At 44.8% G+C, this 144,179-nt stretch overlaps 1 long non-coding RNA gene across 1 annotated transcript; it reads right to left on the reverse strand.

The window, feature by feature from the left end:
- Positions 1-8,024: 8,024 nt before the first annotated feature.
- LOC110483560 (uncharacterized) lies at positions 8,025-93,849 on the reverse strand. The gene is made up of 4 exons (XR_013340890.1): positions 93,758-93,849; positions 92,703-92,767; positions 19,129-19,264; positions 8,025-8,095 (listed from the first exon to the last, which is right to left on the reverse strand). It is a non-coding gene; the product is annotated as an uncharacterized LOC110483560 (long non-coding RNA).
- Between the last annotated feature and the right edge of the window lie 50,330 nt (positions 93,850-144,179).

The raw sequence follows: 144,179 nt of genomic DNA on the forward strand, positions 1-144,179 counted from the left end.
CCAAAGAATGACCAAAAGCTCAAATTAATCCCTTAATTTTTTTTTGTTGTTGTTGTTGAAACCTTTCTTCTATTCATCCAGAAGTTTTGCAATTGATTTCAGTGGGTAGGATTAAAAAGTAAAAGGGAGGCTGGGACTCCCTCAGACTTTGACTTCTTAAAGTTGCTGTGTATGCCTGGAGGAAAGTGTGGAACTGTGAGCTGCAGTTCTTGTTCTATGCTGGGTTGAATGGATAAACTCTGATTTCAGTCCAAGAACCCCAAACCAGGAATTTTGGTGTTGTTACCTCTGGAATATCCTGCAAATAAACCAACAACACATGTATCTAAATGAAGTGTGCACACATTCATCTTCCTGCAGACACATGCATGTACACTCACACTTACGTTATAAAGATATGCACTTCCCTAATTTATGCTACATAGAAAACCCCACACTGCTCTTACAATGGGAACACAAATAACTATAACTGAACTTGATTTGTGGTTTTTTTTGCAGTTTTTACATTGCACTTCTGTCAAAGAATCAATGACACTGTATATATGCAGCAGAAGCATATGCATTTATTTATACATATAGAGCATGTTATATCTATACATATAAATGGATTATTTATTTTGAGAAAAAGTATTTCTCAAAATTTCATGACAGTTCATCGTATTGAAGGTGCAGTAGTTGGGTTAAAATGACACTGTTGAGCCCCTGGGGTCTTTTTTAATAAATATATTTTTGGCTTCTGCCTTCTGGAAATCTGCACCAGGCTTTGAAACTCCTGAAAAATTGATTTGCTTTTTTATTGCTGCTTAGTCCACACTATAGGCTGGACATATTTTCTTCTTTTAATTGAATCTGCCTATTACACTGCACAAGTGCCAGGACATCAATTTAATATCTAGATTTCTTTTTTTTTTTTTTTTTGGTGAGCTTTCAAACACACACAAACCCCCCTTATTTAATATGGTTGGATGTTTCTATTCCGCTCCTCGGAGTTTTGATTTGTCTATTAGCATTACAGTAGCTGTCCAAGTTGTGTGATATTCCTTGGGAGAAAAAGATATAACACACTAGAGGAATCTTTTTCTCACTGCTGCTGCTTTCCTGCTGTAGCTTATCTTCTTAACAAAGACAGGACTACAGTGGGTTTCACAATCTGAGGAAAAGCACTTTAGCTGAGCGATGCACCAATGGGTAAGAACTGAGCAAAGATAAACATCCCCACATCAAGAGCACCATGAAAGCTCCAGCAAGGAGGATGTGCAGAGGCTCTCGAGAGCAGCCAGGGAGTCTCTGGCACAAAGCAGGCTCTGCCCTTCACCGCTGTGATAATCGTGCTGGGGACAAGTGTTCACCTTGCAGAAGTTAAAATCGTGCTTGTAAAAACAAAATAAATTAAAAAATCATGCCAAAACAGAAATGTAAAAAGTCCCCAGGAAGCCCAAAGAGCCTGATTCCAGTTACTGAATGAGGTTGGGGGCAGCAGCTGTTGCAATAAACACAGTGGCAAGCAGGAACAGGAGTTTATTATTTAAAAGCACAAAGAGGTTGTGAGTGGGTTGGAGACAGTGACTGCACCCCTCATGTCTTCAAGTCCATGAGTAACTTGGACCAGCCTAGTGATGGAGAAGGACAGCACCAGGTACATGCTCCAAACTGGCTGAAAAACTTCACCCACATCAATGAATTAATCCTCTTGATTTACTTATTGGAGAATGAAGAAATAAGCAGTATGAGGCAAATGGAGCTTAAGGTACTGTCTAAAAAAATTTCCCTTTGTGTGACTGATGTATTTGCTTCCTTGAAAAACCCTTCTGCAGCAAGGATGCAGGAAAGGTGCAATGCAAGATTTACATCACTGAGTCTGACTGAATCTAAAAACTTACCAGGCTGAAGAAGATTGGTGTGCAGAGAGCCTGAGTAGCACAAACTTCTCTGGTGCTCTGAGAGCTTCTAGATGTGTGCTCTTATTCCTGATTCTACAGCCCTGTCCTCATCTCCCAGATCCAATCCTTTATTCACTGCATCATTATTTTGAGTTTTTAGCCATCATTTGTTGAACAGGAGCAGGACAAGCATCCCAAAAAGCCCCTTTACAGGCTGCACAGTGTCTGGTTCTGTGATTGCTGTCTGGGATTAGGAAAGATAGCCCAGTATCAAGCATTTTTGTTTAAAGTACTTTGGTTTTGTTCTGCTATCACGGAAAAGAAGTATATTCTACTGGGGTAAAAAGCAAAATGCATTGATACAGCCAGGACCATGTGTAATTAAAGTGAGGCAGTTGAATGAGGTGCAGTCAGACAGGATTAAGGAGTTTCCTCTAATGCATTACTTTGATGTAAACCCCTTTCCCCACTGGATCAGATAAACTCTCAGCTTCACCTGACTGTCAGCTTCCAAACCCAGAACAAAGCAGGGCCTCCACAATCCCAGAGAGAAAAAAACCCCCATGTTTTAAATGAATCTCAGAAGTAAAACCAAATGCCAGAGTTATTCCAACAGCCTTGTATCATGTACCAGTGATATTCCTGGGCAAGGAGGGGGCAGCCCTGGAGCAAGTACTCTTCATTATTATTGATGAATATTCTCAGGAGAAACAGAGGTTGTTGCTTAATGGCTTGATCTAATACACCATCAGAGAAGAGGGGAAAAAATATAGCAAAAGAGATCCTCAAAAGCAAAAGCTGAGGAATCTTCTGAGCTCTGGCTGGTCCTTTAATTACCCACTCTGCAAGAGAGGAGCACACAAAGAAGAAGATGGCTTCAGTGAAAGTCCTTTGAGAGGAAGTCCTTTCAGAACTTCTTAAAGCTGCACTAATGTCACCTGGAGGTTAGTTTTCTCATTAGGACTTTGAGCCACCAGAAAATTTAACACAGACTTGTGCATCTAATTTGCCGTGTGATTGGCAAAACTACCTGTGCAGGGAGGAGCTGATATAAAGGTGCAAAGAGTTATTAGGCTTGTAGAGACGATCAGAAAAAAGGAGGGAAAAAGAGAATGTCAGGAGATGCTGTGACCCTGGCATGGAGAAGGTGTGTGCAGACAAAACCAAGATTGGCCAGTGCAGCTTTAGGGAAAGCAACACTTACAGCAAGAGACCCACAGACATGGGTGGGTGTGCTGCTCCTCGGCAGAGCTGGACCCTTTTCTCCCTCTGATTTGTTTGGATCACTGGGAAAGCAAAGCCAGACAATAAGGCACCTTGTTAGGCAGGTCAGGCAGGTTCAGGAGTGCCCAGCAGCAACACTGTTCTCCAAAATCACTGAAATATCTTGCTGCATATGGCTGCAAAAGAAACCCTGAGACACCTCTCTGCCATGTGTCTGTAGGACATTTCCTCAGAACAGCTCTGACAGCTGTGTGGACTTGCTTCTGGGAGCCAGAATTCCCCACCACAGCCTCCCACATCCTTTTTCCCTGAGTGGGAACCCCGAAAATGCTCTGGGGAGCAGTGGGCTCCTGGTGACCTTGTGCTGGGCACCAGGGATGCTCTGCCACCTGTACACAGGCTCCAAGCCCTGCATGGAACCTCCCCAGCTGCTTGTGAGGGCCCAGGACCACCCCAGCCAGCTGGCAGGCAAGGAGGGCTGTGAGCAGAGCAGGCAGAGGAACATTAGGAAAATGTCCCTGGCACAAAGCCTGGCAGGCTTGTGGTGCCAGTGCACAGGGAACTGCAGGAGGAGGGGTGGCACGCTGCTGCCTGGACCATCCACAGGGCCTGGGTGACAGCAGGGTCCCCAACCTCATCCTTAATGTGGCTGCAAGTGCCACTTGTTCCCAATCAAATGCAGCTCCTGGGCTGCAGGGAGGTTTCTGCACAAGGGCTGTGAGCAGAGGCACAGCCTCAGGGTTCTGAGGAAGGTGCAGCAGTGGAGCTTGCAGGACTCCAGCCAGAGGAAAGGGATGGAAAAGGGGCTGTGTCCCTGCACTGGGAAATGGAGGGAGATACTGGATTAGCACTAATTAGCAATACTGGGTGCTGTAGGTTAATGAGCCACAGTGTGACAGCACCCCAATGACCCAGGCTGGGCCATCCCTGACTCTGCAGTTTGGGTCTGCCCAGCTCCCACCCCACCAGGCATCCCCCTGCTCTGTCAGCAGAAGAGAAAAATCGCTGCCTGATTCGCTCCTCGCTCACAGCTCATCTCCCCCCACTGGTTTTGTTAAATGCAGCACATTTCGAAAGAAGCAGATTTTAATTTCAATAAACTCTGTAAGAAATAGATCAGTGCTAAGGAGGGGAGCAGCCACAGGAAGTGACTTTAACTGCTTGGCTGCAGAATATTAATAGGATGGAATGTTATTAGAATAATTTTTCACCGTTTATTAGAATAATTTTTCATCATGAATAATAAATTAATAGAATAATTTAGTGCCACTAGCCCTCTGTTTGAAAGGGTTTTTATTTAAAAGTAGCTTGAAAAGTGGCATTTGGGGAGGTGGGATGGGGAGCAGGTCACGGGTGGAAGAGGTGCTGTGAAGCTGCTTCATGCAGGGACTCGCTGCTTGCCTTTATTCCCCTCAGTTTTCTTTCTGGAAAACCCGGCCAGGTGAGTCCATCAGTTCTGATGGCTCTGAGAGGGTCTTGTTTGAGACAGGAGATGGCTGACACTGAGGATTCAATCCCTGGAATCACGCAGCTCAGGCCTCCAGCTAGGCATTGCCAGAGATGCTCTGCAGCTCCACAGCCCCGTGGAAAGTTCCTCTTTCCTTCCAGCAGCCTGGGAATCGGCCACATCCACTCCCAGAGACATTCACCTGGCTTTAACTCCTTGTTTCCCTACCTCACAGTGAGACACTGATGCTCATTGCAGTAGTTTTGTGCAAGCCAAGAGGTCTCTCTCTCTCTGTCTTTCTCTGGGTCTTTTTTTTTTTTTTTTTTTTTTTTTGTTTGCATCTGTGTGGAAGATAATCATTCCTCGGAAGGCTATTCACACCACAAAAGCACAATGACATTATTCTCTCCCTCTCTCTCTTTCTACTGTTTTACTCTACAACTGACAATTAATGTTAGAAAGAACATGAAATGGAGGAGAAATTACAGCAATTTATCAACTGAAATTATAGGTGTAGACACATGTCAGCAGTGGAAACAGTTTCTATCAAAATTAAAGTATTTAGAGATTTTCCTCAAATTTTAAATTATGCAAATCCCATTTTTGTGATATGCTGGTACTGTAGCTTTAATTGCAGGATTACCAGCAAGCTGCAAACTGCACTTGTAACCAGGATTCAGCTCTTCAGAGAGTGGCTCCCTACTCTAGCACATCTTATTAATTCAACAAAGTTCCCATCTCTTTAACAAATTAAATATGTTTTGCAGAACAGGCAGCGGTTTTCTCGGTTTCAATCTGTCACGAAGGACCCTGCTGTTTGCAGAGGTTACTCGACAGCTGGATGAACAGACAGGTTTGAGTCCAAACACGGATTCAAATGCATATTTATACATAAAACATATTTATACAACAACATCACAGGAACAGCTTGTGCTGCTGAAGTTTCTACAAGCCCCTTTACAGTGAGGACACTATTAGCAAAGGTGGGGAAGGAATTTGGATTTCACCTTCTTCCTCCAGGTCTTCCTGTATCAGTTAAAGCTGCTCTGTGACCTCAGGACACCACATGTGCTCCCAAGGATGGAACTTGCTTTTCCTCTGGCAGCAGTGGGTATTGCTGTGCCAGCAAACCTTCCTCCATGTACTCCTGAGAAGCTGTTTGATCACTGCCAGCCTAATTAGGAGGTACAATATTCAGGGTGTTATTTCTCTTCCTTCCTTCCTTTTATGTTCCTCTGATGTTGCAAAAGGACTCGAGGATGAAGCAGAGGAGCAGGCAGGAGCTGGGTAAGGCACTTGCATGGCAGAGAGTGCCAGGAAGGGAGATTTGATGTGCCACACCAGAGCTCGAGGCACCCCTGGCTGCACTGGGGTGATGTGGTTCCACTCCCAGCATCCAAGAGCCAGGAAAAAGCAAAGGAGATGGGAGGAGTGGAGAACATGCTCCATCTCCAGAGGAGGAGCAAAGAAATCTCTCTCGGTGGCTGTTCTGTAACATGATTTTCTTCCTTGCCCCATGAGAGTGCAAGGCATGGCTCTGACACCTGCAGTGTCTGCACCTCACAGCATTCCATCTCAGGGGTCTCTTATCTGCATCTGAGTGCAGCACTGGCATCCAGCTGGGGTTTTTAGGTGGTTTGAAATGATGCTCTTTGATGCAAGAACACTTCAGTGCTGTTCAACAAGAGTCACCATCCTACCAGCACTGGGGCTGAAAATCCTTCCTCAGACTCAGGGCAGTTATGAGGTCGGGATGTGGAAGATCACATGGAATTTGTAGACACTGATAGGACTGTGAGCTCCATGTAGAAAGGTGCAGAGTTTATAACTGGTGCAAACAGCACCACTTTGGGCTGGATCTTTTATGCCCTTGGCTTGTTCATCTGCTGACTGACCAGGTGACACATGGACACTGGAAAAAGTTGGAGATAAACTAGCATTTAATTTCCCTTTTTTGGTAGTTCAACCAACCAGAAATTAAACTGATGGTGTTATTCTTAGCGTTGTCATGTACAGGGCCAAGAGCAGGACTTGATGATCCTTGTGTCTCCCTTCCAGCTCAGGATATTCTATGATTCACTGATACCTAAGGGAAGTAAAAGGTGTCATGAGGTTCTGAGGTGCATCAAGCATTTCACAGAAGGGGTCAGGTTGGAAGGGATCCCAGTGGGTCCCTGGTCCAACCTCCCTGCTCAAGCAGGGCCACCTCAGATCACACCCAGGTGGTTCTGGAACATCTCCAGATGCTCTGGATATTTCCATGCCATCTCTGGGCAATTTGTTCAGTGCTCAGTTACTGCACAGGCAAGAAGTTCTTCCTCATACTTAGGTGGAACTTCCTGAGCATCAGTTTCTCCCTGTTGCCTCATCTTTATTTCTTTGGAGTCCCTGTTCCAATAGCTGCCCTTGGTGCTGGGGCTGCAGGTGCTGCTCCCGTCTGTGGCTGTGCTGTCACATCCCCCAGTCCCAGCAGCGCCCAGGTCACCTCTCAGGTGTGCATTTTGCATTACCATTAGTATTTCTGCTACTTTGGAACACTCCCCCTTCCCTGGCTTTCTCTCCACCTCCTCACGGATCACACGGTGCCCATGCAGGGCCACTGGGGCTCCCAAAGCGAGAGGTTTCTTTTCCCATTTTTTTGTACGTGTCCAGCCCAAGACACAAGCAGATGCCTGGGGTCTATTTGCATATGCCAGGCAATGCGAGCTGCTGACAGCCACTGTATCCAGCTTCAATAACCACGATATGCTCCATCTGCTGACGCCCCAGCGTAGCCACAGCGGGGAGCTGTACTGCCAGAGGCACTATCCTGGAACAGCTGAATGGCTGAACAGCTGGGGGAGCATCAAAGGACACTTTTCATACAAGAGCAGGGCTGTTGGCCCCGTTTCTCATCACACACACGTCCTGGAGCACAGGCAGAGCAGCCACGCAGGCAGTGGCAGGTTACAGGGGCAGCCCCTGCCAGCGTTTGTGTCCCCTGCACCCCACAGAGCCACGGAGAGAGGCTGGTGGAGTTCATGGGAAAGGAACAATCTAACTGGGAAAAGAGGTTACCTGCAGGCCACTACACATTCAGATGGGGGAGAATGGAGAATTTAGCCTCTTTATGGGTCCATGGGTGATGCTCCCTGGGTACCAATAATCCTCTCTGCTGCTGTTTGTAAGGAGTCTGAGCTGAGCACCTGGAATCAGGGAGAGAGGACAGGAACAGTTTGTCCCTCTCTTGCAGGATGCAGGATCAGGCTGTCTGGATACAGATTCTCCCATGCAGGGGGGATGGAGATTGCTGAGTGACTGCACAAGGATGGCAGCAGGGGCTGGATGGGACAGTGATGGGGGATGCCCAGCACAGAGCTCCAGCAGATAGTGTTACTCTGATTTATTTTATTTATTTTTTATTTTTTTTTTTTTTTTTTTGAAAAGGGGAGTGAGAGGACAGAGATGGGACTGTTGAGTTTTACATGTTCAGGTAAAAAGACTGATTTTCCCTAGGCTTGATGTGGGAGCTTGAGGGATGGCTACAGATTGGTTTTACCTGAAACTGAGAAAGGAAACAGAGGAAAAAAAGAGAAAAGGGAAGGGGAAGAGGAAAGGAAAAGGGAAGGAGAAAGAGAAAGAGAAAGAGAAAGAGAAAGAGAAAGAGAAAGAGAAAGAGAAAGAGAAAGAGAAAGAGAAAGAGAAAGAGAAAGAGAAAGAGAAAGAGAAAGAGAAAGAGAAAGAGAAAGAGAAAGAGAAAGAGAAAGAGAAAGAGAAAGAGAAAGAGAAAGAGAAAGAGAAAGAAAAGAACAATCATTGAGAGAAGGGGGAAAGCCAGAATTGATTCTATGATTTTTTTTTTTCCCAAAATAATGCAGTGATTCTCATTCAGCTGGTGCTTTTCTTAAAGACCAAAGAGCCTATATGATAAGCATATTTTACAAATTAGGTAGCGATTTATCCCGCTTTTGTTTTAATGATTGAAATGAATGATGTCGTGCCGCTTGCTGCTGCTGCTGCATTCAGCGCCTGCTGTTCTTGGGAGCTGAAGACACCGAGAAATTTGCATACTTAATGCCGGGAACTGGCACAGACTAAATAGCTTCTTTTCTTTCCTCTGTGTTTGTAGATTTACTGTAGTGCTGGGTTTAATCAAAGGCTTTTTAAAGCCGTCCGTGTGCCGTTTCACAATGCTGAACTTGCATGTGACAAAGGCAGCTATTTATTACTTATCAGCTTTATGGCAAGGACCACGGGCTACCCTAATTAAAGGTGTAGGGGCAGCGTGCCCCTGCAGGAAAAGGCACTGGGCAGTTAACATTTCTAATCCCTAACTGGGCACGGCGTGGATTATTTTTCATTTTGTTTTGTTGCTGGTTAAGTATTTAGAAATAATGTTAAGGCTAGGCAGGGAGATAAGCCAACTTTGGATGGGGTGTGAGCTTGCAAAGGTGTGAGCTCTCCATGGGGATGCCATGGGCTCTGTTGATTGAGGTGCTCTACATTTTAACCTGCACTAGAGCAGAACTGGCTGGGACATTGTCTACTTCTTGAGATGTCACCAAAACAGGAAGAATCATTGGATGCCCAATCCCTGGAAGTGTTCAAAGCCAGGTTGGATAGGGCTTGGAGCAACCTGATCTAGTGGAAATTGTCCCTGTCCATGAGAAGGGGTTGGAATGAGATGAGTTTTAATATCCCTTTTAACCCAAACAGTTCTGTGGTTCTATGATTCTATAATCAAGGGTAAAATGCTCTATAGAGAAAATCCACATCAAGCAGCTTTCTTCTAGGATTCCCTGCTCATTTCTCGTGTGCACATGAGAGAGCAGAAAACAGAGAGCTGTCATACCCCATCACTCGATTTGGGGTTGAGTGTTTCATCAAGAAGATTTAGAGTGAAAAGCTCTTCTTCAGAAGGAGCTTTAACCTCCCATCTCTTATGACCAGGAAAACCACCCCAGAGACCAAGCTATGGCTCAGAAGTTTCTTCTGTCTACTAAGATTATCTAACACTCCCAAATCTAAAAAACTTTCTTATGCTAGGTTTTGATTTGCAGAGTAGGATGTTGATACAATCCCACATCTTCAAACACCAGCCCCAGATTCTTGGTTTTTGTTCTATCCCAGACAAAAATAAGTGCTGGACTTTGGTGGATGTTCACAAACCAGAAACACCTCATTGTGTGCAGCTCTGCACACAATCAGCACCCATGAAAACCTCCAAGAACAGCTACACTGACTAGTGAAAGCAGTATTGTCCTTTATTTACTATCAGCAAATTTAGGGCTCCTTTTCAAGTCAGTAGGAAATTTCCACAGGCAAATTATTATTATTTTGAACAGCAAGAAAACACATTTTTTCCTCTCTGAATATTTTCCAACTTAAGAGAGAAAACACGGGTAGGGGAGTGCAAAGTGCATTAATATCTTGTCGGGGCTGGCCCATAAAGAGGCAAACTTCATAAAAAGAAAGAAATAAATTGCCCCCTCCCCCCAACATCTGCTGGGAGCACTCAGAGATAACTGGCAGCTTGAACAATAACTCCAAGGACGGGAGTCCTGGAACAATGGGAGTGGGAAGAGAGCAGCCCTGGCTGTGGCATCGTTTCCAGGCCTTCTGCACATACAATTGGTTCATGGGAATAAAGATCAAGTTGGACCAATAGCACTATAATTTGGGAACAAATATATTGATTACAAGAGAGTCCCAGTGGAATGAATGGGGCTCCTCGGGAAGCGCCGTTTTTATTCTGCGTGTGCGGGGACTGCGGGGTGTGCTCTCAGAATTGATCAGCATGAGATTATCACCCTGAAAATGCAATATCAGCCCCCTGCAGCACTGCCTGGACACACTGCCATGGGATGACCCAGCCTGTGGTTCCTCCTCACCCCTTTGCTGAGCCTGCTAATTCCTGTGGATCCTTCCTAAAAACCTCCTTTGCCAGACCCTCTAGGTTGTGTGCTCCTGAATGTCACTAAGAGGGAGTTTATCTTCCTTCTAAAGTGACTATTTAATAAAAGAAATAAAAACCAGCTATTAAATATTTAGGACAAAGGGTAGTAATAAAATAGCAGGATTTGCCAAAACCTCTATACCTATTAATGATGTTTTAGAGCACAGTAATGGGATTAATTTTGAACTCCTTGCTCCTTTTTCACCATCAATGGGTTTTAGGTTCAGCATTTTATTAGGAAGAAAATTACATCATATCCCTCTGTTTTTATTCCCAATTATTTATTTATTAATTTAAATTTAAATTTAAAGATGAGATATACATCTAGGACTTTAAATTTAAATTTAAAGATGAGATGCACACCTAGGGCCTTGAATTCCCTAATTCATCTTTCTTAAAGCAGAAGAGTCCCCACATCACCAAAATTATCATCTTGAAAGGAGGTCACCCATCCAGATCCCTGTAAAAGTCCTCCAGTTTGCATTATTTCACACCTAGCAGGAACAAGTCCCAAAATCCTGGAGACCTCATGGTCTCTGTCCTCATAACCAAAGAATATTGACTACCTCTTGTTCTGCCACTATTCTGTGAGTAGTACTTTGGAATAATTTTAAATCCTATTTATTTCCACATCCTTCTAACATGAGCATCACTGCTGCCTTTTCACTGGTGTTTCCTCTTCTCCAATCTGCTTTTGGCCTTGTTGCCTGTGGAGTATCACAGTTACTCCATTGTACCTTAATTTTTATTATTTTTAATTTAAGACGGAGCTGAGATTTTCAAACAGATCATCTTTACCCGCCTGCTGAGGAAAGGTGGGTGTTCAATATTTTCTGAAAATTGTTTTTCTTTAATGAGTCCAACCTCAGGCTCCCAAGGCGAAAGACACCCAAACTGCGAATCATTTCTTAAAACTTTATCCCTGTAGCAAAGTTAAATTGCCAGGCTGCATTTTTTTTTTTCTAAATCACTTTCTCTGCATTTTAATTCCTTTCAGTTTGACAGCCTTAGAGCAGACGGATCAGGCTGAACCAAAGATTTCACCAAGTCTAAGCTAAGCCCGTTTAAAATGACTGCAATGTTCATTTCAAACTAGGAATTATAATGCAAAAAGTAATTTTCCCCTCAATGTGTAGGTAACAGCCCTGGGCAGGCCCTTTTGAGAAAAAAAATGCAACAGCACAATGCTGATTGAACCAACACCCAAAAAAAAAAAGAAGATTAGCAGGACCACACATTTGGCAAAGAGATTTTTGGATTCACTCCACTCTGCTTGAAATGAGAGAGACTTTAATGGTCTTCTGATTAACTGGTCTAGTTAGTGCTAGTCTTGGCCTAAAGGCTACAGAGACACTTATTTTTGGTTTGTGGTGCCTGCTGCAGCTCCAGCAGCCTGATTTCTCTGCTGCCTTGCATATGTTCACCCACAACAGCCGTGGACTGCTCTTTTCCACAAATCTGTGCCATGAAAGCTGCCATGGCTTTGGAGCTGCTCCACATGTTTGTCTGGCACGTAGCTGGGATGGGAGGTGTGTTATCAGGCCAGCCTGGAAGTGTCAGGTGCTGCCACTGACACTTGGTGATAATGTTCCATATGCAGGAAAAGATGGATGGTATCGTAGCTGGGATAATTTTTTTTCCCCAGCAAAATGAGAGCTGTAACATTTCACATCTCCTGCCTGAGAGGACACTACCAGCACATCACTTGCAGGTCCAAGCTGATGATCTTTATGTGCTGTAGTAACTGGCTCTCCAGAACTTCTTTGATGATAACCATAATTCCAATTCATCAAATACAACTAGAAAATATTCATTGAGCACAAAATTTTTGTTATTTACAGACCCATTTCCCAGCATCTGATATTTCTGCAAGAAATCTAGATACTTTCTTCACTCTTGTCACCATCCAAACCTCTGAATAAATCCACAGTTCCATGACAGACAAAGAGACAATTAAAGTCCTTGGGTAATCACAGGAGTGCCAAGTGATACCAGAATTATCAGAAGGATGTTTCTGATACCTGGTGAAGCACCTTCTCTCTTGATGAAGGTCATCAGGCCTCAGCAGGAGCTGGACCATTCCCAAAGCCTCACCTTGGAGTGGACAAAGCATTCAGACCCCCACTGCAGGGTCCCCGCTGCCCAGAGGAAGCAGCACTCACTGTGCTGGTTCTGGGCAGGATAGAAACTTGGCTCTGTCATTGATTTTATTCCATTTTATTACTCTCAGCTCTTCCAGAGTATTACAAACTCTCAGGAGACCTTTTAAGACATTTGCTGATGCTTCACTTATAAATCAAATCTCTCTTTCCTGGATACTGTGCAGTGCTCCATCCTCCTCCTGAGCTGTGGCTTCAAAATGCTGTGAAGAACTGAGCCCACCTCCACCTTCACACTGCCTCCCCTGAAAAAAATTTACTGGAGAAATTTTCCCAGTGTGAGCTCAGGTTTTAGTGGTCAACTTTTTTTTTTTTTCCTTTTGTTACAGCTTAATAAGATTATTAACCTCTCTCTCCGAGTGATAATTGTAACAGGTAAAAACAGCATTTCACTGCTCTTTCTGGATCTGCAAAAGATTCTTTTCAGCCTTGTGGTGTTGGGTGGAGGTGGCACCTCTTCACCTTCCTGACAAGGCTGTGTCAGATGGTGCCTGGGAGTGTGGGAGCATCTGAGACAGGAGAAGGTTACTGGCAAAGAAGATATTCTCAACCAACACTTTTGTTGAATTGAAATTAAAAGCTGAAAAGATTTATTACAGTGGCATATTCATGCTGCTATATTTAAGGTGGTGTCAGTGTTCTCAGCACAATCCTTCTTATGCACTGAGGATTAAAACTCAGCCATAATAAAGTAGCCTGAACCGAGACTTGTCCTCAAATGTTTCCTATTTGAAGCATTAATTTTATTTTATTAAATTAAAAATAAATTCAGTTCAAGAGCTTTGTGGGTCTGGAGATGAGAACAAGGAGAGATTCTGCCTAGTCACTTGCCCCTGCTGATTGCCAGAGAAGTCAAGAGACCCAGGCAGAGACAATGCTGCAAAGTGGAAAAGGTGCTGCTGCTTTTCCTACTTTGAGCATGAGATACCAGCTTATGGACTAAAGAAATGCCTTTACACATAAACTGGTGATAAAAATTCAAATAAACAAACAAAATAAATTCCTGTCTGCACTGTGGCCCTTCCTGTGGTGCTCCCAGAACTTTTGGGTACCAGCTGAACTTTAAAAATCCTGGGCTTCCTTCCTGGAGTCTGTGTTTACTCTTGAACATGCTATAAATAATTCATAGGTTTATCAGTTTAAATGATACATAAAATGGCAACAAAGCTACTTTGCTTGTGCAGTGAAAAATCTCTATAAGGGAATTTGCTGTTTTCCAGTCTATTGTCACTTCCAAAAATATCTAGTTTACTGACTTCTCTTTTGATGAGAATATTTTTATTCCCTAAGTTCAAACAGGAGCATGAATCATAGTTCTGATCATGCCGAAGAGGTTTTGCAGGATTGTTTTCCCCTTTGAGCCAGGTGTAGGGCTCCAGGTCAGGATACATCTGGCTGTGCTGAATTAGTAGAGTGTATTCTGGATAGGGAATGCTCAACAAGCCTGTGGGAGCAGGAGCAAACCAGACTAATTGTGGGATGTTCCCTACATTGGCCACGCTCAAACCACAGCCCTGGGGACCAGATGGAAAGAAAGACTGGTGGCTGTGCTGGCCCTGGGCACAGGGAGCAAGTCTGCCTTAATGCAGCCCTTTGGTTGGAGATAAGGATGAAATGGTTCTTTGAAGCTGAGATAGTGAAAGGAAGGGAGAAATTATAAAGCTGGTGAGAGAGCTTAGTGTTGCTCACAGCATCAGAAATGGCCAGAGTCAAGGGTGTCCCTGTGGGGAGTTTTAACAGGAAACTCTCCCAAGAGCATGTTCCAGCTGGAGAGGAGGAGGGAGGCCCACCAAGATGGGTAGTTAGTCCTGGAGCAACATAATGCCACCAGGAGACTGTCCTTTCTGAAGCTAAGACATTAAAATCTGGGATTCAGGGAGGCTGTGGAGCATAAAGATGTTAAATACTCAAGGTTTGGGTGATACATAGCCTGGAAATGTCAAATTAAATTTACCTGAACAATTTTAACTTGATTCCTTTGGGCATATACATGGGTTTATGATCTTCAAGCTAAAAACTCACAAGCCTTTTTTTCCTGAAGTGTCCATGTGCACAAAGTGCACCTGCAAAGAGCTCCTTTAAACAGCAACTATTTGATATTTTAATTCCAGAAAACTGCTCAGACACTGCTCTGGAGGCAATGACTAACTTCCTCTCTGGCTTGTCTATGGAATTCATAAGTTTAGAATTAATTTAGGAAGAGGGTGATATTCTTGCCACTTTACAGAGGGAAGCATTGAGTCACAAACAAGAGTTCTCCAAAGTGCAGTAATTGCAGAACCCAAATTGTGATGATGCAGGGCTGGTATCTCATGCCCTGGGGTGTTTGCACTACCTACATGGAGCTGGGGGAGCTCAGCACCCCTGTAAGGCCAAATTCCAGGGCATCACCCCAAAATGAGCAGCCTGCACCTATTAATGGCTCAAAAATGTTAGAACTGTTCATGTAGGAACTCTGTGAGGGAGGTAGAAGAGGGTAATACATTATCCAGGTGTTTGGAGACAACTGTCTTAAAACCAGGCTGGCCTTTCTAATTGTTTTTATTGAGATTTTGTTGTTTGGACTGAAATTTTCTGATGGAAAATTTGGAGAAAAAATTATGTAATAGTGATTAGAGGTTTCTGATGAAAAAAAGAAGAAAGAATGAACAGCAATCTGCTCTGTTCAATTTTTGACTATTACAGGGGGATGTGGAAGGATTTTATGCTGGGAATATGCCTTTTGAAGTTCCCATAAAAATCTGTTCAAATTTGGCCGTGCTAAATGCATTTGTGAAATTACTATTTGCACATGCTCAGAAGAGTCTTTTTAATTTTATATTTAGCAGCTAAAATCTCCAGAGAACCACCTGAGCAGCTTGGAGCTGTGCCATACCCACAGGCTGATCAGACTCCAGCCCAGAACGTCAGCGTGAAATGTGGGATGGGGAGGGCTTTTCCCAGAAGAGGAAGATTTCAGCCCTATGGATGAACATGTGAATGGCACAAAATAGATGTCATTATACTCTCAAAATCCACAGATAGTATCAGCAGAGACTGAACCAGAGTCTTTGCAACTGCCTTTGCAAGTCAAGCAAAATTCAGAGGAGGTGGAGCTGTCAGACTGTTTGCAATAAATTTTGAGTGATGCTGGTCTCTGAACACATCCCTGGTTTGGATGAGGTTTGTTGTGTGCACTCTCTGGACAGACACTGCTCTGATTGTCCTGCTGCAAGGATGCAACCATCAGAACCTTTCCTCCCACCTTCCCTGCTCCTTGATGTTGGGAGAGGCAGCAACAACAGCCTGTCAGCTGTCACTCCAGATTGGATGTATTAGTTTGGAGCAAGAAGAAAACATCCTTGCTGTGGGACTGAGAAGCCATTCTTGCTCAGGGATGGAGCAACCAGGACCTTTCCTTTGCATGTCACAGCCCTAGATGTGTCAGCACATGGTTGGGTCAGCAAAGGGGAGTTTTACCTGACTGTGGCCACAGCGGGATAAATGCAGATGTGCTGTTAAATAGAATTAGCTATTTATTTGTGTGGCATTTAATAGTGCTGAATAAAGGTCAGTGTGTTCTCACAGCCTTGCCATTTGTGTTGAGGGAAAGAGAGCAGCTGTGGTTCTTCTCTCCACCTCCAGGATTTCAAACTCCCTTACTTTACATCCAGGTATTCAGAGCTACTTTTTACGAACCCACTCCATAAAGAGAGGTTTCTTGCCAAGAAAACAAAAGGAACTTATCTTAAAAATCCCATCCACCATCACAACAGAGACTGGATTTCACGCAGATGCAGAAGGGCCATGAAGGAACAGCATTTCTCCAGGAATCTAACCAGAAAATTTAGATAAAAGTTAAAGGGCTGATACATTTTATCCTGGGTCATTGGGATTTATCCACGTGCTGTCCAACATGTCCTAGGCAGCCCTGGCTATGTGATGTACTTGGAATGTCCTTTGGTCCTGTATCTTTTATATTTCAGAGTGAGCTGGTGCAGATCTACACTTTGATAATGCTCAATTAGCAGGGAGTGCTTTGAGACTCAGTATTGTCATCTCACACCTTTCTGTGCACCCCTCACACTCACTCCAGTTCCAGCAGGTACCAGTGTGTGATGGGAACTGGGACAATGTCCCAGCAAACTTCACACAAGTCTGTTTGTTGCAGATGCAGTTTCTGCCTGCTCTCCTATCCCGGTACAAGTGTTTGAGGGTGGAACATCCCTAACCCCACCTTGCAGGACATGGTGGAGCTACATGGACTCAACACCCAGCCCACACAAATTAAAATACAATAGCTCTCCATGATCTCTTTCAAGAGGATTTAATTACAGTGAGATGAGGAGCCTCCACCCTGGGTTTCACTTGCTGTAGTCTTACACTTTTTCCTGATAATTTTCATGGCCTTCCCTTATGCTCTGCAAGGCTCAGGCAGTACCAGAGAAGTAGCAATATTTCCCTAAAAGAGCCATTCCCAAATGTCTCCTTTGGCTTTTTCATATCTTGGTACTGTACCAGCACTTCTCACCGAGCTACTGTGTGGAATAATGTGCCCAGGCGAGCATTGTTACACGAAAACACAAATACTGGAGATGCTGACAGATGGAGGAATCACACTGTTTTGAGGGAAGGAAGGGCAGGATAGGAGCAGGAATATCAGAATGACTCTTGCCGTTTACATATAACAAGCTACAGCTATATTTGGATACGCTGAGGCATTCACAACCTTCCCAATTGCCAGGCTTTCAAATACACACATTACCACCAGAAGTGCTCTTGCTTAAGTGCTCCCATCTCCAGGATTTCCTTTGAAGTATCTGACTGAAGTAATGTAAAGTGCATTTCAATTGGCAGTGAATGCAGGTTAAATGGTAACAGCACAACAGATCCAGTGTTTGCTCCCTGGGCTTTTTCTTTTACCAGTCTCTTTCTTTCGGAGGTTGGTTACTTACTGTAACACTGCATTCAGGCACCTTCAGTCTATTAAGCCTCTTTCCTGACCCTCTATACAACTGCTCGAGGATGCTGTGAGCTGTATCAGTACTGCTTTAGTACACAAAAAAAGTGAGTAAATGCACCGCTGAGTGCACAGGCTGAGCAGTAAGCAGTGGGTAAACTCCCTTTAGAAATCTGTGCACTTGCATTTACCCTTGGCTACGCTGCCGAGCTGGCTGGAGACTGAGCCAAGTGCCACGGATCACTTTGGATTTGTATGTCACCCCCCATACATGTTGATGCAAGATCAACTATTTAACCTTTAAACAGAGTGCTTTTCTAATCCATTGGATTGGCTGAAGGATGTATATTATGCTAACAAAATAGCCAAGTCTGCACTGAGCAACGAAATATCCCCCTGCCCATGCCAGACGCTCTCTGCCTTCCATGGCTGAGCCAGTGCTGCAGCACTGCTCTCTGAAAAGCAACCAAAAAATAGGGAAAGAGATTATCCTAACTCACTGGTGTTGTCCAGACTTGCCCTGTCTGGACTTGAGCAGAATCTTCCTCATGAGAAAGAGGAAAGATCCTGTACAAAACTGGGGAATGAATGCTCCTGCCAGTGAGGCATGGGGCTGATTTATAATGGAAAAGGGACTGATCTGGGCCATGGATGTGCTAATACACCACTGCTGTGTCAGGGAGAGGACAGGGATCAGCTGAAGAGAGACACAGAAGTTACCTCTTCCTTCCACTTCTGTACCACAAAATCAGGCTGAGTGACTTCAAAGGGTAGCAAGAGGAGGGATCACATCCTAAATCTGCTGTGAAGTACAGCCAGGCAGAGGCTGTCCCACCAAACCCCTATTTGTGCCTGTGCCTATGAAGCAGAGGTTGGAATTGAACTGCTGCAATGAACTTGCTTGTGCTTCACACATACACGCTCAAGAGGATTTTCTTTTTTTTTTTTTTTTCCCTCTTCTTAAAGCTCTGAGACATTTTTTTTCAGATCTATCTTTTTGGAGTGCAAAGAAAGAGAAAAGGGAATGTTCCTTTAGGGCTCTGCTGAATTAAACCCCTTCCAGAGCATCCCTCAGATCTGGATGTTGGCACCTCCTTACATCTTCCCCATGGCTTCTCTGAAGCTGCACCCATGATAGATGTTTAACCTGCTGCAATGCATATTCCTGTGTAATGACTTTGGTGGGGCCATTACCATGAGTTACACCAGTGACAGATTGATACTTAAGTCAGTGTATGTTTGCATAATATCTGTGTGTGTTCCCCCATATCCCCCCATTACCAGTGCACATAATGACTGCACTGGGGCCACACAGCTGCTGGGTGCAGCCCTAGTCCCTGCCACTTTTTGCCATGGCACCCAGCACTGAATCACTGAGGGTGCTCAAATAGCAGACATTAATTTATAGAGTAAATCATTATGAAAAGGAGAAAATAACTGACTATCATTGGCACTGATTTGATCTAATGGAGCCTCAGAGTAAATTGCTAATATTCTCCCACTGTATTTTCTTTTAAATGAGAAAACCAAACAAAAAAATAAACCTTTGTTCAACTTGCCACGTGCATTGCCAGGTGTGTGGTTTGCTGATGATGTACAAATCCAGCTCACCTCCTCCCTTCTGCTTCTCCAGCTGGGGACAGTCTCTCCTCCTTGAGGTTTCACTAGAGACTTGGTAACCTGAAATTTAGAGGAAGACACATTTATTGCTCTCTCCTGCTCTGCCCTTTCCCTTTTTTGTCTGGAAGAAGCAGCTTTTGGTTCACTGGAGTGGAAGTTGGCTGTCCATTTCCTGATGGCAGCGAAGAGCAGACTCCCATCTGGTTGATGCAGATGCCACTGTTTTGACTTTATCCAGGTGGTCACCCAGCAAACCCTGTTGTGCCTAATTATTTAAGAGGGTTGTGAAACACTAGGTGATTTTATATACCATATGTGCTAGAAAACATAAGCATGAAGATGCTGTGACTTAATGATGTGGCAACTTCAGCTCGGAATCTTCCATGTTTTACGGCTTAAATCTGACCTTTCCCTTTCCTGCAATGCACTTTGTAGCATTTAGCATGAAAGAAGAGCAAACAGAATTGGAGATGGGGAGGTTATCAGCAGCAGTTACAGAGCCATCCTCCACCCTCTATCGAGATAAAGCACTTGACTCATTTTAGAATATCCACCCTAGCAGAAGGAAGGCAGGAGGAGAGAGGGGAGAGTCTGTCTGTTAAATAGAATTTCAAGATTTGGAGTTCAGAGACTTTCTTCATGGTGTTAGAGCAAATCACAGACCTCCTTTCTCAGAGAAAAATAACACACAGGGTCTCCTGCTCTGATTATTAATTTATTTATTTTTAACCCATGTAGTTTGTTGCTTTGACTTCTCAAACAATGGGAAGGTACAAGGAGGGAAGGATAATAAATTGCATTCCCTCCTTTTTGCCATCACATGAAACCTTGAGGGACTGTTCAGCAAGCTGGAGCTCTTATCTGCCTTTGGGCAATCTCATTATCAAACCTTCATTTTGCTCCCCAGCAGGAGAGATGGCCTGCAATGTATGATAACCTCTACTTATGAAACTCACACTCCAGAAATCTCTGATAATAGGCCAGCTAAAATGGAAAAACCAAAGAGCAGGCACCAGGTTTTTAGCCACCAATATAGACTACACACACACACACACACACACAGAGGCAGGTACCAACACATATATATCTTTTTAGTTTTTATTTATATTTCTATGCACCAGCCCCATTCTGATGGCACCTCCCAGAATTTAAACCACAAATCTAATAGGAATAATATTTTCGAGCATACCTGAAATAGTATTTTCAAATAAGCCTGTATGATATAGGAGCCTGTGTCCCATCTCCCAGAGAGGTCAGTGAAATCAGTGGGAATTATAACCTATCTAACCTGCTCAGGTGTTTCTATAAATCCCATTAAACACTTATTTAAAGACAGTTGAAAATATGAGCTGTAGGAACAGAAGTAGTTCCTGGGGGTAGAGAGAAAAAGAGGAGAAGAGGGATAAAGATAATCAAGTTCCTTTAGCACTTAGGCAGTTTGATTAATATTGATACACTATAGTATTGATACATGATAGAATATATTTTATTATTTTTCAATTACTTTCCTATCATGACAGCACTGTCCAGTTAATCCTTCATCCTCCAAGTCCCCCATTTCTAAACCCTACATCTCTCTATAGATCACTGAGGAATAAATGGGTTTGCAGCACCCCCAGTGCAACCCCCTTCTGGATATGGGCTAGAGAAGGTGAGAGACTGAGATTTGTGGAGTTCAGCTGCAAATCCCAGAATTCCTGCCCATTTGTCCTGGTTTAGGCTGTGTGTCCTACAAGTCTCCATGCCCAGCAAAGAGATCCAGCTGGCAGGGGGCACAGCCCACACCCAGCTCACCCCAGTGTGGGAAGGTGAAGCCTTGGGTCATGTAGCGAAGGTGAGGAGGATTTTTTGAGCCAGGAAAGGTCTCCAGAAGGACTCCCCTGGATGCACAGCCCCACTAATCCCTACATTCCCTCTTGCAGGGCTGCATTTCCCAGCTCCTTGAGCTCCCACCAAGGGCAGCTGCTCTGCCATGGAGCAGCTTTGCTGCTCTCCACAGGCAGGGGATTAGGTCATGGGAATCAGCTACAGCTCAGCATCCCTTGGCCATTCCCTTCTCCATCCCTCTGCCATGCCAGAACTTCCTTATCATAACCTGAGAAACAGACCATCCCAGGCTGTGAACTTAATTTTTATTTCCTTTTGTTTTGTGAGATGTTCTGGAGCACACAGAATGTGGTGTGAAGGTAAAACACCAGGAAGCATCAACAGTCCATTCCCTTTTTTTTTGTTTCCATTGTCCTAGCAGTAAAAAAGGTCACCAAAATCAGTTGGTCTCCCTCACTTGTGCAGGAAATGCAAAAATATATTTGGTCTTCTAAAACCTCCCTAGGCATAACACACTGCAGCAAATATGATAACACTTTTAATTATATTTTAATGTATCATACGGATTATATTTTCAATACCTTAAAAAATAATAAGCCTGAAAAATCCCAGCTAGTGAGGAAATAAAAAGAACAAAAGAACAAAATATTAAGATATAAAGAGATTTTTCTTATGAAGGCTAAATAGGTCTGATTTCAATATTTCCATAAAATGGAAACAAATAAGAGAAAATAATAATAAAAAGCTGAACAGACATTGTTGGGATGGACTGTTCCTGCTGAACAAAAGAGTAAAAGTGAAAACAAAACCACTTTTTCTGCACTGGACCTTGGGCATATGCTCATCTCGGGGTTCATGACATTTCTCAAACAAGCAGAGGCAGGAAGGGAAGGGGGGTTCTCTTGATCTCAGGGCTCCCACCACAGGAGAGCTCATCCACCCGTGCACTGGGAAGGGAATCATTGTCCATTTCCCATCCCTGGAACTGCTCCAGGCCACGTTGCTTGGAGCAACCTGGTCTAGTGGAAGGGGTCCCTGCCCGAGGCAGGGGGCTTGGAATGAGATGAGATTTAAGGTCCTTTCCAGTCCAAATTGTTCTGGGATCCTCTGATCCCCGTAGGCAGGCTGTGGATCATGACCACACACCCACCAGGAGGGTGAACAGGAACCAGCTCACATTTACTCATACCAAATGATTCCTTTATTTTGTTAGAGACTTTCATTTCCGATGCCAACGAATCCAGTGCTTCTCATAAATAACACACACCCTCTTAAAAAAAGTTTGGGGGTTCTTTAATGAAAAGCAGAATCACCCCTAAAATAGTCAGGGATGAAGGCAGACCTGTCTGGGCAGACTGTGCAGGAGGCCTTGTGAAGACAGCAGTTTGATCAATCAAGTCTACATCAAATGAACACACAGAGGCGTTTCCTTTGGAAATGGGTGAGGAAACAAGTGGAATTCAAAGCAGTCCCCTTTTCATGGAGGTTTTTCAGGTCTTCGCAGATGTTGTTTTTCAAGAGACAAAAAAAATGAATCCCAAAACCCAGGCAGCAGATATGTGCTCCAAGCATCTCCCAGTCACACTGCACGCCATGAATAGGGGTGAGGCTGGTGCCAAGAAGAAAGCTGAGGAGGAAGCCATGTTATGGAAGTTTTGTGTTCCCCTTGGCATGCCTTTTACAGTTTCAGTGTGCCTGGAGCTCTGGGCTTTGTGGTTTTCAGAACCCTAAGCCTAGGTGGAGCCCTCACCCTAGGCAGAGCAATAAAAGCAGCCAAGGGCTAAGAATGGTTCCAAAGAGAAAGCTGAGGAGGAAGCCATGTTATGGAAGTTTTGTGTTCCCCTTGGCATGCCTTTTGCAGTTTCAGTGTGCCTGGAGCTCTGGGCTTTGTGGTTTTCAGAACCCCAACCCTAGGTGAGGGTGTACAAGGTGTGTGGAGGGAGGCTGGTGCCAAGCAGAAAGGTGAGGGGGAGCCGTGCCAAGTCCACAGCTGAATTCCTGGGAGCTGGAAGGAGACCGAGCTCATGCTCGTTCTCCTCTCCCATGCTAAGGGCAGGTAATTATCTCTGCATTCCTGGAGGAATGTTACAATAAATATGGCTGTCATTTTTCATTACTGCATAGTGAACAAAGGGAACAAAGAGAACAAAAGAAAAGAGTGGTTTGGCTAACCTGGGCTCTGGTGTGTTTGGATATGGGCAAGGCAGGAGTAAAGGGGAGAGTGTGTTTATATTATTTACTGTGGACAAAGCAATCTGTGTGACTGTCTAAATATTTATTTAAGTTTGTTGAACTAATTAAAAGGTATTCTCTGGGAAAATCCTTATCTCTTACTTGGTGTCCCACCATTAGGTTTCTTGGCTTAAAATGGAACTTATTTGAAAGACAGAAAATGCAATCGTGTCTCCCTAACTTCTACCACGCAGAGCACAAATATTCACTTTCTCATTTTTTCCCCATTTGACCGCTCAAATTTCAGTGGTCAGATTTCTGAATTTATTTTGATAACCAATGTCTTATGATGTTGGAAAATAAGGCAAAGGAATTTGTGTAAATAAAAAAGTACATAGAAACTTTGGTGTGCATGTTATTTCCTTCCCTCCAAAGTCACCCTCAATGCTTCTCCTTCCATGCAGACAAGATAAAATAGAAAATGTTCAATACCCCTAATCACTTAGAATATCTAATCTCAGACACAGCCAGCTCAGAGTCCAGCTCTATGCCTGTGTTTTCTTTTTTTTTTGCATGGCTCCCAGGTGCCTTTCCTGCCTAAATGAACAGACACTTTGATTTGCCAAACTGTTATTAGAGGAAAAAAAAAATAAATTAGAAGGTTCACAGTGTTCACACTGACTGCAAAATTATTTCCTGAGTTGCAGAGAGAACAGTTTGCACTCATCTGTCTGAAGTCTAGCAGCAAATGGAAAATTACAGTGTAAGCAAAATTCCCCCTGGCAACTGTCTACGTATGAAACATCAAACTCTAGAAATGACTAAAAACCACAGATCACAACATGGAAGGATCCCAGAGAAGAGTCTTGCCTCTCCCTTTCTCTGGTAAGAGACTTTGCTGAGATCTAGGAGTGACAAATCCACTTCTGCTATATCCCAAATCCCATGATGTTTTCTGTAACTTTTGCATATCCCGTTCTTCTGATGGACGTGGTGGTGCTGTCACTTCTCCTCCCTGATGGTGTCTGTTGCAGCCCCTGGGTTTGCTACCAAGATCCAGCTCACAGAGACCAGCTTTGTGCTGGTGTCTGCACCAGACACACACCTGCGGATGTGTCTCCCCAGAGCAGCACTAAAACACCAGCCCCACGAGGTCTTGCAGACTCAAACTTCCCAAACAACTCCTGCCTTTAACTCCTCTCCAGAATTTCACAGGTGTCAAGATGTTGCTCTGGAATTTCAAGTCAACTGTTCTGATGTATAAATACCTAAATATCTCAGAGCTACAGTGGCTCCATATCAGCCTGGAAGTGACTTGGGAGAAGTTCAGCCAGCCCAGAAAATGCAGTTTTCCAGCACTGGGGACAATCTGCACCCACTGGCATGGGGAGAGCTGAGTTCTCTCCCAGTATTGCACAGAGACACACAAGTGTCATGGGGCAATGCACTGCTGCAAACCCTCCCTGATGGGCATTTCTGCTCTGGGAGAAGGTGTGGATGCATCCCAGTTAGGTCCTCAGCAGCTTTAGCTGTGGGATAAAGCATCTGCAAGCCCACCCCTGTCAGAAACTAACAACTAGAAACTGGCAGAAAAAAAAATTAAAGGACATTGATGAAAAATGAGATATTTCTGATTTGTCACTCTGCACTTATCTGATCTCAGCCTGTTCTAACAGGCACCTTCTTGTCAGTAGCCCCAATGACATCAATTGAGTGGGAGTGCAAAGCATCAACATTACTTGTGAGAACAATCCAGTTAGGGAAGGTTGCTCTGCTGGTAATATTAGAATCAAAACATTCAAATGCACAGACAGAGAGGCTAACAATTCAATTTATGCTGTGAATGCTGAACAGCACATTAAGCAAATCAGTTCAGATGGCTCTGGGTTGTTCGTGTTTGAAGAAGATCAGAAACAAAATTTCCAATCCTGTACCACATCTAAATGCTTGAGAGGAAGCACTAAAACCTTCACTAGTGATATATTTATTTTTCTGCATTTCCCTCAGCTCATTGGTCTTTTACTGCTGTCCTGTGGTCCATAGGGAACTGCTGTGGTCCTTCACAGAAGAAATACCAAGTTTTCCATGTGGTTGCACCTCATGTAATGGGACATTGTAGGGGTGTTAATGGTAATATTTTCTCAAATATTCTTCTGTCTTAGATCATCCACAATGCAATATGCAATAAACCTTCCAGGAAGAGTTTTCCATTTCCCCTACAAGCCCAGATTTCCAAAGGACTGCAAATTTCCAAAATTGCAAACACCCATTCTAAGGATTTATGAAGAGCTTTAAGCAAGTTTGTTATCTAACCACAGCAGGTTTATCAATGCCAACTGACCCATGAGTGCCTGAAGGTGTTGCCCCAACTCTGACACATTGCTTTGAGCCCTTCAAATACCCTCTTTCCATGATGGACCCAATCTTGGAAGAAAGTGTCAAAATATTCCTGGACTCAGTGTTAAACCTCTGACATTACAGTGATCTCCAAGTACTGCAGGAGGGTATGAATCTGTGTGGGTCCCTTTCAACTCAGCATATTCTGTGATTTTATATTTATATATCCATATAAAATACTGGACACAACCAGCCAGCTGGATACACGGATGAGAACAACCCCTACAGCAAGAGACCTGGGTGACTGCAATTTCATAGCTGAAAACATCTCTCTCCAAATACTTGAGGAGATGGAAGAAAGGGTCCAAAGCAGAGGTGTGGAGCCAGCAGGGCTGGAGGCAGCACAGCCACCCCCCGAGCTGGCAGTGCCACCATGTCCCCCGGTGCTCTGTGCTCCCAGGTAGGGATAATTAGCTTTTGTTGAGCAGCAAATTTGCACAGCAATGCAGACTTCCCCGAGTACCCTGGCTTGCTTGGAGCTACACTGTGCCACTTACAAATGTTTTAAGATTCATTAACCTCCCTCTGCACTCCCCAGCTACACAGACAATATATCAGGAGAGGAAACCTGCAGCAGTGGTGAGACAGACAGGATGATAATTTCTCACATATTCTCCTCTCCTCTGCTCTAACACACTCCAGATAATCACACCCAGAGCTGGATCAGACAGGGACAAAATTAACTGGAGCTGAAACTCGGGCCTCACACGTTCCTTGCTTGTATCTACACAAGGCATGGTGACCCTTCCCCATCTGTCACCTTGTCCCCATGTCAGCCCCACTGACAGCCCAGCTCCACCAGCCTGGGGTGCTGCAGGCTGAAAGGACATCGAGGCACTGATGGTTCTGTGCTGTTCTCCAGGGCTATGTGGGTGAGCCTGCACCTGCGCCAGGTGACCTGAGCAACTCCAGCCCCGTTTATCCAGCTCCTCTTTGTGTTCCCATGCTGGTGTGGAAATTCAAGGTGTGTTCCCCCATGTCTCCCCCTCTTTCCAAAACTCGAAAGAATCAGTCCCTACACTTTAACCATCTATGCAGCTTTGCTGTTCAGTAATTTATTTTTTAAATTTATGGAGGATATTACTGGGAAAAAATGAGCTGGTAATGAATTCTGTATTTTTTTTCCACAAAAAATCTTTGAAAAACAAGTTTTCTTTGGTCAAAATGCAATCCCCTCAATTTCATGAAGGTTACTGAGAATTATACAGGTCTACTGTGCTGTTCTGGACCTGAATTAATAGTGACTCGTTTGACACATACTACTTAGTTAACCTAGGTAGGGTATTACTTTCTTATCTAACTACATTAATTGATTCTACATCACTTAATAGCTCAATAGCTTATCAGGTTACTTCACTCACTAGACAAGCTAAATGTCTGGAGGCAATTAGAGTGTCATTCTCTGTAATAACAAGTTTCTTTGAGAAGTTGCTGATGAGGTTCTTTATTACACAGATTATAAAACGTATCTTCATACTGTTATAAATATAGGTACAAATTGAAATGACTTACCAGGAGTCCCACTTCCCTAGCAACCAGGCAGATTTTAGTCTCATTTTAGGAATGGTTGCTTTCTCCCCTTCCTCCCCCCTCCCCAAAGCTCTCTCCTGCCTTCCTTGTGATGTGTGTCCAATTTTCTGTCACTCAGAGGTGATCTATGGCCACAGAGAACCTGTCAGCAGGGCCCTTCAGTTTGCCATTCTCAATGCTCAGTTCATCCCCAGGATGTCACCTCTGGGACCCCGGGCACAGCACTGGGGTTTAATTATTGCTGCTGCTCTCCGTGGCTGCCACTGACACCAGGAGTGCAAAGCCAGAGGAGCTCTGTCCTTTCACAGCTCCAAACCCCAGCAGCTGTGCCCCACAGGAGCATGGACACAAATTCCCAGCCTTGCCCCAGCTGAAGGTCTGCTCTGTTTTCCACTCCATCCCTCCCACTTCAGCTTTGTCACTTGGTTCATTTCTAACCTGTGTGCCCAAAAAGCAATTAAACAGGATGCAGAGCCCTCTCTCTGCATTCCCAAATGCACCCTGGTGCTCAACAGAAACATGAAAGTATTTTGCTTACCTCTGCATTCATTCAAACAGTAAAAAATGCTTCTTTCCATGGATTAAATTAATAGCATTTAAAATTTAGTGAAAGATCATTAAATTAATTTTTTAAACTATTTACAAAGCTGAATGGTATGGGAGAAAGAGCCAAAACCCAATACCTTTTGTGCTGTCCCCAAACTTGCCTCCACTCCACAAAGCCTAAATTAGTATTTTCTTATCCCAAATTAATGCCAGATTCGGGAAGCAAAGAAAGGGGGCTGAGAGGGGGAGTGGGGTTGTAAGAAATGGGCTTTGGGCTCTGGTGGTCTCAGCATTGTGCTGAAGGGACATCCAAGACTCTGGTGGTCATCCTCCAGGAGTGGGGCAGAAGCATGATTTTAAATGGTAAGGGAAAAACCTGATTGTGTTTTCTCTTCTTGCCATTCTAAATCTTGCTGTTTCTCAGCCATCTCCTGTGGCCAGGCAGGTGGCTGAAACTGCCATTATTTGTGCTCTTTTTTCTGGTTCTTGAGGAATGTCTTTTTGGTCATTGCCAGAAAAGCTGCAGGAGCTATGGGAAGATGGAAAAACTGGTAGAAGTGAGGCAGAGTGTGAATGAATATGGCTTGTGATCTTGGTTTAAAGGAGGGAAAACTCCGTGTCTCTCCACAGAGGGAAAAATCCTGATCTTGTCTGGGTTCCTGATGGCTGTCCAGTGGAGTGGTGACTTTTCCATCCCACATGGAGGCTTTGCATGTAAGGAAAAGCAGCAGCCCATGACTCTGGGATGGGCAGGAGAGGAAGGCAAGGCCAGGTCATGTTCTGAACCTTCATCTTCTCCGCTGACATCAGCCCCTCTACACCACAGATCCACATCTCCCTTCACAAAGCAGCTCATGTAGGCTCAGAGCTTGGTTGGAGAAACTGTGTTTTGCCTTTAAGCCCCTGAGCCTCACAGTTTTTGTAGAAACTCCCTGCTGAGTTGGAGGATGAAGACAGAGCATCATTAAGAGATGCTGCCCTGAGCCAGCAGCTCCTTTGCCCAGCAGCTCCCATTGTTCTGGGCCCGGAGCCTTCAGGAAGGAGCCTGCAAGGCACAAAAGCAGCCTCCAAACAATGCTGCAGGAGCTCCAGCTGCCCTGCTCAGCCCAGCACGTTTGTTTTCTGTGCCTCCCATCTCTGGCATTTGAGATGTTCAGTAATTTTCAGAGGACAAACAAACAAAACCCTGGCGGTTCCCTTTAAACAGCCGGCAGCACCCACGGCTCGTTGATATTCACCAGCCAGAGATGTCTGCTACCTCGGAACAATTAGTCTAAAATATTTATCAGAAATAAGTGTTGGGGTTTTTTGTCCAAGTTTTTGAAGTTATGAGGCCTCAGATGGGATTAATGGAAATTTTAATTAAGATATGGAAATAAGCTGCTTTCTCCCTGTCTCTCTGAGGCTGCAGGGAGTTCACATTATCCTCAACAGCATGTCTCAACCTGCTGGGGGAACCATTTGCAAGATGACTTTGTTTTTAAGTTCACCTTAGACAGGATGTTTAGCTGGGAATTTGATGTGAACCCCAAGTCCATACCTGCAAAGAGCTGCTCTGCCCCCAGGTATGCATCCCCCTGCTCTCTTCCACAGTCAGATTCATGAACCCTTTCCCTCTGCAGGGACAAGTTTTCCTGAAGGAGGGAGAGGGATTTAAATCCTTTTAGATGTTTTCCAACAGGCATCCTGGCCATCAGGTTGGTTAGCTGGAGTCCATTCATAAGGAGGAGATAAACAGAAAGGAGAATTGGGGGGGCAGCAGCTGAGCAGAGGAGCCCAGGCTGCTCCAGGGCAGTCAGCAGGAGCATCCCAGAGGAGCAGGACTCTGCTCCAGCACTCTCCAGGCCTGTGCTGCTGCAGACAGGACCCTCATGAGGCTGATGCTGAAGGGGATTTGAAATACCAATGATTTTAGGTCTGATTTTAGTCTCTAACTTCATTCACCATTCATGGTGCAAATGCCCAGCACCACTAAGGTGAGCACCCTCTGATCAAACACTGCTGTTACCCTTGGGAAATCATTTATTTTATGGATGTTCACCCTCCTTACACTGCCGCATTGCTAAGAGTGTGAACTGAGCTTTTTTTTTTTTTTCTTGGAGGCAAAGGATTTTAATTTGAGCCTTGGAGCAATTTTGGCCTCTGGTGTTTGAAGATTTCCCTGGAAATCAGGAAGCCAAGTAGGCTGAACAGTTAAATTTTTGCACAGAACAGAAATTGTGTCTTGCATGGAGAGGTTGTCTCAAAACATTGAGGAAAGCTGTCTGCAGGAACTGCCTGGAAGCTTTTCTGCTTCTCTTCCTCCTTTAGTCTTTACAGATAAACATCACTTTTCCCAGTATAAAGGTGGGGGAAACTGAAGCACATAGGCACCTGTATTTCCCTAAGAGAACTTTATTTTTGGATGCTTTGGCTTCTGATGCATCAAACATTTGTATTTCTAGCTGAGCCCAGCATGAGAAGATTTAAGAGAAGACATTTTAAATCTGTTTTAAAAGGTAATGAAAAATATCTGATAAAACTATTTCAAATCATTCATGTAATTTTGCACCCTGTGGAATCACACTTAGATACCTATTGATATGGATAAAGGTATCTTGTTTATGGGAAACAAATCTCATTCTTAAAGCTGTTAAAGCAATGGAAGCACATCTGAATGTGCTATGAATAACTTATTTCATGTGAGCATCACAAAATAAATCTTGAGCATTAATTAATCAAATACTGAGACCTAAGCATGAGTTATCTGTGCATTTCTATACCAAATCCATCTTACTGACAAGGGGGAACCAAAAGGCATGGAATTACTTGTCCAGGGTCTCCTACAAGTCCACAGCAAGACTAAAACTGAAATCTGGCCATTCTTTTTCTCTTTCTTCCAAACTAGGGACTGTCGTCCTGCTGCGGGAACAAAGGAAAAAGGAAAAAAGGAAAAGAAATAGATGCATTAAGGATGCCCAGATGTTCTGGACACAGAGGGCATAGGTCAAATCTGAGATCCTATTTCAAAATCTAGAGAAAATTACCTTTCCAATGACATGTGGCATGACCTTCAACTCCTAATAGTGTAGGAGCAGTCCATTTCTGAACGTTTGCATCATGTATTTTACATTCCGGATCTCTAAATCATCTCTTATCATTTACTTACTTCTCCCTGATAATGAACACTATTTTTCTGCTGTATGTCTCTCTCTTTTTTTTTTTTTTTTTCCTATGTGGGCTGCATCCTGCTACACCCTGCTTTTCAAAAGCACATGAAAAATCTCAAAGCACAAAACTGACATTTAATGCAAGGCTGGGGTACAGTGGCTGATTACTGCTTGCGTGTGTGTTTTGTACAAAATGGGCAGACAGACTGCAGAAGGCTGGGAGGCATTAAGCAGAGATGATTTTGAGGGGATCTCAACCAAATTAAACTTTTTTTTTTTCAAGTAAAGCCCAGCAGGGGATAACAAAAATTAGGGTTGGATTTACTAAAAATGAAGTGCTCCGGTGATTAAAAAATGGTTGGCTGCAAAATCCCAAACTGCATTTGATTGTGAAACAGCACCAAGCCAAGATAGGGCAGCTTTAATAAATTGTTTTGCTAATTACAAATATTTCATAGTATCTCCATTTAGACAATGAGGAAGGAACTGTTTAATGACAATTTATTAGTGCATGTGCGCAGATATACTGTATTTTAATCTTCTTTTTATTTCTTCTTTTTTTTCCAATTGGTTCTTCCAAATAGGGAAAAAAAAATGATAATCGTTATCTAAGCTCTTGACTTCCCTTGACTTAATTGCAATCTAAGCCCACTTCTAATCTATACAGATCACGGTTGCACAATTTGGAGTTTAATTTGAACCCCCAGTGAATACATGTGCAGAGGCTGGAGGGATTGTGTGTGCACTCATTTGTGTGCTCAGTGCTTTGAACGTGCCCTTTTTTCCCCCCACCAAAAAGAAAACCAAGCAGGAAAATGTCTCTCTGTGTTTTCACTATTAGCACACGCAGCATCTGCCTGCCTGACAGGACTGCAGCTTTCTGAAGGATCAGGATTTTTTCCACAACTCTGTATTTCATGATATAAATACAATTCAGAGCTTTTGAAGTAGGAAACTATAATTTGCTGAGTGGGGAAGGCCAGTGCAGTTCTTCTGTGCATGGTCCACAGAGTGTGTCATGCCCCTGAGCTAGGGAGAAGATCCCTTTGTGCTCTCTGTCTAATATTGCAAAGCTGTTAAAGAAATCTGGATGCCTAATTCTTATTAGAATACTAAATTGAGGTTTTTCTTACACATCTTCACCTCGTGTTTGCCTCAGGAGGATTCCTCCATCCATTTAGAGATGCTGGGAAGGGGATCTCAATCTCTGCATTAATGTGGCTCAGCTGGCGAGAGCAGGCAACACGGATGAAGAAAGAAAGAACGCACCTAAAATTTGAACCAATTCGTATTTAAAGCTCAAGAGAGATGAGTTACCTGTTTTTCTATCTTTTTGATTATTACATTTACGATATCTGCTCATCCTAGATCAGCCTGAAACCCCCGAGCACTGAAATATCTCTGTGTTTGGTAGCTGCCTCTAAATAAACACAGAAGGGCTGTGTTTGTCCCTGCAGGAACCACATCCCCTGCACGGTCAAGGAATCAGCTCAAAACAGCTCCTGACATGGAGGAAAAGATACTGCCTCCTCCCCTGCTCAAAAAAGAAAAGCCACATACACTGAAAAAAATATTTGCTGTGCTTGTAGCTAAGATTTAGGTTGATTACAGCTGAAATAAGACCTCCACAGTTTTAATTAGCTACAGGGTGGGGGCCAAGCTCATTACTCTGAAAACATAATGATGTTTCCGCTTCCATTTCCACAATCAGGTTCTTCTCCTTATGAAGGGGCTTCTGGCATATTAAAGATGGGCTGGGAGATTGTCATGCCACATGCACTGGTTTTGGAGCAGTTTGGACATGGGAGTGTGGCTGGACTCCATCGTTTGACCTGGGTACAGAGCCAGAGGCTGCTTCAGCACTCCCCATCCCTTCCCTGAGCTGAACTCCCCTGCCAAAAGCAGATCCCCAAAGCCTCCTGCACAGTATTTTTCTCTGCAGCAAACCCAAGGTTGTAAAGAGCTCAGCATTATCCCCACCAGAGATGATGCATTGTCCAAGCTCCCTCCAAGCACGCTCCCACATGCCTGCGAGCCCAAGTGGGGACTCAGAGACAGGCAATGACAAATGTCCCTGCAAGACAGGGAGGCTGAAAGGGAAGAAACAAATCCTTTTGAGGTGCCCTGAGAGTTACTTTTAGGCCCATGATAGCACCATTAGTTGTATCTAAGGTGCCACTTCACATTTCATGCTACAGCGAAGTTTTCGTTTGACCAGCAGTGATTTGCACAACTTGTGGAAGTTTCTTTCTCAGTGCTGCACATTAAAGAAAAAGGCTCCACGGCGCTGCAGGCGAGATCCAATATTTTGTTGTCATCTACAATTGCCTATTGACTGTGAAAAAGCAAATAACACACTCTGAACCAGGCAGGCTTTTGGGTACCTGAAACCAAGCTGGTCTCGCTGCTTACAGAGAAACCCTTTGGCAAATGTTTGGGGTTTGTGTGTGTGTGTGTGTTCGTCCCTTTTTCCATAACCCCAGAAAATGTGTCAGACTCCCCCAGTTAAGAAAAGAATATCTTTTCTTTTAACTCAATTAGCAAACACTGCCAGCTCTGACAGTCCCTAGCTCAGTCCCCAGGCTGTCAGCTGCTGGTCCAATTTTAGTTTTGTGTACTGTCTAGATAGCAAATTTATTGATGAAATATGGTCGTAGGTGTAAGAAAAACTTGGAGGATCCAGCACAACTTCTTGAACCTGTACTTATGAAGGCTAATGTATATCTTTACAAGCTGGCAAATGCATCTTTCTGTCTCTGAAGGTTTGTTTATATGAAAAAATAAATCTGCAAAAAAAAAATGCTGATACGTTAAATGTTGGCTTGTGGTTTTGTTTTTATTTTTCAGTCCTGCAATCAGGGGAAAAAAACATGGAAAAAACAACATATAAATAATTGTTACTATGACAGTGCTGAGGAGACTCAGCCCTAGAGCAGCACTCTGTTCCACAAAGATTTTCTCAGCTTAAAACCTCAAAAAACTCCTTATGGAAGACTTTTGTCCTAAACATTATTGGGCACTAACAGATGCAATTCATTTCTTGCTGCACACATAGGTGATGTTGTGTCGAGAGACTTGAGGTGGGAGGGGAGAGTGGCAGGAGGGACCTGTGGGTTGGCAGCTGGGTACAAAGGTGATACCATCCACAGAAATATTTGAATAAATTTTGTGTTTCTTATTTAAATTAATGCCAAACATATTTTGCATTGTAGCAAGGTAGTGTTGCATGTTTTATACAAATGGAGGTCTCCAAAAACACAGGATCAGCTCAGAAGAGATCCTTGGGAACAGATATAGCATCTTGTAGTGCCCCAAAATCTGTCTTTTATAACATCTCTACCCACGCAACTCTGAAGCCAATGGGATTTGTTGGAGAAAACATGATGTCAGATAACCAGGACCACAAATAGTGGTAATGGAGAAGATTGTGCCCTCCTACATCATCACATGGAGATCTTGGCATGTGTGAGGATTGCCCTTTACAACTGGGAGTGAAAATCAAATAGGTCAGGGAAAGGGAGATATAGCTCCATGGTACACTGAGAAAGAGCTGGAGGGGAAAGAAATCCCTCCAGTTCCCTAGAGATTCCCTGAAAATAACAATTAAAGATCTCCCTAAGGAATGTGAGCATAGGCCAGGAGGGAGTTAGATCAGGAGCAGACAAGATGGTGCAACCTCCTTGAAGTTAATGCTTATGGCTTTCCTTCCCAGAGCCTCTGGAGAGGAAGCAGTGATTGAATCCAACAAATCAAAACCCATTTACACACAGAGAGGGGAACAGGTAGGACTGCTGGCTATGGAGCCAGGTAGCAAAGGGAGGCAGAAAACCCTCAGAAGTGTGAGAAAAAATGTCCCTAGTGTGTGGGAGGAGAGAGAGAAATCAGACAGAAAATGCTGCTGGCTTCTGTGCTGTGGCTCAGACCCTCTCATGTTCTCACTGACTGTGTGCAACATGGGCATGCCCTCCTCATTTTGACTCTTGAAGTTGCATACAATGTGTTGTTAATGCCTGTTGCCTCATTTGGTAAAAGCAAAAGGTTCTGGGCCCATAATGGGGGAAAAAAGACCCAATGAATTACAATAAAAGTGAAAGAAAAACATTTCTCTGGCAACCAGCAATGCAGCACCAGCAGGAGAAGGAGCTGCAGCAAGGGGGGAGCAAAGACAGGGGGAAAAATAAACAAGACATCTCACGTAAGGAAAAAAAAAATAAAGCAAGGCACCTGTTTTGCAGGAAAGGAATAGTAGTGAAAAGAGGACATTTACATGGAGTAATTCCCCTTGGAACCTTGGATAAATTGGAAGGAATATATCCCAAGCAAAAGCTGGGCTTTGCTGGGCATGAAAGACAAGTGAGAAGAGGGAAGAGAAAACAATCCAAATTAAAGCAGGAGGCAGCAAACTGACTTCCTGCATGGCTGAATTTCCAAAAGCCCCCACCCAACAGCCTCCAAAGTATGGAATTGCATGGGAAGGGGAAAGACATTAGGACTGGGGGGAGGACAGATGTGCTGGGTGACACTGGTGGCTCTGCCTGAAGAAATTTCTCCAGAAACATTCAGGGCCAGGTCCCAGCTCAGTCCCTGCACTCAGTCAGGACTGAATTTCCAGTGGAGGGTTTTTATGGCTTTAAAAGCCTCTGATCTGGGCTTCTGCATCAGTAGGAAAACAAAATGCTGAGGGTCACAACCTGCTCCAGGTTGGAGAGACTGGCTGGAGTGGGGAATGGAGCAGGACCTGATCCTCAGGCTACATCCACATCCTTGTGCTGACACTTCCAGCCACTGCAGCTCTGCAGGTGCTTCAGCCCCTTCCTCGTGCCCAAACTAATCAGCAATTCATTGCTAAACCACTCTTTGAGAAACTGCTTTGCAAATAAACTCTGGGCTTGGGTGCTGGAAGAAAACAATCTAATTATTGGCTGCTGCTTATTTTCCTCTTTAAGAGATCTTTAAGAGCAAGTCTGATCTATTCTCTTCACAGTTTTTTCCTCCCTGTCAATACTGAGAACTCATGTGAAGCAAAACACCGGATGCATCAAATTATCTTCTTGCTTGTCTGAGGGTCACTTTGGGTGGGTCCAATATTTTTAGGTTTAAAAAGTAGTCAAGAGGCTTTTAGGTTTTATGGAAACAGGTTGTTTTGTATGCATGAAAAATATATATTCTTGTCAAAAACTCCTGATAGCAGCTAACAGCAAAAGGGATGGGTTGAAGAAAAAAAAAACAACGTTGTTACTATGATCTGAAAAGTAACAATGCAATTAAACAGGTATTCTGCAAATGGGGGTTTAAAGGCAGATTTCAGCCTGGGAGCTCTGAAATAGCTGAAGGAGATGCATGGCTGCAGGAGGCCTCCTGCTCCTGCAGTGAAACCCTGCAAGGCTGTCTGCTCCCATGAGATTCCCTGTGCCTTCCCACTGCACACATCCCTGCATGGCCTTTCCCTGCACAGGGTCTCATCCCCCCCTTTTACAAGAGGAGGGTTTGTTCAGGAAGAAACAGATGCACTAATAAAGTCTTCAGTGTCTATTTTCACTAATTTAATCTGTGGAATCAAAGCAATTACCCAGCAGAATAAGGTCTCTCAACATTTTTGAGTCCTTGACAGTGACCAGAGGAACTGATACACCCAGGAAAGTTGGAGCCAGTGGGAAAGATGGAACATACAGCCACTATTGCAGGGTGTAAATTAATCTCACTGGATTTAAACTTTGTTCACTGCCTCTCTGTAACCTGTGCTGCCAGACAGCCTCACTGACATTTCCCAATCCAAATAAAGAATCCCTAATGCTAATCCTGATTTGACTGGAAAAAAAAAAAATAAATAAAAGGAGCAGGAGCTCTGTCAGGCACCTTTGCTATGCTAGGTTTGCTCCAAATATAGACCAGAATGAGAGGAGAGGAGAGGAGAGGAGAGGAGAGGAGAGGAGAGGAGAGGAGAGGAGAGGAGAAAATGCCCAGCTCCTCTACACTGGGGCAGATTTCAGAGCAAGTATTCCCACCTGCTTTGCTTTCTCCTCCCTTCCAAAGCACTGTAACCTGCCAGGTGGTTTTGCAGAGGGGTCACTCTGGCTGAATACTAAATAATATCAAATTCCTCCAGTCTGGGGTGATCTCAGTCTCTGTGCTGATTCCCTTGGATAGGGTTATACTGCTGTCTCTCCATCCCAATGCCCTGCACACACAAGGTCACCAGACAGGAGCAACCAGAGGCCTCACTGCCCACCAGCCCTCAAACTCCTCCTCCTCCAGTGCTCAGGACAGGGAAGAGCATCCCACTCTCAGGAGACTGGCTGTATCACAAAGGGAATTTGTCATCATCATTATTCTGCTGTAATCATTCAACAGCAATCACCCAAAAATTGTGACTTTTCAAGGAGAATTGGGGTATTTTTCAGCCTACTTGATCTGCCAGAGCACTGCAACCTGGGAAGAGTCCTAGATTGAGGTTAGACCCTAAGGACCTGATTTCCAATATTCCTGCCCATTGGCCCCATTCAGAAAGAGACTGAAACTTGTGCCTAACTTGTCTCACTGAGCTCACAAGCACAGGAGTCAGAACCAGGCAAGAAGGCGGAGCTGTCATACACATCACCTTAGGCTTCAGTGTCAACAATACAGATGCTGTGAGGCACTGCTGTGTCAAAGATGAAAAATGCACTTTATCTTCCTCATCATTCTATTGAGAGAATTCCAGGGAAATGTGTACATGTCTATATTTAACTCTTGTTCTTTTTCAGAAAAAAAAAAAATTATTCAGCTCATACAGGCAATGAATATAGGCCACAGAATCCAACACACAGCAGCAAAAGTACTCCATTATTAAGTCTGTAATTGCCAAGAATTAATTTGCTAATTGCATGCAACTAATCTGCGTCCTTTTTGTTTTATATCAATTAACAGAGTAATTAAAAAAAGCAATCTTCTTGATAGTTCCTCACTGGCAGACTTAGCCCAGCAGAGCTAATGAAAGAGGGCCACCCTTTAACTAACCTCATTAGTATCTCTTCTTTTGTTAAACACCCTACAAAAAATAGTTAATTTTGCTGCATGAAGGTCCTTGATGTTGGACTGCTAATGAGGGGGCCACACTGCTCTGATTTGGTGTTTGTTTGGAGAGTGGCTCTGTGCAGGGCAGATCCCTCCCTGCTCCCTGCTGCCCTTCCCGGGATGGGGAGGCAGGAAGGCAGCAGCAGTCATGGGCTAGGCAGAGTTTTGTGGGTATCAGCAGTTACCAAACATTTTAAGTTCCCTCCAGGACAGAGATCTAGTTTGCTTCATTCTAAAAAACTCAAACCAAACAAAAAGCAAAGGAAAATAGAAGATCTAACTGTAAGGAAAGAGCAGCAAAAGAGGGAATCACCAGGAAGCAAGGACAGGAGGAGGGTGCACAGCTCTGCCTATGTCACTGTGATGGAGGAAGGAAAATCTCTGCTCTCATCACCTAAAAATATATATATATATTTCAAAGACTTCCAGCTAGTAGGACATAATGTGAAGTTTCCTATGAGTAATCTGTAAGTTCAGCTGGGCACTGAAGTCCAAACACAGCCTTCCTCAGAACCTGTGGGCTTGGTGCTGCCCTCACTCAGCAGGATAAAAGCATATAAGAGATTTCTTTTTTTTTTTTTTTCAGTTGTAAGAGATATTCTATAACATTCCATTGTCCAAAGGAGATCTGTGGGGAGAGCTGCAGCATCACAATGCAGCAGATACTCACTGCTTCCCAGGGTCTTTCATTTTGTTTGCTTTGGGCTTTGCTGTGTTGGGAGATGCCCGTGAGTGTGGACAGCCCATTCCTGCATCCCATAACCCAAGGAGCTGTTCATGGGGCTGGGCCATGCAGTGACTGCTTCCCTCTGGGGCAGCATCATGCCATGCCAGGCACCTCCTCCCTGTCAGGTGCCTCTCTGAAGGTGTTTGCAGTCCTGATTTTTCATGTCCTGATTTTTGTAAAGCTCCTGGAGCTGCAAAGTCTCGCTGCTGTAATGAGACTTTCCACCAGGAGGCAAGTGGGGCTTCCCAGCAGCACAGCACAGATAGCACAGCACAGCTCAGCACAGCTCAGAACAGCACAGAACAGCACAGATAGCACAGCACAGCTCAGCACAGCTCAGAACAGCACAGAACAGCACAGATAGCACAGCACAGCTCAGCACAGCTCAGCACAGCTCAGCACAGCTCAGCACAGCTCAGCACAGCACAGCACAGAACAGCACAGCTCAGCACAGCTCAGCACAGCACAGCACAGAACAGCACAGCACAGCTCAGCACAGCTCAGCACAGCACAGAACAGCACAGAACAGCACAGATAGCACAGCACAGCTCAGCACAGCTCAGAACAGCACAGAACAGCACAGAACAGCACAGATAGCACAGCACAGCTCAGCACAGCTCAGCACAGCTCAGAACAGCTCAGCACAGCACAGCAGAGAACAGCACAGAACAGCACAGATAGCACAGCACAGCTCAGCACAGCTCAGAACAGCACAGAACAGCACAGATAGCACAGCACAGCTCAGCACAGCTCAGCACAGCTCAGAACAGCACAGCACAGCAGAGAACAGCACAGCTAAGCACAGATAGCACTGCTCAGCACAGGAGCTGCTGTAGCACAGGAGCTGCCTTCACCACAGAGGGGTCCCAGATCCTGCTCAGGTACCAAAGCCACCAGGAACTTATTTCTGAACATGTCAGATGAGATTTATAAGTTTTCCCCCTCATTGGATCTCCAGATTTGCTCAGTAGGTTCATTGACAAACATTGTCAGAGTAGCAGGTGACAGCATTAGCAGGGTTTGCCTGCTCCAGGGGCTGGGCTTTGTCAGAGGAGACTGAAACAGCTCCAGATCACTCTGAAAGGACAAGTCAAAACCCAGGCAGGTTCAAAATCCTCCTCCCAAGCAAGCTGGGAGACCATGGACAGAGACAGAGCGCTCTGTGCTCCTCTTAAGGAGCTTTTTGGAAGCCACCTCTCCCTTTGGACAGTTCCTCCTGTTTTGGGTAGATGTTCCTCACCACATTTAAGGGAGACTTGCTAGAGAAATGCTGGATCCAATCCTCAAGCTGCTTAGACATGAAGCAGAGCTCATTTCACTGCTCTCCTACCTATTACCTGTGTTTCCAAGTCATGCTCTCACAAGTAGCCAGAAATCTTCTGGTTATTTGTAAGCGAAGAAAAGGAATAAAATAAAAAAGAATCCATAACTGCTATTGCCATAGCACTGGTGACTTTGAGGCAAGGGTGTCTTTGCACTGGTGACAACCAAGAGCTGACACAGTCTCTGTAACCATGGCCTGGGATGTCACCCTGTGACAATGTGTGTGCTTGGCTTTATTTTGACCAAAACTCCCACCCAGATATAAAATACAGTTAAGGATTGCACTGACTCTGTCTCTGTGTGTCTGGAGCAGTGAAAAATGTTCGCTACTGTTTAAAACCACCAAGATTTCCTTTTCTTTCCCCCAGGCAGGGATGCCTTGGAGCCTGGGGGATGGCAGGGCCTGCATCCGTCTGCCTTGGCTTCCCTGCACAGGGACAAATGGAAGTGAAGCAGAGGAGGGGAGAGAGGTGATACCACCACGGGGGATAAAAAAGGAAGAAAAAAAAAAAAAAAAAAGGAAGCCAGATTTATGCTTCAACCATTTCCCTCCATAATCAGCTTATGTTGTAGAGTTAAATGAACCGACAGGGAACTCACACAGGCGGATGGGGCTTGTCAGCTGGGAGCCTGGAAATCAGCTGCTGGTGTGGGAGGTGTGTGCAAAGGTGGGCATGCAAGGGTGGTCAGTAGTGCAGGGGTGGTCAGTGGAACAGAAGTGGTCAGTGGAACAGAAGTGGTCAGTGGTGCAAGGGTGATCAGCAGTGCAAGACTGGTCAGTGGTGCAAGGATGAGTGTGCAGGGGTGGTCAGGGATGAAAAAGTGGTCAGCAGTGCAAGGGTGGTCAGTGGTGTGGGGGTGGTCAGTGGTCCCAGGATGGTCAGTGATACCAGGGTGGTCAGCACTCCCAGGATGGTCAGCAGTCCCAGGATGGTCAGTAGTCCCAGGGTGGTCAGCAGTCCCAGGATGGTCAGCAGTCCCAGGATGGTCAGTAGTCCCAGGATGGTCAGTGGTCCCAGGATGGTCAGTAGTCCCAGGATGGTCAGTAGTCCCAGGATGGTCAGCAGTCCCAGGATGGTCAGCAGTCCCAGGGTGGTCAGCAGTCCCAGGGTGGTCAGCAGTCCCAGGATGGTCAGCAGTCCCAGGATGGTCAGTAGTCCCAGGATGGTCAGTGGTCCCAGGGTGGTCAGTGGTCCCAGGGTGGTCAGTGGTACCAGGATGGTCAATGATACCAGAATGGTTAGTGGTCCCAAGAAGGTCAGTGGTCCCAGGATGGTCAGCAGTCCCAGGATGGTCAGTGGTCCCAGGGTGGTCAGCAGTCCCAGGCTGTCAGTGGTTCTGGCAGGAGGAGGCTGGTGGGGCCAGTGCCCCTCCCTCCAGGCTGGGTGTGAAGGAGCAGCTGATGAGAGGAATTGCAAACCTCCCACTCCTCTGCCCGTTTGTTTCTTATGAATGCATAATGAATGCTAATGAATTCCCCACTTGGGGCATATGGTTAAGACATATAGAGCCTAACCTTGCTACAAAGAAGAAAGACCTTGATATTACAACATGGGGGAGGGCCAGAGAGCACCCAGGGATTCCTGAGCTGGGCTTGGGTCAGCAGGGCTCCTCCTGCTCCAGCCCAAGGTCTTCTTCAAACACAAGACCTGCAGGGTCGGGAAGGGGACAGAGAAATTTTGTACTTCTCTACAAAAGGAATGGCAAACATATGTCCACAGATGTGTTTTAGAGGCTGAGGGCTGCCATGAGGCTAAAGTAAAAGGATTTCTCTTTTCTCTGGGGAAATTGAAGGTATCTGAAGGAAAATGTATCACAGCAGTGCAGAAAGGAAAGAGACACACAGAGATCCAAAAGCAATGTTGGAAAAGACCAAAACCAAAGACAAGACCACAACAAAGAAAATTCAGCAGCATGCTCCAGCCCCAAGAGACTTCTCAATCCCTGTCCCTGCTGCCCCATGGTTCTCCATTCTCCTTCACCTGCGTTCAGCTTTCCAAACATGAGGGTTTAGAGCTATTTCAGACTGTAGTGTAACCAAGTCATTCTTGAGGGACTGGCAGAAGCCCCATAGGATCCCTGAGTCCAGTCCTGAGTCCTGAAGTTGGAGACAACGATGTTCAGGCAACTGAGCCCACCCAGTGTGTCACAGGCTGGTTTAGTGGCACTGCATAAGCCTGGTGACACCAGTGCAGCAGCACGAGGTCATGGTTCTGCTTTGGGCTGATGGTGATCGAGACATTTGTGAGCTGATTTCTGCCATCATTTCTAGAGATCTCTGGTGCTAGTGCCTTATGGATCAATGCTGCAAACCCTGGGCTGTGTCCCAGCCTTTCACAACCCCATGTGTTTGAAAACCACTGAGAGGCTTCTTTTTCAATTAGAAGAGCAAAAACCTTGATTTTTCAGACAACTTTGGATCTGGTCACAAAATGCTGCTCAAAGGAGCAAAAGCCTACAGATCAAGATTTAAATGAGCTAGCTGAGATACCTGTAAAAGCACAGAGCTCTTTGCTGGGTTGTATGCCAAATTCCTCCTGGCTGAGTTCTGGGTCTCCATACAGCTCTCACCTCTGCCCTCAGTCCCAAGCCAGGCAGTGCCACTAGAACCAGTATTATTCCATGGGCTTCTGACATGACTGAGATATCACCAAACATGCACCCTGATGGCCTTTCCCCAAAGGGTTAGAAGACATCAAGAAAATACTCAAGGACTTGCAAAGTATGAAAAAAAAAATTCTGAAAGAATTTTCACCCACACCAAAAATTCTTTCAATACTAAAAGCTGCCATAGGACCCTTCTGGAATCTTGCAGCAGGCAGATTTCTGAGTGAAAACACCTCCTTTGAACAGCTGGGGTCTAGGCTGACATGGAGCTGTCTACTCCACCATCAGCATTAGGACTTTGACCAGGGTGGGTGAAGTTTCTCTCTGCCATTTTCCATCTAACTCTATCCATATCCTTTCCCCTCAATTGTAGCAGAATCATTTAGATGGACAATTCAGTGGCACTCTGAGGCATTGTTATCCTTTGCTGGCCATCTCAAACTTTAGAACAGGAGCTGAGATTGGTCAGAATATAAAAATGCAGCATTTGCCATAGCTCGAAACTGCTAATTCACCAATGCATTTCTGAGAACAAAGCAGCCCAGGTACCTCCCTGAGCAAGCAGTGAAAAACAGCAGAGAGAGAGAGAGAGAGGGAGAGAGAGCTGGAAAAATTTCAAAGTCCTTCTAAAAATTAAAATCTGAAAGCCAGCCAAGTCCCAGCAGCCGAGTGGAGGTGCGAGGCATTTTAGTCTCCGGGGTGGGCAAAAGCAGCCGACTGCCGTATGCATCAACACCTCTTGACACTTATGAATATGGGGCTGGTGCTGATGCCCACTTGGATGAAAGAACAGAGTGAGATTGCCAGCACCAAAGTGGGTGGAAGGGAGGCATGATCTGCAGCAAGATGTTGGGTTTTCTTTAACCCTCTGTCACACAAACACCGTCCGTGCGGGGGCTTTGGGACGTGGGGGTTTAAAGGTTGGAGGTGTTTGGGTGCAGGTTACGAGAAGGATGGATCTGGGCTAAGCCCGCCAGAGGAGATCTGCATGGTTGTGTGTGCAGATGAAGCACATGTGGACACTGATACTCAGGGCTGGAAAAAAGGATCAAATGGATTTCTTGCAGCACTGAAAGGTTTGTGGGAAAGCTTCAGCTTGCAGGGAGCTGTGGTTGTTGAGCCACTCTGGAAACTCTGGGCTTCTGCTGCTACTGGAGTACTTTGCACAAAACTCAGCAGCAACTCCTGACTCCTGCAGAGCAGAGAATCCCACTGCCATTAAATTTCCAAGCCTTGATGACTTCTACAAGCCCAAAGAAGATACTGAGATCAGCTAAAATAGTTCTTTGCAGTAAAAGATCATGGGAATCAGAAGTTTTCAGTGAAAGCTACTGATATGGAATGTGTTTTAGATCCCTATACCATAAATACAAATTCATGTGGGTGGGGGAAACCAGGTGAGGGTTTGGGTTACAGCAGCCTCATCAACAGACAATGAATGGCTTTAATTTGAAATGCCAGCCTCCTTCACATTCAGAATTCTCAGTTGTCATTTCTGGTTTGTGCCAAGCCCTGAACAGAACAGTGAAGTTATCCCAACCTGCTCTGCTGCCCTTCCTGCCCCTCCTCCTGCTCCCCTTGCAGGTGGCTATCCCTCTATTCCCCCCACTCCCCCAGAGCCACCAGGATCTCTCTCAGGAACACTCCTCTTGCCTCTCCATTTGCATGACAGACGTCTCCTTTACGTTCCCCACTCTTCCCACAGAAGCCCTGTCCGTCCGTCCATCCATCCATCCATCCATCCATCCATCCATCCATCCATCCATCCCTCAGGCATCCTGTGGGGATATCTGCTGCTGCAGGCTGCTTCCCACCCCCTCACTGCCCACCCTTGCCCTCACTCCTACATGCTTCCAACAAAGAACTGCTCTGATAAGTTGTGTTAACTTCTCCTCATGCTAACTCCTCCTCGAAATTATCTGCAATTTCAGGCCTCGGGGATGCAAAGAGTGAGGAGTCCTTTGATGCCTGTGATGCCCACCCAGCTTGGCTCCAAGCCCCCAGCCCACCCCAGAGAGGGGCTTTGGTGGTCAGGAGGAAGACAGGAGCATCTCTCCGGGAAAGACTCAGTGCTTACCCCAGCTGCAACATGCACCATGCCTGATACGTTGTAATGACATGAAAATGAATAGAATAAACGGGCTGAGTGGCATTGTTATTAACCTTTGTTACCTCAATAAATCACACCAAAGAGCAGCAATTACTCCCATTTCTGACAAACACTGGTTTATGCCGTGGATTCCCCCCTTTGCTCTCAGTCCCATATCCTCTCCCTCACTCTCTTTCTGAACTGGAGCCTGGATGGTGCAGTGCATAGCACAGTACTTAAAGAAGCTGAATATTAAAAGAATGGCAAAAGAAATTTAATACCACCATAAAGACGTGTAACAGACAGCAGGGTCCTTCCATGGCACCCATCTACTTCACTCCTAAAGCATCTGCTGCTCTCTTAAATGCAGTGAGTTTTCCAGGGGCTCTGCATCCTTGGCAGATCCTGCTTCCAGCCCCTCAACCAAATGCACTCATTCCCCTCTCCATGCACAGACAGTATGTACTTTTCTTTCACTGGATCTCAGGAATTACTGAATGAAAAGGCTGGGCAGAAAACTCACCCTCCTCCAAACTCTGGTCCAAGCCATGAGTCAAGATTTTGGCCCCAGACCAGGACCAGCAATTGGGTTTTTTGCTCAGCTCTGACTTGGCTTGGGTTTTGTCACGCACTCGTGTCAACACCGATCCGAGTTTAGGAGTTTGATGCTGCTCCCAAGCCAGCTAATTTCTGAGGTCAGTGACGTGCTTTGAGATCGATAAGTTCTGAATTTAGTCAGCACAAACAGCCTTGCAGCAGAGTGCTATGCTTGCATATTTAAAGCAGTCTGGGGAAAGGACCTTTCAACAAAGGTATTCAATGAGACTTAAAAATCAATCCTCATTTGGAGAAACTGGCAAAATATTGTAGTAGCTATTGTTAAAATGCCTGGATTGATAATAAATCAGAGCTGACAAATATTTTTGGCTTTTTTTACTTTGTAGATTTGTTTTCACAAAGGACCTGGTTGTGGATGTGATCTTCCTTCACATAAATATTCAGAACTGTATCTCCATAAACTCTGAAGGACTTTTTATAAACCTGGCAGAACTGGTGTTTTTTGGGTTTTTTTCTTACTATCTTTTAGTATGTATGTAATTTTTGAGATTTAAATTTTTTTGGAGTAATTTTTGAGATTTAAAAAATTCCTTGGGGATTTCCAAATTCACATATACAGTGAAAATAGTGGCATCATAATATTTTATAATATTACATATAATATCCTGTCTTGAAATAGTTTAAGACAAGAACTGAACAAATGGTTTGTGGCCATAAATATCTGAAGTTTGGGTTCTTCTTTCATCTGTGATTCTCCCTCACCTGTCCCAAGAGCATGTGTGTGTTGCACTGTCTGTGCTTACACCCTGCTCCATGGGTCAGAAAATACAAAAGCAGTGCAGGGTTGGTTGTCCTGCCAGGTGAAACCTTCCTTTTGAGTTTTACTGGGCTGTATTTGCTTTCTCATGCTTAGATTTTCATTAATCCAGCATGAAACACCCATGACTGATATCAACACCCTCTGGTACAGGATCAGTGTCCCCTGTTCGTATGTGCTACACAAACCCATGAGACATAAGAGTGGCCCAAAATCATTGTAGACCCTCATCTCTGCCTGGGAGAAAACAATAGATAGGATTGTGTTAATAGTCTGAATAAATTCCTTATTTCCTCTGATATAATTCTGGGAGTGTGACAAAGTGTGGTTTTCAGCCAGGGAACTACAACTGTTAGGACCAAAGGGATTCGAATATCCAGCTCTTCTCAAGCAGCTGCTTGTCTCAGAAGCTTTGCTGTTGCTGGATCTGCAGTGAGACCCAACCTTTGTTTTAGGTCAGCTTGAATCTAATTTAGGGAAGAATCTTTGTTGTATGGATGTCTGTGTGACTTATGTGTTCAGAGTTGATTTTACTGGCCCAATCTTATTAAGGACTGATTATAGAGTGAAGACTGCAGCAGAGTCCATGAGGAGATGGGAGAGGTGCCCTTTATTGCTAGTGAGGGGTAAGTGTGCGAGCTAGGAAGAGGGAAAGGGATGCAAACTGGACATAAATCATCCAGAATGCCAGTCAGCAGAGCCTCAAACCCATGGAAAAACAAGATTATTTCTCTTTTCCAAAGAGCAGAGGATGTGACCCAAACTCTGTCAGTGAGCAGTGACTTCAGCAGGCACCAGGTGTGCAAGAGGCAAGACAAGACCTCTTGCTTCATATTCTGCACTTTCATTACCCTAAAACAATCCTTCCTGTCCTGCCTCCCCCACTGGTTCAGAAGAAAGAAGGTGGGATTTTGTCATTTCCATCATTGTGAGGGGAGTGGGGCTCGTTTGGGGCCGAGGTGGCCGGAGCCCAGATTTCCTCCCCTTTCTTTTCCGCTGGAGCATGAGACAGTTCGCAATGTGAGGAGCGGGCAGGCTGCAGGAGCAAAGTAGTAAAAAAAAAAAAAAAAAAAAACCCACCCATTCCCACATCACAATGACTTTTCTCAGATGATAAACATAATAATAAAACCCCTCCTAGTAGCCAATATGATGCTAATGCTTCTTAGCTCTGTCAAAAGTGAAAACAGCTCCTTGCTGTCAATTACTGGAGGGACAGCTGGAGTCTCTCCTCTCACTGTCAGGATGCAGACATATTGCATGTCATCGAGAAGGTAACAAATTCACCAGGACAGCATCACCATCTGTCACCAACAGAGACACCGCCGAAACAAAGGGTCAGGCTTCGGCGCCGAGCTCGGGCCTGATCTCTCCCCACATCACTCGTCCTTCCCTCCTCACCGGAGGGGCACAGGTGGAGGTGCCAACCTTCATCCAGGGCATACACAGGGGGTTTGGGCTTGATAAACCAAAGGGGATGAGGTTTGAGCTGTGAAATGATTGTTTCCACCAGAAAACCCTGTGCTGAAGCCTTCAGACCCCGCTGGTGGGTGTCAGCTGTGGGGTGAAGCCCTGGCAGGTTCAGCACTGTCCCTCACCCAGCTTCCATGGGTCAGCCCCTGTGAGCCCTTCCATGCTCTACATGCGTGAGGAGAGGTGTTCGAGCTACTCACAGGAGTAAATGGCACCCAGGGAGGGCTGGGCATCAGCCTGTAAGTCGATTTGTTTGGGGACAGATGGTTGAGTCCCCACATTATTGAAGTCTGACTGCCCTGGATCTGCTCTCGTGAGGAGAAGCTCACCACCCCAGGAAGGCACTTGCAGTGGGCCAAACTCTGCACATGATCTGAAACCCAGTCAAATGACAAATAATTCAGTGATCTGTTTTGAGGTCACTTTCAGTATTTAACCATACTTTCAAAAACTTCAAAAATCCTCTTCATTAAAAAAAAAAAAAAAAACCCACCTCAATTAATAATGCCATTTTTAAAAAACATGTTTTTGAAGATACTGTTCAGAAGAATAGTGTAAATAATGTAAATAATTTAAGCAATTTTTTTTTCACTGGCATATATTGTTGTGCTATTTAAAAATAACCCACATAACTCCATTCTTTCACTACAGACGAGGCTTACTTCCAACGGTTGATGTGCTAATTATTTCGAGAGCAAAGTTTATTTTTGACAGAAAAATCATTTTACTTAAAATCACATAGAGTACTGAGACTTTGGGTGAATCTGAAAGAAAGATGTTTCTGCAAAACTAGCCCAATGTGACAATGCAACATGTTCACATAGCTCCTGTGTTTGTGTAACAGCGTTAATTTGGGATACCCTGCGGCTGCTGGCAAATGCAGCTCTGCAGGGTCCAGCTGACATCTGGGGATACCCTTTGGGTTTCCAGAGTCAGATGGCAGCTTTCCTGCTTGCTGTCAGCTGCAAAATCCAGGACTTATAATTTATATTATTAAATATCTCAGGTGCTATTTAGAAGTTAGGTCATGAGTCATCCTGGTGAAGGAGATGAAGCTACCTGGAATTAACTGGCACAATTCGGACTTTGGCAGTTATTTGGAAGTTGGTCCTGCAGGATTTCCCTGCAAATCCTGTCTTTCCCCTGCTCTATTGAACAGTAATAATCCAAAATAAGCACAAGTGAAATATGAGCTTAATTCCAAAAATGCAGCACAAAGTGGACTTGCTGCTGCCGCTTTCCCAGCTTGCACTGCTTCCACTGAGATTTACAACCAGCACACAGAGAAAAAGCTGCTACTGCAGACAGAAGGATTGGTTTCTAACAAGGAGAAATATCCCATCCTCTAGTCATAGGCCTGTGTGCCAAATTCACTTCATACTTTAGGCTACAATAAATGACAAGCGACCACCCTGAATCACAGGAAAGAACTTTTAAAGAAATTACAATTGCTGCTTCCCTGCATTTCCAGCACCATTTCATTTCTAAAACCCAGGATGAACAGCTCCAGAGGGAGAGGCAGAAATGGAGCTGGGAGGCTGCATCCACCATCCTCCTCTCCACCCTTCCATCTCCCCAGTGCCCATGGGCTGCCTTGGGGTTTCTCACTTGATTCTCCTCCAAGGTTGTGTCAAGACTGCTGTGAAGTGGAAATCATGGGATTATTGCCAGCAAGAGGCTGTAAAATATTTGAATTGTGCCTGGCTGTCCTCCCTCCATCCCTCCCATCCTGAAACGCCCGTGTACTTTCCTGCAGAAATCAGGAGATGTTTGGGGGAGCTGTGAAACTTTCAGGCTGCGGGAGTGAAAGGGGGAGGTTTGCAAAGTGGTCTGGGAGAACCACTTTGTGTTTGGGAAGGGAAAGTGGTGGTTGTCCTCATTAGAAGAGAGAGCACAGAATGGCCCCATGTCTGTCCCCATGAGCTGAGGGCAGGTGGTTGAGGCTGACACTGCTGCCATCCTCCAGACCCACACTGGTGTCTTCTCCTGGGGACGAGGGTATGATTCACTCATTGCACAGTTTCCACAAAACCCTGAACTCCCACCATTCTGGAGGTGGCTCTTTGGCAGAGTTTTAGGTGGATTCTGGTCTGCTACCCTCAATAATTTTATTGTGAGAAGCAGACAGCCTAAAAATTCACTTGTGGTTCCACTCCCAAAGGCTTTCAGGATGGTGTGTTCCAGTACACCAAGGGAGAGCTGTGGACTGGATCTCCACAGGGAAGCTGAGGCCACTGGGGAGACTGACAAAGCAGGGAGGTGAGCTCTGAGATGTTTTTCTGCCCTTCAGGAAATCCTTCACCCTAATCCCCACATATGACAACATTCTCCACTGAGCAAATCCTTGACACCCTCCAGAGAATCAAACCTGGACACGTTGGTGAAAGTCAGAATCTCACCTCTAAATTTGAATACAATACTGCCAAAAAAAAACCCTCAACATATTCATTTTGGAAATCATGTCAAGTGTTGCTCCTTGAAGAGTGTCCTTGTCTGCTTTGAAGAGGTCATCTCTGCACAGAACCTGCCTGGTTTAACCCACGAGTTACAGGTCTAATGGCATTGAAGGATGGAGGCTGGGGCACACACTGGGGATGTGGACAGGATTTAGATCCTCTTGTTTGCCAAGGTTTTGTTAAAATGAAGTAAATCTTACAGTGGTTACCCCGCTTGCCTTGCCCTGTGATAAGCTTAGAGTAGAATGAGAGTATTTTATCTTTATGGCTAAATAAGAAAAAGGCCAAATGAACAAATGCTCCTCGTGCCCCTCCCTGGCTCGATCCATGCTGGGCGCTGACTTCACAGCCGGTGCTTGCCAGCTTTCACAAAGCCCTGTGCAGCTATTTTGGAACTGGAGCTGATCTTTATGCATTAACATGGACCCAGATTTTAGAAGAAAACTCACATCTCCTTTGAGCTGCTGCTCAGAACATTTTGCTCCCTCGCTGGCTCTGCCTGCAGAGCCCTGTAGCCACCACCAGCAAAAGGGACGTGAGGAACCCAAGGCTGCTCCTTTATTAAACAGAGCAGAAAACTTGGAGAGAGAAAAAGCAGAGCTTGAAAGTAATATCTGCACTCAGATATTGTTTGGAGTGTTACTGCAATATAGAGATGTTACAATACAGCCCGAGCTGCTGTCCTGAGATCACATTTCAGGGGTGCCCCCCCATCAGATGCTACAGCAGGGCTTTGTCTGTGGCACTGCACATAAAAGCTGCTTCTCTCTCCAGGAAATGTGTTTGTCTCTGAGGTGGAAAGAGCACTTGATAAAAATGCAGCTGTTTCATTAGTTTGGACAGGGAGTGGAAAAAAATCAGAGAGCTGCAGGGGAAAGCCAGGTGGGAAGAACCTGATCTGAGGAGCTTTTCTGAGGAAAGATTTTCTGTTTGAACACAAGTGGCTTTTCAATGTGGATTTTCTGTATTGACCACATTTTTCTCTGTGAAACAATTGACATTTCCATTAAAACTTTTCATCTTGACTCATGATTTGATTCAGTCCATAAAAATCAGCAAATGTGATTTATCTCTTAGAAGTCATGCACATATTTGAAGAAATAAATGAAAATATGTCTAAAACCATCAAGAGTTTTGGAAGTTCTGTTTTTTCCCAGTAATTTGACCACCTATAGTAAGAAATAGACAAATAGAAAAGGTACAATTTTAACTCTGAGGATTCAAAAAAGGGAGAAGACTTTAGATCGGGGAGGTCATGAGGGACTGCACACAGCTGAACCAAGGCACACAGGTTTGCCCAGGACTGGTTCAGAAGCCTTTTATAAACTGGGAACATTTTCACCACAGCTTCTACACAGTGTGCCAAAGATGAGTATGGGTGTAAGTGGTGCTAGAAAACAGGGTTACCCATTAAACAGCAAATCTGTCTCCTCTGGTCTCAACTTACCAAAGACACATCCACCAAAAGGTATTTAATGAATAAACACCAAAAAAACCTCATAGCTATACTCAGGAGAGGCACAGACTTTGTGTAGGTCATAAATTCTGTGAGCCTGGGGCATGGCCCACACTTTGTGTTTCCTGTATCCCTTTTATCAGTGCTTACTGATAAAAACGGATTTTCCAGGAATTCAATTTTTCAGTCCTCCTGTGTGACTATAATGCATGAGTTGAGCAGGTGAGGCCAATGGTATTTTAAGTATTTTAGTGTTGTTTGACTATCCACAATGATAAAAAGTGATGTACACAATTAAGTGCATTTCTTACTGATTAACTTTTCTCTTTAATCAAATAGCAAATTAGTTTTCTAAAACATCTGAGGTATTAGAAATGTGTGTTTCTGGGATTTTTGTTCGGGTTTTTTTGAGTCCTTTACCAAGTCAAGTCTAAGGGAGTTGGTTCTGCTGACATCCAGTAGAGAGAGAGAGATTCATTCTTGAGACTTGGGGCAAGATTTGTCAAAGTCAAAATGAAGAGATTTTTTTGACATTTCTCCTTGGTGCACTGGATGAGCACTTTCACCACAGTCACTGCAACTGCTCTGGAACTAAAACCCCCCCATTTGCTCCAGCTGAGATGGTTCACAGTCAGATGTAATAAAGAAGCAGCACACATTCACACATAAATACTGGACAAAACAACAAGTACACAGCTAATGATATCTTGGTTTAAATTACTGTTTTTTCATAAAGGTAGACACATATCCAAAAGTCACTGCTATGTTTTGCATCCTACATGAGATTTTTTTTAAAAAGTCTCACAAATCTAGATGCAATTTACACTAAAAACCTAAAATAATTAAATACCTGATGTACTTAGGCAAGTTCAAGCAAATTAAAGATATCATTATAACAATTTTAGAAGTTTTACCTGCAGCTGAGCTAGTCCTATCCTATCCAACAGACAGGGACTAACCACTTGTACACACTCAAAAATGGATGTTTACTGCAGTTTAAAAAATATCTGGGAACCTGAGGATGCATATGCACATACTGGGATTTTTGAAAGTTCTTGGACATCTTTAGCAGCAAATTTTGAACACTGTATGAATTTTCAGGCAGAGAAGTGTTTTATAAACACAGGTTACTATTTATAGGGATAGATACAGAAGAATGTAGACAAACACACTTCTGAAGATGGCTGATATTTTCTGGAATCCTCCAAAATTTTAACATTTAGACTGCTTTTGTAGAACATAAAAGACAAAATGTGTGCCTGGACTTTCCTCAGGTTTTCCTACCAAGTAGCTCCACCAAATGAGGAATTTAAACTGAGTCTGAAACAGCACTTAGTCTGCATTTACAGACGCATTGCCCCAGGATAAGAGATGTAATTCTCTGAAATGAAGAAAATTAAATCATTACCCTCTTCACCCAAGCCTTTTTGCTGTTGGAAAGTTAGTTTTGCATTTAATGAATATGGGCTCATGTCTTTCTAATGAGTATGAGATAGCTGATGTAATTGAAAACTTAAGCAGGGAAAAATCATTACAAGGTTTGGTTGGTTTTTTTTTTTTAATTAATTTATTTTGTATATTTGTGTTATGAGTGATAGCTACCAGTAGAGTAATGGGGATAGAAAACCACAGTTTACTTAACAGGCAATTCAAAACCATGTGTTGTAATAGGAGATTCCCCATATTTTACCTGCCTGAAGGGAAGCAGCTGGAGGAGAGTTTTCTCCTGTACTTCCCTGTGTCTCTGGGAGATCCTTGGCACCTCCTTATTTCCACCTTCCTTCTACTCTTTGCCATCATGAACTCATTTTCTGTTCTCCCTTTTTTTTCTGACAGGAAACACCTCCTCTGCCCCTTATTCTTCAGGACTGTCAAGCACCCTGACATTTGGGAAAGGCACCCTCAAATGAAGAGGTGGGATAACAGCTCCTGGGCTGGCTTCCCTCCACAGCCCCTCTGAATCCTCCTCTCCCACCCTGGGATGTATTTCAGGCTGGGTTTTTATCTTCCTGAGGGCCAGGAAACAAGCAGGAGTCCAAGGGGGATCCAGGGCAGAGCTGCTCCAGGGCTGTGTCTGGGACTGCAGGGATGGCTGGACCTGGGCAAAGGACAGACTCTGGCCTCCTCTGCTCAGTCCTTCAGCCAAAGTCTCCAAAGACTGGTGGCACTGATTGTCACTGTGTTCCCATGTGTGGCACTGAGGAGAGAAACATGGAGTTTTAATAACGAAAGGACATCCAGGGGCAGGGCAAAGGAGATGCTGGGGATAGAGGAAGGCGGTTCATGAGGTCAGTGTGATTCATAACAGATCCATAAATCTCTACCATTAACAGGCACTGCTTTCCTCCTTCTTTTTTGATATCTCTCCCCAGGTTTTGAGGATCCCCATCAGCTCTCTGCATGTTTACCTCTGGAGGCCAGCCTTCTCCCACACGTCTATATATAACATTTCTGGAAAAAGATTTTGCTTTTCAAGCTTTTTGTTTTCCTTTGATCTTTTACCAATAATTAGATATTTTGCATGCCCTTGCTCTCCCATGAACAGCTTTTCTTGGCCTCCACCATCCACAGCAGGACCCCACTTTAAACCCTGGTATCATTCTCCTGAGAGTTCTTTCCATGCTTCCTGTACAAAAAAGTTCATCCTCATGAGTATTTCAGACACCATCCTTGAGACATCACCTCGAATTTCAAGAACAAAATCAAAAGAGAGAGAAGTTAAATGACTCGGAGCAGCTCTTGCTACCAGGAATTTTCCTGGAAAGCCTCACTTCCCCCATTCTTTAGCTACTGCATGGTTAGCACCAGGCTCTACATTGTCCTCAAGGAAGATTTCCAAAGTAGCTGAGAGTGCAAGTTAAGAAAAGGTAATTCTCTGCACAGTGAAAAACTGATGGAAGTCTTTCCCAGCCTCCAGCTTTTTCTTCCTTCCTGCCACCAGCCAGGAGTGTATGAGTGCTCCCTAATCAGCTCCACGTGGTCATCCATCTCCTACCTGCAGTCCTTGGCTGTCTAAACTAACCTGGCTGATTCTGCCCGAAGTGGATTAGGGAGTGCAGTCCCATCACTCCAGCCCACAGGGCTGGTAATAGACAGCTGGGGAAACTTAATGTCTTCAAGGAGCATCGCTTGATCTGGGAGAGGATAAATGTCTGAAACAGTAGCCAAGGGTTATGTCCTGATCCCAGCGCATCATTTATCCACAAATTGGCATCCTGAAAAGAAGCAGGAGTAGAAAAACACCTCTGCTTCCAGGCAGATGGAGCTGAGACACAAGAAGGTTGCGACTCTGCTCCAGAGCTAGATCTGGGCAGTGATTTTTCTGCTTTTCCTTTCCACAGACGCCCAATTTAAAACCAAATGTCAGTCCCTACTCAGTGTTCAGATAGAACAGACGCATCTGGAAACCACGCATTGCCCTGAAAGCCACCCAAGCTGGCTCTGGAGTTGGAGACGAGGGTGGAATGTTCTTCTCCTGGAGCCAAGGCTGTCGCTGTGCGAGCACAAAAGGCAGTTGGTAGGACATCAGCTTGTGGGAGTCTCCTTAGTTACCATAAGGAAAAGTTAAATGTCACAGTCTCCACTGGATAAACTACAAGGAGACATTATTTATTTGAGCTCAGATCTGGGCTTAGCTCCTGATCTGAACGTGAGGATGGAATATGGAGCTTGTAAGAAAAGTGAGTTTTGGGTTCTAAGGTAAAACTGGAGAAGTCAAGGCAGCAAGTTTTAAATGAGGTTGGGAGATTGTGGCCTCCCTGAACTATGATTTCATTTATCTTCATCAATATTTTAATGTGTAGTTTGCTCATCTCAGCTAAATTTAACCAACAAATTCTGTATCTGAGGAAAAAAGGGGCAAAAGATCTGCAAAGCAGCGATTCTGATCTTCCTCTCATGTCAGCTTGCAGGTGACCTCGGTGTGCCATGGGCAATATCTGCTGCAGGGGACTAAGGTGACATCTCTCTGAGATGGGATTTGCAGGTACAGGGACCAACATATCCCTTACCTCCACCACCTAACAGGCAGCTCCTAAGCCTTGCTCCTCACTCTCAGGTCTCTGCTGACCAGAAACAAATCAAAAGAAAAGTCTGGTTGAAATGTTATTGGCAATTTAACAAGATGCTAATGCCACTGCCAGCACTGAGACCTTCAACAACATCATTTTTTTTTTTCCAGCCCAAAACCCACCCTTTCAAAAGTCAGCAGCACTTTAAAGAGGCAGAGCAAAGGAAAAGGTGCTCATTAATCATTCTTCCACGACAACACTACGGGGTGGTTTCTGCTCTACACCTTTTTGCACAATAGTATGCAATTTAATTGCTTTTAAAAATGCTTTAATGATACAGACCAAAAGCTGATCTTAGCAACATCTTTTCTAATTCAGTGGAATTAAGGACACAGTTGGTAGTTGACAGAAATGAGAGACTGAATCACTTCAAAAAAGACAAATATATCTCAAACCTCAATCAGGCTAAATACAACATTTTCTGCAAAGGGCCTGGTAGATCACCTCCTATCTATCCTCAATCTAAAATACCTTTTAACTTTCTGTCTGGCCAACATGTATCAGTTTAGAGTGTTTTCTTCTTGTCTGTAAGAACTGCTTTCTGAGAAACAGGTTTTACAGATGGAAAGAGGATGGAGACACAGATGCCTGGTTAGTAAACTGAAAAGACAAAACAGATGAGGATACTGATGGAATGCCAGAAAGCCTTTATAAAAATTAGGAGTCATAGACCACCAGGTGTTCAAATAAATGTGGTGTATCAGCAGATCCAGCTTTCCAGCAGCACTCAGCAGGCTGGGTGCTGGATACACAGTGGGCACTTCACTAGGATTGTGTTAGATGCCAGGAATTCCTCTGAAAAAAGACAGATTATTACATGAATGCATCAGCTCTGAAGCTGGATTTATCTGCAGGTCTGACCAAGAAAAGAGCTTGAAATTAAAAACCTGTATGGATATTTCAGAGAGTTAATGACATGTTAAACACGGGATGCAGATTTTTTTTTATGATAAAACATGTGCAGAAGTCAATGAATGAGTTTTGTGTTTGTGCCACCAGCTATAAAGGGCTGGTTTTAAGAGAGAATCAGGTCACTTCTGCTGTCACTCGTTGTGATGTGTGGGCATGTATGAAGCAATGAGGCTTTTCCCTGCTAAAGGGATGAGCCTGTGACATGTGCCCTTCTGGAGATGCCTGGTGAACACACCACTCAAAATCCATCCATGCTTTTATATTCCTGAACTTTGTGACCAAATTATCTGATCTCAGATTGCCTTTTTCTCCCTAGGTGGGATTTTCCAGTTCTTTGACAACTTTTCAGCTTCTGACATTGCAGAGCAGGACAGTCTTGCTGTGGCATCTCTTCTCAGGGAAGGCTTTACTGAAATGTCACAAGGATTTCTGCTTTCTCTGGATGTGAAGGGATAGTGCCTTTGCCATATCATTGCCAGGAGAAGGAGAATTTCTGAGCACTGGGGTAGGAACAAAACTGAAGCTCCACAGAAGGGATAAAGCTGCCCAGTGCTCCAAGTAGAAGCCAAGTCCTTGAGAAAGGTGTTCAAAATTCATGCTGGAGACACAAAGAGGATGCAAAATGTTACTTGTTGGGCAGGAGAGGGGTAAACAATCTCCATACCACATTTTATAAGGGGAAAATAAAGGAGTAGAGATGAAAATTGTTTTCTCTTTTTCTCTCAATGTTTCTCTAAGAAATCTTGAGAGACAGAATTATGTCTTTCTGTGCAGAGAATGTGAATGTCACAGATGGGGGAGAGAAGAGAAATGCAATTTGTGAGTAAAGAGAGAGGCCTCATTCCATGCAGTTTTGCCTCTGGATAAGCACCTGTGGCCAGCTTCTCCCAGTCAGAAATGTGCACTGTGACTCTCTCCAAACCACACAACATGCTCTGAGTCCTGAGGTTTTCATCTGCTATCAGATGGAAACACAGTCAAGGCCAGTTCAGAAGAGATTACCTTTCTAAGGTGGAAGACTTTGCTTTCTCTAAGAGCTATTCATAAAAACCACATTTGACACAGGAGCAGACACAGCAAACTTACTGGAAAGTATTCACCTCAATGGAAAACTTTTCTCTGCTCATGGATAGAGTGCTACATCACACAGCACCTTAAAAATTCCTCTGGGATCATTGTTCTTTAAGGGATTCATTTCAGTGCTGATGGGGTTGCCTAGAGGGATATTTTCAGATCAATCTATAGATATGAGTGATTCCTTAGATTTAGAAATGAAATGCTCTGGGGGTTGTAGGCCATGGACAGGTTTCCTTTTTGAACCAGAACTGCCAGTGAGGGGGCTGGCACCACTGGGCTGCTGTTTTCTTATCCTTGTTGTCTATGACTGAGGAGATGACAAGCACTGTCAATTTACCCCATGCAAAACCCCCAGACCTGATGAGACCAGAAAATTTCATTATCGCTCAGAGAAGGCTGGAAGTTGAAAGTTCTGGGAGCAAACAGTCGAGCCATGCTCCAAAAGAACAAGAAGCAAAAGCTGCTTTTTAGGTGAGCTGATATTTTTAGCTGTCGAGAGAAAACAAAGAAGAGAGATAAGGTCATAGAACAGGTCAATGGCAGGAACAGAAACAGAACAGAATCTCTCTCCTTCCCAGCTGGTGCCCTACTCACAACAAGGTCTCTCCAGCTGGAGCAAAGCCTATCCTAGAAACTTTGGCCCCATACATGCAATTTTCTTCCTTTGGATTTCATTTAATAAATGGGATGCAAGGCTCACTCTTGTGCCATTGTATTAGTTTAATGTACATTTATTTTGTATACATTATCTTTTCTTTCAAGCACTTCAATATGTCTGAAAATAAGAGATAAAAAGGGATAACACATTAGACATGGCAACTCCCAGAGAGGCAGGCAGGGTGTGAAGAACACTGAATTCCCTCATGATATTATTATATTGCCTTCTTTGCTGCACAGTGTTACAGTAAGTAAGGGGATTAGCTGCTTGTCTCCCAATATATAAATGAAGAGAAGGAAAAAAAAGGCTTTTGTTTCAGTAGTTCTTTTTGCCCACAGGAAGAAAATATCCTGCCTATTCAAAATACTTTCCTTCTGCTGCATCACCCTCTTTTCTCAAGAAACCCTCTCTGTCTGACCAGAGGCAGAAAGGAGAAGGTAGAGAAGCCAGAAGATGGCTCAGATACTCATCATCATAACTACACATGCACTTCCTCTCTAGGGTACTAAGCCTTAAGTGGACATTGCCCTTTGGAGCTGGCACATCTTCCAGGGCATGCTCCTATCCTGGGGTTGGAACCCTCCCTTATTCCTTCAGGGAAAGCCGAAGAGAAGAGCATCCCAGAGCATGGAGACAGTGCTTAGGTCCTGTAGTAAGAACAGAGTCAGATTCTGGTCCAAGTGTCTGTCTCACCCTGAGAAAGGTACAGGCAAACTCTTGAGTATTTCAGGCATTCCCCTGGGCACTGGCTGTTGGGGGAAAAGCGAAAGGCAAGGTGGTGCCAGCTCTCTTGCTTCAGGAAAGGACTTGCAGAGCAACAGGAGGAACTTCCCCACGTGTGAAAGCTGCATTCATCCAGCTGCAAGGAGGTGCAGTACAGCTGGAGAGGTCAGGGCAGCACTGGAACAGTTCCTGGAGAGCTGGGGCAGTGCAAACTCCAACACAAAAATCCCCCTCATGCTGAAGGCAAAGCACAGCAGTGGATACGGCACGGGAAGGGAGATCATCCCCAAACGTGCCCAGCTCCCTCCAGGATCAGGTCCTCTCACCTGACGTGCCACTCAGCCTGGTGTCTGACCTAGCAATTAACATGTCCTTCGTTGTCTATTAAGTGTGGAAAGCCTCTCTCTCTCTTTACCCCAAACATTAATTTAGAAAGCAAAATGCCAGAGTGACTGCCTCTCCCGGGTAATTTTTCCCCCTTCAGATTCCCTTGCTTCCTTTATTTAGTGCCAGCAGAAAACAATATGGTTTCTTTCATTGTCTTCTGTGAAGACTTCCAAGCGAGGGGGGAGATTATTACTGTTCCAGCGTGTGACGACATAATAGGCTCCTGTCCCAGAAAACAAAAGTCTTTGGAAGACGATAAAGAGACAAGTCCTACTTATGATGTCACCGAGAAGACAGTAATAAAAATAAAGAAAGGAAGGGGGGGGAAAGATAAGAATAAACATCTGTATATTGGGAATAACAATAACATTTGTTCTGCCGTTTATTTCTGAAAGATGCCTTGAATTGTGCCTTGTATGGAACAGAAAAGACTTTTTTTTTTTTTTTTCTGTGTGTGTGTGTGCGTGCACAGATGGATTTATAATAATAAAAAAATCCATTGAAATGCAAAGTTTAGGATTTCCTCCCTCCCCCTCAAAAATAAAAAGATCAAATAATTCTTGACAAAGAAAACTGTTCTGGTTCTATTTTTTTCCTGATCTTCTCAAATTCTGTCCCTTTTTTAACCATGAAGAGCAAAATGTAGGATTCTTTTCAAAAGAGGAATGTGTATATTTCTGGAAATATGCTTTAGGTTGTATAATTAATAAGACATGTGAACAGCTGGAATCAGAAATGCAGGAACTGATTTTCCTTCAGTGCCAGTACCACTGGGAAGCTGGAGGAGTCACCCCTCACCCAGGGGGCTTTTTCCCTGAGGACAGGAAAGGGAGGATGCTGGGTTTGGAGAAAGACACGGGCCCTGTTTGGGGATCCCTGTCCTGTGCCTGGGCAGCACGGGGTGGGGATGTGCAGCAGCACAGGTTGTGTTTGTGCCCACTGTGGGATGCTCCAGCCACGAGGATGCTTGGGAACATTCCTGAGTTCAGGGACAGTGCAGGCACAGCCACCCCTGGGCTCTGCACCATGCTGGGCTCTGTGCATGGTCCCAGCAAGGAATCAGGCACACAAGTGGCTTCCACAGGGACATTCTGGATGTGCACCAGCCTGCCTGCAAGCAGAGCTTGTCCCTCTGCTTGGAAAAAAAAATGGGGAAAACATCTTTCCAGTTTTCAAATGAGTGTGAGTTGTACTTTAGCACAGAGCTCATGGGCTTCTGATCATCAAGGCAAGGCCATGGAGTGCTCTCTGATGTGGAAAGAGGGCAACTGAGGCACTGCAAGGCTCCAGCAGGGCTGCCAGTTTTCTCACTGGCTCTGTGTAGGTCCTAAAGGAATAGGGTAGATGAGAGTACACAAATCACAAATCCCTGGGCAGGGAGGGACAGCATCACTTCCCACAGCTGCTGTTGTGGGGAACACCAGGAGCTGTTTCTCATGGATTGCCCAAAACTCCAGCAAAATCAGACTCATTGCATCAATGGCACTAATGATTATTTCTTGCTCCTGAAGGCGGCATTGTAACAAAGGTGGGCATTATTGGATAAATAGCATCAAACTAGGCATTTACATCTGATTTACCTCTCCTACCATGGTTATTCCTAAGACTCGCATAGCTTTATTAGATCTATATTCATGTGTATTAATAATAACAATTGTACTTGCAATTAATTTTAAAGCCCACCATCAATCTTTCTTAGAATTCAATCTGATGCAAAGCCAGAGGGAAGGGACGTGTGCACTGAATTCCATTTTAACCCCTTCCTCTTTTTGTTTCCCATCACTGGATTTATGGCGGATAATAAAAAGCATTTGCAGGCCAGACCTGAAGAGTTAAATTCGCCATCTCAGGGAGGTAGGACATCATCAAACCCTAAAATATCAATAGGTGGACAAAGGAGAACAATGTGCTCCTCCCTCATGTGACCAACGTTACTGGTGGAATTAGGAATTAAGGACAAGATTAAAGCCACCATTTTAATTTCTCAGACAAAGCTGGTTATCTGGACAGCCATCATAAGCAGGTGGCCAGCTCGCCAGCTCCCATGGACACAAGGGCCAGTATAATGCAAAGTGGACTGGGAGGTAATAATTCAGCAGATAACCCCTGACACGCTCATTCAGTTGCTAATTCACCCCGCGTGCAGGAGCTGTAACCAGCGTTTAAAGATGCGTTATGATATTTAAAGCCTAATTTATTCCCTTTATTAAAAATGATATCAAACAATATTTCACTCTCCCTTTTGGTGAAGATTAACTGTTTATGATCCTTGTGTATTATGTGGGGCCATAACCATTACTCACATCGGCAGCTTGGCCGGGGCGTCTGAGGCCCTTTTAGATTAATTGTCTGGTGGTTGTTTGTTAAAACACAGGAGGTGCCATGGAAGGAAACAGCCTCAGTTCTGAATCAACCCGAGCCAAGTATTCAAAACATCTACTTGAGCTTGATTGTTTATAATGACCTTCATATTCTCATGTTTTTTTAGCATAGGTAGATAGCTATTTTTGAATCAGAGTACAGAAGATTTGTTGTTAGATTTATTTAACACCCACCTTTCCTCAACTGGATTCCTTCTAAAAGCATATATTGATCACTAGCTAAGCAGCTACACTTTCCATGTATCCCCGTGTTCAGAAACTTCTAAGATGCATCACTGGTGTGAGCAGGTTACAAATACTGTGTCCAAGCTGCACCATCTGAATCCCTCCACCAAGCCCTGGATGAGCCACTGGGCATTAATGTTTCGAACTTCCCTTGGGAATGGATTTATTTTTTCTCCTCTGGACTGTCTGGTACATTTTCTCAAGTGTCTTTTTGCCTTGCACAGAAAGGAAACCTCACTGCTCAGCTATTTTATCCTACAAAGACCAGTGCTGATCCTCTAGGTGCTCCACACGTCCCCTGAACTAGTCCAGTCGAAAGGAATCATAAAAGCCATATAAATATGTGTGGAGTACCATTGCAATGGCCAGGGAATTTCTAAAGAAATACGACTATTTATTTTAGCTGCTTGTAGCTAATGAAATATCATTAAGGCAGGTCACTCCTGTTAAGGAGGTGAAGTTTGAAACAATAAAATGGAATTAATGTAGAAATATTAAGCAACTGTCCTCCTGAAAAGCAATGAAGAGACATGAATGGACATTATAAAGCAAGGTACCACTACCTGCAAGGGTTAAAAAAGAACAACCTCCCCCAAACTTTCTGTGGAACAGAAGTGGAGCAACACTGCAATGCAATACAATAATGTGGAGTTGTGAGTGGGAAGAGACACTCAGGCTCCAATTTAGACACAGCCACAGAAGCTGTAAGAGCCTCTTTGGGCTCTCTTTGGCTGGATGCTGGTCTCCAGGATTCCAGAGATCACTTCCAGCCGCACTTATGATTTGACAGCACTACAACAGTTAGGATTGCATCACACATCCCACGCCTCCTTTTCATTCATTTGTACCTCCAGATTTTCTAAATTTTAACCCACTGAGAGTGCTTTGATTTTTCTGCCTGCCATAAAAACCCAGCGGCTCTGGAGGGATTCTGCTGGCTCGTCATAAAAGGCGCAGATGTGAGGAGCTTCCCGTGAGCAGCAGAGCTGCCCTGCAGGAGTTCCCATCCCCATCCCATGCTGCTGCAAGCCTGGAACAACTCCACCAATTCCAGGAGGCTGCACTGGTGCTGCAGGGAGGAGAATTTGGGCTGCTGATTGGAAACAGCAGGATGGTATGTGGGGTTTTTTGCTGTAAAGCCAAGGTGGAAGCAAATGGCTCTTACAGCTCCACACCTCTGTGGAGTTGCATGGATTTATAGCTGCAGAGCACCTCTGGTGTCCCTTGGCCTAAAGGGGATCCTAATTCAGAGTGAGGGAAAGCAGGCAAGCAAATGAAGTAGCAACCAAAGCCCTTTTCATCTTTCATCAGTCTCATCGTGCCACAGAGCTTCATGTTCTTCTCAGTGAGAGCTATGCCAGTCAGAAATAGTTCACAGAATCACAGATTGGTTTGGTTTGGAAGGGATGTTAAAGATCATTTTGCTCCAACTCCTTGCCATAGGCAGGGTCACCTTCCACTACACCGGGTTGCTCCAACCTGACCATGAACGCTTCCAGGGGCATCCACAACTTCCCTGGGCTATATGCACTAGTGACTCACTCCACTCACAGGGAACAGTTTGTTCTTAACTTCCAATCCAATACCCTCTCTTTTTTAGTTTAAAACCATTCCCTCTTGTCCTATCATTATCTGCCAGTGTTAAAGTTCAAGTAAAGAACTGTAGCTCTATATAACAAACCCCATGTTAGTAATGATAAATTTGAATATCTATTATACCCCTTCAGTCCTATTCTTTTAAGCCCTCTTCCCATTTTGTCCTCCCAGCTGTGTGCATGCAGCTACCTGGGCACACAAAGCCACCTGCACCCCATTTTAGCTGCACCTTTGCACAGTTAAATCACCCAGAAGAGCAGCTCCCTCCCTCCTGGTGCTGCAAAAGGACTAAACAAAAATAGTTGCTCATTTCATGCAAGTAGAAAAATGCCAGGAGATTGTTTGACATGAGGAGAATAAAGTAGAGAAGAAAAAATAGAGGAAAATAAAATCCCTCTTGCTCCCCACCTCTAAAGAAAAGAGGAATTGAGCTGGAGTTCCTGGGACAAAGGGGCAAAGTGCTGGAGTTGAGGATTTGGTCCTGGGACTCTGTGCTTTGATTCCACATCAGTGACACAGGGACAACAGCACTTTCATGAGAGTATGACAGCTTATCTTGGAAAGGGACTGAGATAAATAGATTAAAACTGTGCTGGTGGAGAGCCACAGAGAAGAGGGTCATGCGACAGCCTATTCAGACAGTTCCTATTATTAATATGTAAAGCTGTCATACTTCATAAGATCACATCCAATGTAATCAAGAGGATTTAGTTCACTAATATAGCAGCAGTCACACTAGATAAGATTGCTTATAGGGATAAGAGTGTACATTTGTTGCTCCATTTTAATTAAAAACAACCTTAATAAAAGGTTGTAATGATAAACTGATAAGCAATTGCATCTCCCCTTCTCCCTGTAGGTTGCCATGCAAAACTCATATTGCAATTAGAAACCTCCCCTAAGACACCATAGGACATATATCAACGTTGGCTCAGCAGCAGAGAGTTACTGGTCACCCCACTTTGTATGTTCAATTGCTGCTAACTAGATTTTTCTCCCCCCACCTCGATTCACAAATTATATTGCCAGACAAGGAACAACCCAGAGTGAATTTATTTAACACATCCTGGTGTTATGACTAAGTGGGAAGAAAATCCTCTTTCCGAAGAAAACTAATTGAAAATGGAAGCAATTCCACAAAGCCCTGCTGAATGCTCTCCCTCAAAAAGGAGAGGCTCTCCCAGTGGTAGCACTGCTCCACATTCCCCCTTGTCAGCTGAGGTGTTAAATCCCCTTTTTGGGAGATGAATGATAAAATGGTGTGATCCAGAGCTCCAGCCTGGTTGGATGAGAGGTGCATGTCGATTTATACAACAGAGTATATACATTCTTGTAGCAGCATGAAGAGCATGCTGCTATTGAAATTTCAGATCATTTTGCAGCTGCAAACTATAATAGCAGTAATAATAAACCAGAAGCTGTGCTATCCATTAAAAAGAACCCCAGACACTCGAGCATGTTTGTTTTGCTTCTGATTTTAAACATTCAGCACCAGCTGAACTTCTTGTTCACGACTCATTAAAAATGTCCTGCATCTTTTCCTACACTCAGGCTACTGGGTCTGCCCAGAGATGAGTGCACAGGTTGGAAGGAGGGACAAAACCCGAGCCCTTTCCTGGCTGAGGTGACACCTCAGGGTGAGGTTAATGGCTCTCTCCACCTTGCTGGGCCTCAGGCGCTCAGAGCAGGATGGAGGTGGTGGTGCCTTCCATGGCAGATGATTTCCTGCTGATAAATCCTGCATAAAAGTTAAGACATGAGCTGGGCTGGGGACAAGCAGGCACAGAAACAGGCTGGTGGTGTGCTCCTGTCCTGCTGCAGCAGCTGTGCATCACTGTGCGGGTGCAGCGCCAGTCCTGCAGCCCGGGGAGAGGCTCAGAAATCCAACAGCCCTGAAACCCTTTCTGCTGTGTCAGACAGAGAAATGGTTTGCTTCAAGTGTTGCTGTGCTGGATGAACGATGGAATTTTTGCCTTAGAGAGTCTCCCAGTGCTGCGTGGGATGGGGTTTACATGTTTTCTACAAAGCCAAGCCCAAGGAACCTGGGCTGCCCCTGTCCTCGGCGCAGCACGGACCTGCAGCTGTAATGGAAGGGTTTCTCTGCCTCACAAGATCTCACAATTTAACTTCATTACTCAGGCTGTGAGGAAGAGAAAGATCCATCCCTGGTCCTGTCCTTTGCAATGCTGGACAATTAAATGAGTATGGTCAACCAAAAAGCTACACTGGGTTTTGTGACCCTGAAAACAGCACTAAATTCCTCTAAGAAGATAGAATTTATTTATCAATAATATTCTTTTGCTTAGCTTTTTTCTTTTTTTTCAGTTGTGCCAAATTAACACAATAATGGCAATGTTGATTTTTTTTTATCTCTACTTTTCAGTGAATATGAATGCCCAACTCTGGCAGGGCTTAACTTTGTGTATGAAGAGGGAAAAAAACCCGCTGGTAAATATGTTGTTACTGATTTAAAAATCTATTTGTTCAGTAATTTCTGCTGGAGCCATCATTATCTTGCCAAAGCAGCTGTTGGAATATTAACTAGACACAGCAGTAACAAGTGGAATATAATTAGCACTCCTTGTTCCAGTGAATTTTCAGTTTTAACTAGGAACAATTTGCAATGAATCTCTGTGCTGTTGTAATTAACTTAACTAATGCACCACACATACCAACGACTGTACTGAGTACTGTAGGAAATCACCGAGGGTGCTGCGGGTGGGGCAGAGCTGTTGCCTAATTCTGGCCAGCTATTACATTCCGAGGATATCCCTCCTTGCTTTGCAGTGCCTTGTCTGCAATTAAAGACTCACAGCCTATATTTGTGAAACCATAAAAATGAAATTACAAGGGGATACTGATGCCTCACGCTTGGGGTTTTTTGTGGGTGTATTTTTACAGCACGTGCTTTTAATACACGAATCGTTTCCCAGGCAGTGAGACTAAAATGGCGAGGGCAGAAACATATGCATCAAAGTGAGCTTTCCCAAGAAAAGCTGCTTCAGCAGCCCCATCCTGCATGGTTAATGTACCATTTCATTTTTACTGCCCCAAGGAGCTCCTTGTAGCCACCAGCATAAGCCAGAGCAGCCAGAGAGGCTGCTGGTAATTAATCACTGCCACTGCTTTGGTGTCCAGCAGCACTCCAGCCCAGCTTCTCTGAGCCCCAACCTCCCCTCTTTACCAGCTTATTTTTTCCAGCTGCATCTCTCTCACTTGATTTTAGCTAGTCCTGAAGTATTTTTGTGATGGGCAAATTCTTCATGGGGTTTGGTCAGACCCCTCTGCACCAAGCTCTTGCCTACATCAATTAGGGTTGAACCCTATGTCCTTCATCCAAGCACTTCTCCAGAGACTACATCTCCATCACCTCCAGCTACAGGAGTTGTTGTGCTGTCCTTGTTGAAGCAAAACTCTCAGGGAATTGGCAGCAAACCCAGAAGCTCTTTCCGTGCTATCCTTGTTACCTTTGGAAGCTTCACCATTGTTTGAGGTTATCCCAGCAACTGAGATATTGTTAAATGCTTGGGGGCCTCTGGGGGCACAGGAAGAGCTGAAGCCTTGCTATTTCCTGTTGCCCTTGTCTGCTAGAAAGCCCAGCCTTGCTGGTGGGGGAAACCTGTCCCTACACAGTTCCATCCGTGGAGGAGACTCCAGCACAAGTGTCTCCTCTGAGTGCACCTACACTTCCTAGAGGGAGAGGAGTGGAGCCAGTGTCAATTCCACCTGAAAACTTTTATTTGCCACTTTAATTTTTCAGTCAGCTGTAATATAACCTCCTGCACCTGTGTATATGTGACTAGAACTACAGTTAAGGACAAAGTATTCTGGAGATGATCAAGATGTTCCTTGCAGAATGTCACCACACAATACTCTCCAGACTTCATCTCCTGGAGAGGTGCTGGGGAGACTCTCAGATTTCTAGTTTTATCAAAAATGGATAAGTTGTTCCTAGACCTTACAAACTATTCCAAAAACTGGCCCAAAGCCAACTTGCTGAAAGCAAACAAAAGGAACAAAATGTCTGGAAATTTTCAGGTTGGAGTCATAGGATGTTTTCTGGAAAATGGCATGATTTGCATCTTCACTTACAGGTGTGTCTCTGCTTCAACACCCTTATAAGTGAGAAATATTAATCAGTGAGAAATGTTAAAAAGTCATGTATTTGAAATTTTTGCAGAATAAACCCCTGAAGAATAAGCCCCATTCTTTCACATCAATGAAAGAAACAGCACTTCAGCCCTGCCACCTCTGGCACTGCTGCCCAGGGCTGGATCAGCCCACATCAGACTCTGTGGAAGATAGTATGTAAATTATAGAGGTAAAAACCTCTCCTTTATGGTCTTTTATAAAGGAAATAGTCTTTTCCAAGAGTCAGCTTTGAATGAGAAATGTTTACAATATGTCAGTTTCTAAATTTTTCATGCCTAAGTCTCATTTTTCTCCGAACCCCTGAGGAGCAAATGTGGGGGGAAGCAAAACTGAAATATTTTTGCATAAATTTTTAAAGTTTCTTTCCACTAAAATTTAATGCACAAATAACTCATTTTCTTTTAATCCTAGTCCACCCTTTCCTCCTAAATAGCTGTCCCTTCTTCTTTACATTATTATTATCATCATCATCATACATTTGTCATACCTCTCAATGTGGTATCAGCAATCAGAACCTCAACTGCATTTTAGTTTCTATAACTGATCTGATAAGAATTCTCCTGCAATAAGGACCAGTGTGGGGTTGTAGGATTTTTGAATCAGGGCAGCAAACAGATCACGCTGGAAGACTCACATTGGTCTAGCAGTTTTTCTTTAAATACTTGGTGTGTTAGGAAGAGGAAAAAAAATAAAAACTATGACAGCATAAAAATAAAACAGGAAATGGAAAAAATAAAATAATAAATAAGATATCTGCTATATTTACCAGCAATTGGAGTGCCACAAATAGCAAGTCAAGCTGATACTTAGTCACCAATATGGAGAATAAAGATTAGATGGAAGCGAGAAATAGGGTGGGGACTGTAAAGAGTTGCTTCCCTGTCTATAAATATTCTCTCTTGCCTGTGTTTCTGCAGCAGAAGGGAATCTGAAGATGGTCCATGTTTTGGACATGTTGCTCACAGCCTTGCAGACAGGAAGGTGTGTGATGATGGGCTGTGTCAAAGCCTCCTGCACCCGGGAAAGGCGAGCCAGGGGAGCAGCAGCTCCGCAGACACCGTCACAGCCCCTCTGAACCAGGTGTGAGCTCCCAAACCCCGCAAAATCCCACAGCCTAAAACCACAGCGAGAAAACTCCCTTTGCTGGCTCAGGAGACATCATCAGAGGAGGCAGCAAAGGGAACATTTATTAAGTCATGCTCTTGCAAAACACAGTTCTTGACATCTAACTCCTGAAAGGCGAGCGAGGTGGGCTCCTCGCACGTGCTCTGGAAAGCATCACTCCATGCTCCCTTGTCTTTTCCCATTAAGATCCCACACGCAGGGCTATTCATCCCCTCAGCACACAGCAGCCAGATTGTTTGCCGAAGTGATAGATGAAAAATTCATTCTGTTTTTGAGGGTGTTTAAACATTCAATGCAGGAGTGTCACTGGCTGCTGGGCAGCCAGCTTAGCAGTGGCTCCGCAGCTCCGAGGCTCTAAGGTTTGGGCTGAAAATCCCAGCTCCTACTCGTGGTAAAATAAAAATCATCAAAATTTTGACTCTGAGGTTTTTTTTTGTTGTTTTCAATAAAAGGGTTTCAGTTTATAGGTCCATCCACACTACGGCATTTTACAATATTTTTCTCCTGGGCTTGAGCAGGGCCGTTCTAATGAAAATCTTTGGGTCCAAAGGGAAACACCTCTCTGTGTTTGTGTGTGTGTGTGTCTACATGTACACATATTATTTTGAAAATTGAATTGACAGACACCCCTATGAGATCACATTTGCAGGCTGAATTTCTGGCCCTATATTTTGCCTACAAGACTAAATCAAGACATTTATGCTACAGAGGCAAAAGATTTGAATATCTAACATATCTCCACCCATACATACTTGTACACACACAAAGCCAAGGCAGAAAATCACATTACTTTCTCAGCAGATCCATATTCCACCCCTGCAAAAAGAGTGTAATCTATTTTCTCTGTAGCCAGAATTCACAATTATCAGGGATGCTGATGGCAGTGTCATGAAATCAGCTGAGCCTCTCTCAATGGCATTTTCACATATGACTTTTTTTTATTCTTCTTGCCTTATGATTTAAACTGCACAGTTTAATCTGTACCCACCGTACCCACCACCTCACATGAGGACTTTAAAACACCCACATACCCTGGCACAGAAACAGCCAAAGCTCTTCTCTATTGTCAGCCATTGCTGTCCGAGGCCAAAAGAAAGAGCCACCCATAATAATGTCAACCATCACCATGGTATCTGAGCACCATTTGATTTAAAGAATGCTCTAAGAGCCTATGGAAAATGTAGACACAGTAAAGGCAAGGCACTCAGAGTAACTTCAGAAATAATTGCAATGCAATTAAGATGTGCCACCAAAATGAATATTTCAGAGCAGAGTTCATCTGTGGAGAGGTTGGCTGCATTAGAAAAGTTGGAGACATTCAGGCTTGATTAGGTTCTCACATGAAGCTCAGCAACCAAACACAGAAATCAATGGATTTTAAATGCACGTGGGAAACGGTACTGGGAAAGATCTCTGTGATTCCATTTCTTTCCAATATCTCATTTAAAAGGATCTTTGTTTTCACACTACCAAAGCAAGTGCAGAAGGGCTGTGATCCCACAGCAGGGACCAAGACCAGAGGAAGAGGCAGGGATCTTTCCAGCAGGCAAATCACAGGTTAAGCTGCCGAACTCCACCAGGGAGAGATTGGTGGTTCACCTGGAAAATGATGTTATTTCTGCTAAAAAATAAAGAAAAAAATTATCTCCAACCCTGATAATTTTCTCCCCACCCAGCACTGGGCTCTGCTTTCACCAAATGTGCAGCCCCAAGTGAAGCCAGCTGCCTTCAGTAAGGACAGGTTTAAAATTAAAATTAAACATGTTTTGCTTAAATGCATAATGCTTGAATGTTTTGGTAAAGGGGATCAGTTCTGGCAGCCCAGAGGGTTCAATCCCAAAACACACAGAAGGATTATGAGCAGGAGTTTAAAACCCACAGAAATCTCTTTGGAGAAGCACAGGTGAGCAGCTTTTTGGAAGCTGCTTTTCCCAGAGCCACATCAGAACTCTCAGCAGCCACATCAGAACTCTCAGCAGCAGGATGTTGTGAGCAAAGATGGAGCTGTTTACCTACTGGAGGTGAGGATTTATTTTCTAGAGGGCAGGTGCAACTCTAGGGAAGACTATTTTGGTCATTAATGTAGGTTTAGCAAGCACCATTATATATTGAGGTTTGCTGGTAAGAAGTTGTAAATATATTTAAAATTCTCCCCCAGCCAGGCACTGCTCCAAGCTGAAGGTGAATACGAGCACGGGGCAGCTGTGTTGCCTTTTTATGATCCCCACTGTACAGTAGGCTCTGATGTTTATGATGAAATATTATGATTTAAGTGGCTAGAGTAGTTCATGAAAAATGACCCCTGTAAATGCTGCCTGGGAAACTGGATTCAGCAAATTAGCACATTCCTTAACATGATGCTCTTCGTTGTGCATTGTGTGTTAACTTAAATGTGCCTAAATGGACAGTTCAGGAGCCCATACATAAAGTCTGTACATGATTATCCTATTAAGGACTGTTATTGGAGTGGTTTAGTCTTGTGCTGTATCACTTATGCAAATGAGAGAAAATCTGAAGTTACTGTTACTTTTAGACAAAGTGCAAATAAGCTTTTCACTGCATATTAATGAATTGCTAATACCCAGCTCTTCCGCACCCATCTTTATGCAGATTAGAATAATGCTGTTTGCACAGTTGGAGCATTTCAACTTTTTCATTTGGAAGCACCTAGACTAAGATTTTAAAACAAACCCCAACTCCATACCCTGCAAGTTAAAGTAATCAAAAACCCAAATAGAACTGCTGCAGAAATTTAAAATAGAAGCTGCAGACTTGGTGAACATGTTTGATTGTGATTTGTGTTGAATAGCTCAAAACTAAGTTTTACTAGTTCAACATAAAACTTAGCAGATCCAAACTGCAGATCATGAAAGTATTGAAGAACAGGCTGAAATCCATCCATATTTGAGATGGTTCTTAATTTAAGCAGATTTAAATCCCACCTAATTGCAGAGATGTTTCGATGTATGTTTCAGTGCATCCCTGAAGAAAATATTTTCTTGATTCAGGACTTGAAAGAGCACATCCCAGCTCTGGACCCAGTCATGCAACCTTAACTCATAGAAGGAACTGCTGTGACAAGAGACCCCTTAATTCTAGGCAAATTCTTCAGAAATCAAAGTCAAAACTTAATAGAAAACTATGAATGCTCACTGGCTCCAATAGGAAGAGCATGAGGTCCGTGAGCATAAGAGAAACAGTGTTGATAAATGTGATCAATAATGACTTTAACAAGTTTTATCTCTATTAAAACCAGGGAACTACTTCCAATGGTAAGCAAGGTGGGAAGAAATATATATACACTATGTCAGAGAAGTGATAATGTGTTATGTGGCTTAGCTACATAGTCATTAGTAAAAGTTATCCTCATAAAACCATCTGGTCTGTATCTACAACATTACATTTGAATAAATATTAGAAAAATGAAAATCAGTCATTCAGGAAGAAAGCAGTTGTTTCAGAAATGACATTTAGTGTAAAATAAAGGGAGAAAATTCTGGCCAAAAGGCACCTTTCCTCCAGGTCCCTTCCAACCCAAACCTATGATTCCCAGCAGCTAATCCCCTGGACTTACAGAGGGGTGTTTCTCTGCAAGAGTCTCTGAATCCAGATTTGTGACAGCAGCAACACAGCTGGTGGCACCAGACTGTGCCACCAGTACCAGACTGGTGTTTAGGTTCAGTTTCTGGTACTTTCAACACTGGCTGCTTTTCCTTCCTCTCTGAAGAAGACAGCAATATTTGATCATATTCCTCTGTGAAATCCTGGTCTTCTTACAGAGGGGAACCAGTGTGTTCAGACAGGAGCACTATGTAAGTTTTGGGTGGATTTTGCCATTAAGAAGGTAGTTTACATCCATGGTAACAGGGTAGAAAAACTGAATTTCTAAGAGCTCCCATCTTCCAGGGACTCACACACAAACAAGCATTCCTTTCCTTTGGAGCCACCCAACTAAATATAGATTATCATACTTGAAAGGGAAGATTCTGGCTACAAACAATCTGAGGACTTAAACAGCAATGGTCTGTGGTTTTCCAATACCACCATTCATGTATACATCATCCCAAGGCTGGCAAAGAGCAGCAGCAGCCACAACTCAGCCAGGCAAACAAGGTGAAATGCTGAGTGCTCCATCCCCATTTTCTGTGTCCTGAAATCCTCAGACATTCCTATTTACCCCGGATCATCACAACTGCTTCACAGCCATTACCAGCTCTTCAGTAAATAACACGTATTCTGTCTAAATGCATAACATACAAATGCTCAAATACATAATTAATGCAGGTTTACCCTTGAGAGCTGTTGTTGGTCTCTGAGGTAAGTAATAGGTCTTTTATTGTTTAGACTTAAAGATCTCTTGAGCCTCTTTTAAGGACGTGCTTTGAGCAGCTAAGGGAAGGGAAAAAAAAGAATTCTGCACAGGAAATCTATAGGTGAGTCCATTGGCAAGGAGCCAAAGCAATTTTTGTGTCCTGCTTTGCTCTGGCAGGTCTCCATAGAAGATTGAACAACAAAACTGTCTGCAAGACAGACTGAACAATAAAACCTCTTGCAGGAGACAAGGATTTGAGTGAAGGATGGATGTGCAGGTTTGGCTGTACCTTAAAGAGGACCTGGTCCAGCTGCTGCCCTCCCATGAGCTGGCAGAGTTTGGAGAAGGGCTCACAAACATCCCCACAAGCAGGGAGAGAACTCAGAGACCACCATGAGAGGAAGGTGGATTTCAGCCAGCAGCTTACAGGTAGAAGGGCATTTCTATTTGTTTGTCAATTATTTAGGAACATTCAAGACTGTCAGTATTGTGATTTGGAGAGGTTACAACATGAATTTCCTCTGTGTCACCTGGGCAAACCATTTGTACAGAGCTCTGTGAAGCCATGGTGACCTTGTCCAGCTGGGCTGGGCAACCACATTCAGCAGGAGAGCATGAGGTGAATCCAAGCAATGCTGTGGTATGCTCAGGAATGGCTCCTGAGCACAATCCTAAAAATCCCACACCAGCTATTGTGGTATTCCATAAAAACCCCTCGTGCCATCCTATCATTCTCAACATGTCCAACATTTTCATTTCTTAGGTGCATAAAAAGTTAACACTCCCTATTTTTGGTGTGGAGCAGAGCCTGTCCAGTGCAGAGGTAACATCATGGCTGTACCCCTTCCCTCTTCACTCTCTGCTAGCGAATTTCTCCTTAACAGGGTTTAGTGACTCTAAAAAACCCTCTTCCAGCCTAAAGGAATAATTTTGTCTCAGGCTGACTTAACCAGAGCTGTGCAGGGACAAGTGTGTGTGCACCACACCAACCATGAGCTCTCAGCGTGGCCCAGGAGATCAGGCACAAATTCAAAATAATTCCAAGCCCTGCTGAAGGCTGCAGCCTGGTTTGGGAATGGTGTTTGCAAACACGGGCATGCAGGGCAGGTCCAGCTCTCACCACGGGCTTGTGCAGTAATTACCACTGGTATTAATGAATTTATGAGAGAACATCAATGGGGAATGTACCCCAAAATACTTAATTTAGAAACATAACATGAACAGCCATGCTGCTACGGGACACAATTGCAATTCAGGTCTTTCCAACACTGTAACAATTTTGAGGATGTCAATGGCTGTTTTCATATACAGACAGCCTCTGCTTCTGCATTTCCTTTTATAAATGATCAAATTAAATTTGTACTGTTACTTCATTTGGGCTCCCCTCCTTTTATGTTTAAAACACAACATTATTACAGACTTACTTTATGGGTAGAGTAACCAAGAACAATACAAGCATCATAATGAAAAAGATGTGCAGCATTTTACACTGCATAATAAATGTGTGTCCGTATCAATGTAAAACATACAAATGGCAATAATTTAACACTGAATATTTTTCTGCCTTTAATTAAAATAAACTAATAAAGATTTCAGAGATGCATTTGCTTTAATAGAATGCAGAGTTATAATTGGTGACCTATTTTAAGCAATTTAATTTCCCATGACCTGTTTTCCAAATTAACATAGTAATAGAAGAATGTTTATTGTGTTTGGGAATATAAGTTTCTCCTTCAAAGATGTCATATGCCTTTGTGATTTGATTTAAAGGTGTGTTCTTTTATTAAAATGTTCATATAAAGAGCTTGTAAATTATGTAAATGTTTCTTTTTATGGCATTTAATAAGTCTAGAATTTTAAATCAAAGCACAATCAAAGAAAATAAACAAGGACATACTGAAGATTCAGAAGATCACTTTAAAAGAAGCATATCAGCTGGGTCGTACCAAATTCATTTGAATCTCCTTTTTCTTACAGCATTCATAAGAATACTTTTCCCAACTATTTTATTGCATTCTTGTGTTTGTATATACACATAAACACACCCAGGCACAAAATTATGTATTTTACACACACGAGCTCAATCTGCAGCTGTTTGGAGATGGCTCTTTTTGGAATCTCATTAAACTCTCGTGGCATTGTGTGCCAAGGGCTGATTAGGCGTTATTTAAAAAAAAAAAAAAATTCCCTTGTGTGATTTTGAGGCACCTGAATTATTCACAAGTTGCACAGGGGGCCCATTTATTTCCTGGGCCTGATGCTTCTGCACCAGCTGAATGCAGCAAAGAGTGAGTTCAATCCATTCTTACAACAGAGATTAAGCCCAACAGTTGGGGCTGAGCTTTAAATATTAAATCCTCACCTTTAAAGAATAATGCCCAGATGACTTGCAGATGGATTTGTTGAAAATAATTTTTTTTTTAAATGAACTGATTTTAGAGAGTATTTTTAGTTTTTCATGGTCCTTCTTCAGTCTGAGGGCAAGCAGCCTGATAAAATGATAAAATGCTTCAGGACAGGGGAAGTCACAAGAGGTGAAGGTGCTGCAGAGACCTGGGAAAGCCTCTGTGCCAGCTGAAGCCCATGCCCAGGTAACCAACACCACCATCATGCAAAAATGAGTCCTGCATGTGTCACACTGCGGGGAATCCTGCTTATCATTACAGGATTATGGAGCAATGATTTTCAAGGCTTCAGAAGAACTCCAGTTCATTTGGTGCAGGAGGAATGACCCAAGATTAAGGCAAATGTACTAAAAAAACAGGAAAAAAAATATGTTGTCATGTCAAACACACTGTAGATGAGAGTGCATTCCTAGATCATAGAGAGTCGGGGAATTGTGTAATGAAATGTGTTACCTTTGTACAAAACCAGTTATAACGTTTGCTATTTTATTTATTTTGTCACGTTGAAAACTTGCAGATCGAGTTTTTTTCTGGAGGGTTCCTTTCTCATATTTAAATAGGGTTGCTCATGATTCAAATATACAATATACACACCTATAATATACCTATGTGCACATTTTGGTGCTCATATGTATGTATATATTTATATACACACACGCCACAGGTCTCTATGTGCCAAACCCAACTCAGCCACTGCCCAGGTAAAGTCTCATTCACGCCCACCTTGAAAAGGTGAGAGAGGAAAAACCTAGCACAGAACTGACCCTTTAATGTGCCAGAGATGCACCTGGCCTGCCCCAAAACCCCTCCTGCTCTTTAAACATCTCCAAATCACCTGTTAAAATTCGGGACATCAAAGGCACATGCATAACAAGAGGGAACTCTCCTCATGGTGCTCCTAAATATGCAGAGGAGCCCAGTGAGTTTAACAGGGGGTCAGTGCTTGGCTGGATCTCCAGGTGAGGAGCAGGACATCAACGCCTAGAGAGATGACAGCCTCCTCCTCCAGCTCAGCCAGGCATCATTTCAGCAGCACAGCCCCACCGCAGAGGAGATGCTCTGTAACAGCTTGTTACAGCCCCATCTGTCAGGAGTTACAGCTCACGTCTCTTACAGCATGGGATTTTATAGGTAAGAGAGAAGTGTTTGGCCTGCTTAGGCGATCTCTGCGTGGCTCTGTTCGTGATTTTGCTGCCTGACACACTGGGTTTAGTATTTTGGGGGATTGGTATTAAAAATATCAATGATTCATCCATCGTTGATAAACATGATGGGATCTTCAATAAACCTGCTTCAGCAGCAGTATCTTTATAGATGAATATATAGATAGATGGATATGTCTCCTACATGTGTTTCAAGCACGATTCCCTCAGAGAACTCCAATCTATGAGGTACTTTATGCTCAAATCCAAGATTTGTACCCTGACAATTTAAACCGTGAGCTCCATGGAAGTGCAGGGGCCGAGGGCTGATGGAATTGGGGTGCCCAGCAGGACCCCTCAGACAGCTGATGCTGTACAGGCTCCTGGAAGCATTGAGAAGAAAAGGTCAAGTCTCTCAATCTAATAAGTTTTCACGCTGTTTCTGTTACATTATTTGCTCTTTACAGCCTTGTTAAAGCACCCAAGAGCTGAAGGCTCTGCCAGGAAGACTCAGAGAGAATAAGTGAAATGCTTTAGGGTGGAGAAAGCAGGACCAAGTAAGTGCTTTACTCCAAAGACTAAGGCTAACAGAGTTCTGCTTTGCATCTGCCCGTGGAGTTGAAGCCCTCCCTGAAGGCAGATCCCTGAAGCACCCACAGCCTCAGGGTTAGATAAATCCCATAACCCCAGGAGGTGCACACAGCCCACCCAACGAGCACACAGGGACTGGAGCCATCATGGTTTATCCCTCTCTGATGAGATGCAGCGTGTCCTCCCTGCTCCAGTCACCCCAGCAACCCATGTCAGAGAGCAGGAGAAATGGGGAGAGAAAGCACTAAAATAGACAATAAAGAGAACACTTCAGAAACCTATCCAAAGGGGATCTTTGAAAAGCATTGATTTCTGGACTTCAAGAGAGGAAAAGGAAGAGAAAAATAATTCAAGGGAAAAAATAACAGCCCTCAAAACACAGGCTTCCAGCTGCCTGAATTTCCTTTTGCCTTCAGGAGCAGCAGCTCAGGTTCATTGGGGTTTAATGCTTGTGCTGCTGGATCTGACCCCCAGTGTGTGCTTCACCAGGACACTGCTCTAACACAAAATCAGCCCAAACTACCGCCACATTTTTGGCTGCTCTAACATCACTTCTAACCCTGGGGCAAACCTGGCTTCAGACAAGCATCCACTGACAGAAACAGCCCTGCGTGGGAGCAGAAAACCCAGGCCCTCCATTCCCTTTCCTCTTCATTTTTAAAGGCTCTGAAGCGAAAGCGGGAGGAGGGGAGCATGTGAAGAGCTCTGCGTGCCTCCTTGATTCGGGGGGTAACAAGGAGGAGCATTTTGCTGCTCGGAGGGTGCCCAGTCAGTGATCTGAGCAGCGTGTTACATAAGGCCGCCGAGGGGCTGACAGACAGGCGGGCTCTGCAGGGCACATCCAAGTGCCCGGGTGACGACACCAACCACGCGAACACAGCTTGAGTGTGCTCGCTGTCGCTCCAAAGGCATCCTCGTGCCAGCCTGCCTCGCTTCAATCCGTGCGAGGAGCTCATCTCGCCCTCAGCATCCCCCCCACCCAACGCTGGGGCTTTTCTGGCCTGTCTGCTGGTCCAACACCCCACAGCATCACCTTTAGGGATGCTGGTCCAACACCCCACAGCATCACCGACCTCTCAGGTTGCCTGTTCTTCCCTCAGTCTCGCCCTGTTTCCACTTCTCTGCTCCTTCTCCAGTCCAGCAGCAAAAATAATGCTGAAATAAATCAGTTTGTGTCTCATATAGGACGAAAAATATTACTTCTGTGGTTACCAGCCTGGAATATCCACATAGCTCTGCCTTGACCTTAAATGCCCTTGGTTAAAGGGATGTTCCATTATTAATCCAGCTTAGAGCTGGATTAACTTTTAAAGATACAAAAATGCCACAAGCCAAGGAAGGTGATATATTTTTGGCTGGTTGGAACTGGCAGACTGCCGGGCAGGGTTAGCAAGCATCTAGAGCTTAGGAGAGGTGCTTTTAGATACAAATCCTGATGAAAAAAACCCAGCCAAACCACCCTAAAATAAATTATATAATCAAGTGACAGCCAGCAGGTCATGCAGGACAGCTAACATCCCCCAGATATATTTGTACTCTACGAGAAATTCCCATTACAGATCAAATCTGCCCAGCCTGGAAAGCAGAATCACGTTCCCACCTGACAACAGGGATTTTGAAAGGGGAGGGATGAGAAAAGAGTAATTCCAAAGAAGAACCGAAAAACATGCTGAAGAAAAAAACATTTCAGGTCTGCTCCAAAGCCTACAAAAATGATGTCAAGGGGAGGTTTTTGTTTTCCTCCTTTTGACAGACACTGGACTGTGTCCCTCCCTGGAGGACAGTTTCCAAATGTGGCCTCTCTAATGAAGCATTGAGAATCTGCATTTGGAGGCTGAAAATTCACAGTGATTGCAGCCCCCCAGGTAGGGACTCTGCCTCATTTGCTGTTTGACTGAACCGAGCAGAGGGTGGGCATTCCTGGAAATGAGACCTGACTAGCAGGAACATGACCAGGAAGAGAGCAGAGTGATGGTTGTGGTTAGTGAAATGTGGATTTTCACATGTACCTGCACAATGACAGCTGAAATACCAACCTAAGATACCCCCTCTGATTTTAAATCAGGTACTCAGGCTTGTAAACACCCTTAGAATATTAACTTATGTATCAACAAAAAGATGGATTTTAACATAGTCCTGAAAACAAACTATGAAATACTTCTAATGAGTGCCTCTCACAGAACTCTGCACATCCATACCCATGGACTGCTGCTGGCTGCAAAAACACATCCATTGTGTTTGCTCCCCTCACTGCCTGGAGAAGGGATTTATGAGCAGATACCTGCTTTTGACGAGCGTTCCAGTGAGGAGATGAGCAGAAAGGGAGAAGGATGATGCTAAGCACATCTCTTCAGATGCCAAATAAACCTGGAACTGTTGAGCTGCTACTGTTTTGCTCATTGCAATGAAGTTCCTTGTTCAGCATAAAAAAGAGGCAATTCTGACAGGTTTATCTCTATTACCATGTATCAAACATGTATAAGCAAAAATAGTCAGATAATGAGAAAAATTACCTTTGAATAAGCATCACGTAAAAGGAAATGGTTAAGATCTGCCATGAATTATTCAAGCAGCTCCAAATATAAATTGCCACAAATAGCAAGACAAGATTTTTTTCCTTTCTGTGTGTTGCACATGTCCTGCAACAACCCAAACAGCACATTCCACTTTGGAAGCTGCATACGGACAATTGCATTGCCTCGAGGAAATCCAATGGGAGGCAATGATGCACAGGGCAGATTATGCTCTTCCTCGCCTTACAGCTTGCATATATATATATTTTAAAGCCATTTCGTGCAACTAGGAGCTCTCAGCACATTATGCCCCTGTTGAAAGCCCACTACTACACCCAGAGGGTTTCACAGAAAATACTGCAGCTGAGGGGAAGCTTGGGTCCCTCAGCTGGAAATTAGGGCCATGGAGCTGCAAGGGAATCCAGGCTCCAGCATAATTAAGAGTGATTCTTCACTAAAAAGGCCATTTTGTTACTGCAATACTGGCAGTTATTTAGATGCACATGGAAATAAAAAAAATACTGGCTGGTGGCTAACTAAACCTGTGTAAATCTGTTTGTAGCAGCAGGGCTGCAGCACGCAGGTCAAACAGCAGATTTGGCATGGGGATGGTGGCCCTTGGGCTCGCCTGCCTTTTCTAGGACAGTGGTAATCTGCACTTGTGCTTGTCTGAGGCTGCAGGAACAGAGCTCCCCTTCTCTGACTTTGGTCACTGTGCAGCACCTCTGACGCCCGATCAAATTAAACAGATCGAAGGCAGAGGCGCATCCTCAGGTGACCCGTGAGAGCCCGGATCAGCCCCTCTCTGCAACCATGGGATTCTGCATCCTCCCTCCCACTCAGCTTCCTCCTTCACCCTTCCCCTCAGCCTCTCCTTTTCTTTAAAAATTTGGGTCACCTTGCTTACACTGGCACAGATTTGCCCAATGAAAACTGCTTTTGTGCAGTCCCCCAGGGTAGGAATAAAGTGGGGATTGATGCTACAGGGAGAGAGAGACGTCTCTCCATGTACAGGAATTCAGTTCTCTCTGTCTGGGGGGAATACATAGATAAGCATTTATATTGGGGTTTTTTCAGCCTATTCCAGACAAAGTTCAGAATATTCCAAACATGCAATCTGCAGAAATGCATTGCTATTCTTAAATGCTCGGAGGAAAACAGAAGTGTTTGCTTTATGAGCTTTTTTTTTTATCCTTTTTAAATTAAAAACAAATCAAACCAAACCAAGAAAACAACAAATTTTCTTCTGCTTTGAAAGCAGCACACGTTTGTGTGTGCCCACTGCTTGAGAGCCTCTCTGGCTTGCCCAAGGAGCATGTGCCTAGCTCGAGTCCCCACGGTGAGTGGCAGAATCTGCCATATGGAGGTCACCTTGTCCAGGTCCATAAATAGCTCATTTTCCTAAGCAGGGAAGGGAAGGAGCTAGTGAGAGCAATGAAAGAGGAGGCTAGCTCCCATCCGTGGCACTGATTGGTGCCAGGGTTACAGCACGCAGAGACTTGTCATGCCAGCAGCAGCGATACCGTCAATCTGCAGGCACAGAAGTCACCTCCTTCCACGGTGGAAACATGTGCCAGCCAGTTTTTCATTTCAGCTTTCACACAGGGGTTTGGATGCCTTTCAGGAGTGGAGAACAGATACTTCAGGAAAGGTGTCCTTGGGGAGACAGCAGCAGGCCCCAGGCAAAGGGATTTGCTGCTTTAAGGATGCAGGTGGGGGGTGCCAGGTGGGTCCCACGCTGTGGGTCAGGGCATGGAGGGGATTGATAAGCAGCACTATCCAACCCCCCCACTGCTGCTGAGAGCCCTGTAAAGGCACAGACATGAAATTATTTGGGTACAGTGACAAAACCACTGTCATTCAGCCCCCCCAGCTTGTGGCAAGCACTCCTCTTCCATGCACTGACAACCAGAGTCTGAAAGATTAAGAACTGCACCTTGTGCAATGAACCTTTTTGTTTTATTCAGCTTTCAAGGTACCAGCAACTATGAAAATGCTACAGCAAAACCACCTGATAGCCAACAAGGTGCTCAGCTAGCACTAAGTAATTGATACCTTCATTTAGAAACAGACTGGAACACGTCAGCCAGAATGTCGTGTCAGAATGACTTTCACAGACCAGAAAGCACACTGAGGTGTTTTCACCTGGGGAACAGTGGGAATTAAGGAAAACATTGCAAAAATAATATTCCCAGATAAATAACAGGAAATTTAGAGGAGGGTAGAATGCAAGGAGGAGTTAAAAATGTTTTTTCTTTGATTCTAATTAAAAATTGTTTTAGAGTGCAAACACCTGAGGTCTGAACTAGCACCTCCCTCTTTTTGCTAAAAACATTTAGCTGATAAGTCATATCAGGATATGAGGTTAAGGAGAAGGCAGGAGCATCAATCTTGATGCACTCAGATTGCAAATTTTTGAGTTACACCTGGTAGTAGGGAGGTGGTAACCCAGCTGTTACCACCCCTTTGTGAGGGTGATGCCAGTGCCCTGCTCTCCATCCTGCTCAAAACGATCCCCTCCCATTTGTCAATAGAGGAAGGGAAGAGCACTTATCCCTCCACGGCATCTTTTTGCATCCCACAGGCTGCAAATCCCCGGTTTGATCTTGTTCAGTGTGGAACATCTGACATGCCTGTGATGGGGAAGCTTTAACTGCTCTTATTCCTTCTCATGATACCCATGCCTATAGGATTGGATGAAAGGGATGAACAGATGGATGGATCACGTATACACACTGCAGAGCCTTTATCCTTCGCTAGGTGTTGGTTTAAGCGATGCACAGTATTTTTAAATAGCCTCTTCTCTTTTTCCTTTCCCCTTCACAAGTTTTCCTCTAATGTTCCTCCACTCAGCAGTCTCTTCCCCCCTCTCCCATATAAACACTTTGAGCTCAAGTTTTGATATATAAAAAAACACCCAACCATGAAGCAGCCCTGAGCCAATGTTTCCTTTGTCCTTGCTCTTTAAAAGCTGTAGTTGCTGCTCAGATGAGGTAACGGGCCTCATAACACAAGAAGTATGTTTTTCAGAACTTAATGTCCTCTGCCACAGATGTCGTCTCTGCCAGAGGCTTATTAACACCTCAGAAGAGCAAAGCCCTGCCCACAAAGGGAAGGGAATCTAAAGAAGATACACAAACAAAGGAGGTGAATGTTAAAAGCAGCTAATGAGGGGGAAAAAAACCCTCCACCTTCCCATCATGGCACTTCAGAACAAGTAGCATTGCCAAGCACTAAAAACCTGGGGATTAAAGAGACAATTTAGGAAGAGTTGATGTGGGGAATGGAAATCTCCTGCAAGACGTTAAAAGAACACAGAAGATCAGCACACATATTTGGGGAAAAGAAGAACCACCTAGAAAAAATATACATGCATATATATGGACAACTTTGCCAGGACTAACAGAAAAGCTATTAAGAAATAATCAGGCACATTTATTTCCTATAAAGAAAATTCAAATCTGAAGGGAAATTGAAACAGGGGAACATGCACAGAGGTTTCATTATCAAAAAATATGTACATTCAAAGGAACTAACTGAAAAAGCAAAGTTGTTTGTTTACCAACCTTTCTCCTTAAACCAATCCTCTTAGAAATACCAAGGAGCACTCAAATAAAATATCCACATCACTGACTTGTCTCTCCTGCTCTGGAAATGCTATGTGTTGTTTTTCAAATTATTTTTATTCACCTCACTGATGCACTTGGTCCTCGTTTTTGGCTTCCAGTGCTCCAAGGCTGCTCCAGGGGCACACTCCACCTCTGCCAGGGTGTTCATAGGCATCCCATGGGGCTCCCACCACCTCATGCACTGGGATGGAGTTTCCCTTCTCTCTGTCTCTGGGGCAAAGTGGGACAGGTGTCATTATATTCCTTTGAGGAAACAGAGGCAGATCCTAAAGACCAGGATTTTCTTGCCAGAGCAAGACCCTTGCTCAGAGACTCATGTGACTGGCAGGAATGTGGCAGAGTTCTGGGGCCAGACCGGAGGGTAAGGCTCCTTGTACAAAAAATGGATGGGTAAGAAGTAATTACAGGGGCACAAAAATCAGCAGAAATAAACAATAAGTCAGGATGTTCAAAAGGGCACTATGAGTGATCTGAGCAGCAAGGACAATAAAATCAGCCCTTGAGAGTGTTGCTATTTAAAGAAATGTTTCATATGGAAATGAACAGCCCATAGAGGGATGAGCTGGGTTCGTAAGATGCATAATGCTAAAAGTGTCTGGCATTTATCCCTAGTGCAGCACACAGAGGCTGCAGGGATCATGAGACATATCACAGGGGTTAAGAAAACTCAAGGGGCTAAAAGGATTCAAAAAGCTCTTAAGCCAGGTTAGACACTCCTGCAAGAACTGGATGATAATTAAAGTTTTTCCAGTTAGTTAAGTTGCATTCACTCATTCAAGGAGAGGCAAAGTTTTAGCAGAGGTCTCACCATTCCTGCCTTTAGCACGAAAAACAAGTCAGTGTGAAAATCAACCTGAACTGCTCCATACTGTGCTGAGGCTGCAGCAGACACTGAACCACCCATTCCTTGGGAAGAGCTGAATCACTGAGATGTCCTGGTCACACAGTGGGTCTGGAAATTGATAAGGACCTTTGGAGGAGACATTTCTGTCCTGTGGTACCTTTATCTGTCACATGGAGGGGTCATAATTCCTCATTCCTTGAGGCTGTCCAATACTGCCTTGTTAACAGCTCATGTGCATGGAGAGGAGACCCATGGAGCCCCAGCTCCACCCCAGGGTCAAGCATCATGTCTTGGCCACTGGATGCACAGCAAGGAGTATTAAAATTTTTCAAATCGTCCAGCCCTTTCAGAGGATCCCTCCCCAATTTTGTCAGCAGTCCTTTCCTCTGCAGGGCTGAGCCAGACCAAAGGAAAATCAGGATCATTCAAAGGGCAGAAGGATGCAGTTTGCCTCAGATGGTGCAGGCTTGGATTGCTGTCAAAGAACTGAATCTTCTGCAGAGATTAACAAGCTCCACAGGTGCAGGGGAAGAACAGGCTCTTCGAACACAGGAGAAGAAAAACACACAGTATGGAAAAATGCCCACTGCCTGACTCGCTAGTGAAACTGTTAAACAACTGTCAGTGGGTTTTCTGGAGGGAGGCTGGGAGATGCAAAGGTGTGGAAATAGAGAAAGCAGCAGCCGCCGATGTCCCACAGGAAGGGGACGGCGGCCAGCGCTAGGAGATACAATCTGATCCTTTGTGTGTTCTGCAAGTTGCCTTGTTGGAATCAAAGACCGTAGAAAACCAGTTTGTGAAATAATGGTGGTGACAGAGCAGCACCTCCGTGTGTCAGGGCTGTTTCACAGAGTGGGGCTAATTCACCTTTTGTCTGCCTAATAGTACTGCAAAACCAGAATCCCTCCGAGCAGAGAGACTGAGTTATTTCATGCTGTAAACTCTTTGCAGGCAGCCTGACAACAGAACGGGCTCTGTAAAGCATTTCTGAGTAGCAATGAGCCTCAAATGGCACTTTCCAAAGCCTTTCTATCCCATGGAGAGCAAAAAATGTGGCAGGGAAATACCAGCTTCTCGGGGAAGGGGCGTAAATAGCTCTAAGTGGGTATGGCAGCAAAAGCAATGTGATAATATGAAGGAAGAGCTGCTGAGATTATCAGTTCCTGGCATTATATTCCCAAAACACTCCTGAAGCCTCACAGCTTCCATATGGCTCATCAGACACATACAATAACATGATCACTCAGAACATTCAGTCCTATAGAAAGGAAACAAGAAACACAGACACGTCCCTGTGCTCCTGCACACACACAGCAGTGACACCAGGGCTTGGAACAAAAGGGACAGGAGAAAATTCTGTGTTGGAGTCAGCTTCCTCCAGGCTTCCTGGTCACAAGTTCATTGTGAACATCAAACCTTTGCAGAGAGGGTTTGTGTGCTGCTTCCACATAGGGTGCAGATCCCACAGAGCCAGCAGGTGACACAATTTGGGCTCAGTGGAGGCATGTTTCAAGCCCAAGCTCCATGGGGGCATCCTGCAGGCCTCTACTGCAGACCAGGGGGTATCACCAAGCACTTCCAGAGCCACAGCTCCACAACAGCCTGACAAAAATCCTGCCTATGAGCAAACTGGAGAGCAATTCTGCTGGAGAGAGTAAAGCTGTAGTAAAGTGACTCTAGGTGGTGGTGGCTCTGTGCAAACATGGCCATTGTCACATCTTAGCGACAGAGAAGCTGTGGATGTCCCACCCCTGGAAGTGTTCAAGGCCAGGTTGGACAGGGCTGGAGCAACCTGGGGTGGTGGAAAGTGTCCCTGCCCGTGGCAGGGGGTGGAATGAGATGAGCTTTAAGATCTGTTCCCACCCAAAGCTTTCTGTGATTCTGTGATTCCATGACAGCTGAATGGGGCCTTGAAGTCCTCATCCCTTTGCACTACCAACAGAGCGAGGTTTTAAGAGCACAGAAGTTGTGATTAGTCGTGCTAGAAAAACTTGGCTGTTCCCCAGATCTTTCCTAGATGATGTCCTTGTGTGGAAAATCTGGCCCATCCCAGAGCTGCTGGAATCACCATCTTCACTGACTGTAGCATTTCATTTTCAGTATGAGGAAAGACCAGGCCTGTAGTGAGCTCCAGAAAAACTTCTCAGTCATGGCTTGTAACCATGAAAACTCTTTCCCCAGCCTACTGAGGCTTAAAAAGATGCAGTTTCAGTTTCTGTGATTCTCTTCCAAAACTGATAAGCCAGCAACAGTATTTCTTGTTTCTCAGTCATCTGTTCTTCAGTTTTCAGAAATTATTTCAGTTCTACAAACTGGCCTGCCATCTTTTTCCTTCTATGAGATTTTAGAAAAAGGATGAATCACCTTTTTTTAAATTACTTTTTTAAGTGGAGGCTCTCCTTCACAAATTTACTCACTCCTAATATCCATTGCACTGTTCCTTCTGTAGTAGCTCCTATTTTTTTGATGCTTCCTCTTTCCTCACCAAGGGGCTTGTTTATTTATTTTTTTATAAGCAAAGCCTAATTCTTGGTTTTCTTGCTCAAACTCCTCAACCAAGCTCCTTGAGGAGTAAAGTAGGCATACAGAAAGTTAATGAGAAATTCTCCCTCCATCCCTGAGGACTGAAGAGGGGATAATTTAGGTAGTGTTTGGAACCAGCTCCGACCCTTTTAAGACTATCCAGCATTGCTGTGGGAGGAGGAGGATCCAACTGTCCTACATTTTACTTGTGGATGCTACCACTGCTAACAGAGCATAGCTTTTCTTCCATGGGTTTTTTGTTGGTCTTTTTTTTTCCCCCATTTCTTTCCTTCCATAGCTTTTCTTCCATGGCTCTGCCAGGTCTGAGCAGAGCAGGTGGAGCAGGAGCTGCAGTGCTGAGCACACAGCCCGGTGCCAGAGCCCAGGCAGCTCATGACAATAAATGTTAATTTCCATCACTTCCCTCCACTGGACACCCCGAAAGCTGCTGACTGGTTATGGCACCTTCCGCTGGATACGATCACCTCATCATCTCCTAATTAGCCGGATCAGCTTTCCTCCTCATCAGGAGCACCATGGAACGCCTTCTCCCTCTTCCCAGGATGGGCTCTCCCCCCTCTCTGCTCTGCCTCGCTTCTCCCTGGGAAATGTTTTGTGATACTCTGGATCCCTTGTAAACCGTATTCTTCCATTTGGGCAGTCTTTCAACTCCATGAAAGTTACACGTTGTTTTCATTTCTTCTCAAGTACCTCAGGTCAAAGAAAGACCTGTGTCACAGTGGCTCTAAAAGCCTAATAAAGTCTTTCATCCAGAGACCTGCTTGCTGGCGCAAAGTCAGGGAAAACAAACTAAGTCATCGAGTGTTGTTCAAACTGTCAGATCCTTTTCAGCATGCTCTTCCTGCCAGCCTGTTCGTGTGTGTTTGGGGGCTGGGATGGGGAGGAAAGGAAGGGGGGGAAAAAAAATTCCTGATGGCAGAAAGCCCATGGAACAACTGGCACCTCTCCAAAGCAGCCTCCCCCCGGCCCCCAGCCCGCCTCCATGGGCACAGGCGTCTGCCAATCTGTTCTGCACACACACGCACACACACATACACACACTGAGCAACACAAGCAACAAAATGACTTTCCAACAACTTTGCTCACAAGTGCCACTCTACCCCAAGTTTGGCACCTTGAGCTTTCTCCTCACCCCCGCCCCTCCGGGCTCTGCCTCCCAACGAGCTGGACAGGTTCCAGTGTTTAAAAGCCCATTTAACCACTCCCTTTTGTTTAGAAATACTAAGCCTTGATCTGATTTTATCGACCCTGCCGTGCCAAGAGGAGGAGGATGCTGAGGGTTTCTGAGGATCCTGCAATGAGCTGAAAAGCTCCACGAGCCCTTCAAGAATGGCTTTGCCCACTTTGCAGCAGCCCTTGTGCTATTGTGGAGCCCCAGAAGGAGAGAGTGTACCATTTATGGGACCACACAGGATGGTTTCCACTCCTCCTGTTGTGCAGATTTCTCCCTTTGAAAACTTCATTATTGGCACTGAGAAGCCAAAATTCAGCTCTGCGCTTGGCTGGCACTGTCTTTTGATGGTTAAATAGCTTTCTTCACACTCTTCACCTTGTTCAGTGCTGCTATGCCCATAAAAATCAGAGCAGCAGGGGAGTGAGGCAAAGAGGCACGAACAGGACCTCTGTTCTGATTGACAATTGTAATCTTCCTGGGTATTGTTAGGAGACATCTTTCTGCACTTGATAAACCCAGCATGATTACATGAAACATATCCTTTTAAAATATATTTCTCTTTTTCATAAAGCAGATAAAGCCAACTGCATTTAGAGCTAATTTCAATCCCTTTGTAGAGTGTAGCATTTGGATGCCCTCTTAAGGATGCTGGGTTTGAAAGTTTGTCTTTTCTCATAACCCCAGAGAAGCTCTTAACATCAATGACAGAAAGGGCTGTCAGATTACGAGTCAGATACAGCCAGAGAGCTCTGGAGTAACAGGAGACCCTTCCCAAAAATACATCTCCATTTCCCACATGATTATTTCTTTGAGAAAGAACACGCATTCTGCAGAAAGGTGTAACCACACACTGACCACTGAGATCATCAGCCATGTTTTGGTTCAATTCTTCATCTCCACCATCCCACCAGTTCCGTGCTGTGGCTCATCAGGGCACTGCTAAACAGGGGGAGGAATTTAAACATCCACAGAGCTGCTATAAATTTGAATGAATACGAATAGTTTCTCATCTATTGCAATTTGCACCAATCAAGTCTGTACCTTCATGTATCCGGCAATCTGGAGGAAAGAGTCTGCCTCCTGCTAGGCAGTTACTGACACATTTTTAGCTTCCCTACGCTGGCTCTGCCCTCCTCTACTTTTCATTTCCCACCAAAGAGAAAACATAAAGGAAGTGATGATGAACAGGCAGCTGTGGTCAACAGAAGAAGTAGCATGATCGAGAGAGATCCTATCTAAAAAGTTCACACAGGAACAGCCTCACTGGCATTGAGAACAGCAGACCCTGGAACAATATCACTGAAAAACAAATTACACACAGGCACTATCCAAGTCCAAACCAGACAGATATTTTTGATATCCTGCAGCTTCAAAGGGAATAGCAGGCAGTTGAGTGCTAGTGCTGAAGATCACGTTAGCCGCACCGGATTATTCAGGTCATGCTAAACAGCAAATTCAGTGGATTAAAAGAGTTCTCATTCCTGCTGTGCACTTTTAACAGTCTGTGAGTTACACAGAGGGCTGAGGATGCTATGTACGTCGCACGTCTTGTGTAGCACTTTATAGTCAGACAAGCTCAGCAAGGGGCATCTGCCTTCCTAAAAATTGCCATTGACCCACTCCTGTTCAGGAACACTGAGAAACCAATGGGCTCACCCAGCAGCTATGTGAAAATCTCTTTGCCAAGCCATGCAGAACTCACTTTTGTGTCTGCAGTGCATCGGCGCTGTATTACCATGACAAAACCAAATTGCCACCATTGAGGACAGTCTTTGCTAACACAACAGCCCTTCTCTGGTAATAAACTCGTGCGCACAAATGACGGCACAATGAGGGGATGTGGAACCGCTAGAGGATCTCTGGGGTAGCAGCCAACAGCTTTTCAGCTTTTTTCTTGTCTGACCCAAGTCATTCTCCACGCAGGCATTAGTGTAAAGTTCAGCAGCACAAAGCTTGGCCAACATCAGGGCGGTGTCATTGTCTCATGTTAACGTACAATTCCTGCAATTGCTGTGGAGCAAAAGGCAGCATGGCCTCGGTTGTCACTGCAAAATATTTTGGGAGCTCTGCTGTGTCTAGCAATATCCTTGCTCTCATTATGGATCAGTGAAATCATGGGTGTTTCTACAGAATGTCCAAATTCTGTGTGGCACCAGCTCACTAATACTGAAACCTCCCACAGTAATTAAGGCTGTATTTCAGATGTCAATTACAAGTCTTTTGTAATCATTAAAAATGGAGATGTACTGGGACAGGAGGTCCTGGGATGGGCGGGAAGAGAAGCATCCAGGTCTGACCCAACTCCTACCACCTTCTTGCCAACCCCCAGCCCAGGACAACAGAGACAGAGCTCCCCAGGACCATTCTGTGGTGGTCATTGCTCATTTGAAAAAGCAAATCCTTCAATGGGTGAGTGAGAAATGGCAACTAAATGAAAAGGGATACTTCTGCCTGATTTTTCAAAATGCCTTCTGCTGAGGTGGAGTCTCTTATGTCTAACAGAGGTATGGGGGAGCAGCAATGGGGTTTGCCCTCTCCTCCACTGCCTATGCTGGAAAACTACTAGGAATGAAATATCATTGAGACTTTTACCTCTGTCAAAACAGGAGACATTAGCTGACAAGCTTAAAAAATATTGTGGAAACTGATAGACAGAGGCACCTACACACTGCTTCATATGGTTTTTTCTCTAAAAAAACCCTGGGTTACAAATGAAAATGGTCAGTCCCTGAGCAGGTCAAGACATGGATATATGAGCTTGTAGGTATGGGCTGATGGATTCCTTGTGGAGGCAGACAGCTCTCCTGAGATTCAATGAACAATATAAGAGAAGGATTTGGTTTAGAGTATAACACAAAGTCATGCACAAGGGTTTGGGAAGAGAATTATTCCCAAGGCTAAACTCAGTCTTCAGTTTCACAGAACAACTTTGACCTCACAGTCAGAATATTATGGACTTGCACCCAAATCTATAAGCTGAAGGAACCTTTTTCTCCACCCATATTGACCATCTTGCTGGTATTGTAAGAAAGAAGAAAGCAAAATTTTTACAGACACTCTACCCATGAAGTCCTCAACAAACAGAATTGATACAACAGCAGTGCAGCATTCACAGTAACAATTTGACAAAGGTGTCTTCATAAAAGTTTGAAGATATTCCTGAGTACTTTTTCAGCTGAGAAAAATCACCCCGAGCTCCCACAGAGGACATCTCGAGGGTAGGAGATGGCGAAGCCAAGCATTCATCACCAGCAGATCAGGGAGCAGATGGAAAAACCACAGAAAGAGGTTGCACTGAGTTTGCTGTTTCTTTAAGTCGCTGATGGATTCACACATGATGCAACTAGACACAACACAGCACTTGCATCTTCCTGCATCAGTGATTCTGGAGACATAGATCTTCCCACCCTCTTTTTCCCCCTTCCAAGGCCCAGATGTAATTTTTTTCTGCAACTGGATACAATCACTTTCTGCACACAAGCAAAGCAGCAAAACAAAACATCCCATTTTCAGTCCACAGAGCTGCCATGACAGAAATAAATGTTATTTTGTTTGTTGGGGTTTTCTTTCTGGTCACTGTTGCTTTGTTTTCCAAAAATCATTGTTCTGCAGGACTATTTAACACAACACATTCTTCCTGATTTGAGACTTAGCAGTTAGCTGAACAGTAGTTAGGTTCTCAGTGAAAAAGCCAGTCCTTCCAAGCCAACCCCCAAATTTCTCTGAAATCTCAACCTTTAGACAGCTTCCTAAATCAAGAAACTTGACATAAGCACCCGGCTTCCTCCCACTTCAGCAAGAAATGACCCAACCCAAATCTCTGCAACACTGCCATGGTTTGTAGGCAGAAGGTGGCACCTTTGGGTTTGTCCCTCTGCTTGGAGCATGCCATGGCTGAGGCAAGGTTGCTGGGCACAAAGTAACCCATTCCTTACTCCACAAACTTTGTTTGCAATTGGCATCTGAATTTCTTAAGAGGCATGGGGGTAACTGGCTGCCTGATACTCCAGGAGTTTAGGATAAAACTGAGAGCAGAGCAGCAGCCTTGCACCCACCACCACTGGGACTGTATTTTCAGAAGCAAATTGCTTGATGTTGCTGATTTGAGGAAGGAGTCCTTCTTGGAACAGAAACCTGCTTAAGTGAGGGCTTTATGGTCCTGGCTCAAGCACGTGTAAGGGAGCCTGAGCTCTCTTAGCAGGGGTGCAGCTTCAGGAATTAGCCTCTGTTTTCTCCTTCTCTCTCCCTTCTCACTTCAATTGCCTGATCTGGTGGTAATTTTCCTCTCTCTGGTGCCTCCCTACCCATCCTTTCCTTCTCTCTTCCCACCCTGTCAGCCAATGACAAAAATAGAGATGCGAAGAGACACAATTGCATAAAAGAAGGGATTTTTCCATCTTTAATCGCAGAGGGGGATTGGTTTGCGCTCTGCCTCGCCGCAAAAGCTTTGCAGGTTGGGCAGGTAAGATTTGAAGGGAGGCTGTGTGATGCATCGAGCTGAGCTGGCCCTTGACCTCCAGCTCCCTGCCTGCCCTGCCTCCAGCTTTAGTGAAGGCACCAGGCGTGAAATGGCACCAGCAGTGCTGCTCGGAGCTTTTCTGAGCAGCCTTTGAGAGGAGGGAGCAGCCGTCTCAAATCTGCTCTGTCCATGGTGTGTGCATCTTCCTCGGGCACACCTGGGGAGGAACATTGCTCTGGCCTTGCAGCACTAACACAAAAAGCATTTTTCTGTGCACACACTGGCTCTGTGGCTCAGCAGATACAATGCTGTTGTACTCCAAGATCAGTTTCCATTTAAAAAACCTCAGTTACTTATAACTTCAGAATGATGGAAAATAGAAAAACTAATCATGCTTACCTTGCTTTTTTGGCAGGTTAAGCTTGGGGGTTTCTTGTTCCTCAAGAGCACTGGACTTCTTGTACCTAAGGGAAAAAAAAAGGAAAACACTGTAAGAACAAATCAATAGAAAAAAAATTATATCAGCATACCATTTTTTTAAAGCTCTACAGCCTTTATTTTTATCTTTGCATAGTATTAGAGTTGAATTTAATTCAGATTAAATTTTGCAAAAAAATATTCTCCATAGGTATATCTTTATTTTTGTTAGACAACATCAGTTCTTTGATCTTTATTCACTTGGAGGACTACTCTTTTCTTTCCAGCGCATTGCTTTCTTGCCTTTTGCCACATTTGAAACTGAGGCTGGCCCAAAACTGCCCCAAGACATCTCAACATTTCCACCAGGGCAGTTTATCACCAAACTCAGTACATTTTTCTGCTCCTTAAGAGAATAATTAAAACAACACCAGGTTAACAAAGGATGAATTTCCAGGTACCATTAGTACAACCTACAAGATGATCCCCCATACAAACCTGGGCAATTTCATCTGTTTCAACCGGCACCATGGCAAACTACTCATTGCCTTTTTTTTTTTGCCTCCATTTTCAAGATTTCCAAGAGGAACAGTCCTGTCCTTCACCTCCATTGTCATTTGTACCAGCACAAACCACAGGAAAGTCCCAGGAGGAGATGCCAAGCCCATGGCACTACTGGCCTAAGGGACAGCTCACCATGCTCAGTGTTTGATTGTATATTCCTTATACAAAATTAATTGATCATGTCTTTTCAATAAACCACAAACAGCTCTCAAAATTAACCACGAGGAAGCAGACTCCATTCAGAGATTTGAATCAAAAAAAGATGAGCACAGAAACAAAATCATTCCCCTTATGATATTCCTTTAATAAATGCTCCTCAGTAGGGCTACAGGAAGGATTTTCTCTAGTACACTTTGGTCTGGACTTCTTAAAAACATTAGAGAAATTTCTCAAAACAATTTTTGTAGAGAAATGGATCTATCAACATTAAAAATCTCCCCTGAAAATCCACTGTCAATATTTTTTTAACCTACTTTTCTTCCTCACTCCCTCCCCAGGAGCTCTTTGTCTCACATCAGTGCTCTGCCACTCTTGGATCCTATGAGTCCTTCTGCCTCGATGCTTCTTGGGATAAAATGATCTTCCCCAGGAGCTCTGATAGGCTGCTTTAAATCAGCTCTTTCTTGATTCATGCATTTCACAATTCTCTCTCCTCTCCATTCTTGCAGCTATAATTACTGGTGAATTTAAATTTTATTTTAAAAAAGCATACAAACCAAATCAAATACAAAACAACAAAAAACAAGCCACAAAGAAACAAACAAAATACCCACTAAAAGGCATTCTGAACCTCTCTTCCTCCCAAAATATCCATCTTTTCCTGCCGGAAATGACCCCTACTGAGCTGTGCTCAGGATGGCAGCAGGGCTGCCCAAGCCAGATGGAAGCTGCTGAAGACCTTGGAGATCAAGCCACCAGCCTTCAATCTTGACATTTGGTCGTGGGTGGCAGATTTTTTTCCTTTCACACTTAAAAATGTTGCAAACCACAGTAGTTCTCTTTGATGGGGAACTGGAGGCTGATGAACCTTATCTTCTTCTGTGCAGATACAGATGTTGAGAAACAATTTCCCACCCACACTGGCCAGAACTGGTGCCTGGACCATTGCCCAGCAAAAGATCAAACATCCTGAGCCCTGCACCCTCTAGAAATGTCTAATGGGGTTTTGGTGCTGCTCAGGACAGGGGAATCAGGGGTAAATAAAGTTTGCCCCTTTCTATGCTGCCCTGGCAACAAGCCCTGACCGTCCCCACATTTTTAGCATCATTACAGAACATCTTCCTGATAGGCCAAAAAAATGATCCCCCTTTTCCAGTTATGCTCCCCCCAGGACACGATGCTGAACCAGCAGGATCTTTCCCATCACAGGTGGCAGGAGATGGGACAATGCACCTCCTTTTTTTTTTTTTCAATAAGGAGGATCCTTCTTCATCTGCTTTCATTAAACCATGTGCCTGCACTGTGAGCTCAAAATGACACTTTTGAATAATTTAAGATAACGATAATAGAAACATTAAAAAAAACCTCTCGTAAAGACCAAACCCAATTCCTCTCACAGCTTCTGAATTAGTTTTTCACTTGTAGCCATTTCTGCTCTATCTTAAGAGCTATTAAAAAAAAAAAAGTCACTATAGATATTAGGAAATTACTAATGCTTTTTTGAAAGCACCTATTGCTTAATCTTCTGCAGGACTATTTCTGAATTCCTGTGCAGCTTTCATCTTTACCCTGAGTGTTTTACAAGGCAGCTCGCACACGCACAGCCCGAGTCCAAAGAGGATGGGTTGTTTTTGCGCATTTTCCCTGCAGCTGTTTTGTTCCACTGGAGATGATGCCTCACTGGGTCAGGGCTTTTTTTATTTTTTTTTTTTTAATTTGCTTTAAGGGATGAGCTTTATTTACCAGACAACATTAACCATTTGGATTTCCCAGCTCCAAAATTCCTTGCAGGCATTTTGAATATATTAGGGTGGTTTGTTTTTTGGAATTTTTTTTCCCCTTTACTTTTAAGTTCTATTTTTAAAGCCTGAAATGCTGGGTCTGACACAGCTGGGGACTTTGCTGCTTTTCCGTTTCTTTTCTTTCAGGGAGGCAGAAACACACACTACTCCGAAAACACCAGGATCAGGACATCATAATTTTTTCCCCAGCAACATCTGGAATATTAAGAGACTGGAGTGGGATTGGAGTTGGTTGGCTGAACCAATCTCCAGCAGGAGCCTCCCCCTGCTCGCGCGAAGGGAGAAGCAGCCGGAACGTGAGGAGCAGCAGCCGCACTCACCGCTCCGTGACTCCAGCTCCATGCCTGCACTTCTCCATTGATTTATGGGGCAGCTCATTTCCAGACCCACCTCCTTCAGGAGGAGGAACTTCAACTCGATGTGGATAATAGGGTCCTATAGCCCTTAAAGCACTCGCTGCTTCTTCCTGGGGTGGGGAGGGGAGGGTTACGGCAGAGAGAAATAGTCCTCCTCCCTTTGAACGGGTCTGGAAATGAACAGAGAGAGCTGATGCATTTTTAATTTAAATAAAATAAAATAGTAAATGTAAAGCTCATAACCCAAAGCAGAGCTTGGGCTGTGGAGGAGGAGATCCCTCACCCCATTCCTGTCGTGAAAGCCACACAATGGAAGACGCGCTCGCCTTCCGCCCATTCAATCTCTGCCTTACATCTCTATATCCATACACACATGCCCCACAAAGACATATTTTCTACGTTAAGCCTATGGATTACTGGCTCAGGCCCTAACAAAAAAAAAAAAAAAAAAAAAAAAAAAAAAAAAAAATTTAAAAAAAAATGTTTCCAAGGCAACGAGCCAGGGGTTGCTATGGCATCTCGGAGCGAGCAGCTGGGCCAATCCCGCTCCCTTCGAGCTGGGAAGGCGCAAAGCCTCTAAATTTAATGTCAGTGCGGAGAGGAAGGGAAGCTGTTGAGGCATGCATGATGCTGAGCGTGCGCTTGCTAAATGCGGACAACATGGCCCCCATGATTAGGACCAGCACACTAATGAATATTCATTGGGCTGATTAAAGCAAAGTCAATTAACTACTTGACTGCTTGATTTTTTGCTGGATTTTAGTCGACTCTTTTAACCATTTTGCCACTGGGGATGCTCTCGTTCTCCCCTTCATCTCCCTCTTTCCTCCTCTATATTTCCTTCACTGGCAATTAATGTTCAGATTTTTTTTTCCCTTGTCTTTATGCTTTTTACTGACAATAATCCGTCCTCCTCATATTTTACGTCTCAGTTTATCTCACTAATAAATCACATTCTTCTAGGGTCACTTTCTTCTATTACAGTTGCAGGTAAAGTAGAAGGTCACAGTTTTCCATCAAATTTTAAAATCTTGCATGCGATTTGATTCCAAATCCGCAGCTAAGCAATAATGCTGATTTTCTACCTCACAGTGGGATTTCCCCCATCACCACAGCCCTTTGTTTTATAACACAGGGGGTTGCTGTGAGCCAGGTCAAGGGCTGCAGAATATTTTTTTATTTTGATTTGTTAGGTCCGAATTCCTTCAGACAGACAACTCAGACTGAATGTTCTAGGAAACCTAAAGGGATCCTAAAATAAAACAACAATTCATTAAAGATGGTTTTCAATTTAGAGAGATGTCTCTCCCAGTGCAGTAGTGATGTAATAAGACTGTGAAGAAGACTGCATATTTTATAAAGATCATTTTTCAGAATGTGCCTGAAAACTAAAACATGTGATTAAATTAAAAATAAATGAAAAATTTTTGGTAAAAAAAAAAAAAAAGTAGTCCACCTTTGTGAATCCAGCCCTTACAACCTAAACTGGGAAAATACATAAATTTTCACCATGTTCTTTGGCTTGTTCTGAAAACTCTCTCAGGTTCTTGTATTATGTATACAGGAAAAGATGCATTTACATGACAGTTATGACTCTGCTGGAATGGAGTTATTCATAGTTTGAAGTAAGAGATCTGATGGAAAGATTGGAAAACCTGACCACAATCACCCAGCATTTGGGTTCTCGCCTTTGTCAGCAACTGAAGGAAAAGCACACAGCAAAAGGCAGAGTGTACAGTGGGGTAGGGACAACACTGATTTCAATATTGTTTGTTGAATTCAGCTACATGTGAGCAAAAATCCAGAGAAAAATAGTGAAAGAGGAATGAAATGAGAGGATAACTGTGTGGGGGAAGTTTGCATTTTTGGTAAGTGCCAATGAAAAAACGCTCGGTGTCTATTCTATTAACTCCATGGATGCACTGGCTTCTCTATTATTTTGCAGGATGATGCATATATTTACACTGTTTTTTTGATACACAGCTACAAAAACAGACAGTTGCTTCTCCACCAAAACCCAGAAAACAGGGAATGACAGTGCTTCCCTACGCAAACTGTATTTTGGGAGCGCGGCGTGGCGCTTCCCCGCAAACCCGCCGCGTGTCCACCGTCCCCCTGTTAACACCATTATCCCAACTTTTAATCTGCTCATCTGCAGCCCAAGATTCAGCCCATGTTTGGGCTCAGGGAGTCACCCGGGTGGGGAACGCTGCTGCAAGGATGAAATCACAGGCACGAGTCGGAGCGCGCGTCCCCGGATTGCCGAGATGACGCCCTTCTTTGCAGAGCTTTATGTTCCTGCCATCAGAACCAGGAATCTGCATAGCAACCTCAGCTCCACGTTGCATCCACCCAAATCTGAAGAAAAACCCCCAACAAATAATTACCCATTTACAAATTAAGAAAGCAGGAAAAGAAAAGGAAGAGGAGCGTGTTGAGCTGCCACGTTCAATTTAAAGAAATATAGATTGGGGGCTCTGTTTCAAAATAACATTTTTTCATCTCTGTGCAGTGGAAATTTCTTCACAGGGGGCAATGTGCAAGCATAGATGTACATGCACACAAAGAGAAGTGGAGTAATTCCATTCTCACAAAAAATTTAGAGAACTGAATTCAAATCTTATGTAGGTCACAAATGAAATGTAGTCAACAACATAAAACACAGGGAAAAAATGAAAGAAAAAGACAAAATCCCAGCCTAGTGTCACACAACTCAGCAGTCTGCAATTCTTGGTCATGAGAGGCCACAGCTTTAGCCAGGCAGGGTGTTGCAGGTCAGGATTAAGACGCATTAACAAATTCATGTGGAGGAAGCTGGCCTAGCACCTGCCCACAATTTGCCAATTCACTTTGTCCCCCTTCCATATGAATCAAATTCTCTTTTTCTACTTGGAGGATGATTTTTATTTTTTTTTAAATAATGTTATACTGGCTAAAATGTACATCCCCAAGCTGTGAAAAGAATTTAAACTTGAAATCTACATGGGAGCAAGAGCAACATAAATATTGTGCTTATATTGTGAATGATACTGACATCAAAATGTACATGCAAAGACATGTATGTGAACATCCACACACACATACAGAGAAATGACAGTAATCTGAATCTATTCTGCTTCTAAGATACATTGCAAATTCAGTAAACTATTTAAATAAATCTCCCTGCAGAAATACGAACCAGGAATCTATATCTGCACAATGGAAAATATTCTGAGCACAAACCCATTGAGGGAGCAGTAAATTCAGGGTTAAGTCTCTGGATTCCTGTCTGATACTCTCAGCCTTTCATCATGTCTCTATGAATTTTTATTTCTGTACTCTGGGGTAAATTAAGGCTGATCGTGTCAATACAGGGTTTTGAGTCCGATTTCAACATTTCTCGTGTTTTGCCTGTTTAACTCAGACCCTTTAAGTTTGGGTTTTTCAACAATTTAGGAGGGTAGCTTGGGGGTTTTCTAATCCTCTTTCCAGGAGGCTATCCCCCCACTGAACTTGCCCCAAAAACCTTGTGTCATTTTCCTAGGCAGAACAAATTCCTCCATCCTGGAGAGCTGATGCTGAATGAACCCCAAGAGCAGGAGCACCCCGAGGCTGCAGAGACCCAGAACTCCTGCATCTCCCTGCTCCTGCAAAAAGGAGCCCCCCAGAACCCTCCAGGACAAGCCTGATGCGTTTGAGATTAAGAACGTGCTGTGTCTGGGATTAAAGCAGAACACGTTTACAGCCCTCGCAGTGCTAACCAACCAGAGGAGTTATCTAATACAGGATTCATGTGATTGCTTGAATAATATTGCAGGAGACGCCGCGTCCCTTCCTCCCTGCGTGCACAGCCCTCGATGCAGGCACACACATGGTATTTCTAATAGGATCTCTTCTCCCCCCTCTTTCTCTCTCTCTCTCTCTCTCTCTCTCTCTCTCTCTCCCCCGCTTTCACAATCTGTCGCTCTCCAATCTGCCCACTCTGCTCTATTTTCCCATCCAATATTCCCCCTCTAACACCTTCCCCTCCTCTTCAGCCCCCATCCTTACTCCTTGTCCCCCTCCTCCAGGCTCTGGAGGAGACACCTTAGCCCTGGTGCTGAGTTTTGGGTCCCTGGACATTCAAAGCATCTAGCAGAGTGATTAAAAAGAGGCAATAAGGGAAAAAAACAACTTCCCCCCTACTACTAGCATGTAAATAACATGGTAGCTAACTAACCCTTCTAATAATTTGGTGCTTAAAATATTTTTTTTTTTTGTCTGGACTATGTTATTAATACTTTATCTCACTTGGTGCTATTTTATCAGAAACTTTACAAACAAGTTCAACACGGCTACCTTCTCTTTGTGGAGGAGAAGCAGCAGCAGAGGGAAGGGGAAAGCTCAGCTAGAGCTCCCCAGCAGGCTGGTAGTATAGCCTGAAATAAATGAGGTCTCCTGGGTTCCAGTCCAGTGGTCTAACCATTAGTCTCTGACTAAGAAACAAATGCAGAGGCCAGAAAATGTGTAAATTAAAGCAACACTTTGCTTTTCCTTTTAGTCTGTGGAATAATTACAAGATGCAGATGTAGCTAGAGATGCCTGAGGCTTTGGTGATCCCAGGGATACATTTCTAAGATCAGGCTTTACCTCCAGACCATCCAGCTGCTCTAAGGTGCTATAGGAACTGTTCACTCTGGCTGAAATTTGGCCCTAACCTGAACAGCACAGGGCTAAGCAGAGCAACTGGTTTTAGGAGTTCAGGGAAGGCATCAGGCTTTAGCTAGGCCTGGCAGGATTATGGAAATAAGTATTTAATTTCCCAGAAGAGAACAAGCTCGTGGCCAGCTTATGTGTGCCTACACACAGACACCAACACGGACACACGGGAACACGGGAGAGCTCCAGCACTGCACGCAAGGAGGGGGGAAAAGGGTTTGAGACAGTGTGTGAGGCAATAACAGCTCTTACCACCAGGAAAGGTTCACATTCACACTCTTAAAGGTTGTAGGTGCCCCTTGATTTGTGCCATGCTGCACAGCCTGTGGGATGAGGACAGCCCGACCCCATGGAGCATGGCAGCAACACTGGCCAGGGCATGCAGAGAGGACTGTGCTGGGATCTGGTGGCATAGAGATTCTAGAAGGTTAGGACATTCAGCTTCCCTTTCCTAAAGATAAAAGCACCTGCCACAAGGAAAATTAACACTGTCCCCATGGAGAAAGCATTAAACCCTTTAGGAATTGAAGCCAAGTCTGCAGACCAGGCAAACGCTGCATTTAAGAACAAAAGGAATCCAAATCTCCATAAAGGTTCAAAAAGCTGAATTAGGTTCTCATTCTTTCAACTCGCATCCACTACACATTTTTTAAGACAGAGCAAAACCCAGGACAGCTGATCTCATGGATTGTTGCAAAGCAGCTCCTGTATTAGAGAGCATCAGACAGGAGCACCACAGAGCACAGAGCTGCTCTGGGAGATGTTTGACCCAAAGATCTCCTGGTATGAACCATGGTTAAAATCATGATTATTACTGAAGGAACCTCAGCTATTCAAGCTGTTCCCCTGCATGGAACCTCTCCAGCACCACCGGGCTGTCCAGTGCAAGAGATATGTGAATACACAGGAAGTTCAGTGAAGGACCACAAGGATGGTGAAGGGCCCAGGTTTTGTGTCCTACAAGGAAAGGCTGAGAAAGCCAGGACAGTTCAGCCAGGTGAAGAGAAGGCTCAGAACATCCAATCTTCTTTACAGCAATGTGGGCTTCCTGCCTAGAGCAAATACATCTTCATAGAAACAATCCAAGAAGAGATCAGACATGATAGAAATAGGAAATGTCACAGCAATTTGGAAAAGCTGAACCCGAGGACTCTAAACTGGTAAATATGACTCGCATAACTAGCGGAAAATATTTGCAATCCTGTAAACATACACAAATTCCTCAGATCTGTGGCAGATTTCTGAGGTGTGACTAATTTACTCAGCACAGAGGTGACACTGTTGTGACAGAGCACTTGCATCTCTGAACTCTGAAACCAAGATGAAACCATTTCCTACTCTCTGGGGTTTGGTTGTGAGTGATGTAACTTTCCTAGGCCAATAGAAACAAGTTTGAAAATCAGGCTAGAGAGAGTCAAAGCCTCCAGGCTTTAAATAAGGCCACATTCATCCCTTTAGGGTGCATGTGGACTCCAAAAATCCAAAATAATTCACACCTGCTATCTTGTCCTGATGAAGGGTGCAAGAGGTTGTGCATTGGCTCACTTGATATTGTGCCTACAACACACGAAAACCCCTCCAAAATCTCAACAACTCAGTGCATGGATTGCCCATGTGGAGATCCCAGCTCCGAGGAAACCCTGAGATCCATCACGAGTCAAATGCACTCAACATGCAGAGACCTCTCAGGCTCAGAGGAGCCCCCTCCATCCATGCCAAGGATCTGCCCTTTGGCTTCATCCACCAACATTTTTGTGCTGCTCAGCACCTGCAGAACTCGAAGGCACCTCTGTGCTGAGCCAAGCCCTTCCAAGAAGTGCAAGAGGGAGGCAGGAGCAGCACACGAGTGTCAGCTCCCCACGGCCCCGGCAGAGCTGCAGGCACATGTCACCTCCCCAGGAAGTTGTTTGTATTCTTGGGAGAATGTTGAAAAATATCTCTGACCCCCAAACATTTACCTTTTGATCGGAGGTTTCCAATGTTGCTGTAGTGTATTAAAGCTGAGATGCTCATAAAAAAACCCTTTGTGTCAACATAGTAAATGACTCTAATTAGGCTGGTGGTGCAATGAAAATGCTTAATTCATTCTGATGAGGCAGAAGGAAGAGCTAAAATGTTTATAGACAATGGGTGAACAGGGAGATATAATGCTGAGTGCCAGCTTTAAATGCAAATTACCACAGAAATCTTTCCCTCTCCACCATCCCATTCCTCCCCCTTCCTCTCTCTCTCTGTCGCCAGCACCACTCTGTAATCTCCTAGTGCAGTAATTAGAAGTGAAAGGAGCCACATAGAGGGGCCTCTAAAGGCAACACTAAAGAGAATTACAGAAAAAAATACCTACCTTTAATAGAAGACAGCACTATTTTCCAAAGTGCACCACCATTGCAGCACTTGGCATGGTGGTAGGATCAGAGAGGTGATAATTTGGAGGGGTATTACTGAAATGGGATGTAAATGTCTTTCACTTCTCCCTCCATCTGAACTGGCTTCATCTACAGTCTCTTCATGGGGCTAGGGCCACTTTGCCTTTTGGAAGAAGGCCAGGCCAGCAGCAACAAGCAAACATTTTGGGGGTGATGGCTCTCAGAGTGTTTCTTCACCTCACCAGAAGTCTGGAGCTGCAAGTGGACAAGAGATGTGAGCTTGAAAAAACACACCCTGGAAGCTGCCATGAGAGAGCAAATGTGGAAACCTTGCAAAGTCATCCTTAGAAATGTTTCTCATTGCACTTGCAGTATCCCACCTTCTTTTAGAAGAGAAATTATACATTTGGTGAGAAAGATAAAGTGAGGAGAGAAGGGGACAAAGAGAGAAAAGGCAACCAGTTTTCAGACAGGGTGTGATACTTTTCTTCAAACATTCTCATTTGAAACATCCAGAATTGCTTTTTCTTGGGAGTTTAAATGAAGAAATGCTCTGGTTGCCAACTTGACAGTGTCTCAATGCTTTAGGAACTCCAGTATCAGCAATGCACAGCAGTGTACAGATGTGTCTTAGAGCTTCACATCTGGAGTCTGAGCCAAAACCAGGGTTTGTTCATTGTCTATGAATTAAATGCTCTCAGTCCTATTTCAGCATTGAACAAATCCCCTTCTCCTTCCCACACACAGCCACACAAATCACCCCAGTGCTGTGGAAGGTCAGATCAGGAGACTAGAAAATCTGTCACAGTCTGAGACTATAAACCAAATGAACTCCTGGTAAAAGCTGCTGAAATTACATTCTGGATTGAAATCCCTGGGACAAAAATATTTTCTTCTTGCAGCAGCATTTGAGCTTCAAGCTTAAGAACAGGTGAGTATACCCTGAGGCACACAAGCAGGATAAAGCAGATGTGGACTTCAGCCAGCAGGAGCTGGCAGGAAAGGGGCAGATATCAGGCAGAATTTTTGTGGGCATTTTGAATTTTTATCATCTCTCCACACTGACACAGCTGTGTTGTCAGTGGACAAGGTCGTGCTCACTGTGGACACATCATTTAACAGTGTGCTCACCTCTGCAGGCAAGCCTGGTGATGTGCCCTGCCCTTTTCTGCAGGTGGCCTGACCACAGCAGCCCACCTGGGCTTGCTGTTCCTTGAGGGATCCAACAGCCTTTAGGAACCTGCCAGAGACTGAGGTGTGCTGCTGCAGGTCAGTGCTCAGACCCTGCTGCCAGATCCTGTTATGTTACCAACTCCCAATAAAGCTGCACTGCCTGACTCAAATACTTCTATTTTCTGAAAAAAAAAAATTATCTTTTCCCCTGTCCCTTAAGGCCAGTGTCAGGAGAGTTCCAGTTTTATCCCAGATTCTGGTCTGGGCAGTGTCACATTCCTGCAGGACAGTTTTCACAGAGGTGATGCCACATTTGTGCACTGTGTGAACATAAGGAGGGAGCACCCTCCTCTGCGTGTCCTGTGCTGCATAAACAGAAACACCAGACAAAGCTGGACTTGAAAAAAAAAAAAAATAAAAAAAGCACAGCTTGCTTGTGCCTGCACTTCATTCCCAAGGCTCGGCTCAGCTCATTCATAAAAGATGTCCATCTGACCCGCAGAGCCACCTCCAGCCCCTGGCCCAGGTGAGGCTGGGCTCTCCTGGAGGATGCCCCTGGGCACGGAGCCGTGTGCCAGCAGCTCCCTGTCCCCAGCCGCCAGCGGGAGCATCCCAGCGTCTCCTTCTCCCGCTCCCTCTCTGTGTTTGCTCACTGAGACAGAAGCAATACCAGTTTGCAGCACAATAAACCATGTAAAGGAAGCATCAATTAACTAGAATACATGGATATAGTATTTAATTAACTGTTAGGCTCACAGTTACCGTATGATGTCATGGAAACCTCGAATCTCCTGGGTGCTGCCTCACACATGCCAAGCGGGAATTGGAGCCATCACAAATCCCATGTAAAGTTTGAATCCTGACATTTTTAATTAAAAAAAAAAAAAAAAAGGGGGGAGGGAAAAGGAAAAAAAAAAAAAAAAAAGAAAAAAAGGAGATTCTGGCTCTCTTAAGTATCTTTTAATTGTCATATATATGTGCACATCCTTGGTACTCCAGGAGCCCTGGGTGGGATTTCTCCCCTATTCACAGCCACTGTCACCAGCCAGGGCTTTGTGTTGAGGAACCACAGGAATGAACCCAGAAGGCTCTGTGGAAATTAAAATGAGGGCAAAATAATACTGGATGGATTTTCAAGGATATAGGAAAATATATATTGTATTTACACTACTTTTGGTGTGAGGATCTCAAAGCACTTTGCAAAACAAAAATGCAAACATTTGAGATCAATTGAACAAGGGCATGTAGTGACAGAACAAGGGTGAGTGGCTTTAAACTGAAAGAGGGTAGGTTTGGATTGGATATTGAGAAGAAATTCTTCCCTGTGAGGGTGCTGAGGCCTCGGCACAGGGTGCCCAGAGAAGCTGTGGGTGCCTCTGGATCCCTGGAAGTGTCCAAGGCCAGGCTGGACAGGGTTTGGAGCAGCGTGGGATAGTGGAAAATGTCCTGGCCCATGGCAGGGGGTTGAATAAGTTGGTTCCTTCCGTTCTGTGATTCCATTATTTCCTGGCTCTTAATTCAGTATGAAAATTAATTTAAGTCTATAACTTCTTGTACAGCCCATTCTAGAGAGGCTTCAAGCCCTAGTTCAAATACTGAGAAATGTAGGCTCATCTGTTTATGAAGCAAGTGGCATTTTAGAGGATTTTATAAGATTAACAGTTGAAGAAACTGAGGCAAAGGGAGGTTGGGACCATGGATCCAAAAGTCAAAGTCTATTGAGAGCTAGAATGAGGAACAGAGCTGAAACACTCTACACATGTTTGTGCTGACCAGAGAGAGCCAGATGGAAGAGGGAGCAGCTGCCTGACATGGTGCTGGCAATATCCAAGCACTGCTGGTCCCTCAGGAATTGCCCAGGGTCCCTCAGCATCCCTGCTCACACCAGGTCTGCCAGGGCCTCTCACAGCCCAGCCCTTGCTGTGCCTCCTTGAAGAACTCTTCAATAGAGCACAGGTCTGGCTCCCACAGGACCAGGCTGCAGCAGCAGGTACTGGAGTGGGATCCTCTCAGTCCATAAACAAATACCAACAGTCAGCCTCGAGCAACATCCCCACACAAGTAATTTTACACCTCCAGCTGTAAACATTAATACTTTAATTCCATTTCTGCAGGATATTTGTTGCCCAGCACAAATTTTGTCCCAACACCCTGAATTGCATGGCAAGTCCTGTATTAAAACCCATTAGGCTGAGATGTATTGCATACCTTCCTTTAGTGCTTTGACAGTAGAACATTAGACTTACACAGACCCAGACAGGTAAGTACAGTATTATTTTCTGTGAATGAAAGTGTGTGTTCATTCTCTGCATCCATTGTCTATGTTTATGTGGGAATTAGTTTATGGATCACTCCTGACAGAGCTACAGCACCCTCCCTTAAGGGCATTGCTGATATATTACCTTTGAAAGAGAATCACAATTTATTCATTCAAACACAGAGCTAAAGATAGATGTGCACTGGAATATTTTGAAATATTGCATTATATATAAAATGAAATAGGGGGAAGCTAAATTACACAGCTATAATTACTTAGAGTTCAGGTGGCATCGTAAATAATCTATTCACAACTCACTCAGTGTTTATTATGTCAGAGCAGAGCAACATAATTAACATGGTATAGACAGGAGCTGTGCAAGGCAGATGCCTGATACACCCAGATCAAACCCACTAGGACACAAGCATAAAAACACACAAACACATGCTATGTCATTCATAAAAATTCATGGGAAAGTGAGGAAAAATAAGGCAAAAAGGAAGCAGTTTGAAAATGCTGAGGCACCAGCCCTGCCAGCAGCACAAGCACGTCTTTGGAACAGTCATAGTTAAATTTATGGACATGCTTCAGTGTTTACATTGCAGGGGCAGAGGTGGTTTTGCATTGACTGCGTTCATGCCACCTATGAAATTCTTTCTATGCTGCTCTAAAATTGGCTTCCTGGCTGTTAGAAATGAAATTGTTACAAGGAATAGGGAGCTGTCAAACAAAACTTAGAATCTGAAAGTCATTGTCCAATCCTTCCTCACAAATGCACAAGTGCAGATGCCAGAATTGAATTGCTTGAAAATTATTAAAAAAAAAAAAAAAAAAGGAAAAAAGGGGAGGGGGGATAGGCATAAAACCAAGGAAAATATCAAGGAAAACAGAATACATTGTAAAGGGGAAAAAAAGCCCTAACATCAAGAGTACCAATACAGTAGTTAAATTTATAATAAAAGATCTCCTGTTTTACCTTGAAATCACAAGGTTTGTCCACTCAAAAATCTCTGCTCACAGAAGAAAATTCATATTTACCTTAGCACTGAAGCAAAGTTTTAGAAACACATAAAGACACCTTTCACAGCCTCAAAGGAGGAATGAGATAAACAGGTGGCAAGCTAAAAGTCCACTAAAGAAGCAGAAAGCTCAGAGGAACAGCTTTTCAAGAGGTTTGGTTTGGGGTTGCCATTTGCAAATGTATTATTCTTTCCAAATTCTGTTTCTGTATCAGGGAAGAAACAGAGCAAGGGAACAAAATCCCACCATTGCCCCCAAACTGGAGGTCAGAAATCAGGTATTTCCCGTTACACCTTCTGCTTTTCTCTCCTGTAATCATTATTTGTGGGCAGTTTATTACCTGTTCTCTATTGCAAAGAGATCCAATAAATACATGAGCAGAGGAGTTTGAAGTTTGCTCTTTTGCTGTTTTATTGGTCCAATCTCTTTTCTCTAAAAGCAAGCAAGAGAACTTTCCCCATTAGCCACCAGATTTCCACTACCATTAAGAGCACCAGACCTCATCATACCCTCCAAACAGGAGCCAGAGCAAGCCCAGAGGACACATCCCTTGACCTTTGATTGTTGGATTTGGTGATCTTCGAGGTCTTTCCCAACCTTAACAATTCCATGATTCTATGACTTGAAGGCCTGCAGTCCAGCCTCCCACACCATCAACATCACCAGGATTTGAATACACAATTTATACTGAAAATGGAGAAGATGCCCAAATAAACTGGATTAAAAAAAAAAAAAAACAAAAAAAAAACCAAAACAAAACATCATTCCAGTCAGCTGCACTGAAATCACAGTTTTCTTTTTCCTGCAGTTGAATTGGAGGTTATCAACAATGTCCTTAAAGAGTTTTGGCCCTGCACAGAGCTTGTTCTTGGCCCATCTCATCACCTTGCAGGGGAGGTGGAAGTGATTCAGGAGGTTGGATGCAGAGCAGAGGGAAGTGCTGTGTCTTTTATTAAACAGCATCTGCCCTTCTACTGGATATATTACTTTATGCCAAGTGGTGTGAATTTTTTTTTTTTTTAAGTAAAGAATATTTAACGTCATATAACAAGAAAAATGGTCCCTTAAATTATTTGTGGCATGTCCTCTGCGCTGTGGAGGAACAAAGCTCACTCTCCCAGTGTGCTGCACCAGAGTCCATGAGCAGTGGTGACAGTCAGGAAAGAATTTATGGTCCCTGGGGAGAGATCTGCTTGGGTCCTGCAGAACAAGATAAAATATTTGAGGGTTGGGGCTTTTTTTTCTTCTTCTCTGTGGAGATAGCAGAGATGAAAGATGTAAATTTGTTTCCCAGGGATCAAGGCTCCACCAAAACACCTTCCTCTCCTGGAAGTCAGACTTGAGTTTGCAAAAGGAAGTTAATCTAGTTTTGTTTTCATGATGCACTTTTCTGTATTCCTAAGAAATTTCGCAGTGTGGGCAAGAATTCTCCAAAGGTTAAAACCAAACTCTGAAAAAGCCAAAGAAAGCAGCACACTGAATTCCCTTCCCTTTGGGCCCTTGTGATTTTGTGTTTGTGACACACTTTCTGATTAATATGATTTTTGAACACCTGCAGAGGCCACTCCATTCAGGTATGACCATGGAAGATGCTCTTGCTTCATGTTTTTAAATGGCTCCTCCCTGAGGGCCAAGCAGAGCTCAGGACTCAGGTAATGGTCACATCTTGGAGACAGGAGCCAGCCTGGCCCAAAGGACCCCACCAAAGGAGCAGCAGTGGTGTTTTGGATCTGGTTTGTAACTCCTGTGTCACCACGACCTTCAGTGGTGCCCCTTTGTTTGCAAAGTCTTTCGTCCTTGTCAGACAGAATGACACAGAACAGCTCAGACAGTTAATTATTATAGGTAAATTATCTAAAGTGCTGATCCTGCCTCAAAATCTGCTATGGATTAGGCATCAACTTCAGCCCAAGCACATGGAGCATTGCCTTTAGCATGTCAGCAAAGATGCGAGAGTGACAAACTCTGGCTGATGTAAAGTGCCAAAGGATCATTTAATTGAGAAGTGCCAGAGTAATTAATATCACCTAAAATATCACCCTAATTTTTAAGCACATCTCATGAGCAGATAGGTGCCTTCAATGTTCATTTTTTCAGCCTGAACCACACTCAGCTTTAATCCAGAACAGGGTTGAATGGCAGCACCAATGCTGCTCACACCTCCCCACAAGGGGTCCTATTTCCTGCAGGCTGCTGCAAATTGCACTCTGCACCACCTTGGGAGAAAAAAACCCAAAGCTGATCCCATGCTTAGGCTGAAGGAAAATAATTTGTGCCTCCAGATAAAAAAAATGTAAAAGTTATAATAAGCAGGTTTGCTCCCCACCCAAAGCAAACACCAGCACCCACAGAGCCCCTCTGGTCTCAGCCTGTTTCAATTCCAACAGTTATCTTTTTTTTTTTTTTTTTTTTGCCCCAAGACTCCCAAAAAAATCCTTCTTTAAGAGACTGATTTCTCTGGAAACCAGCACATCAGCAAACTGCACATCCCACTTTCTGGTAAGAAGATTTCAAAGGTGGCTGCAGTCCTCCCTTCTGCTGCAGGGAAGTGGAACTAATTATCCCACAGTGTTGAAGCCAGTTTTGCCCCTGGATTCCCACCCAGGCAGTGTCAACACATGGGACAGTCTCTGCTACAAGAGCATCAATCCACCCTGGATAGAGTGACAACAGCAGTCAGAGATTTGATCTTATTATATTCATTTAGAAACACGTTTATGGCAGGCTGGCATGAATTTCAATTCAAACCTCGCTCTCATTCTGTAGCATCTGCAGCTCCCAGAACCTGCAAGTGTAGGCAAACACACTGTTCTTTAAAAACTGAAGATGTAGGTCAAAATGGGAAAAAAAAAAAAAAAGAAGTTATGTGAGTCCTGTGCTATCTGAGCTCTCTCACAGTTCCACCAAGGTGTTCTGGTGTCTCAACTCTCTTATAAAGAAGGACTAACCAAAGAACCTGGTTTCTGTGCACAGCTGGTGACACCTCTTGCAATGTTACAGAGGTAGAACCAGCTCCATTTCACAATGGACTTGAATCCTCAAATCTATCAAATATTTTGACTTTTACTCCTCAAGACCAGCGAGCTCTAGGACAGGAACTGCTGCGAGTCTCAGACTGAAACTGTAAGAAGCAGAAGCAGAAATGCTCCCCATCACACAGCAACCCAAAATCCTGATCCCAAACCTTGCCCTGGGCCCCAGTCCTCCCATGGCACCCTCAGCAATAGCCAGCTCCCCTCGTGGCAGCAGTTCAGATCAAGGCTAATTGTATTTGAATCTACAGGGCACCAATTTTCCAGCGAAGGGGTTTTAATCTAACATGCAGATCTCTTGTCTACATTCACGTCACCCCAGAGACCCATAACATAGGTCATTTGTGCATACACAATCTCAGTAATAGGATGCACAATTTCAAAATGCCTAAATCTGTAGTGTAGAAAAAAATGTTATTACAGGAGGAAAAAGAAAAGATTAGCTCACAGGCTGAGATCATGTTTGCCAAGTTTCCACCCAGAGAATTATTCCAGTACCGAATTCTATGCTACCAAAATAACGGGTTTATACAGCAGGCATTGTGCCAGCTTTTTGGCTATAATTATAGTGTTTTCCTCTCTCAAGTTCTTTATTGATATCTGGATTTTTTTTTTTAAAGGAGGAGGTGGAGAAGTGATTTTATACGTTCAACAAACTACAGCAACACTTGATGCAGTTAAAAAAAAAAGGGGGAAGTTTTAACAACCTGCCAGCCTCCAACTTCACAGGAAATGTCAGTGCCACTATCAGACTTTAGAGAAACCCCAGGGATCCATTACTGCAGTTTGAAGATGTCCCTGCACTTCCCTTTTAAGTAAACGCCGGAGCTGCTTGCTTCATTCGGCTGCTGCTGTGCTGCACAATATTCCTTTGAGGAGATGCTTTGCAGTGACAAAATAACTGCTGACAATGTGAATGCCGACTTCGTTTTAATTTTGTTTTACATTTTCTTTGGTATGTTTTGATCCTGAAAATCTTTAAAGCGCAATATTTTTTTTTTTATGATAATAAAGCAACTATTTATACAGTGCCACGGAGTCGTTGCTCCTCCTCCCCACCCCTTTCCCTTTTTCCTCCCCCATCTGAAGGGAGCAGGTTGTGAAGGAATGACACATCCTCAGCACAGGTTCAGTAAAGGAAAGAGGTGGAAGGGAAGAGAAACACCCTAGAAAAAGCAGTGACACAAAATAGGGCAACACTTCTCTTCTTTTTGCAAGCTGTAAAAACAAACACGGAAGATCATGACGTCAACGCAACTGTCAGGGAATCGAGCCCTTGCCACTGTCAGTTCTTGTAGGAAATGCTGCCTCTCCATCCTGTCTCCATCCCAAAAAAAGGCAGCCAAGGGCAGTAAGTCCCAGTTGAGGAATCTCTTTCTCAGGGATACGTTTGGCTGAAACCTTAAATTCTCTGAATCCAGGATATTAATAATATACTTCTGAAAACCACGGCTTTTCCATCCTCTTTTATAATTCTGGGAAACTTCACAAGCACTCAAATTAAAATTCCATCAGCCCTGAACCCGGGAACAATTAGCCCAGCTGAGATGATTCCTGATAGTCTCCTGCATATAATAACCAATATCCAATATACCTCAACATTGTGAGGATCTCTGTAAATGAAGTGACATCTCTTGCTGGACAAAGCCTGGAAATGTTATCCTTGGGTGATAGGAATCCTAAGGGGACAACTATTCTCCCTCGTTCCAAGGCTTACTTAATTGTTCCAGTGGCTGGAAATTTTAAACAATTTCCCCAGCCGCTCTGCCAAGTTGCGTTAAGCTCTTTGTCTGGCTGATATGCCAACCAAAGGCACAGGGAGATAAGGAGGGCTCTGGGAATTGCACAAGCAGACTTACACAGCCAGAGTTCCCCCACCCCTGCTCCTGCCTTCAGCTTTGCCACTACTTCTACTACTTATTATTATTGTCACATCACTGGAACCAGCAGTTCTTTCACCTCCAGTGCCTCGGCTGCACTTACATGAGGAGGACTCTAAAAACAGGACACAGCATTTAACACCTTCTTTTTGTTCATTTTCTTTCTAGATTTGCCTTATTTTCCAGCAGAAAAAAAATATCCTATTTATTTCAGTATTCCAACAGCAGAGTGGGCGTGTCTAAGCACAGATTCATTGGCTGCATTGTAGTTACTTTCCCAGGTCAGAATTTCAATGGTGATAATGGGTGGGAAGCCTCTGCTTCTCCAAGAATTATCTGAGACATAAATGAAACAAATCCTCTGGATTTTTGAGCAGATGGGTAGAGTTTGGGTTCACTCTCCTATGATGCTCAACAGCACAGGAGGTCACAGTGAGACCCTGCCCTACGTCACTGATAATAATACATTATTTTATGGCATTTGTTCATAAAAATGATACTTTCTTGCAAAATAGGTCTTTATTGAGCATCTCAATATTTGCCATCTTTGCTGCCATTTTCCAAGACCAAAAAAAGGTAACTAAACCCCTTTTCCAAGGTTATCTCCGCCCAGGACCAAATTATGATGCAAAGGCCAGGGCATTTAGTAGAGGCTTGAATTCAGTAGCTCCCAGGAGCAAAGGTTGATCTCTATTGGATCTCAGAAAGGCTAAATCTTGTCTGAGAAGCAGTTATGAGAATCACTGGGGGTTCTGTACTTTCTAATGGACCTTTCCCATTCAGATCCATGGGCAGGTCATTGACAGTATAGTGTGGAAATGATTGATCACTGAAATTTCCAGCTCTAATTCTGGGCTTGCACGACTCTTCCACTTGCAAGCTTGCTGGGAGCTTGGAGAAGACAGTGGAGGCTCTCAGACCCTCCCCTGCACAGTTGTTTTCCAGCACAGCCACACCACTTGTTTGCACCCAAATGACAGAGATGCTGCTCTTTGGCACAAGACCTCCTTGCTCCAGTTTTGGCTAAATGAACTTGCCAAAGTGTTTAACTTCCAGGCCAAAACAAACCTCTTTAGGCTTCCTGACAGATTGCCCTTTACACACCCCATGGCTTTAGTTTCACCCCAAACCTTCATGTCAATATTCATATTTGTTTCAACATCAGCAAAGCAGAACCATCCAGTCTCCTGGTAGTTCTGAAAATATTACTCATTTTTCCTAATCCATTTTAGCTCTGCATGAAGACAAACTTCAGGGAAGACCTTCAAACTGGCATGAACTTAAGCCACTTCAGCACTGATAAGGTTTCTACAGGTTTGAAAAGCCAATATAATTTCGATATCAAATCCTGTTTTGCAGTATTATGTCCAGGTATCTTCTAGCTCTACACCATGAAAGGGAAAATTTCCTTTTCCATATCCCTTTTCCCCCATTATAACAATACCAGGATACAGAAGTGTGTAAAAAAGAAGTATCTTCTCTCTGCAGTAATTTTTTCCTTTCCCCTCCAAGAAGAAAATCAACAGGAGCAAGGAAGGACCAGAAGAAATTGCTCTGCAGTCTGCCAGTTCAAGCTTGTTACTAAGTTAAAAATCAGAATTGATGTCAATACTGGTGGTACCAGCCCACAAGTGTTTCTCCTCCAGCAAAATGGTTTTTTAGAAGACCATGATTTCCTATCTCTTTTAAATGTTTTCAAGCCTGAAAACTTTTTTTATGAAATATTTTGGGGCAACAAGTGGAACATTTGAGCTAAAAAAACCATGAACTGTAGCTTGAAAAACCCCTTAACACTTTTTGCAAAAGCTGTTTTCAAAAGTGGGAGGTTTTCCTCCTCAGAAAATATGGAGAACATCATGTACAGGTACTTGTTCCGCTGAAAAGACATTTTCATTTAAAAAATTCCTAAAATATATTCCCTTCAGGAATCAGTTTTAAAAATACACTGATTTTTTTGGTTTTGTTTTGTTTCAGAGTGACACCAGCAGTGGCTGAGCAGGGGTAGCAGTGCCTGGCCTCACAGCTGCACACACAGCAGGGCATGTTCTCCACTGCAGATGCAGCAGGCAGGACCGCAGTTATCCAGAACTCTCCATTGCAGCAGAGCCATGGTGCTTTATAGCTGCAAGCCTGACCCATGGTCCCTACTCCTGGACATTTAAAGCTCTGATTTGTGGCTTCCCATAGCAAAGAGCCCCACTGGTTTCACTGGGACCATCCAGCCCAGTGGCATTAGAACCCTCCATGCCCCCTGCGAGGTTTTCCCTGTGAATCAGTGATGTTCATCTCCTGACTTCAAACCCATTTCATGGTAGGATGGAGGCAGCCTCTGACATTGGCCTCCACCACAGTGTCACAAGCTCTGCCACTTCAGCAGGATGGGTGTTTGCCAGCAGGAGCAGGAGGCTCAGGATGCAGCCTGTATTCCTTCCTTCAAAATAAAATATATTAGTTTTAAATGCAAGTCGCGGCTTACAAATGCCAAGAAATTCCTCTTGCCACATGAATGTTTCCAGAATGCTGTGCTGAATTAAGTGGATTCGGCTTGCTTTCAGATCCACACATACAAAGAGACAGCTTGATAGATAAATACATTTAGGGTGCAGACAGCTCTGGTCAGTGGACAATTAAGGATGGAAAGACAACGGTGCCCGGGTAGTTTCAGATCCAGAGCACAAATTATTCCTGCTAGAGAATTCTATTAGTAATATTTGCATCTTGCTAATAGAAATCCAATTACTCAGAATGACTCTGAGCACATTATCCATTTTTAGCAAAATTTGCCTTATTCTGCAAACAGATTTTTGCTTGATCGTCACTTTACTTTTGTTCCCGCAGTCCTCTGGGATGCAGCATCCTTCAAGGACATGTCAGAGGAGCGTGCTATCCCGTCAGCCCCTCGCTTTGAGGCCTAGCAGCTGAATCACCCCCAGCCCTATTTTCTTTTCCAGTGTTAGATTAGCGAGAGGGCTTATGACCTGCCATCTGTCACTGCAGTCTGCTGACTGTGAGGCTCTGCTCTCGCCACAACATTGCTGAGGAGGTGGAAGGCTCCGGCGGGGGAGGAGGGCAGGGGAAAGAGCCTTTCCATGCTGCTGCTGCCGCTCCTTGCTCCAAAGCCGCCCGTAACGCCGAGCCCAGCATCCTGGAGGATGCTCCAGGGAGGAGCAGCACCCAGCAGCGAGGGGCTGTGGTCCGGCTGGGGGGATGCTGCTCGGTGACAAAAGTGCGCTGGTACCTCGGAGGCAGGCGGCTCTGGACCTGCGGCTCCCGCATGCTGCTTGATCACACCTGCTGAAGCTCTCCCAGCCTTGCCAGGGAGAGCCAGGCAATGTGACCGTGCATCTGGCTTCCTGGCAAGGAGAGCTCTGCCTCTGGCCCCGTGCCAGCGCAGTCCATCTCCTCCTGAAAATAGTGCACCGGTTCAAAAAACGGCACCAGGAACCCGCAGGCCCCGCTGCGCGCACGGCTCTGCCACCCGCCAGGGATGGGTGACCCACGGGTGCTCCACAGGAGCAGCAGGGCAGAGGATCTTGGGGGAAAAGCACTGCACCCACTGCTGAATTTTCCTGAGAGTTCTGATTGCAAGGCTCCCGCCCTGAAGAAAGGAAATAACTTCTCATTGAAGCAAGGAGTCATAAGACAGCAACTCTCCTTGCAAGCCAAGGGAAGGAGTGTTCCCACCTCCTGTCGGTTTGCTTGGGAAAAAAAAATATCTCTGCAGAACTTCTCCAGTATTTTCCACTGAGTCTCATTATGATTGTATCAATGCTCACCAGCTCCATCCCTGCTACAGCAAATGGGACTTTTTCTGATCAACTTACTTCTTTCTTAAAAATAAGAAAATATACAACATACTCAAACATGAAATCAGTCCAGTTGTGGTATCATATTTCTCCCCACAGAAGTTCCTTCACCCTCCTGTTACTGAAATGGTTTCTACTTCAATGTCCAGCCTAAATTCTGCTCTCAGTTTCTCTGCTGGGATATGCTCAGGTCATTTCTCCGCAGCAACCTCTTTTTCTGTAAAACCACAAACATGTAAGGAAAACCCAGCAGTCTGAGGATGAGAGACCTGATTTGGGATTTGGTGTGCCAGCAGCAAGAACAAACCTGCCCATACATTGAGCTCTGGTGCTCGAGGAGGAGCAGCCCTCCAAACTGGCCTCCAAGAAGGTTCCCTGCCTTCTGACACCATTTGGGTCTGCCAGCACCGGGCTGCTCACATCCTAAACCCTAAGAGAAGGCATGAGATGAGACATGAGAAGAGTCCAGAGATGTTTCCCTGTCTGAGAAAGAAGAAAGGACTCAGGAACCAAAGGAAGGGAGCAAGTCAAAATATTTCTCCTGCATGAAATTCCCTGGGATTGTTTCAGCAGAAGCTGATCCAGCTCTGGAGATCCAGTCAGCTTCAGCCAGACCCCTAACCATCGGAATAGGCTGGGACAGGGGTACACTGCCTCCTTGCCAGAGCATTTCTTTATACAGAGACCCTTTTGTACCCACAGGTAAGCATGGCAATAAGCCTTGCACACCATGGTCAGATGCCACATCCTGCCATCCCTTTCCAAGCAGTGATCCATCCAGCAGATGGTATTGTTGACAAGGAGCCTGTGAAACTGGCACTGCCAGTGCTGCCTTCCCCGTGGTGCTCCATGGCCTCACTGCAGAGCTGCTCGGGATGTTGCTGAGGCACATGTGGGTAGTCTGATGTTCAGCAGCAGGTATTTCCAGAGATAAGGTTATACCCCCTCCTAACTGATATCAGCATGTTCCACCAAGCCAGGGCTAACCTCCCCCTGGACACTGCCATCCCTCCTGTCTCCCAGAGCATTTTATCTGCATGTAGGATGAAGGTTTTGGCCACATGGACACCCAGAAATCCCAGAGAAGTGGCCCCTGGACACACAGAGATCATCTCAGTGCATCTGGGTTTGCTGTAAGTGGTCAAGCTATTTTTGCAGCATATGTGCAGCAGGCCAAACACAGCTTGAAGAATCACTGGACATGTGTTACCCAGTGTTTGTGCACATATTTCTGCACCAGAAGCCTCCATCAGGAGCATGACACCTTTTATCATAAGGCAGCAGGACCCAAACATCCAGCCCTGCTCCAAAGCCACGCACACAATTTGAGTGCAGACACAGCAACAGTGTGCACAGGCATAAAATTAACTGAGCTGCATTATCCCCTCCAGCAACTCTGCATTCAGGGATGCTGCAAAAACACAATAGCAAAAGAGGACAAAGGACAAGGATGTGGGTTGTAGAATTTGGCATCAAAGCAGGAGCTGTTCAGCTTCAGTTTTTCTAAGACAATCTGGCCTCTTGCAGCCCAAGGAGAACACAACAGGTACCGTGCAGAGCTGGCACTGAACAAAGCTGCTGTGGGAGGTGCAGATTAGACCCATGCACAGGCTGTGGGACTCACTAGAGTGTCTTGGACCTACATTTCTGGGCCCAGCCACTCTTTTTCAAGCAGCTCCTGGAATTTCACTCAGCTGATGGCTGCAGGCAGGGACAAAGGTTTCCAGTGAGAACACCAAGCTTCCTCACCTGCCCAACACAAGGTGATGCCACCCCAAGGGGTTGCATCCCCCAGCACAGAAATGAGCTGGGGAGACTTGCTGGGGTGCAAGGCTGGAGGGGCAAAGGCCACTGGGCCACTCCTCCTCTCTCTGAGGGACCATTCCAGCCTGGTAAACAATCCTGGCTCCTCTTTGCACCAAAACCACAGGGTAAATGTGTGCCCTGGCTTTGCTGGTGGACATTCTGCAGCATGAACTGGGCACGTCAAATCCTTGTGCCTTAGACGTGCAGAGAAGCCAAAAAGTCATTTGGAAAGAAGGAAGTGTGTAAGTTAGTCTAGCTTGAGGGCTCTAGTAATTTATGCACTGAGAATTTATACAGGTCATGTACCTATTTACATTGCTGTGCTCTAAAAAAATGCACAGTTACCTTAGCAACTTTAACATTGCAAGAGAGTACAGAGCTTTCTTAAAGAGACATTGTCCAGAGTGGTCAGCCTGACCAGCCATTGCCTCGCTTTCCTGTGTCTGCTGGATTCACATCCACATGTGCTTTCCCCCTCAAATATCCATGTTGTTATTTTAACAATGAAAAAACCACCTCAGAATTTATTGGCATCACCTAATAGTAAACATAAACAAGCCTATCATGTGCAAGAATGAGGAAATGTCATCAAAAAATAGACAGAACTTACTCATTTCATCATCCTGACATGTTCTGAAAGCTTAAAATGATTTTTCAATTTGTAGAAATTACCAAGACTCTATAAAAACATAAAGCATGCTAGTTACACCTTGGGGCTTTCAGATTTTGAAAAAAACATTGTTGAAGAAATCTAATAAGCTGACTAGGCAATAAGCACCCAACCTCTCTAATTTGTTTTAGTCAATTCTCCTCTCTCACCAGGATTTTTCACTAGATTTGTTCATACAGTGTTTTTCCCAAAGCCAAATTAACAGAGTGTCTCTTTAAAATGTTCCCTAGTACCCAAATGCAAAAGATAAACATTTTCTCTGCCCATCACAAGAAGTCTGGTACAGTGAGGTCCCACCAAGTCTTTTGTCAGCCCTGTGAAGAGTTTTACAAGCTAGAAAAAGATGTCTGATAAATCCCCCAAGCTGCCAGCTTGGAGAAGGACAGTGAAGTGGAAATTCAGGATGTGGAGGAGAGCACGGCCACACTGCTCAGGGAACTGGGCAGCCCTTCCCTTTCTGACTGGAGTGCCCAAAGCAAGCAGTGACTGATCCCCAGCACCCAGACACCAGCACAGTTCTCACTGGGGCTTCCAAAACACAAACTTCCCACCCCAGATGATTCAGGGTTCACTTCATTAGCTGCCAAAAATCTTCCCTCATTTTCTGCAGCTTTCAAAAGCAGCGTAAATCGATGGCAGGACACATTGTCAGAGAGGGACTGTGCTACAGAAAACAACAATGATTTTTAAAAAAACCCTTGGAGCTACAATCAGAAATGGCCCAGAAATGCTGCACTGTGGCACTGCTGAAATTTTGAACCTTTTCCTCCTTCCTACTCACATCTACAAGCCATTGGAAACACACAATAAAATATCTCCTTCCCCCCCATACCTATATAACAACTATCCATCTTCCAGTGTTGAAAAAAAAAAATTGTTTCTCTTCCAAACAACTCTGGTTTTGCAAACCTTAGAGAGCACACAATAGATTTAAACAACAGCTTTTTTCCCCCCAACAGCTATAAACGTGATATATTCCCTGCAGCACTCTGTGAATGGTAGAGGTGCCTCTCTTTTTGCACACAGAGGTTGTGCATGTTGAGCTGGGGCAGAGAGAGCAAGAGGAAAGCTATAAACCTCCTATTTTCTGGCATCCACTTTATTCCTAAACGATCAAAAAAAAGAGTCAAACTGGCTCCTTGCAATCACAGGTACAAAAAAAAAAAAAATGCAAAGAAGCAGGATATTGACTCTCCCTGATGAAAAGTACATGTCCCCAATCGAATTCTACAGTTCTGGGCTCACATGGTTGGATTTTAAACCAACTGGGCCAGAGAATTAGGGGAAAATCTACCACAAAACTCAGGGGCTTTGCATTTCCAGCTGACCCTTTTCCTGGCAAGCATAGCCCACCTTCAGGGCTCCATTTCAGAAAAAGACGTGGGACTGGATTCCAGAAATCACCTTCATCAGCAGCACAAGTAGACTCCCTCCAAAGCAATGCAGCTGGGCTGGGAATTCATTCCTCTTTCCTCTCACCCTTATGCTTGTGCACAACCAAACCTCAGTGATTTTCTTTTAGCACTGCACCCAGCTGCCCCATCCCCAGCGTGCTGCTGGGACAGCTCAGCACAGGCTGGGCAGCAGCAGCTGAAGCTCTTGTGCCCTGCCCTGCCCCTGCAGAGTGAACCCCCATGGAAACCAGCAGAGGATAATGAACCCCCAAGCAGCAGAGGGTACTGAGCCCCTTCCCTCACACCACTGGTTCAGGGGCTCCGTGTGGTGGAAAAGTCTCTCCTCCAACCCGTGCTTCCAAAGAAAAACCCTGCAGCCTGTTGTTGTTCAGTCTCAAGGCAGTTTATTGCAAGTTATCTAAAAGATTTTCTCCTCGGGCTGCTGTGGTTTGCTCACAGCTCAGGCAGAGGCACACACACACCCTGACATCCTCTCTGACCCCGACTGCTTCTTCTCTCCCACCCAGGGCTGCTGCTGTCTTTTATATGGGACATTACGTGTTACATGGTTACAGTTTTCCCCAATGCCTATTACCTATATTAAATGGTGCTTTTCTACTCTAAACCAATCTGTGAGTGCCAACATCACCAAAAACATGGAGGTGAGGAAGAAGAAAGAGGAGGAACAGGACTGGCCTACATTCCTCCATCTTAAAACTTCTGACCCCAGTGTACAAAGTAAAAACACCCTGTACAGGTGCTAAAACCCCACTGTACAATACTAAAAATTCTCCCCTCTACTTTGTAACTACTTCTACTATAATATCTAAACTTTCATGACTGCTTGTTCCACCTTCAAAATTGGTAACTCATTCCATGGCTCAAACTCAAAATCACAGCTGTTTCCAGCTGCCTGCCAGGGTCTAAAATGCCTCTGACCAAGGCCTGGATCCTCCAAAAATGTCTGTGGGACATTCTGAGTTCCAACACACTCCCCCATGGAAACCAGAGAATAATGCAACTCTTAAGCCGTATCAGTCATTACAAGGAAACCTCTCCTCTAAGTCCAACTTCCAGACCTGCATTGAGGAACAAAATCCCTGGGACTCCCACATGAACAGCACAGCCTCTGTCCAAAGCAGCATCCCACCTGGCTTACAGGCTCCCTTCTTCACTGCCCTGCAGCAGCAGGGGTGTGGGGCAGCCAGGGGGAGGTGGAGATGGGGGTGGTGGTGCTCTCCCCATCCTCTGCGCCGTGTCCTCTCCTGTTCTCCACGAGGCAGTGCTGTGCCTGCCGTGCCCAGGTCCCACAGGCAGGGTGACACTTTGCCAAGGCACTGTCAGATCTGTGCTGCGTCACAGCGAGCCCCTCCACGTTAATTCAGCTTGGTGGAATCAAAAAAATAAAACCAACAAACTAGAGGGAAGGCAGGACGAGGCACAGCAGATGGCTGAGGACAGATAGTGCATCCCATTCTTTCTTGCTCTGCAAGGAAACAGCTTCACTCTCTGCTGTTTATCATGCTGCTCCTAGCTTTTTTCTTTCCACCTAAAAAAATGCAGAAATTGGTGTCCAAATATCCAAGGCCTTCATGTTTTTGTTGCCTCCACTTAAATTTTGTGGCTTTCTCTCCCCGTTGCAGCTCTTGAGGCCACATGGCACAATGAGGGTGCGATTGCTGTGAGATAATCACACCCTTGGGGTGTTATTAAGCACAAGGCTATGCCTCGTGCCTCTTACTCTCCAGGGATGTGATTATATCATGATAACCAAACTCCCCAGAGACACCTTATTGCAATTATGACATTTCTTTCAGGTTTATGTATGAATACATTATTCAAGGAAATTACTTTGATCACCAGAAACTTCCACTTAGTGTTCAAATACTTAAACTGGATGGTTTACCAAGATGAAGTTCCTTCCTTACAGTGTTTGACAGGGAGAGAAACGGGGATTTTAATCTGAGCAGAGCAGCACCAGGGTCTAATCACCAACATGCAGATGCGCTCTCTCTTACTTAGATGGCAGTTTTTCAAATATCCCAACTAATCCAAATATTCAATCCATATTTTGGCAATTTCAAGTCTTAGAGAACTCATCCTACAAAAAAAATTCTCTAAAGAAATGTTTAAGATAAAAAGAATTGAAGATGAAGCTGTTGCCTTCTGGTTTCTTAGGCAACTCGCACCTGCTGGTTCAAGGATCAGAGAGAAGTAACAGCTCCTCTTGCTGACTTCATAAACTCATCTGGGCCACTGAACTGGAGTAGCCTCACCTCTGAAAGGCACCCAGCATCCCACCAAGTCTTTCCAGTGACATCCAGTGACTCTCTGCAGTGACTGGCCCAAATGCTCCAGCAAAACTCGTTAGTTTAATGTTCCCATCTGCCTCCCTTAGTTATGGACATGTCAGCAGCAGCAGGAGCTGTTTGTACAGCTGGTTTTCCACTTCCACTGGGGTGCAAGAACAATCAGATCTGCAATGCTGAAGGGTTAAATAGTTGAGGAGCCAGAACTGGCCCTACAGATTAGTGGTGGGGCAAAATCAAGGTCACACAGCAGACAGGTCACAGGAAAGGCCAGCACTGTGCCACAGATGGATAGTGTCAGCTGATAAAAGGTGCAGCCAGAAGGTCTCCAAAGCCCATCAGATCCTTCAGGGACCAACTGAATTAAAACAAAGAAGCAGAAATAACACCTGCACCCCAATAGCAATGAAAATTCCCTAGGGACACATGGACTTAGCAGGAGGGTACTGTGGACCTGTTCCTGTGCTTGTTTGAGTGACCTTGGCTGAGTGTTTATGAAATACATATTGGTTATTGATCGCTGCCCCATCCCTCACCAGAGAGAACCCACAGTTAATGGCATTGGTGTCAGAGAAACACAGAAAACGCACAGAAGAGGACACAGCCTTAGTGCTTCATGGGACAGATCAGAAAATACACATCCAAACCCAGTGGCATCATCCACAGGCTTTTTTCCATCATTTCTGTACGGCTGGGCTGTGTTCCACAGCAACACTCCTTGCTCCAAACAGCCCTGCTATAACTGCTTCTTTGACAGCCAGCAATTCCAAATGTCTGTGCTACCTTCTACTGAAAAAAAGACTAGACCAAGGGCTACAAAAAAAAAAAAAGTATCTAATTTCTTAGGCTCTCTTTCAAATGAAAAAAAAAAAAAGGGGGGGGGGGGGAAGGTTGTGCCAGAAAAAAAAAAAAAGTTCTTATTAAACAAATTCTGTCAGTTTGGTTAAATAGTTTGTTTTTTTAAAAGTCCTGAATGAGATGGGAATTTTAACAAGATCCCAGTGCACAGTACAGCTAAACAACCTACAGGAACATTCCCACTCTGGATACTCAGTTAATATCTGAAGGATGTTATTCCTCCACTTGTGACCAACAGCCAAGGAAGAAATCTCATCATTGCTCCCAATTTCCTATGCCAAGCCCGTCTTTCCTATGCAAAGTATTAGTCCCTGATCACCTGTCTCTGCTAAACATAATTGCATCCTGTCATGAGCTTTGATCTCTAAAATAGAGATCATCTCTAAAATTGCCAGTGCTCGGGGGCCTCTCCTTGCTGACACGTGCTGCAGCAGACTCCCTCACAGAGGGCTTTAGAACACAGGAATTTGGCTGTGCTGGCTGTGAGGGCTTCAACCTTTTATTTGGGACTTTAAAGAACACCCTTGGCCACAGTGGGACTCGGTTCCGTGGAAGTGCCTGTGCTGATGTCTCCTCAGCCCCTGGTGGCTTCCAGGAAAAGGTTTCTGCAGGTACCAGAGGTCACAGACCATGCTCTGGTGCTCTTAAGGCTTTGGAAAGCCTTAGTCTACTGGGCAGCAGTGCTGCCATGCACCTACAAGCCCACCTGCAAACAGGGAATGCAAAGGCTCCCATCCTGCACAGGACCTCTGAGAGCTGCTGCAAGTCTCCTGTGCCTTCCTCAGCCTTCCCACCACCTTCAGAGCCCATCACACTCACACCTCTTCCTCTAAATTTGAGAAGCAAAGTGGAAGCGTCAGAAAATCTGTTACACAGGTGATGCTTCACTTACAACAGCCACGAGAACGTTTCTGCCACAGGAGCCAAATATATATATAAAGTGCTAAAGATAATGACAGAGTGTGCATTACCAGCCTCTCAACACTGTATAGTTATTGGTGATAAATATGAATCTGTGGTGAACTTCATATATCTCACACCCTTTACTGACTATCAGTAAAGGTGACTCCAGGCAGGGGCAGCTTATCTCCAGCAGTGTACTGAGTTAATTGAAATGAGCTTAAAACCAGCTCAAACGATCAAATTCCTACACACATGACTTTGTTTCTATCTCTTCAGCAATGTGACAGGCAACCTGCAGAATTACAATGTGATGGAAAGTGCCAAGAGAGCTGGTCAGACACATTTGAGGGGAGAAAAGAATGGGGAATTTTGTTAAGAAGTGCATTTTGTTGCTAAACAATCCCTGCTGTTTGAAAGCTCTGGATGATGATAAACAAAAATACTAATGCAGAGTCGATTCATTAGTAACAATGCTATGAATTGTATTTACAACATTTGCACTGCTGCTCACCCAGCCTTCCTCAAACAGTGTTTTTCTTTACACTATGAATTTGAGCAGAAACCAAACATTTATGTGTTATCAGGAAAATTGCCTCTTGCTTATCCTGTTATCACAGCACGTGGGGAGTGATGCTGGGAGGCTGAAGCAGCCAGGCCCACAGAATAATTGACAAAGAGCATCCTTGGGGTTTCTGTGCACCAGGACTTGCTGATGGAGGCAAATGTGAATTGTGGTAGAGCCCAGCCCTGCACAACTCTCTGTATCAATTTTAGTACTGATTCAGCCACCAATTCTTCACTTTTATTTGACCCAAACTTTATTTTTGTACATCAGTACCTTTATTCATGTCCCCCACTAACTGAGACGTGGTAGTCCAGGCTTAAGCTGGGTAAACTGAGGCTGAGGAAGATCATATGTAGGAACAGCCCTTTCTGTGGTAAAAGAGAATGGAAGACCCTGGTTTGTTTGGCCTCAAAAACCTGAGGCCATGGGTGATGCCCCTGACTCTCTCCTCTAGTTTGGAAAAAAACCCCACACACCTTGGAAAGCTGCTTGGAGCTTCCCCCAGAGCACCCAGTTCCCATTGGGAAGAGCCTCTTGTGTTCATCATGAACACAAATAATAAATGCAATTTGTATACAACAAAGAGTTCTTTGGACAATCAGCAAGAGCAATAATTATATTGCTAAAAATCACCCATGAATCAAATCCTCTCTTTGCAATGGTTGTATTGCTCAAGAGGACATTTTAGATCACTGTATTTCTCCAAGCTAAACCACTCTCCTCATGGTAACAAATAAATGCACTTGTTGGAGTGCACTTGGTTCTCAAAAGGACAATTATGCAAGGACAGCATCGGTGCTGCCAGAAAATGAAATCAAGGCAGGAGGCAGTGGGTGCCAAAGCTGAGCCTGTACTTTATGAAATCCGATCTCCACAACTCCAGCCCAGCAATATTTGCAGAGGTGACACAACTCACAACATATTCCTGTGTTGTAAAATTCATTGAGGGCAGAAGAAGACAAAAAAAAATTAAAAAAAAATCCAACACTCCACCATTTAAGGAGAGGACTTTAAAATAAGTGCACAATGAAAGGTTATGCTGTCATTACAGGAGTAGCCAACACTTTCCAGCATGAGTTAACACAGTGCTGCACAGGCACTTTGCATTTGCAGCTAATCTGCCAATGATTAAATGAGCTGTTATTGAGCATTTGCCCTGTTGAACTAGGTTTTTCTTATCCTTATTAATCATTCATTTTGCACTACAGTAGCCTCCTGTCTTTCAGCAAAACATCTTTTTTTTCCCCTATTTTTCTCACTAAGGCAAACTTAACATTTTTTCTTTTCTTTCCTCTGGTGATGCCCTTTCTGATCCCAAGAGCAGATAGCTGAGCAAAAGCATGGACAAAACCTGGGAGAGCCCTAAAGAGCGTGGGGAAGCAAATTCTTTTTGCACTCCAACTTCGGGAGTTGAAAGTAGAGGACATGGCTGGAGCCACTAAGCTGTGGTGTAAACACGGCCATTTAAGAGGATTTGCATACCATTTATTAACCTTCCAGAGGAACTACACAGACCCCAGTCAGGGAAAACAACTGTGTACACATGTTCCTTCCATTCTTGCTATCGAAATATAGCTTCTTCCAGTCACCCCCAGTATTTTCCACAGGCAGATAAATACTGGGAATGGGAAGAGGGTGGGTGGATTCAGACTCTTCCCTGTCCCCTTTGTGCTTCATGAGGTCTGGAATTTATTTTTAGCTACATTTTAGGAAAGGTGTGAGCAGGCCCCTGCAGTGCTTCAGGTATTTGCTAATGCCCAGAAAGGAAGGTGATCCCATGATCCAGGCAGTCCTGTCCTGTCAGGGAGGATTCTGGATGGGGTGCTGGGTGCTGCAGTGCTGGGGGCTGTGGCAGAGCCTGCAGCTCCTCACGTGTCCTCAGCTTCCTCCACCAGGCCCCAGTCTCACCTTCATCCTGATTTCGGATTTCTCCCTGTGCCACCACAGTTTGTACCTCACTTTCCTCAGGATCAAGTGGGGACACCAAGGCCTCCTCCCTTCCCTTGGGCACTCCCAGATCCCTCCTGGCCCTATAAGAACCATCCCTTGTGCTCTTTTTGCTGTTATAGCCTATATTTACTGCATACATTTCAAGGGGCTTAATAAAAATTCTCAACAGCGAATTTCACAGCCTTCTGGAAAGACAGTCCTCTCTATTCAGATGTATTACTGACATTTCTTTTTGAGAAGTATGGATGAAACAAAAGCAAAAACAACCTGTCTCCACAGCAGTAATTAAACAGTGCACCCACACAGGGTAAGAGCAGACAGCACCACACAGCCACAGATGGGGTGGGGAGATGCTGGATGGAGAAATTCCAAAGGCACCAACTGCCCCAGCTCCCACAGAGCTTGAGCTGCATCTCCCCAAAACCTCCCAGCTTTTGGGATTCTTTTGGGTCGCCTGTGCTTCATGGAGAGCCACCAAAGGGGAGTGGGTACAAAATACCCTGGGACTTAGGAGATACAGATTCTTATCCCCATCCTACCAGGTATTTGCACAGCTCCAGAGTCCCTCCAGTTTCATCTGCACCAGCAGGAGAAATGGTCAGAGCCTTGATCCTACAGCCTGCACTTTCTGGGACCATTGGTGGCTTTTAGCATGGCAGAGTCTTGATGTCCCCGTGCTTTAGCAGGAGTCCTGGTGTGCTGGGACTGCATGAAATTCCAAAAATTTCCCCGGAAAGCCCAGATTTCTACCCCTGAGAATTCTCTGTACCTTTCCAAAGAGTGAAGGCATGAGCTGAGTTTGGAGCTGGGGGTGAGTGGGGATGAAAAGCAAACATCATCATAAAGGCTTCAGGGAATCCTCCAGCCCTGCTCCTTCCCCAGCACACACACAAACACTCTCGTGCTTCAAACCTTAATACAAGGATGTTATTAGTTTTAAATAAATAAATAGACAAATAAATAAAAACAAAAAAGAAAGCTTGTTAGAACAGATTTTTTTTTCCCTCTGCATTTTTTTCTGGTTTTTCAGTTTAAATACATGTTTCATTCACTTTACTCTTCGGTTTAGAAGCTGGATTCACTAATATATTTTTTTCCTTTCATATAACAGCATGTTGTAAAGTTTACTCTGCAAGCACTGCATAGGAAAAGCTTTAAAATAAGGCTCTGTAATTGATTTTTCATTGATTTTTGGTTAAACTACAGGACCTATGCCATTGTTATAGGGTTCTACAAAACCCTATTGTTACGTGTTTGTTATTCAGGTTATAATTTATTTTAAGAATAACTCCTTTATACTCTTAATATAATAAAATCCACCTTCATAATAGTTAAGCTACCACTAAAAATCCAACAACAACTTCCAAAACCCAAGGTGATCATGCAATTGAGGAAGAAATCCTGACATGCAATATGTTAAAGATATGTTTGGAAAGTGTAATTAATGTAAGACAGAAAGCAAAAAGGAAAGTTCTGAAATGTCTCCCAGCAATCACATACTTCACAGTGTAGTACAAATGCAGTTCCAAAGGCTATTTTTAGCCTGGCACACACGGGTATATTGTTACCCAGCCTGCTGCTAGAAGTAATTTAAAATATCTTTCTGATCAAAGAAGATGCTATATTCAAGAACAGGCACAGAAGTCATCCTTATCTTGCATTCTCCATGAGAACATTTGACCTTCCTGATTTGGGTTCATTTGACAAGCATTTGCTGGCTGCTGGAAGATCTGCATCTCATGTAGAATGATTATAATAAAAGTTGGTATCACAAACCCTACACAGAGCAGCATTCTCTTTACCTACCAAAAGGTGACATTTTCCAAGCTGTTACCTAGAGAGCAAAGGACAAATGGAAAAGATCAGTCACATAAAAGCAGCATTATCATAACATCCCATGGCAATTTCAGGGTCCTTTGAAGGCCAGATGCTTCTGCTCCATATCTAAATTTCCTATAATAAGAGACTCAATGGAAACACAAACGTCGCAAAGTAAAAAATCCTGGCTAACCTGCAATTTCAAGTAATTTTCTCTTTAGAATTGTCAGTGTTTTCCAGTGGGAGAGTGGAACGTTTTCCCTGCTGTGCTAAGGAGACACAACAAAATATTGAGAGTGAAGCTGTACAGAATGCTGTGGACAGATTGGAACTGTTGGACTGGCTCAGCTGGGTGGGAGCTGCAGTGAGGCTGAATTCCCTCAAAGGGCAGGAATTGTCTGGTAGGATCCCACCTCATCCCTGACAGCTGCTTCACAGCAAACACGAGACACCCTAGGATTGATAATCCCAAACCAACCTGGACACAGGAAAAGCTTTTTGGTGGTTTCTTCCCACGCCAAAGTAGACAACTTCCAATGCTTTTTAAAAACCTTTGGTTCCACTGCAACTTATTTGGTATATCTGCTGGTGGTGTTCAGTGCTCAGACTGTTCTGAAGCCTCCAAAGTTTGCAAATCAAGGTTTAGAGTGAAACTCAAGAAAAGCCAGTGCCTCACAAGATCTGAGTGTGGTTTGGGCTCAGCAATGAGCAGCCTCTGGGTACACCCCCAGCAAGCTGACATATTCCAAACTCTGCAAGCTCCATTTCCTTGCACAGATGGCAACCTTGCATGGAAGGTCCACAGCGAACTCTAAAACTGTCATTTCAACCAAACCCTCATGTCGGCCCTGCCTTTCTTAGGCCAAAATCATGCCAGACTATCTGCAGGAGCTGGGGAAAGAGACTGGCTTTAGGAGAGTGCAAACTGACTTCATTGGAACTACTGCCAAGCCAGGCTGATGGAAATAAGAGGAAAATCACTGTCCTCCAGCCTGAATTCCCAAAGGAAGCAGAGCCTTTGCACAGCCCACATTCCCACTTGCTCAGCCAAAAGAGAGCAAAAACAAATAAGGAAGGCAGGGGACAGCATCCACAGAGTCTAACCAATGCACAGATCTACCTGGCCTTGCTCTGCTAAATCATCTTAAAATATAGGCTGGTTTCTTGGTTGTTGTTCTTTATCTGTATATTTTTGGGGAGAAAAAAAAAGGAAAAAGAAAAAATCGATTCTTCTATGATTTACGGTGGGGTTAAGGCAAACGTGAAGCCCATGTTAAGGCTGCTCATCTCATGATAAGGCAGCAAAAAGGTCAACAAATTACTCTCTCCCTAATGGTTCATTTGAACCAATGAAAACAGGATATTTTATCCTCCCGGGTCAGGCCTCCTTAGAAATCCTACGTCCCATTCCCTCCTTCCCTCCTCAGCCTCCCCCTATACCCCCTCCCTCTCTCCCACTCCCAGCCCCTTTCTTTTAATTCTCTATATCTGCTCCTCCAAGGTGACCTTTTCTCCCACTCCTAATTCCAAGTTTTCTGGCTGAGTGCCTCCGGGCGCTGCTGCCGCCCTGGCCGGGGCTGCCTGGGCTGCCGGGGCCGGTTTGGAGCTGCAGCCCAGCCCCGGGACGGGCTCTGCTGCTGCTGCTGCTGCTGCTGCTGCTGCTGCTGCTGCTGCTGCTGCTGCTGCTGCCGCTGCTGCTGCATGAACAGGGAGAGCATCCTGAGCCGGAGCCGCGCAGAGGGGAAAGCCCTGCGGCTCCTGCCCCGCTTGGGAGAGGTTTATTTGGCCATGGGAGCCCCATCAGCTGTAACCTCGCAGGGGATGATCCAGGGTTCTCCTGCTTTAGCCAGAGCTGGAGCAGCGAGCGCTAACTGCTGCCTATTAGGAATAGCTATCACATCTAATTGTTATCCTTGCCGCTGATTGAGGGGGGAAGTGGAGGGATGGGAAGTTCAGCCCGGTGACATGATGCAGTTTTAATGAGTCTCTCTTTTTCTTTCCCTTTTCTTCTTCCATTTTTCTTCCCCCCCCGGCCTGGCTGTTTTAATATGGAAATATAGTAAATTCTAACAAAATCAGGCTGGCACGCAGAGCACAGACCCAAGGCAAACCTCCAGGAGGCTTTCAGCAGCGGCTGGGCAGCAATAGCAATACAGAAGCAATTAGTTCCTTTAAGTTCTTTAGCGCAGGGCCTTTGGAAGGGGGTGGACACTAGATTAAGCCCTGCTTCATTTGCCTATTTATTCAGCTGCCAGGAGGCTGAAGGGGTTAAATGGCGTGTTGGAGCAGAAACCTCCCCGGAGCCGCTCGCAGTGACCGTGCCCGGCGCGCAGCGCTGCCTCCGCCGCAGCCCGGCCTCACCCAGCGAGCAGTTGACTAAAAATGCACTTTTCCCCCTCTCCCAGCAGATGCAGAGCTGCGAGCTGGGGCGGCAGCGCATCCTGACTCAGCAAAGGCTCCTGATGTCAGCGCAGCCCCATCGCTGCTGGAATCCACCCCAGCGGAGGAGCGCAGCCCGGGGCTGCTCCCAAAGCCAAACGCGCTGCAGCATCGGCCCCGCTTTAGCAAAAGAGCATTTCCGAGCTGGGGTGCATGTCTGACCCCGGGAGAGGCTGGCACACAGCGGCGGACTCTCTGTCTTTAAGTAAAGGCTCCACGTTGGGACCTGGTTTGTATTTCTTCCCTGCCCTGCTGCCGGCCCCGCAGCCGCGCGTGTGTCCGAGCCGTGCATCCCAGGGCTGCCCTGCACATCCCAGCTCCTCTTTTCCACATTTCAGCCGGACTAGATTTAAAAAGTTAACTCTCCCAGTGCAGTTGTTTTGCTTTGTATGCCTCGACGCGCACGCTGGGCATCAATTGTGTCTGTACCAGGGAAGGTTTTAATTACAGAATCATGTTTGTGGTGCATGACCAGTTTATCCCCAATATAGGTCACTAATTTGGATTCTCTTTTGGCTGGAGGACCCTGTAGTGCTGCTCTCTGTGATGTCTGGCAGCTCATACCCATCCCCAGAGCTTTTGCTCTTTCTCTCTGCATTATTTGAGATACAATTTTGAGAGAATCTGTTTTCACAATCTAAGAAATGTGTGTTTTGTTGGTTGTTGTTCCAGGATTTTGGCTTTTTTTTTTTTTCCTTGAAGAATTAAAAATGTAACATATTTGAAATGTATTTAGAGACAGGGCTCACATACAATCACACACTCAGAGGAAGGATGCCACTGTGTATGGAGTATCATAGCTCAGAACACAGAGACAGCATGTAATGCAATTTTGTTGCAGCATATCACTGAATTTTGTTGATATAATAACCTGAAATAAAGTATTAAGACAGATTGACATGCCTAGGTAGCACAGCAGAGGATTCAAATATTTAAATCTAACATGTTCTAGCTTGTTCCTGCTGAAATCGATGGAAGTTCTCCTTCACAGCTGATTGCAGTGGGGGAAAATGGATCCAGCTTATGCAGAATAATGACAGGAAGGGGAATGGGTAAGTTCAGCTGAGTTTTCAGATGTTGATTTCTCAGCTCAAATCAGCTCTGATTTCCAGTTGGCTTTTGGTGGGGTTTGGGGGTGGGTTTGGGGAGTTTTTTTCTTAGAGGAAAAAAAGGAAGCTATTTTCTTCAACATTCATAAATAAAATAGAAATCATCCCAATGCAAGGAAAGAGAGGGGGAAGTGAGTAAAAAACCTGTTTAATCTGCATCTTCCTTTCATGCCTTTCACTTCCTTTGCCACTCTTCTATTGGCACTCTATCTACCCAAAGGATGAGACCATATCCTGCAAGAACCTGGAGATTCTCTAAATCTGCTCTCAACGGACACAAAAACTTCAAACCTCATTTTTGAGCTCCAGATCTGAAAGCACAAATATTGCAAAAAATATCATAGCCTCACACTCAGTTTATGGGTGGTCACATTCTCTGTTCCAAGACCATCCTGAGCAGACAGCCACTCTTTTAGCTGCCTGATAACATAATTTTTAATTTTTTTCCAGGATTCTGCAGCTTCACATTAGCAATTTGTTTCTGAGCATTCAGCCTCCAAACTGACTTCAAAAGAATTTAGCAGAAAGCACTAGTTTATATTTCCATCGAGACAACAGGGATGCCCCAGTTAATCACAGGAGAAGGAGGCTCCAACCCAGATCCCAAAAAGCTGAAATCTTTCAAAAAAGACTAAATCTATTTAAATTATTTCTACAGAGGGTATTTTCCATCACCCTTCCACAGGACAATCTCCTTTGAGTGACTTTAAACATCAGGAAAGTTCTGGGAAATAGAAAACTTCTGTAATAAGACTCACACAAACACATTTAAAGCTCATAGCAAATTCAAATTTCCATACTAAAAACTTGCCACTTCAAAATGGTTTCTCAGATTAAAAGCCGTGTTTTCAAAAATAAAGCTGCAGCAGCTACAAATGCAGACTGGAGAATTTTGCTAGAAATAAGGAGGAAACACCTCCTTTCCTTCAAACAAAACTAAATCAAATGGATTAATGAATGGCGAGGAAAATCGACAGGAAGGGTCTTGACATTTCCAATAGGAGACTTGAAGGGAAAGAAAATAGTAATTCCCAGACCTCCCAAAACAAGCCAAAGAAATCCTTTCTGTGGTAGAAGTCTGGAAAGAGGGAAAATGCATATCCCAAAATACTGCAACACTGCTCAAGGAAGGGCAAGAGAAAACCACTCCACTATTTCCAATCTCCTGCCTGAAAACTCAAACCCTAAATAATCCCAGGTTTGATCCACAACGTTCCTCCGCTTTGTTTTGTTCAGGTGGGAGGGGGGTTGGTTTGGTGCTGGTTTTTTTGTTCCAATTGCGCTTGACAAAAACCCACAAAGCCATCAGCTGCGGCATCCTTCCTGCGCTGCTCGCAGCATTCCCGGCCAGGTTCATCTTTTGTGGGAAACAAAGCCCTGGGGGAGGCTGCGGGAGCTGCAGCCCAGCCCCGCTGCCCCATCCCGCATCCCGGGGAAGGCACAAACCCCTCGCAGGGTCGGACCTCGCTCGGGATGCTCCCTTTGCATCCTGCCAGCAAAAAAGGAAAAATGCCGTTCCCTGCCCTCCTTCGGGCTCTTTTTTACATCCCAGCCATCCTCCCGGGGCACCGGGCTGGGCGCTTACCCCAAGCCACAGCCAAAGTGTCACAGCGTGTTTGTTCCTCAGCTGCAGGGAAACACCGGGAATGCAGATTGGGAACCCGGATCGTTTCCTGGCCTTATTTCACTGTCCATTTAAATGGCCTTGGCACTGTGAAGCTGTCTCATTTGTTTTAAAAGCAGGGAAGATTTATTCTACCCAGAAAACATCCAGAGTGGGAGAACAACCAGGATTTGGGGTTTGCTCTTTTCTTAGCAACAGCCAAAGTCAGGGCTGCCTCTGGGCTGAAATTGCAGGGGGGTTTGGGATACTTTTATTTCTCTTCCAAAACACTCTCACATTTTTCCTGGTTTTCCTACACATCATCTTCTGACATAACTCCTGGTAATCTGATGTGCCATTTAGCCCTTTAAAACCCACCTGGGTTTTAAGCAGCAGCTTCCAGAGCCATCCCTGTATTTCTTGTACATGCTAAACATAAAAGTCCCTTCATAGGAATTCAGGTTATTTTGGCAGATGTGGGGTCAAGCTGCTGGTCACAAACAAAGTGTTGTCGTTGAGGACTGTTCTGAGACACAAATAAATACTTAGCATTAACCTCCTCACTTTCAGAGATGGAAGAACAGGCTGGGGAAGGAAAAATGACCCAAAGACAAAGAACAGACCTGCAGGGAAGCTGAGCTTACTGCTCATGCTCCTGGCTAGCAGCCCCATCCCTGTACCACTACTCAAGCTCTACATCTTTGCAGGGTATGCAACTGGCATATGGGATTTTCAAAAGCAATTTTGTAAAGATGGGCTTCTATTTCTGTGCACGCCATAGCTTTTAATCCTGAGGCAGAAACAACCAATGCCTGAGTTTTGCATGCATGCATATGCATTACCTGGAAAAGGCAGGCGAATGTCAGTTTTGGGTTTCTACCAAAATCTTCCCTTAGCTGAGTTTTTCTCAGAAACTAGAGAACAGACAGAAGCAGAGCCCTTAAAAATATGTTTTCAGGATTTAAAATGCAAACTGCAGCCTTCTTCCCTTCCCCACTTGTACCTGGGGTGACATTCAATGCTCTGGGGACACAGAGATTGTCCCCTGGATGCAGCACAAAGTGGCCAAGGTGTATATCACCCCACAGAGGTGAATGCTTAACTTGGGCATGAGCTCTCTTCTGGATAAAAAAACATGTGCAGAGAAAGGCTGGAGAGGAATAAAATCGGGGATGAGAGGTATTCTTGACTGACCTGCTGTTATTTGAATACACAGACTCAGCTGTGCAGAGAGGCCAGTGCTGGATATTAACACAGAGGAGATTTCGAGTTCTGCCTTCAGGGTTGGAGCTGGACTCTCTTTTGTCATATATTCACATCTCCCTTGTGTACAGCCCATTAGCTGAGGCTGTGCCAAGGCTGTCAGGGGTAGGAACAGAGCCACACACGTGTTGGATCAGGAGAGTGCAGCATCTCTGGTTTTCATGGATACTCAGCAGCCAGCCAGGGACATCCATTGTTGGACTCAGTTGTACATCATTGAGAAATTCCAGCCCCACAACCATCTGAATCACTCATTTGCTGCCCACTCCAACAGGAACTGGCCCTAAAATCTGGGAGAGTTGTAAACAGCCCTTCTTCTATGAACTAAGATGGATGTTTGTTCATATCTATTCTTTCAGATGTTTATTGCCCTAACTGGCTTTTCATTAACTCAAGAGCTCTGCTATTAATTTTAATATTCACAGTATTTATGACCTTGTAGCTATATCATCTGATTCTCTCCACATACACATTGTAGGTCCTGAACAGTCTGTTCCTTTTCCCAACACTGGCATTTAAAACTATCTGACCAGGTCATGCAAATTCTGAAAAATATTCAGAGCTTGATCTTTTCTGGGCAGACAACACACCTCACGGAAATTTGGGGTGTGTACTCAGGTGTAGAAATTAATTTGTTGAAATTATGCATCAAAAAATAATGTTTTCCCTTCTTAAAATAAATTTTTTTAATTTCATGGTCCACTTCCATAGGGCTATGTCCAGTTTAGACTTTAGGGTCTGGATAAACTTTGTTCTTCAGACACAGAGGCCAGAAAAAAGTAAAAAGGAAAAATACTCACATTTTTGTGAGTGAACATCTCTTTTTTTGGTACTATTTACTCTGACTCCAACGAATCACTTATTTTTTAACCTTTTCAAGGTTTCTATCACCAAGACAGAAGAAGATATTTAAGGTTTGGATAACCATCACTTTTCTATTTGTGGCCTGTCTAGAAGCTTCCAATCTTCGGATCAAAACCTCAGAGATATCGGTGTGGCCCAGGTGTCACCTTCCATCCTCGGCTCGCAGGAGCTGGTTAAGCTCTGCAGATTTCATTGGTATCTGCATTCACTGATGTGAGGTTTTTAATCTTGTCCTTGGGTTGGCTCTAACTATGATCTGAGCTAAGTGGCAGCAAGGTGAAAGGAAGTGATTAATATTGTTTTCAGTGGTGACTGCCTCAAGCCTCCCACTCTGAGGGTCTGTGAGCGATGGCCATGGTCAACTCTGCACCGTGCAGGATTCAGCTCTGCTAATTCACAATTATCTTGAACTATCACACATGCAATAGGACAACAGAGTCTGAGGAGAAGGAAAAGTCCAGGAATTAAATCAGACCACAAAATAATGAATTTGCTACTGGGTTAGAACTGTCATGTCATGGGAAAGGAGCAAACTGAAAAGGCTGAAAATTCAACTCCTCTCCCTTCATCAGAAGGGTGGTGGGGATGCAGGGACGGAGAGCTCTGGCTACCCCAGCTACCCCTAACACAGACCTTCAGGCATGGAAAACACCCTTCAGACCTTCCACATCTTTGGCTTTCTTCTCACTATCTTCAGCCTCTCTCCTTGATTTGAGAGGGAGAAAAATCCACTTGGCATTTGCAAATGGCTGTGATTCAACGCAGCGAAGGGTCTCTGCCGCCGCCAGCCTCGCTGAGCCTTGGGAACTCCTTGTGCCATAATGAAATCACATCTGCTGCCAAGTAGGGAGTCAGTGAAGGATGGATGAGTGGGGAGATGCTTTCTCAGGCAGGCTGGGCTCTCCTACTTCCCGAGTTTAACATCCATGTGCTGCACCATCTGGGGTGTGCGTTGGCCCAGGCATCTGCCCCAGTTCCAGTGACTCTCGGGCAGGTGAGGGGGTGGAGCAGGGTGGCACAAGGACCTTTTTGCAATGGATCAGCTGCTGGGGAGTGAAGGTCCTGATCCCTTTAGGCACTGCCTCAGAAAGCCCAGTGTCACAAATGGATGCCCTGATTCCAAGGAGAGGCTGCAGCAGGCTTGGGAAAGCCCAGAGGAGGGGATGTAAAGGCAAACAGTGAATCTCATCGTGAATTCATGGTAACAAGTGCCTACAGAAGTAGCACTCCTAACAAATTTCTCCAAGCTCTTAGAGCATCTTAAGAGGAGATGACTCTGTCACTTGCTTTATGGGTCTGTGGAGGATCCTACTGGGTAAGAAATGCACATATTTAAGTTTATGGGAAGATAAACCTAACATTTAGTGCCTGGCTCTGTTCATATTTAGCTCTGTGCATTCTGAGGTATATTCCTGACATATGGGGCATTCTGTCTGACCAGATCAGAAAGGGTTCTGTAATTATTTAATTGCTATAGCAGGATGATACCTGTTATTAATATTATAATTAATAAACAATATGTCTTAAACTATAAACACCAAAGAGCAAGTCAGACAAATTCATGGGAGAAAAAAAAAACAGCCATGTGAAAAATACAGCTCTTCAGTAAAGATGAAACAGTGGCACTGTAGGAGTCAGGGAAGTGAAAATACTGGGAAAATAACAGTGTGGTTGCTGCCTTGTGCTGAATCTGCACAAACACTCATGATATGAAATAGTCTCTGTCCTGAGGACTTAAAATTCATGGCTTAGGCTGAGTGAGAAAATGCCTTTATGATCTCACTCTCTCTCTTGTGTCTCACTGAGGAGAGATCTGCAGGGGTAGAAAGAGCCAAGCCAGTGGGTTTTATCATCTCCGTGCCCGCCGAGAGCAGCTGGCTCACAGCAAAGGTTTGCAGAGGGACAGAGGGCAGGGGCTGCCAGAGAGAAGGGCAGGAGCAGAGACCAATGCAAGGGAAAGAGGGAAAGAAAAGAAAGAGGCAGGACAAGGCGTCTGCTTTTACAAGGGACAATGGGAATGGGTTAGGGGGACAGGGCGGGAGAAGCCAAGCAGGGTAAGAGGCAGGGCTGGAAGTGATAAAGGAAGGTTTCATTGCCAGAGAGGGTGACATTCAACTAATCTTTCCCTGCTGGCAGTGAGCCGAGCCTGGACCTGACATCTCCACAGGCAGGTCCTGCATGGGCTCCCTGCCACAGCCACCTCCCCAGCTCTCCCTTCCTCTCGTGTCTGTGCAGAGCACGAGAAGGGACAATATTTACAACATTTACTGTGCTTTTTTTATGTAAAAAACTACTCAATATCACTTAACCTCCCGCCCCATCTCCTCTCCTAGAAAAACTCTTGCTTTTTTACTTTTTACTACCTCCATCAAATGAGAAGCAGAATTTCCCTCAGTTGCTGGAGAGCCTGGTGTGGATTCCCATTCCTCTGCCCCTTCCAGCTCTGGAGGCACCAGCCCACATCTCTAGCAGCAAAGCCAAGGCAAGTGCTTCAACCCTGAGGATTTTCCCTGAGTACCTTGGGAGAGGCTGGGAATTTTGACAATAAAGTAAAGAAGAGGAGATAATAATATGAGGAATAAGAATACCCAAGCACAGAACTCCACATGAATGATCTGCTCCAAGGTCACCTGATAAATGGCATGGAGACAGGTGGGACAGATTTCCTGCCTGTTCCCTGTCCTCTAATGAAAGATGCACTTTAATGTGCTGATTTCATTTGCACCAACTTCTTTTAAGTGCAAAGCAAATGCAGAAACTCCAGAGATTTGCTGCACTGCTAAAAAAAAAATCTTTAGTAAATAATTAGCTAAATCATGCATTTATGTATGTAAGTTTTGTGGAGTTTACAGATTAATAATAGTAACAGACTTTGTGTGGTAAGGTCGGGGCAGCGGGTTTACACCTCATCCCTGATTTCATCAAAATTGTCCAGCAAAATACGTACTTTTTTATTCTAGGGTGTTGGTGATGACACAAGCAGAGAGAAGAAATAAATCTCACCGGGACAGTAAGGACAGGAGTGCCTGTTTGCTCTGGAAAGAATTGGAAGAAAAAGAAAATAAGTGGATTGCTGCAGTACATTAATTGTACAAGAACTGCAAAATGGCTGAAAACAGAGGGATGATATTTTTAAAGCTGTCTAGTTCTGAAAAGATCAAAGGCAGAGGTAGAGAAATAATCCATTGGACGTGTGTAATTGCAAAGCGTGTATTGTTAAAAAAAAAAAAAAAAGAGAAAAAAAAAGAAGAAAAATTTAAAGAAATATCCCTGTCTGCTTTGGCTCCTGCCTGTGTCGGTGCGCAGGGCTGGGCAGGGCTGAGCGCAGCCGAGGCTTCCCGGCCGCTGTGACAGCGCGGTCACCGCGGCAAGGACAAACCCCGGCGCCTCTGGGGACAGCCTGCAGCAGCTCACCGGGCTGGGACACCCGGGCTGGCACCCTGGGGACACACCTCATCCGCTCAGGGCTCGATTTAGGGACAAAACCAAGAGCCCTTCGATGGGTGTTGGGGAGGCGACAGGGACAGGCAGGGCAGCATCAAACGAGGCAGGCACAGGCAGGACAAGGACACAAACAGGCAGCACAGGGACAGGCAGAGCGAGGACAAGGCAGGGAGAGCAGAGACAGGCACGGGGGAGGATGAGGGGGGAGCGGGGAGGGTCCCCCCGAGGGTCCCCCCGAGGGTCCCCCCGGCCCCGGCGCTCCGCGGCCGCCGGCCCCTCACCCCGGCGCGGAGCTGAGGCACAGGCTCAAAAGAGCAATTTCACAATCGCCTATTAAAATGAGGCTGGGCGGAATTGCATTTCCCCGTCCCTTTAATCCAATAAGTCAGAACTTCTTAACTGATTAATTACAAAATTAATGAGTAAAATGGCAGCGTTTGGGTGAGGCGGGACGGTGGGGGATTTTATTTTTTTATAATGTTGTGTTCTTTAAAAAGACTGATGGAAATAAAGTTACGTCAAAGCATCAGGGTGCTTTGATGCCTATAATAGCAATTTAGTTATTACATTAATAGATTTCCTCTTTATTTTTAACAAGGCATTGTTAAATATGGTCTTGTTTTGTCTGAAGGAGGAACATTGGAGTTTGCATTTCCCATTATACGAATTCTCCCCGTGCAAAGAATTATTTTGCATTATTTCTTTGCCTTGGATCTCGGCATTAATGTGAGATTATCAGCGCATTTCACGGGAGGGGGAGCAGGATTGGCAAACCCCACACCCGAGCATCCCTCAGCACCCCTCCTGCAGCACCAGGGCTGGGGTTCACATGCACACTTTCCCTCTGGAAACTACAGCACCCAACTCAGCCCAACCAAGCCCCGGGATGAACCCCTCTACCCACAATTCCAATTAGATGGTTGGAGGCAGCACCAAAGCAGCAGCTCCATGCACACAAAACATTTCCCCCTGCTAAAACTCCGCTGGAGAAAATACGGAGGTGACGCTGCAGCAGCAGAGATTGAAAGAGTTTTACTCTGTCGTAATCAACTCCGAGGTGCCTTCCTGTCACTCAGATTGTCACTCTCGTCACAGAGGAACGCCAGGCAGGGATGTCTGCGGGGTGGTACCCGCAGGTACCTGCGCTGCCTTTTCCCCAGCGCGGCCCCAGCTCAGGATGCTGCGGCTCAGGCGCCGCTGCAGCGGCTCGGAGCAGAGCCGGGAGCCGCTGCCGGGCTGCTCACACCGGCTGAAGGTGTTTGGGAAGCTCTCTTGGATCAAACAGGCTCCCACCGCCGTTAGGGGATCCTATTTTTAGGGTAAATATATAAGGAGAGGTGAAACTTGAGGTGGGTGGGTGGGAGCGCTTTTGGTAAATAAAGGAAGGGGGAGAGGGGAAGACAGGGGGGCTCAGGAAAGCACTAATGGGTATTTGTCCTCTCAGCAGTTGCTTGGAGAGTGGCATCAGACACAGGAATGTGCCTGATCCCTTTACTGGGACCTTTGCTAGAGCTGGGCTGATTCAGTAAGCGAGGAGGAAACCCACAACGCCAACCCTGTTTTCATTCCATTCCTTAGGGTAAAACAATCTCTCAAAGCCCTCATGGCCAGGACCATATTCCTAGGCATAGCTCAGGATAAACACACTTCCTAAGAGCAAAAAAAAACAATCAGAAATGTGGTGCTTTTCTTTTTTTTCCCTAGAAAAAGCTCTTCCCATAGCATACCTGGGGGCACTCCCTAATGTCAGGCTGCTCTCCCAGACACTGAGTGTTGAAGATTCCTGCAGGAAGGGATGTGGGGTTAGAGGGAGGGGGCACAGGGCTGCTCCAGCCCCACTGAGTGGAGGTTTCCAGCTCAGCCTTGGCTCATCCCCTGCTCAGTCACCACTCCCAAGTGGAGGAATGATCGAGCTGCCCAACTTCTGCAGGGGAAGCTGAGAGAACACCAGAATTCACACATGAAATGGTGAAATGACACCTCTGAGGGCAAGACATGTCCTTGTGTCTGGACAGATGGACAGCAGCACAGCCAGCCCAGCTCAGAGCCCACAGGAGCTGTAGGGATTTTACGGATCTGTTCTGTAAAATACCTGCATGAAGTAGCTGTGTCCTGCAGGCTCTGAGTGAGCCGTGCAGGCTGCACCAGCACAGCTCGGGGGATGTGGAGCATGCAGGCTGTTACAGCATGAACTCACACACAGCCTGGCCATGCTGGGAGATGTGCCACCCCACTATCTATGTGTCATATAAATATATAAACAACCTCCAGTTCACTCAGCACACCCATGAGGAAGGAGCTGTAAAGCTGCCCCAACACCTTGGCAGCGTCCCATGCATGGGAGAGGGGCTGTGGCTGTGCCCACCAGAGCCATGGGGGAATTTGTTTCCATTTTCCCCCCACCCCCCCGAGGCAGATCCGTACTTGGCTGTGGGGTGCCCTGAGCAGAGAGTAGGGCAGGGACACCAGGCCTGGGGGGTCAAAAGCTGTGCCAAGGGATGGGGGGAGCCTTGACCACCCCCCTCCTGCACCTCCCCCCCGAATGAACACCTACAGCCGGGCTGAGTTTGGGGGAGTGCAGAGGAAAGAAAAAGAGGGACAGGGATGGGGATGGGGATGGGGATGGGGATGGGGATGGGGATGGGGATGGGGATGGGGATGGGGATGGGGGCAGGGAATTGTGAGGGTCCTTGAGTGGGGGGGCAGCATCAGACAGGGATGTCTCCAGCCTTGGCACCCCCTTTCCCAGCACTCAGGGCCCATTCACAGCCAGATCCCCCTCCCACAGCCCTCAATGCAGGCAGAACCTGCGCTCACTTCCCCAGAGCCATTTCCCAACATTTTGCAGAAACCCTGTTAAATAAGGGGAGCGCAGCATTTAAACACAGCACTGTAATCATCAATTCCCCCCACATCCCCACCTCAAACGTGAGGGTTTCATTGGCTCCAAGACGAGGGAGCCACAAGCAGCGGTATAAAATGAACCGACCCCGCGAAATGATGCAACATCTGGAGGCAGGGCCGGGGAGGCAGCAGCCTCTCAGCGGAGCATCCCTACGTGCTGCTGGAAGGGCCCTGCGGAGCTCAGCCCAGCTCCTGCCTCGGAACCCCGTGCCAGGAAAGAGAATCCCCTCGGTGCTTACCTGCCCGCAGCCAGGCTCATCTCTCAGCACCTGCACGACAGGAGCGCTCTCCCTTCAAACAGCCCTCAGAAATTTCCTCCAAGTCCACCCGGGTGATTATTTTTTTAGAGCTAATCAAGGAAATAAAGTTAAAGAGGAGGAGAGTTCCTCTTGTTTGGGGTCTGATTTGGGAGAAGGAGGGGGTGGGGGGAGTTAAAGAGACCAGTTGCTGCCCACTGCTTTGACCAGTGAGGGATTCAACCCTTATTACCATTTTGTTTTTGTCCAGATTTGCAAGTAGGGCCCCCTGCATTCAAATCATCTCCCTCCATCCTTATTGTAAAGGACAGGCCTTAGTGGGCCCCCTTTGGATTGTCCTCCATTAACAATCCCTTCTTTTGTGGAGGTGTTTCTTTTTCTATTCACACACATCGCTGATGGTACTTCAGGCCCAGCTCTTAAAGAAACTGTTTGCAAAATTATACCTTTCCACACACTACTCCACAAGGAAGCGGGGAACTGCAGTTAGGAAAACATTATTGAAGCTTGTAATTTAATTAAAAATGTTAAAGGTGGCAAAGGGGAAGGGAAAGAGGGGGGAAAAAGAGCATAAGGGTGCAAAAGGAGGAACCAGGTTTATTTTCTTTTTGAGCCCTGCACAGGCAGGGCTGGGGGCGTGGGGCAGTGCTCACACTCCTGCCCTGCACACCCAGAGCGTGTCAGCCTGCACAGGGACACGGGCTGCCCACGGCTGTCTGTGTGCCACGCTCCCGGGCCAGGCACAGATGAGGCAGCCAGACACCCTTAAGCAAATGATGTTTTTAAAATGTGAATGCAAGCTCGGACATGCGTGGACAGAGCCCGAGGGGCACGGCTGTGCAGCGGGCGCCTGCAGCTGCCGGCTGCTCGGGGCAAAGCCCTGGCCTGTGCTGGCTGGGGGGGGTTGCACATTGCACCCCAGCAGCCTCCTCTGAAAACCTCTCTCTTTAGGAGTTGTGGCTGCAAGCAAGCTGGAGGAGCCGCATCCCGCTCAGCATCCTCGCTCTCAGAAAGGCTCAGAAGCGTGTCAGCAGCGAGGACGCCCTTCCTTTGGTTATTGTTGTTATCCCCGTCGCCAACAGATCTGTAAATGTTCAAAGAACAACACGACTTTAAAAAAAAAATCATAATAATTCAGCTGGCGAAGCAGGGCAGAGCCTGACCTCCGGCTCCATGGATGAGTGCTTCGCTGGGACCCCTGCTGAGCCAATGTGGACCTTCAACATCAACTCAGAAATTGGTGTGATTTGCCTGGGAAACCAGCAGTCATAGAGCAACTGGCCTTGACAAGATGAAGAGGAAATGTATAGAAGACGTTTAATGGGTCGCAAAAGGAGGAGGGGGGAGAAACTCAGCCTGGAGTGCTGCATTTTAGATGTCTGGAGGGGCCCTTCTGCAGGAAGGGAAGGAGCAGGGCTGGGGAGGGGAGACTTTTGCAGGTTGGGCTTCATTTCCCCGCCATCAGAAGCCATCCGGGAACGCTCTGCCCTGCAAAAGGTTATTTCCCTGTCCCTGGCTGGGACTCAGGCCCGGGCTGGGCTTGCAATAAACCCGGTGATTTCTTTAATGTCAGTGAATAGCTGAAGGCAGCACGGCTGGCGAGGCTTTGTACGTAGACGCACTGGGCTCGGATTATGCACGCCTAATCGCCTAATTTTCTTCGAGTGATCTGGATGCCGTACTCTTGGGCTGTGGAACATTTTATAAATAGCTGTGCTTGGAGTTAATATGATTTACTGGAGAAAGACCAGTTAAGCAATTCCCCACCTAAGTAGAGCAGTAATGAACAGGCTCTGGAGAAGATGCCTTCCCCACCGGCTCCAAGAGGGGGTGGGCAGGGAAGCAGGGATGCAGAGAGGTGATGTTTATTTGTGTGCGTGCACAGAGTGCCATTGATTTTTAATTGTATTAAAAGAATTGCAGTAGCCACAGGCTGCCTCTAGGACTGGACTTTTCCCTTAAATATGTGCAGTGAAGCTCTGGCCACCTCCTCCTGCTAATGCTTGTACTACTGCAAAATCCCACTGTGGGAGTGAGCGGGGACAGCAGAGCCCTGCCCCAGTGCACATCCCTTCCCCTTCCCCTTCCCCTTCCCCTTCCCCTTCCCCTTCCCCTTCCCCTTCCCCTTCCCTCAGCCTTTTCTCCTTCCCTTTCTGAAGTCAGACCAATCCAGGAGGTCTCTCTGCTGTCCTGTTCCCCATTCTGAGGAAA

The sequence above is a fragment of the Lonchura striata genome, chromosome 17 (assembly GCF_046129695.1).
Source record: "Lonchura striata isolate bLonStr1 chromosome 17, bLonStr1.mat, whole genome shotgun sequence".
Classification (NCBI taxonomy): domain Eukaryota; kingdom Metazoa; phylum Chordata; class Aves; order Passeriformes; family Estrildidae; genus Lonchura; species Lonchura striata.